At 41.4% G+C, this 144,179-nt stretch overlaps 1 protein-coding gene across 3 annotated transcripts; it reads right to left on the bottom strand.

The window, feature by feature from the left end:
- Window positions 1–45,414: 45,414 nt before the first annotated feature.
- DIRAS2 (DIRAS family GTPase 2) lies at window positions 45,415–116,898 on the bottom strand. 3 transcript variants are annotated; one of them, XM_073632942.1, is made up of 3 exons: window positions 116,443–116,729; window positions 115,884–115,983; window positions 45,415–52,531 (listed from the first exon to the last, which is right to left on the bottom strand). In XM_073632942.1, exon 3 carries the CDS (start codon window positions 52,491–52,493, stop codon window positions 51,894–51,896), a length of 600 nt encoding a protein of 199 aa, XP_073489043.1. In that variant the 5' UTR covers window positions 52,494–52,531; window positions 115,884–115,983; window positions 116,443–116,729; the 3' UTR covers window positions 45,415–51,893. The 3 variants fall into 3 exon arrangements, with proteins under 3 accessions (XP_073489043.1, XP_073489042.1, XP_073489038.1); XM_073632941.1 differs by lacking the exons at window positions 115,884–115,983; window positions 116,443–116,729 and adding an exon at window positions 116,758–116,898; XM_073632937.1 differs by lacking the exon at window positions 115,884–115,983 and having other exon boundaries at window positions 116,443–116,727.
- Window positions 116,899–144,179: the final 27,281 nt, after the last annotated feature.

Genomic DNA, 144,179 nt, shown 5'->3' with positions numbered 1-144,179 from the left:
TTTGCAGTTATGGACTGGCTGGGAACAGTAGTCCGCCTATTACCATGTGCTCGGCCGTCGGGGAGAGGTACCAAGTATCTCTGGCCTGGTAAAGCACTCCGGTAATACCTTCCAAAAGACTGTGTAGCTGCCAAATTCACTGAGCCACCGGGAAAAAGGTAATTACATGCCTCTGGCTTATTGATTTGCTGAATCAACACCATTCAAGTACAAACAGCAAACTGAGATTATTCAGAGTGGTCCTTTTTTGTAATACTGGAAGTGAAGCAACAGGAATCTAACAATTTTGCAGTAGAAGATTTGTAAAAGATAAGTGATAGTCTGCAGGAGTGAGTGCAGAGGAGCAATAGTCTGTATTGGAGATATGCAGGGGAAACAGACTGTGAATGTTAGAAGTGCATCATTTTCAGTGCCAAGGCTGTTAATCAATGTTCTACAAATGTGATGATTCATTAAGTGCTATGGGCACTGCGTTCCCAGTCTCTGGGAACGCATTACACAGACCTTTCTGCAAGGCCTCCCGAAGATGTTTCATCCTCTGCTCCCTCTGCGACGGCAAGATAAGGTCCACAACCTTACCCTTGTAACGTGGATCAAGGAGGGTTTCCAGCCAGTATTGATCCCTCTCCTTGATACCACGAATACGAGGATCCTTCCGCAGGCTTTGCAGGATCAGGGAGGCAATGCAGCATAGGTTTGCTGAGGCATTCGGTCTGGAGTCCTCTGGGTCACTAGGGATGACATGATCCACAGCCACCTCCTCCCAGCCACGTACAAGTCCATGGGTATCTTGGGACTGAACCCTTAAAGACTGCTGCTGATGCTGAGTGCCAGGCTCCACCTCTATGCTGACACAATCCTCCTCCTCCTCCTCGTCCTCTTCCTGTGTGATTGGTGGGCACGCAAGAACACTGTCTGGATAAAGGGGGCCTTGAAAGCTAAGGAAGTCCTCCTCTTCCTGCCTCTGTTCTGCCTCAAATGCCCTGTCCATTATTCCACGTAGCGTGTGCTCCGACAGGTGGACAAGGATGACAGTGTCATCCTCGTGGCCTCCTCAAATGGTGACAGGACAGTGCATGCATCCCTGATCATGGCCCACTGGCGTGGGGAAAAAAAACAAGCTCCTCTGACCCTGTCCTAGTGCCATAGTCGCACAGGTACTCATTGATGGCCCTCTGCTGCGTGTGCAGCCACTGCAGCATGGCCAACATTGCGTTCCACCTGGTGGGCATGTCACAGATTAGGCGGTTCTTGGGCAGGTTAAATTCCTTTTGGAGGTCTGCCAGCCGAGCACTGGCATTATATGACCAGCGGAAATGCACACAGACTTTCCTGGCCTGCCTCAGGACATCATGTAAGCCCGGGTACCTGCCCAAGAACCGCTGCACCACCAAGTTAAGGACGTGAGCCAAACAGGGCACATGGGTCAGTTGTCCCTGTCGGAGGGCAGAGAGGAGGTTGGTGCCATTGTCGCAAACCACCATTCCTGCCTTAAGTTGGTGTGGCGTCAACCAGCTCTGAACCTGCCCCTGCAGAGCTGACAGAATCTCTGCCCCAGTGTGGCTCCTGTCCCCCAAGCACACCAGCTCAAGCACCGCATGGCATCTTTTGGCCTACATACTTGCGTAGCCCCTTGAACGCCTACGGAGCACCGCTGGTTCCGAGGACAAAGCACAGGAAGAGGCCATGGAGGAAGAAGAAGGGGAGGGGTGGAGGAGAGAGGTGTGTCAGAATCACCAGTAGTGGCATTTTGGAGGCGTGGTGGCAGAACAACCTCCAACACTACTGCACCTTGTCCTGCATCCTCCCCAGCTGCCAGCAGAGTCACCCAATGCGCCGTGAAACTTAGGTAACATCCCTGTCCATGCCTGCTGGACCATGAGTCAGCGGTAATATGCACCTTACCGCTGACCGCCCTGTCCAGCGAGGCCAAGACATTGCCTTCCACATGCAGGTAGAGAGCCGGAATCGCCTTCCGTGAGAAAAAATGGCATTTGGGAACCTGCCACTGAGGAACCGCACATTTCACAAACTCACGGAAGGGGGTAGAGTCTACCAACTGAAAAGGTAGCAGTTGAAGTGCTAGCAATTTTGCCAAGCTAGCATTCAACTGCTGGGCATGTGGATGGCTGGGAGCGAACTTCTTTCGGCGGTGCAGCAGCTGGGGCAGGGAAATTTGCCTGGTATAATCTGACGTCGGTGTACCAATAGTAGATTGCCCGCAAGTACTTGGCTGTGACACACCTAAGACTACACCTTCATTCCTCTCAGTGCAGGTCTCAGAGAGGACTGAAGGTATAGTGGGGTTGGAGATCCCAGCTGATGAGGAGCAAGGAGAGGTCCTCTTTGTTCTTTTGTGTGGGTCTTTCAGGTACGCTTGCCAATGAACTGCATGGCAGGTCAACATATGTTTAGTCAAGCATGTGGTGCCCAAGCGGGAGATGTTTTGGCCACACGAGATATGCTTGAGACATATGTTGCAAATAGATGGGATCTGATGCACTCGTCTCAAAAAAGGCCCACATCAAAGAACTTTTAGAATAACGCGCAGAGACAGCAGCGCCCTGCACATGCGTAGCTCTGCGGTGTGTTGCAGTCAGTGTGCTGCCCTTAAGCTGGCCCCTGGAGGGCATCCTGCCTCGTTGGTGATATGCCTCCTCCTCCTCCTACTGTCTCCTATCAGGCACCCACGTGGAGTCAGTGACCTCATCATCCTATCCCTCCTCATCACTGGAGCAAACCTGGCAGTATGCTGCAGCAGGGGGAACATGACTGCCAGATTGCTGTCTTTCTTGGGCACCCCCTCTGTCTGGGCTCACGTTACTGCCTTCCTCTAGCTGAGTACCATCATCGGAGCCTTCAAAACGCTGGGCATCCTACTGGAGCATGTACCCAACACTGTGGTCAAACAGTTCGGGGGACTCCTCAGGAGGACATGGTGGGGCTAGGGAAGGAGTCACTGATGCCATTGAGCTGAGGGAAGAGGCCGCGTTGGCAGCTGCTTTGCCAGACAAAGTACCCTGGGAGAGGATGAGGACGATGAAGACGGCTTGGTCATCCACTCGACCAAGTCTTCTGCATTTTGTGGCTCAACATGGCCAGCTGCCGAAAAAAAGGCCAAGCGTGTCCCACAGCCATGTGCTGATGAGGATGTCCACAACCAGCACTGTTGCCTCTAGACCCAGAGCCTGCTTGCCCTCTTTTATTGGTTTGTAACTGTCTGCCTCTCCTTGTTGGCCTTCCAGACAAACTATTGGCCTGCAGTGAGCTGCACAAAACTGGGATGTATATATATATATATATATATATATATATATACACAGATTATACTGCAGCTAGCAGAATCAACTGCCTGCCTGTAGTATTATTAGTATTAGTAACACCTGCACTTGTCTTCAGGTAGCTATACTGTAGGTGCAACTGTGCAGGGTAGACAGTACAGTAACTGGAAATACTTCAAGAGCCTACACAAGCACCTGGCTGCAGGTAGCTATACTGTAGGTGCAACTGTGCACGGTACACAGTACAGTAACTGGAAATATTTCAGAGAGCCTACACAAGCACCTGGCTGCAGGTAGCTATACTGTAGGTGCAACTGTGCGGGGGAAACACTGTACAGTAACTGGAAATACTTCAAGAGCCTACACAAGCACCTGGCTGCAGGTAGCTATACTGTAGGTGCAACTGTGCAGGGTACACAGTACAGTAACTGGAAATACTTCAAAGAGCCTACACAAGCACCTGGCTGCAGGTAGCTATACTGTAGGTACAACTGTGCGGGGTACACAGTACAGTAACTGGAAATACTTCAAAGAGCCTACACAAGCACCTGGCTGCAGGTAGCTATACTGTAGGTGCAACTGTGCGGGGTACACAGTACAGTAACTGGAAATACTTCAAGAGCCTACACAAGCACCTGGCTGCAGGTAGCTATACTGTAGGTGCAACTGTGCGGGGTACATAGTACAGTAACTGGAAATACTTCAAAGAGCCTACACAAGCACCTGGCTGCAGGTAGCTATACTGTAGGTGCAACTCTGTGGGGTACACAGTACAGTAGCTGTAAATACTTCAAAGAGCCTACACAAGCACCTGGCTGCAGGTAGCTATACTGTAGGTGCAACTGTGCGGGTACACAGTACAGTAACTGGAAATACTTCAAGAGCCTACACAAGCACCTGGCTGCAGGTAGCTATCCTGTAGGTGCAACTGTGCGGGTACACGGTACAGTAACTGGAAATACTTCAAAGAGCCTACACAAGCACCTGGCTGCAGGTAGCCACACTGTAGGTGCAACTGTGCAGGGTACACAGTACAGTAACTGGAAATACTTCAAGAGCCTACACAAGCACCTGGCTGCAGGTAGCTATACTGTAGGTGCAACTGTGCGGGGTACACAGTACAATAACTGGAAATACTTCAAAGAGCCTACACAAGCACCTGGCTTCAGGTAGCTATACTGTAGGTGCAACTGTGCGGGGTACACAGTACAGTAACTGGAAATACTTCAAGAGCCTACACAAGCACCTGGCTGCAGGTAGCTATACTGTAGGTGCAACTGTGCGGGACACACAGTACAGTAACTGGAAATACTTCAAAGAGCCTACACAAGCACCTGGCTGCAGGTAGCTATATTGTAGGTGCAACTGTGTGGGGTACACAGTAAAGTAACTGGAAATACTTCAAAGAGCCTACACAAGCACCTGGCTGCAAGTAGCTATAGTGTAGGTGCAACTGTGCGGGGTACAAAGTACAGTAACTGGAAATACTTCAAAGAGCCTACACAAGCACCTGGCTGCAGGTAGCTATACTGTAGGTGCAACTGTGCAGGGTACACAGTACAGTAACTTGAAATACTTCAAAGAGCCTACACAAGCACCTGGCTGCAGGTAGCTATACTGTAGGTGAAACTGTGCAGGGTACACAGTACAGTAACTGGAAATACTTCAAAGAGCCTACACAAGCACCTGGCTGCAGGTAGCTATATTGTAGGTGCAACTGTGCGGGGTACACAGTACAATAACTGGAAATACTTCAAGAGCCTACACAAGCACCTGGCTGCAGGTAGCTATACTGTAGGTGCAACTGTACGGGGTACACAGTACAGTAACTGGAAATACTTCAAAGAGCCTACACAAGCACCTGGCTGCAGGTAGCTATACTGTAGGTGCAACTGTGCGGGGTACACAGTACAGTGAAGGAGAAGTAACAGTAGGACTGAGAAGAGCAGAGTGCCCGAGGAACACAGAGTTTGCCCTTTGGAGAAGGTCAGTGTACAAGAACCAGAAGGAGAAGTGTTGAGAGTAGTGCAGAATGCTGTGGCTGGGGAACGCAGCGTTTGCAGTTATGGACTGGCTGGGAACAGTAGTCCGCCTATTACTGTGTGCTAGGCCATCAGGGAGAGGTACCGAGTATCTCTGGCCTGGTAAAGCACTCCAGTAATACCTTCCAAAATTGATTTGCTGAAGCAACACCATTCAAGTTCAAACAGTAAACTGGGCTTATTCAGAGTGGTCCCTTCCAATACTGAAAGTGAAGCAACAGGAATCTAACAGTTTTGCAGTAGATGATTTGTACAAGAGGAGTGAAAGTCTGCAGGAGTGAGTGCAGAAGAAGAGGAGCAATAGTCTGCATTGGGGATATGCAGGGGAAACAGACTGTGAATGTTAGAAGTGCATCATTTTCAGGGCCAAAACTGTTAATCAATGTTCTACAAATGTGATAATGATTCATTAAGTGCTATGGGCATCTCATATCTTCCTTTACCCCAACCAAGTTGTATCCCGCAATAAACGCAACAAAACTACGCACATGACTGCTCATTGTCTCAAATGATATATGGGGGTCTGGCAGCAGGGTGATTGGTGGATAGTTTGTCATGAGTGCTCGTTACCATGGCTACATACAGTATAATAATGTCATACTATACTAGCAAAGTTTATCCCATAAATGCATGGATTGAATTAGGCTGTTTTTTCAGCTTCATAAAATATTGGTATATGTTAGTGCTCAATTTTGCAATATTTTAGCTGGACATGTAATATTTGGTCAGGACTGCCATTTTTCTAAAATGGATCGTGGGGTAGACAGAATGGAAGATGGTCATGGAACAGGTAAAGAAAGATTCCGTATGTGAGACAGACAATGAGCTGAAAATGTTCAAGGGGATGAGGATCTGCAGCTAATCATGGACGAAAGAATAAGGCTAAGTTGAGAGTATCCTAGGCACACATAAGCCTTAGGACGAAAGATCACATTTTAAACAATACCCCATTGTTGGTGTCAGTGGAAGGATTAATGCCCCATTGCTGTGTCAGTCGGGACTATATTACCTACAACATAGCATGCAAAGACTAGCAATAGGAAATAGGTAAAAAACAAATATACGGAGTGCAATAGTCAGAAATCTGCAAATGTACAACATAACCTACAATATAACTTGCAAGGTCCAGCAGTCAAGAATATGTAACATATAGGGACTGATTGATAAGCGCTGCTTTGAAAACCCAGTTAGTCAGTGGCACAAATGCAGGTATAAGCACATGCAGTAGTGCAATGACAAGAGGCAACCCAATGATAAATGTGTTCAAATCATACTGTATGTGGAAGCTAATGTATATGAACCTGTGGCATGACATTATGGTGTACGTTTGTCAAATCAAATAGAGATGAAATATCTCATTGAAGTTCTCAGAGAAAAATCTCCTCTGGCACCCTGTTTATGAAGCGCAGAACATTTGTTCTCAGAAGGAGAAGAGAGAAGAAGTTCTTCCTCTGAGAACACCTGAGATCTGAGTAGAAGATGGAGGGCTGCCTGTGATCTCCTGAGATCTGTGTGATTACAGAGCAGCTGAGTTTTAAACGTGAAACCAAAGTTAAAAAGAGTGTGTAACTACATGAAAATAATAAGCACTGGCCACTAATGCTTTTTTAACTCACATTTTGGCACATTCTTTAAATGTTTATTTTGGCCCTTTTTAATTGCTCATTTGGGCATTATTTACACACATTTTTTCGGTTTTTAACATGCCATATAATTTTTAACACGCATCTGCCTTTTTTTTTATTGTGCATTTTGGCCCTTTTTTTAAACACACATTTTGGCACAAGTTATTTTAAAACGCATTTTGGTGTGGTTTGTAACGCACATTTTGGCACTTCTTTTAGCATGTAGTTTGACTTTTTTTTTAACGTGCATTTTGATTTGGTTTTTATGCGTATTTTGGCAAACAGCACATTTGCTAGCCACTTTTGGGGTGCCATTAACAATTAATGGCACCGCAAGCATATCATGCATTTTGCATGTGTTTCCGGAATGCACACAAAAATGCAGGTAAAAAATGAGCCAAAATACATGTTAAAAAACACCAGAATGCACATACAAATGTGCTAAAATGTGTTAAAAAAAACAAGACAAAATGTGTGTTGAAAAAAGCAGCAAAAAGTGCATTAAAAAATGTACCTACATGCGCACAAAAAAGACCCAAAAAGCCAAATTGAAAATGTTTTGGGCATGGAGCGTTATGCATTTTTTCAATGCGCATTTTGGCACATTGGTAGTGTATTTGTCAAATGACAAAATGTGTGGCAAAAGGCATGTCTGCTAACTGCATTTGGGGTGCCATTAACAATGAATGGCACCCAAAAGTGCATTGCGTATTTTGACACAATTTTACAGCAATTTGGAATCGCAGCAAGAATTGTGCAATTCTGGCAACAATTCTGCATTGCTCAGATGTGAATGGGTCCTAAAATAAAATACATTATAACTATACTGTGTGTGTGTATTTGTACTGTTTGTATGTGTGTGTAATATATATATTCTATATATACTCCTTCGAGTTGGATGGTTTGCACTTGTGAACAGCAATCTTTAAGTCTGACCACAGATTTTCTATTGGATTGAGGTCTGGGCTTTGACTAGGCCATTCCAACACATTTACATGTTTCCACTTAAACCACTCGTGTTGCTTTAGCAGTGTGTTTGGGGTCATTGTCCTGCTGGAAGGTGAACCTCCGTCCTAGCCTCAAATCACACACAGAATGGTACAGGTTTTGCTCAAAAATATCCCTGTATTTAGCACCATCCATCTTTCCCTCAACTCCTTCCAGTTTCCCAGTCCCGACTGCTGAAAAACATCCCCACAGCATGATGCTGCCACCACCATGTTTCACTGTGGGGATGGTGTTCTTTGGGTGATGTGATGTGTTGGGTTTGCGCCAGACATTTTCTTTGATGGCCAAAAAGTAAAATTTTAGTCTCATTATACCCAAGCACCTTCCTCCATACATTTTGGGAGTCTCCCACATGCCTTTTTCGCAAACTCAAAACGTGCCATTTTGTTTTTTGCTGAAAGTAATGGCTTTCTTCTGGCCACTCTGCCATAAAGCCCAACTCTATGGAGCGTACAGCTTATTGTCGTCCTATGTACAGATACTCCAGTCTGCTGTGGAACTCTGCAGCTCCTCCAGGGTTACCTTAGGTCTCTGTGCTGTCTCTCTGATTAATGCCCTCCATGCCCGGTTCGTGAGTTTTGGTGTGCGGCCGTCTCTTGGCAGGTTTGCTGTTGTGCCATGTTCTTTCCATTTAGTTATGATAGATTTGATGGTGCTCCTAGGGATCATCAAAGATTTGGATATTTTTTTATAACCTAACCCTGACTTGTACTTCTCAACAACATTGTCCCTTACTTGTTTGGAGAGTTCCTTGGTCTTCATGGCAGTGTTTGGTTAGTGGTGCCTCTTGCTTAGGTGTTGCAGCCTCTGGGGCCATTCAAAAAGGTGTGTGTGTATATGTAATGACAGATCATGTGACACTTAGATTGCACACGGGTGGACATCATTTCACTAATTATATGACTTCTGAAGGTAATTGGTTGCACCAGCACTTTTTATGGGCTTCATAACAAAGGGGGTGAATACATACGCACGTGCCAATTATCAGTTTTTTATTTCTGAAAAATACTTTTATGTATATGAATCGCTTACCCCCGAAGGAGCGGCTGATTAATTGTTATATCTGTAATTCACGTTTACCAATCAACCCTCGCAGCCCCTAGATTCAAAAACACAGCCCATAATGCTTTTTCTCTTGCTTTATTAATTAACATGAACTGGGATGGGAGAAGGACTTCTTTTGAGATGCTGTTTTGTTACATTATCATCATTTCACTATCTCTTATGGAAGAACTAGAATCAATTGCTGTTAATAGGGAATCACTTTGTGTGATTTCTTCAATCAGGGAATTTGGAAGTAGATTTGATAGAGAATAATTAATAAAGTGTCACTCTGATTAACTCCTTTATCTGCAGAACTTTTCAAGAACAGTCTGTATCTCTATATGTGTGCTTGCAGCTTCACCGCTACCTTTTTACCACTACTTCCCATCTGCATAGTACTTCCAAGTTGAGCTGAGAAAAAGTCACTCTGAATAACTTCTCCCGCTTGACTGATTGGAATTCCCGGGGCATTGCTGAACCCAAAGTCACAGGCCATCACCGCCAGTCTCACTGACTTGCGTACCAACATCCCTCAGTCTCTGGCAGTACCCTTCCCTTGGGTTTTCACTCACGTGATCAATAGTCCATGTGCCACTCATAAACGATCGATCGCCCAGTTTCCTTCCGCTTTGTTGCTACTTCCCGCAATGATTCTTTGTTCCTTTTTCCTCCTTTATGGCCCGCTCCCTTCCCCGCAGGGGCAGCCTATGACACCACTACTACATGCTGTAAGATGTCGTCTCTTCCTCGATATAGACCAGTTCCCCACCCTTCTCGCAAGGGTGGGAAGCTCCGTTGGCTCCCCAGAGGGGGAAACCTCTCCCCTCTGGGAACCAGGCTGGCTTCTTCACGCTAGGACCGGAAGACTCTCTTCTAAACCATGTGACTCAGCTTTTATATGAGAGTCCCGGGCATTACCAAGCAAATTAATGATTGGCTGAGACTAGCATACAAACTACCTGCCACTGAAATGAGAAATGAACAAACAGGCCTGCTGTAATAGCACAAGCCTGCCTAAATTTACCTGACATTGTAAACTAGCAAAAAGGTCACCTACCTAAAAGTAGGTGCCCGCTACATGTATATTTTTCTAATTTTACTTAACCAACTTAGACTATTGTGTTCTGATCCATCACATATAATTCAAATGAAAAAATATTGAACTAAAGGCTGTAATGTAACAAAATAGGTAAAAAGCCAAGGGGGTGAATACTTTTGCAAGGCACTGTATATACACACATAAACATATATAGTTATTATCTATATCAACCTTTAATATTGTTGTTGCTAATATTAGGAAGAAAAAAGCCTTCTTCCTCACATCACAACAGCTTCTCACTCAGATTCTCCAGCTCTGGGCTGGAGAATCTGGGATGGAGATATTTGACAGAGATGGCCAGTGTGATCTTTAGAGCTCACCTTCATAAACTGGCCATCTGTGTAAATGTGAATGACAGAAGGGTGTTCTTCACTCCTCATCTCAGCTTCATAAACTGGCACACCTGAGAGATCAGCCGTGATCATCAGGATCCCGGCTCTTCTCTGTTTGAGAAACGTACACCTATACCTCAAATGTTTGTAAATCTATTAGCATGACAGATGTATGTGTTGTCTTCTGGCTAACTGAAGTGGGTCTCTTGCATTCCTTGTATAAAAATGTGCCGCGCGGGGCTCATGCGCGGCAGCTTCCAAGATGGCCGCTAGCCACTGAAGCTCCGCTCCACCACGGCCCCGCTCGTTCCCAAAGCACAGGCAGAGCGTTCATTTCAGCCCCTAAAGACTAAAAACACTTGAGATGGACAGGAGCCAAGTTTTACTACCAAACAGACCGTTTGGGCTCCAAACTAGCAGCCAAACTCACCCCAAAACACCGAACTTTAGCGTTTCCCAAAATCAAAACATTATCAGGAGACCTTACACAGAGCCCTTCTAAAATTATGGAAGCTTTCTCCATATTTTATACTGACCTATATAAATCCTCTGAGCCCCCACCACAGCAACAAAGGGATTGCTTCCTCAGGGACTTACCCCTACCAGCCTTGACCAAAGAACATAGGGAGTTGCTTTAGGACAAGATCTCAGAGGAGGAAGTATTGGATACGATTGCCTCGCTTAAAACGGGTTCTGCCCTAGGTCCAGATGGCCTATCCACTGGGTATTACAAAAAATTTGCCCCTATCCTTGCCCCCCACCTAGCTAAATGCTTTAACTCCCTCAGGGATGGAGCCCTCCTGGGACCTGATCTTAACTCGGCATATATCTCGGTGATACCGAAGCCGGGGAAGGATCCAAGTGAATTGGGGAACTATAGGCCCATATCGCTTATTAATAACGATATCAAAATCCTGCCAAAAATTATAGCGAATAGAATGGCGAGCTTCATCGCTAATTATATTCACAACGATCAGGTGGGCTTCATTTCTGGCAGACAGGGGCCGGACCAAATACGTAGGACGATAGACATTATATCCCTTCTCAAATCGGGTTGGGATGGGGGCTCACCGCAGCGGGGCTTCCTCCTTTCCATCGATCTACACAAGGCATTTGACTCCGTTAAATGGGAATATTTAACTGACATTTTACAGCGCTGGGGATTTGGTCCCTTCTTTCTGAACTACATTAGATCCCTATACTCGCCCCCGTCTGCTCAGGTCCACGTCCTAGGTAGGTATTCAGACTCGTTCCCTATTAACAGAGGAACCAGGCAGGGCTGCCCGCTCTCCCCCCTCCTCTTTGCGATAGCAATTGAGTCACTGGCTATAGCGCTTAGAACCAACCCAGATGTCAAAGGGGTCCAATGTGGTGACCAGGAGCATAAATGTGCTCTATATGCGGATGACCTGCTTCTTTACATCACTTCCCCTCTCATTTCCACTCCTATGATCTATAAGATCCTCCAAGACTTTAGCATCGTTTCTGGCCTAAAGGTCAATATGTCTAAATCTATCGCGCTGAACATTACAGTCCCACAGGATATACTTAAACAGCTTTCCTCTAACTTTAATTTCTCCTGGGCGCCCACAGATATCCCCTACTTAGGCATCCACTTAACTCCAGACATCCAAAAGCTGTTTGGCGCTAATGTTCCGTAAATGCAAGGAAGACCTTGATAAGTGGGCTAGGTGTGGGCTATCCTGGCTGGGCAGAATTCACGCCGTCAAGATGACATTACTTCCCCGTCTCTTATACCTTTTTCGTTCACTTCCTATTCCTATTAAGAAATCAACCCTCCTCAAATTTCAATCCGAAATTATCCGCTTTATTTGGGGCCATAGAGGGTATAGATGCCCCTCCAGTATGCTGACCAGTCCTAAAAGTCAGGGAGGCCTCGGCCTCCCTGACTTGTGGTGCTACTATCAGGCAGCTCAACTCTCCCAAATTTCGTCGGCGTTTGCACGAGGCCCGAAACCAAGTTGGCTGGCAATGGAAAGACATGCAACCCCTCGGAACACGATCGACTATCTTCTCTGGTGTACTCCTACTGATAGACCTGCTATACTATCACCTACCCTATCCCACTCGATGGCCTTGTGTACAAAACTCTTTTCACATTGTAATCTTATCTCACCTCTCAAACCTTTAGCACACCTATTCCATAACCCAGCTTTTCCGCCAGGGATGGTAATCAGGGCCTTCAAGTGGTAGACGGACAAGGGCCTATATAGGATTGGCCATTTCCTCTCCCCCAGAGGACCGATCACACTGAACCACTGTCGAAACGAGTTAGACATGCCCCAATCTGAGATTTTCAGATTCTCTCAAATACACCACTACCTTCACTCTATTTGGAAGCAAAATCAAGAAAGGTCCTCTTTGACCCCATTTGAACAAATGGTGCTCCACCTCAGAGGTCCAGAGGGGAGGAATCTCCATAATCTATTCCGCCTTAAAATCTTCATCAGAGAAACCGAGATATGCACGGGCCTGGGAAGAAGACTTAGACAACTCCTTGACATTACAGGACTGGTACTCCAGGTTTGAACGATCATTCAAAGGTACTCCCCCTCTCTATCTACCCCTCCTCTCTTTTTCTTCTTCCCCTCTCTTCTCTGAAGACTCTCTTGTCTCCTTTGTTGGTTAACAAAGATCAAGCTCTCTCAGGTGAAGCCCGGGAACGGGTGGTTGTTTTACATTATTTAATTTTCCTGATTCCATGTTTTTACTGTTAATGCAGTAGCCTTTCCCGTAATCATTAGGCGGTAAGGCTGGATCTCAGTCTAAGCTCCTATTGTAGAGAAAAGAGAAAAACCTTAGACAGCTCTCAAAACACGAATAACTTAGCATGGTACAGTTTTAGTTTTTGGGCAGTGACGCAGGAACCGAAAACCCTGGCCCTTCGGACAGGCCACAGCCTGCTCCCATTGGGGTGGTCTGTCCATCGGTCTGAGGTCTGAGCTGGAATCTCTCGTTCCTGCGGTCATAGCCGGGTTTTCTTCCTTTTTTTTATGTTTTTTTTTTTTTTTTTGTTTGTTCATCAGGCCTTTTTATTCTTGTAGAATATATGCCTTGCAACCTTACTTTTGAGCTTTAAAGATTTCGGTAAAGGAAAGTAGATGACGGTCACTTTGTTGATTGTAACTTCTGAGATTGTATGAGATCCATACTTTGAACTGACTGTATGAACCTTTCATTTTTCAAAATAAAAATTATTTGAACGGAAAAAAATGTGCCGCGCTACTCCTAACCAACAATCAATACAACCTAAGCTGTAAAATAATCTGGATGATATGTGTAACATAAAACAGTGAATTACAAAATAATCCAATCATAATATAAAGTGCTCATAAAATAATAATCCAATCATAATGTAAAGTGCTCGTGCTCCGTGAATCACACACAGTCCCTAATGATATAAATATAATCAACACAGTCCATATAAAGTGATAAGGTGTCTTCATGCAATGTGCACTCCTCCCCCTTCAGTTGTACCCTCACCTTAAGGGCTTAGAAAATAAGCCAAAAGATGTTTTCAGCAGATATCCTGGACCATCCTTCTATCTCCTATAAGTATACTGGCTGCTGTGTGCTGGTACTCCTCCCTGGTCACCTCCTGCTCCTGATAATAGCCCAGCTTTAAGAGGATACCAGTTTTCTCCTGGTCACTAGGTAAATATATAGGTTCGCTGTCAGCGTTTTATAGCGTCAGGGACTCCCATATACTACCTAATAAAGGTTTTAACCCCTTGATTGCCCCCTAGTTAACCCTTTCACCACTGATCACCGTATAACCGTTACGGGTGACGCTGGTTAGTTCGTTTATTTTTTATAGAGTCAGGGCACCCGCTGTTTATTACCGAATAAAGGTTTAGCCCCCTGATCGCCCGGCAGTGATATGCGTAGCCCCAGGCAGCGTCAGGTTAGCGCCAGTACCGCTAACACCCACGCACGCGGCATACGCCTCCCTTAGTGGTATAGTATCTGAACGGATCTATATCTGATCCAATCAGATCTATACTAGCGTCCCCAGCAGTTTAGGGTTCCCAAAAACGCAGTGTTAGCGGGATCAGCCCAGATACCTGCTAACACCTGCCCAGCCCAGCCCATCCAAGTGCAGTCTCAATCGATCACTGTCACTTACAAAACACTAAACGCATAACTGCAGCGTTCGCAGAGTCAGGCCTGATCCCTGCGATCGCTAAGTTTTTTTGGTAGCATTTTGGTGAACTGGCAAGCACCAGCCCCAAGCAGCGTTAGGTTAGTGCCAGTAGCCCTAACACCCACGCACGCACCGTACACCTCCCTTAGTGGTATAGTATCTGAACGGATCAATATCTGATCCGATCAGATCTATACTAGCGTCCCCAGCAGTTTAGGGTTCCCAAAAACGCAGTGTTAGGGGGATCAGCCCAGATACCTTCTAGCACCTGCGTTTTGCCCCTCCGCCCGGCCCAGCCCACCCAAGTGCAGTATCGATCGATCACTGTCACTTACAAAACACTAAACACATAACTGCAGCGTTCGCAGAGTCAGGCCTGATTCCTGCGATCGCTAACAGTTTTTTTGGTAGCGTTTTGGTGAACTGGCAAGCACCATCGGCCTAGTACACCCCGGTCGTAATCAAACCAGCACTGCAGTAATACTTGGTGACGTGGTGAGTCCCAAAAGTGCAGTTCAAGCTGGTGAGGTGGCAAGCACAAGTAGTGTCCCGCTGCCACCAAGAAGACGAACACAGACCCGTCGTGCCCATAATGCCCTTCCTGCTGCATTCGCCAATCCTAATTGGGAACCCACCACTTCTGCACCGCCCGTACTTCCCCCATTCACATCCCCAACCAAATGCAGTCGGCTGCATGAGAGGCATTTTCTTTATGTCCTCCCGAGTAACCCCTACCCAACGAACCCCCCCAAAAAATATGTTGTGTCTGCAGCAAGCGCGGATATAGGCGTGACACCCTCTATTATTGTCCCTCCTGTCCTGACAATCCTGGTCTTTGCATTGGTGAATGTTTTGAACGCTACCATTCACTAGTTGAGTATTAGCGTAGGGTACAGCATTGCACAGACTAGGCACACTTTCACAGGGTCTCCCAAGATGCCATCACATTTTGAGAGACCCGAACCTGGAACCGGTTACAGTTATAAAAGTTAGTTGCAAAAAAAAGTGTAAAATATATATATATATATATATATATATATATATATAAAATAAAAAAAAATAGTTGTCGTTTTATTGTTCTCTCTCTCTCTCTATTCTCGCTCTCTATTCTCTCTCTATTGTTCTGCTCTTTCTTACTGTATTCTATTCTGCAATGTTTTATTGTTATTATGTTTTATCATGTTTGCTTTTCAGGTATGCAATATTTTATACTTTACTGTTTACTGTGTTTTATTGTTAACCATTTTTTCGTCTTCAGGTTTGCCATTCACGAATTTGAGTGGTTATACCAGAATGATGCCTGCAGGTTTAGGTATCATCTTGGTATCATTCTTTTCAGCCAGTGGTCGGCTTTCATGTAAAAGTAATCCTAGCAGCTAATTAGCCTCTAGACTGCTTTTACAAGCAGTGGGAGGGAATGCCCCCCCCACCGTCTTCCGTGTTTTTCTCTGGCTCTCCTGTCTCAACAGGGAACCTGAGAATGCAGAATGCAGCCGGTCATTCAGCCAGCTGACCATAGAGCTGATCAGAGACCAGAGTGGCTCCAAACATCTCTATGGCCTAAGAAACCAGAAGCTACGAGCATTTCATGACTTAGATTTCGCCGAATGTAAACAGCGCCATTGGGAAATTGGGAAAGCATTTTATCACACCGATCTTGGTGTGGTCAGATGCTTTGAGGGCAGAGGAAAGATCTAGGGTCTAATAGACCCCAATTTTTTCAAAAAAGAGTACCTGTCACTACCTATTGCTATCATAGGGGCTATTTACATTCCCTGAGATAACAATAAAAATGATTAAAAAAAAAAAAATGAAAGGAACAGTTTAAAAATAAGATAAAAAAGCAAAAAAAAAAAAAAAAAAAAAAAAAAAAAGCTCCCGCGCTAAGGCGAACGCAAGCGTCGGTCTGGCGTCAAATGTAAACAGCAATTCAACCATGCATGTGAGGTATCACCGCGAAGGTCAGATCGAGGGCAGTAATTTTAGCAGTAGACCTCCTCTGTAAATCTAAAGTGGTAACCTGTAAAGGCTTTTAAAGGCTTTGGTATCCATGTACTCGACCTCAGATCATCTTTTTTATTTCATCAAACATTTGGGCAATATAGTGTGTTTTAGTGCATTAAAATTTTAAAAAGTGTGTTTTTCCCCAAAAAATGCGTTTGAAAAATCGCTGCGCAAATACTGTGTGAAAAAAAAAATGAAACACCCACCATTTTAATCTGTAGGGCATTTGCTTTAAAAAAATATATAATGTTTGGGGGTTCAAAGTAATTTTCTTGCAAAAAAAAAAATAATTTTTTCATGTAAACAAAAAGTGTCAGAAAGGGTTTTGTCTTCAAGTGGTTAGAAGAGTGGGTGATATGTGACATAAGCTTCTAAATGTTGTGCATAAAATGCCAGGACAGTTCAAAACCCCCCCAAATTACCCCATTTTGGAAAGTAGACACCCCAAGCTATTTGCTGAGAGGCATGTCGTGTCCATGGAATATTTTATATTGTGACACAAGTTGCGGGAAAGAGACAAATTTTTTTTTTTTTTTGCACAAAGTTGTCACTAAATGATATATTGCTCAAACATGCCATGGGAAAATGTAAAATTACACCCCAAAATACATTCTGTTGCTTCTCCTGAGTATGGGGATACCACATGTGTGAGACTTTTTGGGAGCCTAGCCGCGTACGGGACCCCGAAAACCAAGCACCGCCTTCAGGCTTTCTAAGGGCGTACATTTTTGATTTCACTCTTCACTGCCTATCACAGTTTCGGAGGCCATGGAATGCCCAGGTGGCACAAACCCCCCCCCCAAATGACCATATTTTGGAAAGTAGACACCCCAAGCTATTTGCTGAGAGGTATAGTGAGTATTTTGCAGACCTCACTTTTTTCACAAAGTTTTGAAAATTGAAAAAAGAAAAAAAAAAGTTTTTTCTTGTCTTTCTTCATTTTCCAAAACAAATGAGAGCTGCAAAATACTCACCATGCCTCTCAGCAAATAGCTTGGGGTGTGTGCTTTCCAAAATGGGTTCATTTGGGGGGGGGGGGGGTTGTGCCACCTGGGCATTCCATGGCCTCCGAAACTGTGATAGGCAGTGAAGAGTGAAATCAAAAATTTACACCCTTAGAAATCCTGAAGGCGGTGATTGGTTTTCGGGGCTCCGTACGTGGTTAGGCTCCTAAAAAGTCCCACACATGTGGTATCCCCATACTCAGGAGAAGCAGCTGAATGTATTTTGGGGTGCAATTCCACATATGCCCATGTCCTGTGTGAGCAATATATCATTTAGTGAGAACTTTTTGTAATTTTTTATTTTTTTGTCATTATTCAATCACTTGGGACAAAAAAAAATAATATTCAATGGGCTCAACATGCCTCTCAGCAATTTCCTTGGGGTGTCTACTTTCCAAAATGGGGTCATTTGGGGGGGGGGGGGTTTGTACTGCCCTGCCATTTTAGCACCTCAAGAAATGACATAGGCAGTCATAAATTAAAAGCTGTGTAAATTCCCAAAAATGTACCCTAGCTTGTAGACGCTATAACTTTTGCGCAAACCAATAAATATACGCTTATTGACATTTTTTTTACCAAAGACATGTTGCCTAATACATTTTGGGCTAAATGTATGACTAAAATTGAGTTTATTGGATTATTTTTATAATAAAAAGTAGAAAATATCATTTTTTTTTCAAAATTTTCGGTCTTTTTCAGTTTATAGCGCAAAAAATAAAAACCGCAGAGGTGATCAAATACCATCAAAAGAAAGCTCTATTTGTGGGAAGAAAGGACTCAAATTTCGTTTGGGTACAGCATTGCATGACCGCGCAATTAGCAGTTAAAGCGACGCAGTGCCAAATTGTAAAAAGTGCTCTGGTCAGGAAGGGGGTAAATCCTTCCGGGGCTGAAGTGGTTAAATTAGAAATGCTATCTACCATCCAAATACAAAGAACTTAACAAAAAAGTGCATTCCATGCATACAAAAATATAGAAAATATAACAAATAAAAACATTGTTCCAAAAAAAAACAAAATAATAGAAATTAGTAAGTGGTAAAGGGGTGAAAATCCCCAGACCAGCGGGGTTGTTGGGGGTTTTTGTGGCTGGTATTGCCACTGACCGCCGTGCTGCTGTGGTGGTTGGGGTGGCTGTAGTGGGTGGGTTGGCTGTGGAGATGGTGGAGGTGGGGCCACAAAATCTGAAATGTGGGTGTTTTCAGAAATGTCACCCCTCGTCTCCTTGTTGAGGAGCTGAGTTCCTCACACCTGCTCCTTTGCTCACTGGCCATCTGCCTTAATTTATTGGCTGTCACACACCCTAATGCTTCAGCCTCATCTGGGTCAGTATGGAGCACAGTAGTGGCCTGGCTGAGAAGGGAAGCTGTGGCCTCCTCCAGATTCTGTTCTTCCTGGCTCTTTTTGCAGCAGGACATAGGGGAGTTATCTGCGACTGGCCACTCTCTCCTCCAGACTCACACTTTCCTGTGTATGAAAATGCGACATAATTAGAATCTTTTTTTTTTTGTTTGGTCACCAATCACACACAATTTTGATCTCCTCACTGTTGCAAATTGAATGTGGAGACTATCATTCTGGCCTGGGTTCTGTATGGTCTATCAAAAACCATAGGATGTGGCAATACCACAGCCTGGGGACATAATCCAGATCTCTCAGAGTCCAGGACCTTGTTCAGCTCCCTTTTAAATGTACTCCAAAGGTTGGCTATCTTTTGCTTGATTTAGTTGTTGTCTGCCCTGGGGTACACAGGTTTGCACAACTCTTCCAGTTTCTCCAAAGCTGCCTTCCTCAGTATTTTATTTGAGTAATCTCTACTCTTCACCCTCCAGAGACAGGGCAGCTCCTGGTACATGTCAATGAAATGGGGGAGAAATTCTGGCGAAGTGAATTTATCAGTCATGATGATATGATGCCTGCAAGACAGAACACAAAACAAACCATAATGTCTGGCTTAACTCATAAGCTGGTCCCAATATAGGCCTCAATCTAAGCAGTATAGGTCACTAACCACCTATGCCCCAATTTCCAATTGTTCCTTAATTTTCTGCTCCTTTCATGCATTGGCGATTATTCGTCCTCCACTCCAAGATCATTCCTTTGGCCGTTCCATCGACCGCGCTTTCGGGCTTTATACACACTGGGCATGCATCCAACTTTGCTCTCAAGTGCGACATGGCGGTGGGGTGTGACCATCTCTCTTCTGCATGCGACACACACGGTGGAACATTCGGGAGGGACAACATGGCGGATTTGGTGGATTGCAGACAGCCACACGGTGGTGGAGCTCATAGGAGGCACAAAGCAATCCCCATGAGCAAGGGTGAGATGGTGGAGATGGTGCGCATCCTAGAGAAGCACGATTACGACTGCAAGCTGTGCAATTACGAAAGGCCCAACAGCCGAAAGGACAGCATTTTGGAGAAGGTCATCGCTGTTTTGCAGAGAGAATTTTCGGTGGATCTATCAAATGACCAAATCCGAAAAAGATGGTCTGATCTAAAACAGCGGGAACAAGACCAGATAAAGTACATACATCAGATCATTAAAAAAAAAGTAAGCAATATTTGGATCTAAACAATATGTATATGTGTAAATTAGCTGTCTGTATATGTTCTTTCTCCAAGTAGCTCTAGAGAATTCTATATAAGCTTTTATAAAATCTTTGTATGACTTGGGATTCCAAAGATGAATGTAATTATAAAGCATATATGAACATTCTTATTTTGTCATGTTTATGGGCATTCATTTTTTTTTTGTACTTGTTGTATTTTATTCTTTCAACAGGGAGACACAAAAAAGGGATGCTCCAGCCAAACCACCCTCGCTTGGGCCCCAACAGGGGAGGCAATAAGGCCATTTTCCCCCAAAAAATGTAAGTGCCAAATTCAAACACACTCATTTAGCCACTGACAGTGGTGTTTCTAGGTGGGCTAAAGGCCATGGGCTTAGGGCAGAACCTAAGGGGTAAAACACTTTCTAGTTGCTGCCTGGCTCATCAGTGCCCATTAATGCAGCCTTGCCAGTGTAGACATAGGTAGAGGAGAGGCCCCGGGGCTCCCAGTTACACAAAGTTACGCCTGTTAGAATGGTTATCATATATCCCGTATCCCATAGGAGACAAGAGGGGTGGGGGGGGGAGGACTGCAGGACTTTTTTTAATGTTGGCACTTATCAGGTGTTTGCACTCTGGAAAATGCCATCACCTTCCCTTTTTTATGCATTTTTTTACAGAAAAACATCCAGAGTGCAGCATGGTGGAGTCCACTAGTCAGAAGCAAATATTGACATCAGACCAAGTGCAAGGTTGGTCAACTAATGTGGCAAAATGGATGCTAGAAACAGATGGGACTTGGGGTGGCTTAATGAATGGTGTATTGTTTCTTTTTAGAGGAAAGTGAGTGTAGTCAGCTCACCCAGGATGTTTCTTTGGAGACATGGGATCTGTCCCCTGGACCCAGCACAGACATTGCCATTGTGGACGTCAAATCCCCTGAAGCGAGTCACAGTGCGGGTCAAAGCGAACCAGAAGAGGAAGAAAGTATTCGGGAGCCTCTTGTTTGCGCAAGTAAGTATTCTTGGAATCTTGCTTCAAATGTGTATACATGTCGAGTGTTTAGATGTCCAAACCAAACACCCACTGAACACATTAACAAAGTATGTAGTGCCCTAACATTAGCATGGAGAAGGAAGAAGTGGAAGGAGCTGGCAGTGTTTCTAGGTACCCAGGTTTGGGAGACCCAGGAACCAGGGCCAAGATTGCAAAGTAGTTGCAGCGTGTACATTCCTAGTAATGTAGGTGTCTGAAGGGCAAGCAGGTTGCAAGCAACAATAGACTGGGTAGATAAGTATTTCCTTAATTTGATTAGTAACTTAACCATAACTCACTATGTAGGGCCTCAGCCACTTGACCATCGCTCCCTTAATACTTTTTACTCTTCTTACTAGGTCATGATCTTCCACGATGTACTATTAGCAGAATGAGTGCAGATATGTTTAATTGTTTGAAGGAACTGGAGCAAATCAGGGAGGCCACCACTGCTTTACAGCAAAGAATCAGAGATTTTGTGGACATGCTTGCCAAATTCTAATTTCCTCTTGCCTGGTCTGAAGTTTATTGTTCCACTTGTTGGCTCCTGTTTGCCCTTACTAATTACCATGTTGCGAATTACTAACAGTGAAAATGACAACATCACCTGTGCCAAATTCAAGAAATCAAGAAAACATGACCTGGGTTTGCATCTGGAGTAGGAGAGTTGGGAAACACTGCCCTAACTAATGTGAATTGTAATGTTTACGTGTTTTTTAGAATCTAAAACCCAAAATTTGAAGGTGAACACAAATTGGGCCTTAACATTCTTATTTCCCCCATGATCCCATGCTCCCATCACAGGGTATCAATGGACATGTGAAAACTGTCTCCCCCCTCCCCTGGCCACACCCCCCCACCGGCCCGGCCTGGCCGCACTCCACTGGATCCCCACGAGGGACACCCAAGACCCCTGATGCGGATTAACCCCCCCCTCCTTCAACAACATTGTGTCCAGCAAGGGCCGTGGCTCAGAACGTCCTTCACCCATGACCCTCTCCTCCAGAAGAAGAGACAAACCCTCCACTTTCTTTAACGAGAAGAAATCACCACGCCACCTGCCAGCTCCACACAAGCCCCGATACACTGCATTGCCCCATGTACAACCATGGTGACGTCTGCACCAATGCTTTATTTCAACTCTTTTTTATTGATTTTTTTTTTTAAAACAGAACAACAAGATACATGGCATTCAAAAAAAAACCCAACATATAAAAATACAGCCATGTACATCACATATTTACATAGCACATAGCACATAACATTTAACATTCCTAAAGTGTATAAATCATACCATATTACATTCCTACTCTAAAATTCCCCAATCCCAATATCCATCTTTTACCGCGGGGGGGGGGATACAGAGAGAGAAAAAGGGAAAAAAATAAAAAAATTTAATTTATATATATAAATTTCTCTTCTCCCTTTTCCCTCCCTTTCTCCTCAAATTAAGAAAACCCCTTAACACAATGTCCCCTTGTGACAGACCTAGCCGGGAAAGAGACTTTTGGAGGGGACTGTATGCTAGCCTCTTGCCGATCGATCGGGGGCCCTTGCATTTGGGGAAACGGTGCTCTTTGTGAGCTGTATGTCTGGGGACCCTGGATTTGCCATAATGGAATAGTGGCTGATTCATAATGCTGGGACAGATACTGTTAGGAGATGCTGATGTAAATTCCAACACCTGTCTGTCTATTGTCTGCTAAAATGTGTATTGTAAATAAGTTTACTATGGGATCTAAGAGTCATTAGATCCCCATTGTTATTTGTGTTAATTAACTCTGCTAATGTGTGAAGAAGAGTCTATGTTGATTGTGATAATGTTGATTGGAGTTTCTGAACTACAAGACGGCCAGTCTGAGTCATCTAGGCTGTCTAAAGGGATTAGTTAATTAGTTGTTTAGTTGTTAGCTCATGTTAATTAGGTTAATTAGGTTACAGCTGTATTGTTAGAGTAATATGAGCAGGAGGTCTGCACTTCCACTTTGAGTGTATAAAAGCCTGTATTTTGGCAAATAAAGGGATTCCTGTTTGAACTTACATACAGCCTGCCTGGTGTTTGTTCTGAGCTATCACAACTGGACTAGATCGGCACAGAGCTGTGGTTCCAACCATTAGATGACCGAACCATCAGACGTTGCAATCTGATTCTATAGCTGCAGAGGAGTGTCGGGAGAGTGGAACCGAGCGAGCAAAGGGGCTTGTTACACCCCTCATCCCACCTATGAATTCCCAAACTTTTATCCCAGTGCACCTGGAAAATTTAAAATTGATTAAATTCAAAATTATTAAGGGTTGGGTCTCCGGGGGGTTGCACAATACGCCTACTCTCCTGTTCCACCCTAATTCCGTGAGTCCCTTTTACCCTGATAATTCAATCCCACTTAACCCAATCCTTTAGACAAATAAACCAAAAGTGTTATTTAATATGTGATAAAAAAACCAAACAAACAAAAAAAACAAAAAACTGCTGCATCAAATTCTATGTGCACCAGTTTTGGTAAACCTCCCCCAGAGTGATATAGCTTGCACTCCACTGCCACTAGCTTTAACAGTGCTGACCAGGGCACCACCTGAGGCCACAAGGCCGCTGATGTGAACAAGCCCTAAAAGGATATGTCCACTGCGAAGGCAGCATGTTTATCCACATAGCAGGGAATGTATAATGGACATGTCCAGTCAAGTCAGAACATTATGTATGCTTGTGACATGTTCTGTAAACTGTATGTTGCAATCATCAATTTGCACAGAAAACTGTGCAAAGCTGTCAAACCATTCACCACATCTTGAACATATGTTCCTGGGAGACTAATCCTAGCATGGCCTGTATGTACTGGAATGTATACACTTAGGATTGCATAACAGATCTCTGGTACTGCACTGTAATGTATAACTAGCAAATGTGTGGCTATTTTTTTTATTTATTTTTTAAAGTCACGGGGACAGAGTTATCTGTTATTTCTATTAAAGGGGAGCTATTGGTGGAGGTTGGGAAAAAAAGAGCTGGTGGTGGGGGAGGAGGAGAATGAAAAATAATTGTAGGACTGGGAACTTGTGGAGGATAGGAGTTTATGGTTGGTATAGGGAATCTGCAAATCCTTCTTGCATTTTGAAAAACAGAACTAAGCAGCCCACCTCAATAAATCAAGAATTTTGATGCTAATTTTGGCATTTTCAAGGCCAGTAGGCAAGCTATTGTTAAAAAAAGTACAGAGAGCTGGGTACTGGCATGGGGGTCAAAGCATAACAAACTTCTAAAAACCAGTGTGCAGTAGGGAGAGGGTTCTTTTAATGCAACTTTGAGAGTGAGGGGAAAAGACCAATCTTTTAAATTGCATGCATTGGAATAGGGATGAGCCAAAGTTTGGTCTGAACCTAGATTTGGAACTTTGGCTGTTCGAGTGTTCAGACAAAAGCCTTTTGCCCATTTGGCCCCCTTTTCAGTGGGAGCCCAGCATCACACAAAGAAGCGGTATATCTACCACTTATGACAGCTTTCAGCTGTCAATGGTTCCTAAGGAAGCAGTGGGTGCTAGCACTTCCTGTGTCCCTAGCAACCTTCAATGTCATTTGTCCAGAGTAGTGTTGGAATCACTAGAAATTCTCGATAACCCTCTGCACACTGTTATATATCCTCTCTAGCAAACTTTGCAATGAAAAGCAGGGATTTTTAGTTCACACATATTGCAATACATGTTTAAGCTGGCCAACTGCATCAAAGTAATCCCTCTTATGAGCTGTCCTACTCTGCTCTGCCAATGCAATAATACGGTGGACACAATGCCAACATGGGGCAAACAGGCACAAAATGGGGGACTGCCACTAAGTTCAGGTCTAGTCACTGACCAGGATGGACACCTGGATGCGGAATCCACACTGAATTGTATGGTACGTGTATGTTTTACTAAAGAGATAGGGGTTGAATTACTAAAACTGGAGAGTGCAAAATCTGGTCCAGCTCTTAATAGAAACCAATCAGCTTCCAGTTTTTTTTTTGTCAAAGCTTAAATAAAAAAGCTGAAGTTAGAAGATAATTGGCTACCATGCGTAGTGTTTTTGTACACTGCTTCACAAACTTTGTGATCTGCTTTACAAAATATATGTTTGTGAGTATACCTGCTTTTTAATACACAAAAACCTGGTTTGCCCAACACAGCAACAAAAGCAGATTTACATGTTGGGAGATAAGCGGTGACCTACCTTCATCTCCAATGGCGGCCAATAAGCGATTCCACGGAGGCAAGTTTACCATCCAGATTTCACAGTGCTTGTGAAAAGCTCAAGGCGGTCTGGAGCTTGTTCGCAAATCGATTAGCTGTCCCTGCCTATGGGAGCGCATCTCAAGCGGCAGTGAAATTCCCAGGGTGAATGGATGTTGGAGCATGGAAACTCGATCAGCTGTTCCTGTCGGGATCTGATAATCTGAACCCTTAAGACCCCCGTAATAGGGGTCCCCTACATCTGGTAAGCGGCCCCTCTTTACCCCTTCTTTTATAGAAGTTTTATATGCTTCACACAAAGAAGATGACAGTTTACCTCTGAAAAATCACGGATTATCTATTGAGCTTATAGGACTTTCCTTCCTAAGCGGACTGCACTTTACCAATTTATACATTGTTTCTTGTGCATTGCACCTTATTGAAACATATTCTGTTTATTTATAAATATGCACACCTAGGTTGAAGGGGTATTTTCAACCGATTCTTGTCTGACAATAGTAGCGCACCTGAGTGCACTTGCCCTCCATGCTCCACCAGCTGGCCCTTCGGATAGTGTTAACCCTTCAACGTCCTTGGGAACCAAAGTGGTATCGTTAGTTCTTTGTATTTTCATTCAAACCTTTTTTATGCATTACCTTGTTTATTGATGGAATAAAAACATTGCCTTTATTTATGGCCCTATTGACTTTTTCACCATTTCCACATCCAGTCCATTGAGCACTGTCCATGAGTACCCTTCCTTTGTGCTACATCCTTCCATATGTCTTTGGTCAGCTGCACTGGTTCTGGTTAAGTCATAACTTTCTGGTTGCCATATACCTTCTTATGATCGACAATTTTTAGTGCTTAGGGAACTATGTTTCTTTTTTTACTCACTTGTTCAGCAGTTTACTGCCCCTTTAATTGCATCTAGCCCTCCCTATACATAGATATGTTGCCCACTGTTCTGCACACGTGTCTACGTCATTGATTTCTATCACTATTATCAATGCACAAATACAATATCCTGTTCAGCAACACAATGTTATGATTTTCAGATTTGCACGAAAACAGTCACCATACAGTTAAAAACAAAAATAGCTGACACTTACCAAGCTTACATGAGCCTTGTAAGAAGAAGTCATGTAAGCACTTTCATCCTTCCTCTGAGATGGTAATACTCAACTGGCCAACAAATCAGATGACGTCAGGTATTGATTTTAGAACTGATAGGCAAGTAGTAATCTTATTTAAGTAATACTGTAGGAGCACTTCACCATTATTTGCTTTTCCATGGCTGGTGATGAATAAGGAAATATTAATTTGACAAGTATCCGCTCATATTTATCAACACTAGTTGTGGCCCCAACATACAAGAATCAATCCACATCCCACTGTTGTTGCCAGTTGTCCACACTGACAGCTATCAGTCTGAGATACCCCACTGATGTGAAACCCCCACCAACTGATAGCATCCTGCCTGTACTCCATCTGCTCCTTCCTAGCTGGCAGTGGAATACATGTTTCAGCATGACCAGTGGATTCTATTATACACTTTAGGATTACAACTCCCGGCATGACTTCTATAAATATTGCATGCTCAAATTTGTATTTATGATATGTGCTTTTTACTTTCCAGGCCACCAGCTGGGGTTCCTAGCATCAATTGGCCCTGAGATATGGGGCACCAAAGTCGGTTCGGAAAATGTCATTCTCTTCTGCAGAAAAGTGCTTGACATTTTCCGAACCGATTTTGGGGCCCAGTATCTTGGGGCCACTTGGTGCTAGGAACCCCAGCTTTGGATATGTTGTAGTGCTAGTTCCACTGGGTTTGCACACCAGATTTGGGGTTCCTAGCATCAAGTGACCCCCGAGATACTGGGCCCCAAATTCGGTTCGGAGAATGTCAAGCACTTTTCTGCAGAAGAGAATGACATTTTCCGAACCGAATTTGGGGCCCCGTATCTCAGGGACAATTGATGCTAGGAACCCCATCTTTGGATATGTTGTAGTGCTTGTTCCACTGGGTTTTCACAGCACCATGTGGCCCCGAGATACGGGGCCCCAAAGTCGGTTTGGAAAATGTCATTTTCTGCTGCAGAAAAGTGCTTGACTTGAGTATAAGCCGAGGGGGGCACTTTCAGCACAAAAAAATGTGCTGAAAAACTCAGCTTATACTCAAGTATATACTGTAATGATAATAGTGCAGTCATGAAGTGTCAATACAAACAGTGCAAAACCAATATGCATAGCCTACCATGTAATATCAATAAAAGTCAACAAAATATATAATTAAACTGTGAAAGAATAAATGTCTCCTAAATAGGTGTAGAGACAACAGTCCCTTTTGTGCAGCTGTTCAAATCTTCCACAAAGGGCTCTTTAACCTTTTCACAGAATCACCATGTGCTTTATAGCTGTGCTCCCACCTTCTCAGATGGACTTCTACATTACAGAAGGTTGGACAAGCATCCAAAGTATTTGGAGCACTCCACTCCTCTCCCCACAAATTGTTTTTCAGGTTGTCAACAGTAATGCTCAAGTCAATGCAGAGAAAGCAAAATATTCCACAGCGCTATCCATATAGAAATTTATTATAAATTATGGCTAGAAAACACTCACGTTTAAAAAGCAATCAATCAGCTTTTGGTAATCGTGTGTCCCAGACAGGCATCTATCCACCGCACTGTAATCCCGGCGGTCCGTGTGGTCCCACCCAGTGCCATGACGTCCTAGGCCAGTGATGGCGAACCTTGGCACTCCAGATATTTTGGAACTGCATTTCCCATGATGCTCATGCACTCTGCGGTGTAGTTGAGCATCATGGGAAAGTTAGTTTCAAAACAGCTGGGGTGCCAAGGTTCGCCATCACTGTCCTAGACACTTCCATCTGACATGTTGCTTCCTGATTGGACTTCCTCAGAGATAGCTATCTCTATTTTATTTTTATTTTGGTTTTATTGTGTGTAGGTAGTGTTCTAGAGGTAATTATCAGAAATTCTGAAGCCATGCAGTGGCATTTTATATTTATCAAAATTTCTAATCCATGCAAGTGTTAGGAAGGATTAACCTTTGGATGGTTTTTACTGGTATCTGTAGCTCTGTTAGAGAGACTTTTTCTCACTTCCTATCATACTGATAATGGTCTTATCATGCTTACCATGATTTCAGTCCCAGTCCCATGGACACAGTTAACCTCACCTACAGTCTGCCTCAGGGCTTCCCAGTGGTCCTAGCCAGACCCCACCCATTTACCAGTGTGGCCCACCCAAACCCTACTTTCAGTTATGCTGGGGACACTCACTTACTGCCCCTGATTTGCTTAATGCATGTCTAATTGCGTTATTACTGTATGCTTTTACAGTAACTTAAATAATGGTGATGCTGTGATCCTAGCACAGTGATGGCGAACCTTGCCACCCCAGATGTTTTGGAACTACATTTCCCATGATGCTCACCTACACTGCAGAATACATGAGCATCACGGGAAATGTAGTTCCAAAACATCTGGGGTGCCAAGGTTCCCCATCACTATCCTAGGATATCACCTGGGACACAGCATCATCAGGACTGTGGTCAAAGATGCGTAACTGTCCCATCAAATCCCGAACAGCAGACAACTATTTTTTACCAAACAGGAGCTAAGAGAAAATCTACAACAAGACACAAGCAGCAATACAAATCTGTAGGAAAAATGGTGTAACAACTGAGCTAAAAAAACCAAAAACAAAATACAAAAAAAAAAGGAGGTGGCGGCAAGATGATTAAGACCCAACCAGCACTAAGGGAGCAGCGATAAATATGTACAACATCAATACACAAGCAAATTAGAAAAAAGGATAAATCGTGCTACCCCAAAAAAATATTATAGTGAATATGGCACACACGTGTACACAAAAAATGAATGATAGATATGACATGTGTATGAAAACCAAAACCAGTAGTGAACACAAAAAAATTATTAATATATCATGCAAATAATCATAAAAAATATAAATGTTATTTGTAATTGACATATACAATAACCAATGCTCAATGAACTAACAATAATCAGTGAGCAGTGTACAAATTACTGCAATGAACACCAGTGAATGATAAATTAAAATAAATTAAAGTCTATCAAAATATGAAAAAGTGATGTAAAAAGATTGGTGAAACGATTAATGTCTCCAAATAATGCGAAATCCACCACCGTAAATCAACAGGAGTGCGCCCTTACAGAAATACCATGATCCCCCATTACAGAGGATCAGGGAAGGCATGTGTTGTGTTATACACCGGCTCCATGGAACGGCAGGCAGACACCAGATAGTAAGAAGTCACTAGCAGCGTCTCAGATCAGTGGGGAAACGTCATGGTACATAGGAGGAAATAAATGCTCCAATAGTGTAAAACCAACGATTATTTATTAAAAAAAGAGAATACAACACTTACAAGAAATAGATGTATAAAAATCAGAACGTCTGTTGCGCCGGCCAGAGCACAAAACAGACAGCCCATTCCTGGTGGATAGCGTGTGGAGTACGAGGTGACGTCAGCGCGTCCATCCACCCTACACGTTTCGTAATAACTTACGTCATCCAGGGGCACGGGTGGCACGCTGCGTCACCTCTAAAGTACAGACAAAGAGCGTGTCAAGCCTCATTCCGAGCCGACACATGAATATACACATGCGCAATAGCGCAATAACAATACTCCCTATATGGGTGGAATCCAAACGTTCAGGTACAGCTAAGAGCATAGACCGGAACGGATGCATGAAGCAAGTAATTAAACCAAGACAGGTGTGCAAAATCAATATGAAAAGTACTAAAAAAATATAATATATTAAAAATATTAAAAAGGGGGGGGGGACGAGCACTATGGCAAGACAACCCCCCACACACCGGAACTTGCTCCAGTGTGTATAAGGTGTCACTCCTAAAATTGGCTCAGAGGACCTCTAGTGGTCAACTTAAATATTGAGTCAATCTAACTGAAAAACCCAAGACTAACTGAAGGCTCCCAGGGCTCTATAAGCTGGTGAGGATGATGTACATCACCATAAAATAGAACGCTCCAAAAAAACAAAAAAAACATATATATAAAACTAAAATGAGGAAGGTAAATGCTAAAAAATCACAAAAATAGGAAAAAAGAAGAAATATAAGCATGAATGAATATAGTCGGATGACACGACTTACTGTATATCAAGCACCATGCATCGGAAGTTAGCAATTGGCGCAAAGGTGACATACTGCAACTAGTCAATCAAACAATATCTAGTAAGTGGATTGAATGATTGAAACGTGACAAAATGGATAAAATAAAAAATGGTCAGCTAAAATAGCCCCCAAAAAATGTATTTTTATAAATTGATAGCTAACAAAGGAACAATGCATCCAGAGGGAAATAGACACATCACTCAAAGTCCATCAACCAAAATGGTCTCTAATGATTTAATCGGACTACCCCAAATAGGTCATTGCACATGAGGGCTCGAAACTAAAACCGACTGCCAAACACATGCACAATAAACTTATTATAGTAAACATAACCATCAGTAAAAATCAATACAGATAGCCAAACTCATATAGCTCAAAAAATGAATTAAATTGGTGAGTATACATGAGTGGTGATTCAAGTCAGCATTTCAAGAATTGTTAATGAATGCGTTGATGTCAACGTCTACGTTCAAGCCGAAGGGCACAAAAGTTTTAAAAGTTTTAAGATGGTATACCCAGGACATTTCTAACTTAGAAATTTCCCTCACCAATGAACTGCCCCTCCAATGGGGTGTATATTTGTCTATCCCCATATAAAATGTGTTGGAGGGGTCCCTCTGGTGTACCTCATCGTAATGTCTGGACACTGAGTGGTTTTTAAACCCCCTTCTGATGTTACCAATATGTTCATTTGGTCTAACCTGGAGGGCCCTTTTGGTCCTCCCCACTTATTGAAGACCGCAAGGGCATTGGATGAGGTACACTACTCCCTCAGAGGAACAAGTAATAAAGGGTTTAACTTGGAAAGAACATGAAGTGCTAGTAGAGACAAATTCACAGATCTTTCTGTCCCTACAGCTATTGATGGAACAGACTTGACATTTCTTACACCGGTAATAGCAAGTAAGGTTTTGAAAAAAGTGTCTATGCTCTCTTGGGGGATCCTGAATGCTAGGGGAAAGAGAGGAAGCCCCCTTAAAGACAACCTGTGGCTTGTCTGGTAATAAGCCCCTCAGGACCTGGTCATTACCAAGTAAATGCCAATGCTTTTGAATTAATCTTTTGATTGTATTTGATTGTACTGAGTACTGAGTATGTGGTAATAAAGGGTAAAGATACTTTCTTATCCATTAACTGATGTGGTTTATCCACCAACAGTGATGGCCTGTCCATCTGTCTCACCTTATCCACGGTCTGGGACAGCGTACGTGGATCATATCCCTTTTCAACAAATCTGCTTGACAAGACAGCTGCCTGCTTGTCAAAAACAGCTACCTCAGTGCAGTTGCGTCTCAACCTCATAAATTGGCCAAGAGGGACAGTTCTGAGCCAAGGATCATGATGGCAACTGTCTGGAGAGATGTAAGAGTTTCGATCCGTTGGCTTAAAAAAAGTAGACGCAATGAAGTTCCCCTCTTTGACCGAAATAGTTAGATCCAGAAAATTGATCTCCTCCAGGCTAGCCTCAAAATTAAACCTAATGCCCCTATCATTATCGTTAAGGAGTGTCATAAACTCTGACAAATCAGATTCACTGCCATCCCGGAGGAGGAGGACGTCATCAATATATCTAGCCCATATGACAACCTCCGGTCTAGCCTGGGCTTTGATGACGTCCTCCTCCCACTAAATAAATTGGCCAGGTTGGGGTATACTTGGCCCCCATAGCCACACCCCTATCTTGTCTAAATAATTGTTGTTCAAACAAAAAATAATTGTGCATGGCCTCAAAGTTCAATAGCTCCATAATAAAATCAATCTGTGTTGGAACAAGATTCGAATCCCTCTCAAGATAGAATTTAACGGCCTCCATATAAACACACTTTATATGGGGATAGACAAATATACACCCCATTGGAGGGGCAGTTCATTGGTGAGGGAAATTGCTAAATCAGAAATGTCCTGGGTATACCGTCTTAAAACTTTTGTGCCCTTCGGCTTGAACGTAGACGTTGACGTCAACGCATTCATTAACAATTCTTGAAATGCTGACTTAAACCACCACTCATGTATACTCAAGAATTTAATTCATTTCGTGAGCTATATGAGTTTGGCTATCTGTATTGATTTTTACTGATGGTTATGTTTACTGTAATAAGTTTATTGTGCATGTGTTTGGCAGTCGGTTTTCATTTGGAGCCCTCATGTGCAATGACCTATTTGGGGTAGTCCGATTAAATCATTAGAGACCATTTTGGATGATGGACTTTGAGTGATGTGTCTATTTCTCTCTGGATGCATTGTTCCTTTGTTAGCTATCAATTTATAAAAATAAATATTTTTGGGGCTATTTTAGCTGACCATTTTTTATTTTATCCATTTTGTCACGTTTCAATAATTCGATCCATTTACTAGAGATTGTTTGATTGACCAGTTGCAGTATGACACCTTTGCGCCAGTTGCTAACTTCCGTTGCATGGTGCTTGATATAAGTCGTGTCATCCGACTATATTCATTCATACTTATATTTCTTCTTTTTTACTATTTTGGTGATTTTTTAGCATTTACCTTCCTCATTTTAGTTTTATATATATATATATATATATATATATATATATATATATATATATATATATGTTTTTTTTTTGGTTTTTTGGAGCGTTCTATTTTATGGTGATGTACATCATCCTCACCAGCTTATAGAGCCCTGGGAGCCCTCAGTTAGTCTTGGGTTTTTCAGTTAGATTGACTCAATATTTAAGTTGACCACTAGAGGTCCTCTGAGCCAATTTTAGGAGTGACACCTTATACACACTGGAGCAAGTTCCAGTGTGTGAGGGGGTTGTCTTGCCATAGTGCTCGCCCCCCCCCCTTTTTTAATATATTATATTTTTTTAGTACTTTTCATATTGATTTTGCACACCTGTCTTGGTTTAATTACTTGCTTCATGCATCTGTTCTGGTCTATGCTCTTAGCTGTACCTGAACGTTTGGATTCCATCCATATAGGGAGTATTGTTATTGCGCTATTGCGCATGTGTATATTCATGTGTCGGCTCAGAACGAGGCTTGACACGCTCTTTGTCTGTATTTTATTAATTTATTTATTTAATTATGTTGTCACTTCAGTCGACCGTTTTGAGAGGCTTAAATCAACTTTGCAGTTCATTCAACTTCCGTCCCTCTCTCTTTTGTCTCATCATCGTGACTCTTTGCCATATCAAAAAAAATAAAGTGGTTAAAAACGTACATGCAACAAATCTAATGGAATTACTTATCCTCACAAGGGGTCGTACTCAAACGTTTAACAATATTACTTTCTTCTCTATATATCCCAACCACCCCCCTTTCCCTACTTACCCCCCCCTTTCCACCCTACCCCCATCTCTCCAAGGTCTAAATTAACAAACTCTCCTTTTCTAATCTAAGGCTTTCAGTTCTTTAACATAACACCACGTTTTTTAAAATTTTTTCCAGCGTTCCCATTCCGCTAAGTTCACACTTCCTGTGTCCTCCACCGAGCTTGCCTTAATCTCCATAATATATGTTTCCTCTACTGCGTCTATCCACTCCCATGTCTCTGGGCTCTCCCTCCTCTGCCAACTCTTCGGTATTATTCGCTTCGCGGCGTTCAGGAGGTGGGGGACCAGTGACCGCTTATATTTATTTATGTCTCCTTCTCCCCCATGAAACAAAACCTCTCAAGGGTCTTCTAGAACTTCTTTCCCTGTTATTTTCTTGACTAAGGCAAGTATCTTCCTGCAGAAGTTTTTTATTTTAGGGCATGACCACCATAGGTGCGCCATTGTTCCTATTTCCTGGCAGCCCCGCCAGCAATATGCCGACCTATTTTGGTATTTGCTTGTTATCTCTGGAGTTAAGTAGCTTCTGCTTATACATTTATAACTCATTTCTGCCGTACGTACATCTATTGCTGAGTTGCCAATCATTTTCAAAACTCTCCTAATTGTGTTTTCATCTTTCTTAGTGCCCAATTCGGTCTCCCATTTACTTATAAATGGGGGTATCTCCAGCTGGTCCGTCTTCATAAGAATTTTGTAGGTCTTAGAAACTATATTTCTTGGATCCTCTATATCACAAAGCTTCTCAAAGTCCATCAATTTATCTCATGTTCTAATAGGATTTGGTAGTTTACTCACAAAGTGGCACAGCTGGAGGTACCGCCACTCATCTAATCCCCGTGTCCCCCTCCCAGATCTAAGTTCTTGTAGTGTCATCATTTTACCCTCCTTAATGATGTGTCTTAATTGTGTCTTACCCCATAGTGCTTCTTTTCCACCTATAGTTTCTAATCCTGGTGAGAAAAAAATGCTATCCGTTAGTGCCAACAAAGGTGAGTTATATTCCCCATTAACTTTCTTATATACCCCGTCCCAAATTTTAAATACATTATGTGTTATTACATGTGTGTTTTTGTCTAAATTTCTAGTGTGTGGAGGGTTCCAAATCATTCTTCCTAATGGTGCTTTACTAAGGTTTCCCTCTATTCTAACCCAACTTTTTTCATTCTCTCTCTTTACCCATTCAACCATTCTAGACAGAACTACGGCCTTATAATAAATCTGAATATCCGGTACTGCTAGACCGCCATTTATTTTCTTTTGTTTTAAGGTCCTAAAGGAGACTCTCGGTTTTTTGTTTTTCCATATGAAGCTCATTATTATCTTATTTAGCTTTCTTAAATAATATAGAGGCAGTGGTAGCGGTATCATCTGGAATAAATAAGTGATCTTTGGGAGTAGGACCATTTTGATGACGTTAATACGGCCTATCCATGAGAGGGCCTTACCGGCGTAGTTTTTACAGTCAAGTCTGACTGTATCTAACAGGGGTAGGTAATTTATTGTAAATATCTTCTCGATTGAGTTAGCCAGCTTAATTCCTAGGTACTTTAGTTCTTTAGTCCATCTGAAACTATACTCTCTCTTCAATGTTTCCCTTTCAATTTTATTTAAGTTTATATTTAATATTTCTGATTTTGCCATATTTATTTGAAAGTTGGATACCTCCCCATATTCCCTTAGGACTTTTACTAATTTGGGCATAGTGGTCTCTGGGTCCGATATGTATAGTAACACGTCATCGGCATAAGCTGCAACTTTATGTTCGTCTTCTCCGATCTTAATGCCTCTTATGTCTGGGTCTGCGTGTATTGTTGCCAAAAGCGGTTCCATAGTGAGGAAGAAGAGCAACGGGGACAGCGGACATCCCTGTCTCGTACCGTTTTCCATTTCGAATGGCAGGGACATTACTCCATTCACTCCCACCGTTGCCATAGGATGATGGTACAGGGTTTTAATCCTCTGGATCATTCTGGGTCCAAGACACATGATCTCCAAGGTCTGGAACTTGAACCCCCAGTCTACCCTGTCGAAAGCCTTTTCGGCATCGATCGACAGTAGTAACCCTGGGGGTCCACTCTCCCTCACTTTTTGCAACAGGAGCAATGTCCTAACCCCGTTGTCCTTCCCCTCCCTTTTAGGAACGAACCCCACCTGGTCTGGATTGACCAGGGCATTCATTGACCCCTTTAACCTCTTTGCAAGTATCTTTGCGTAGAGTTTTGTGTCGGTATTGAGGAGGGAGATGGGACGATAACTTGAGCATAATGTTTTCTCTTTTCCTTCTTTCAGTATGATCGTAATGGAAGCCTTTAAGGCCTCCCTGCTCATCTCGTATCCTTCTCCTAACCCATTGAAATACCGGCACAACCTCGGAATCAATATTTCCTTAAATATTTTATAGTAAGTTAGGGTAAATCCGTCCGGGCCTGGACTTTTCCCAGGGGCCATTTCTGCTATTGCGTTTCTGACCTCTTCTTCAGAAATTGGTGTTTCCATACCTTCTCTTTCCGTATCTATAATCTTAGGCAGTGCTGCCTTTTTTAGATACTTGTTATTTCTCTCTCTCTTGTTGCTTACCTGGGTACCCTGTTTGGAAACTGAATATAACTCCTGGTAATAGTTCTTAAACACCTCCGCTATTTTTCTGGAAGAGTGCACTATATTGCCCTCCTTAGTCTGGATTTTTTCTATAAAGTTCCTAGCTTTACACTTTTGTATTACTTTTGCTAAATGTTTACTTGGTTTATTGGCCCAGCGATATCTATCCCCTACTGTCTTACTATGTGTTGCTCTGACTTCTTGTTCCAATGATGTTTTCAACTTGGCCCTTTTGATAACTATTTGTTTATACGTCTCTAAAGGGAGATGGCCTATTTGCCTCTTGTGTTTCTGTTCTAGACTATCTAACTCCTCTGTTAATTTTTGGATTTTCTCGCATCTCTCTTTTTTCTTCCTTGCCCCTAGCTCGATTAGTACTCCTCTTATGTAAGCTTTATGGGCCTCCCACAAGGTAGACCCAGATACATCTCCCGAATCATTTACCGCAAAGTAATCCTCCAGTTCTTTACTAATTCTATTGAACCCTTCCTCTCCTCTTATCAGTTCTTCATTTAAGCGCCACTGCCCACGATGTCCCACCTCTTCACCTATTATTATTTCCATGGACATTGGTGCGTGATCCGAGTAAGTTATATTTCCTATCCAGGAATCAACCACCTTGTCAATGTCCCTATGATCCATCAGCCCGTAATCCATCCGGAAGTATGACCCGTGCACAGGGGAATAAAACGTATAGTCCCTTTTTCGCGGATGTTGCACCCTCCATATATCCACCAGCTGAAGGCTGACGAGCTTTTGCTTGATCTTTCTTAAGTGTACACTGTTCTTCCCCTGTGCTCGAGACGTACTGTCCAGACCCGGGTCCATACAAAAGTTAAGGTCCCCCATTAGAATCATATGCCCTTTCCTAAACTCCGTTAATTTTCCCAGAATATTTGCCACAAATTTCATCGGGTTTTTATTTGGTGCATAGATATTAACTAATGTGTAGTCTCTTTCGTTCAATCTACCTCTCAAAAATAAGTATCTACCTTCTGCGTCTGCTAATCTCTCTTCCAGCACAAACCTAGTTCTTTTTTGCGAATCCGATGGCGACCCCCGTGTTCTATTTGAGATGGTATCTCCTTGGTACCAGACCAGGTATTCCCCTGAAAATAGTCTTAATCTTGATTGATGTGATATATGTGTTTCCTGAAGGAATACCACCTCTGGTCCAAGCAGCCTAAGCTCGTTGAAGATACTTCGTCTTTTATTGGCCATATTTAGGCCTTTGACGTTGTACGTTATACATTTTATTGTATCTAAAATAATTTTTCTACCTTCCGGCCAGCCCCCTAACCTTAGACCTTGGAGAGATGTCCCATGTTCTCATTGTTGAGATTAAGGTGTATCCACCTCCCTTATTCCTCCCCCCCTCTCTTCCCTCCCTCCCCCCTTCCTCCATCCCTACTATCCCCCCGTTGGTCTTAACTAGACCCTCAGGCCAATGTGGATCGCATAAATCATAACCCTCCATTGGTCTCCACCTCTAAAGGTGGGTCTGTTGGTGTGCCAGATCACCGGTCGATATTACCCTGGCGACCAGATGTACTAATCAGCTCCTTACTACTCCTGCCTTCCCTAATTTCTTTACTAATTTCCCCCCCTTCCCACCCCCACCCCAATTCCCCCTCTTTCTCCCCTTCTTTTTACAACAATCCTATTCCCATTTCTATCCACCGTTCATTGGACCAGTCCATCGTCGTGGGCACCTGAAGGCCCAGTTTCCTGCAAAATTCCTCTAGCTTCTCCGGGAATCTCATCCTGGCTGTTCTGCCATCTTTGTTGCCCAACAGGCATGCGGGGAATCCCCATGTATATTTTATATTTTGTTTTGTCATTTGTTCCAGAAGTGGCTTCAGGAGACGTTTTCTCGCTAGTGTGTCTTTGGCTAGATCTGCGAATACTTGGATCCTTGCCTCCTTGTATTGAAGTGGAGTTTGCCCCCTCAGTTTTATCCAATTTTTTTCCTTGTCTACGTAATATCTGAACCTCACTATTATGTCATGGCTTCTTTCTGTTCAGCTAATGTCCAGCCTTCCTATACGGTGCACCCGCTCAATCTTTGGGAAGTCCTCCCCTCCCAGCTCCAAAAGGGGGGAGAAGATAGCCGCTACGGTCTTCCTTAGGTCCTCACCCCTCTTTTCCGGAATGCCTCGAATTCTCAGGTTCTGTCTGCGACTTCTGTTCTCCTGGTCCTCCAGGTATATAAAAAATTTTTATCTGCTTTTGTTGAGTTGTTTTAATTTGTTCTTTTAAATCAGAGATTTCTCGCTCCTGTTGGTCCATTATATCTTCTGCTCTCTCAACTCTGGCCAATAGGTTACCTAGGTCTGTCCTTAACATATTTATTTCTGATTTAATTGAGGTTTCCAGTGCTTTGAACATCTCTGGGATTTCATTTTTAGAGGGGAGATCTGGATCATGCCATTCTGGACGATTCATGAGCACTTTCAATTAATGATGACTCTCTGGATTGAGTGGGGGTCTGATCTCCCTTCCCATTTTGGCCCTTTTTCCTCTTGTCCACCATAGTTGACGTTTGGGCTTCTTGATGGGTGCTCCCAGGACTCCCCCCTCTGGCTAAGTACTGCTTGATTGAGCTCCCAGTAGCACCTCCAGATAAGTTGTCCTTAGGTGTCTTCGGAGGGCCCCCTTTCCCTGCTTTGGATGTATTTCTGCTCATTATTTATTCCAATGAACTATATGAAAAGGGTTTTAGTCGCCTTATCTTAATAATGCGAATAGATCTTCATTATTCCAACACTAAGGCAGTTTTTTATTCTTGCACCTGTCTACTCTCTAGAGTTCTTTTCCTGATTGGGAACAGAGTAATTGATCTGTTTTCTGTGAATAAATACTATAGTGGAGGTAATAATTATCTCTACAGTCTTCACCTAACCACCTCTTTCTTAGGAGCTCACTAATTTTTGATGCTTTTGTTATCCCTTTCCTATAGATACTGATATGGTATGTTTACTGTAAGTGGTGTCTATATTTCTGTTGTTCAACGTATGGTAGCAGGAATAGAGAGAATAATATGCTTTTAGGGGCGTAGCTAGAAACCTTAGTGTCTAGTATAACATATACACCTTTCCCTTTAATGCAAATATGACGGTACTACTCAGGTTAACAGTGGATTGCATCAACAAATTTTAATCCTGTGTTCGTTAGCCTATATCTCCTGTCCCGTCTCTCGCCAAAAAGCCGGTAAGGTGATGATGTAAATATTAATGGTCAACAGGTGGAATTTCAGATGATAAGATACTATGGTACTCTCGGTATTTATTGTAGTATCTTTAGATTTATTTAAAACTGGTGTTCCAAAAACAAGCGTCTTTTTTCCTAATAGTTGTTGACTATATCCGTAGGATGGAAGTCTATTACCCCAGCCTATTATGATAATGTTGCGGCTGTTGACGATCTATTTTAAAGGTGTGCTTGGTCGCAGTTAGCGTTCTGATACCTCTCCGTCCCTTTGTGCCGCCAGTATAGTAGGGTCCCCGCTTGCCAGACTAATATTCCGGGGACTTATGTTTTTTGTACAGGGGTTATGAAACCCTGACCATAAGTAATGGTTTATACTATTTATGTTTGTCCTTATACATTGATACCACTTATACCCCGCCTTAAGAGTGTCCTGTATAGTTGGGGAATAGGTAAACCAAAAGGTGCTTTACTGCTTAGTGCCTTATCGCCTCTATGTGCGCCAGCGTCTCTATGCCAAGGTTTTATTGAAATTATAGCTGTACAGTGACACAGAGCATGTATAGCAGTGTTAGCACAGGTGTACGATGGTGCATTGTCCAGATAATAGCCCCATTACTCGTCTCTCTTGTTTAAACCTATACAGGGTAACATATAGGCCCATTACTCGTCTCTCTTATTTAAGCCTATACAGGAAAACATGCCAGCTGCTATAGAAACTCAATTGGAACAAGGGTGTACCTCCAGGTATGTTAACGGTGCTATGATGTTTTATATAAAGTTATATTATTTCATTTCCTGCATTTCATCAGCAATATAGAAAATATTTATTGCTAGCCAGAAGTAGTATTCATACTGTATTACCAATAACCTTCAACCGATATATCTGGCTGTATATAAAGTCCCTTATGATCTTATTCAACAGTTTTCATACCTTAGTTTTTCCCTTCTCTGAGATTTCTTTCCCTTCGGAGACCAATTTTCAGTACTCTTCTTACCTTTGGGATATAGGCCGGAGAGAGCGCCTCTTACCATCACCCATCCGAGCCTGCAACTTTACTTCAGGGGTGGCTGTCCGGTGTCACCTGCGTGCATTCTCTGTTGGGGAGATCATTCAAAGAACGCTGCGGGTTTGGGAGATCCCGGCCTGCAGGTCGCTTTCTGACGGATCCACTCCGTCCTCTTGCCGTCTCGCTGCTGGCTCCAGTGGGGGGAGGGGGGGAGAGAGACGCGGAAGTATCCTGGTAGTGTGAGAACTTCACTCCGACATTCGTAGCTGTGCCGCTAAGCCCGGTTCTCTCCAGGCTCCAGGCGCTTAGTTGCGGTGTTAAACACCGCGCTCTGTTTCCCTGCCTTGCCACACTGTCTGCCTCGTCCGCTTAAGCTGCCATTGAAGCGAGGCTGCCAGGACGCCAGTTTACCGGCACACTGCCAGCTCCTCCCTTCCTAACTGACGTCTCACGTCATCCCCCTACTCTGAATCTTTGTCTGTATTTTAGAGGTGACGCAGCGCGCCGCCCGTGCCCCTGGATGACGTAAGTTATTACAAAACGCGTAGGGCGGAGGGACGCGCTGACGTCACCTCGTACTCCACACGCTATCCACCAGGAATGGGCTGTCTGTTTTGTGCTCCGGCCGGCGCAACAGACGTTCTGATTTTTATACATCTATTTCTTGTAAGTGTTGTATTCTCTTTTTTTAATAAATAATCGTTGGTTTTACACTATTGGAGCATTTATTTCCTCCTATGTACCATGACGTTTCCCCACTGATCTGAGCTTCTGCTAGTGACTTCTTACTATCTGGTGTCTGCCTGCCGTTCCATGGAGCCGGTGTATAACACAACACATGCCTTCCCTGATCCTCTGTAATTGGGGATCATGGTATTTCGGTAAGGGCGCACTCCTGTTGATTTACGGTGGTGGATTTTACATTATTTGGAGACATTAATTGTTTCACCAATCTTTTCAATCACTTTTCAGATTTTGATGGACTTTAATTTATTTTAATTTATCATTCACTGGTGTTCATTGCAGTAATTTGTACACTGCTCACTGATCATTGTTAGTTCATTGAGCATGGGTCATCTGTTATTCTATATGTCAATTACAAATAACATTTATATTTTTTATGATTATTTGCATGATATATTAATGATAATTTTTTTGTGTTCACCAATGGTTTTGGTTTTCATACACATGTCATATCTATCATTCAATTTTTTGTGTACATGTGTGTGCCATATTCACTATTATATTTTTTTGGGGTAGCGCGATTTATCCTTTTTTCTAATTAGCAATACAAATCTGACAGATACTTTTGGCTTTACTACTCTAGTAAAAAAAGTGCTGTTTCCCTCTGTGTTGTTGTTGGAGAGTTCCCCCACTTTCTGTCTTACAAAATGTTGTTAGTAGGAGAGGACGTGAGTGGAAATCACTGACAGTGCAGAATAGTGAAGCAACTCTAATGAATGTGTGTGCAGAACAGTGAAAAAAATCCTAACATTAATTAACAACTAAAATGTTGATGTCTCTGTATAAATATGTCCTGAAAAAAAAAAAAAAAACTGTTTAAAAACACATTGACCATTTCAGTACTTGGCACTTTCACCTCCTTCCTGTCCAGGCCAATTTTCAGCTCTCAGCACTGTCACAATTTGAATGATAATCGTGCGGTCATGCAACACTACCCCAATGAAATTCTTATCATTTTTTTTTTCACACAAATTTCTTTTGGTGGTATTCAAAGGGTAAGTTAATTTTGTGGAAAAAATAATAAATGCACATTTTTTGCAAGTAAAAAAATGTACAGTTATTATTTATTTGGGTTTTTGTATTTTTTGCTAAATATATAAAAAAATGAAAATTTAAAAAAAAAGGATTTTTCTTTGTTTCTGTTATAATATTTTGCAAATAAATAAACCTTCTTAATACATTTAAGCCAATGGTATATATACCTGATAATTGATCAATCCTGATGTACTGACAGCCTATCTCATTTGCCAGGGCAGTACAAATATCCCCCAAATGACCCCTTTTTGGAAAGTAGACAGACCAAGGTATTTAGTAAGAGGCATGGCAAGTTTTCTTTTTTTGTTACAATTTTTTGGAAAATGAAGACATTTTAAATACATAAACATTTTCACAATTTTGAAAAAAAAAAAATAAAATGTGATACTGCGACCAGAGCAGCACAGTGTTACCGTAGTAACACTATACTATTCTGGAGAGGTGATCAGGATTTTTGAAGCATATGGGTTACAGCAGCAGAAGACCACCCTGGGTGCCACTCCTGTCAGCTAAGAACAGGAAACTGAGGCTACAATTCTCACAGCCTCACCAAAACTGGACAATAGAAGATTGGAAAAACGTTGCCTGGTCTGATGAGTCTCAATTTCAGCTGCGACATTCAGATGGTAGGGTCAGAATTTGGCGTAAACAACATGAAAACATGGATCCATCCTGACTTGTATTAATGTACCAGGCTGGTGGTGGTGTAATGGTGTGGGGGATATTTCCTTGGCACACTTTGGGCTCCTTAGTACCAATTGAGTATCATTTAAATGCCACGGCCTACCTGAGTATTGTTGCTGACCATGTCCATCCCTTTATGGCTACAGTGTACCTCCTGATGGCTACTTCCAGCAGGATAATGCACCATGTCACAAAGCTCAGATCATCTCACCACTGGTTTCCTGAACATGACAATGAGTTCTCTGTACTCCAATGGCCTCCACAGTCACCAGATCTCTACCCAATAGAGCACCTTTGGGATGTGGTGGAATGGGGGATTTGCATCAAGGATGTGCAACTGACAAATCTGCTGATGCTATCATATCAATAACACCAAGGGGTCCAAGCCAGGACTAGCAAGGTGTACCTAATAAAGTGGCTGGTGAGTGTATTACTACTATATAAGCCATGTTGTCTGTCTGTCTGTTGATGCACAGTAGATAACAGTTCTTTCCTGAGTAAGACATTAAAACAGAATTCCACCCCACCCAAAGATAACAAGATAAAAATGAATAGCCTATTAAAAGATAACAGAACTAAACAGCTTTTGCTGCAATACTCATCTTAACCCCAAGCTTTATTCTGCAGTACTTTTTTCTTCCTTTAGATGTCCTCAGTCTGATGGTCAGCATCATTTCCTCTGAGCCCAGGCCATCCTGGAACCACCTCAGCCTCTGAGTGGACTATGAAAGGAGATCCAGCATAATGATGAGTTTATCTCTATATTACTCTGCTCTCTCCTCCTGTCAGCATGCTTCTTGCGAGCACATAAACCACTGGCACACTAGCCCTGCGTTATAGGGACTGCAGGAGGTGGATTCCAAGTCAAATTCAGGTAATTACATTTCTTGCATTTAAAAATAAATGTAATAATGTATTAATGATTATTGAGCTGCAATATATTGTGTTTTTTTTTTTTTTTATACATGCTTAGATTTCATCTTTAATATTGCTCAGTGGGTTTAATGTAGACAGACCTTCCCACATCTAGAGTTTTTATTTTATTTGTCAACAGAACTAGAGTTAGAAAAACACACCAACAGTATCCAGCTTGATTGTTGTACTTTAAAACTTTATTTTTGTATGATTCTTTATATTCATAACAGCACTGGAAACATAGAAACATGTAGGCACAGATTAATTCTGTATCAGTATTTTGAGTAAAATAGATGACATTTCAACAATAAATACAACTTGAATGATACACGGTATAATGTAATAAATATCATGCTCTTGTGTTAAAATTAGCCTTTCATCTTACATGTACAGTATATCCAGTGGTTTATATACATATTAGAACTTGTGTACATTTGCATACATTCTATAAAGAAAAAAGAAAAACATAAAATATATTAAAGCTGTATATTATATTATATTTTCTACAATTTATCATTTTTACTACTAAAATAAGCATTTTTTTATACCAATGAGAGCATAACACTCATTTAAACCAGCATACTCTATGCAAAATAGTACTCAAAAAAACTACAATAACCATACAAGGGTATAAAATATGGTAGGAATTCATATATAGTATTGCTTACTGGCCTTGCTTATATTCATGCAAGACATTTTTAACAGATCATGGCTTTAATACATAAAACATGATAAAGTTGTATGGAAACCAGCATGTTATGCTTTATTTTACAATGTTTACATTATTTCTTTTTTGCTTTTGATATAGATATGTTTTATATGATTTTTTATTTGTTTTAGCAGTGATCCAAACAACTACAAAAAATTTGAGTTTTCTGCTAATACACAAAGAAAATGCTGCCTTATCTGTATATAAATAATCCATAACATTTTCCGTAAACAGAAAATATACTGTAGATAAATAAACATAAAAATCCAATAAATATTTTTTTTATAAATTATTTAAAAAGTTTAATTACATGTTTGACAAGTCGTTTTTTTCATATCTGAATACCATGGCCCATTCATTATGATATATGACATAGATTTCACACATATATATAGGTAGCTTAAAGGAACTTTCCATGTTTAACCAAAATGTGTCCAATTTCCCCTGATCCTAGCTAATAATCAACTTTGGCCTTCCTCTTCCGAGACCCCCATGTTAGCTTTCTTTAGAGCATTACTTTATAACGGGCAATCACTATCTTTTAGGTAACCAATTTGTTTTTATTGTATAAGAAATTGTTAAAAGCTGTTTCAGTGTTTGGCAAGATGAGTAATATCAAACCGAAATTCGTGTAATTAAGGGTTATGCCTTGTTTAAAAAAAAAAGAAGAATATTGACACCTGTGAGAAATACATTAACTGTTCTTTTTTTTAGTAATTTTTTAGTATTAGGCTGGACACCTTGCAAATTGAATTAGCAGTCTCTATTGAATGTCCTTTTGCTCCACCAAATGTTTTAGTAGAACCCCTTTCTAGCAATCTAGTCAATTTGTAACTAGTCAGGTAGGCTCCAATATGACATATGCGCTGTTGATAGATCTCAAATAAAATTGTTCAATCAGTTTGCATTGTGTATAGCCATTGAGACATATTGCTGTCTATTTAGGATAGAAATGAATGGTGACTATTTTTAATCACATCCTATTTTTTGTATGTAGAGCATCAAAGTAAAAATTCCATGAAAAACCTAAAATTACTCTTAAAACTGTCTCCTCCCCTCTCCTTACATCCATTCTGACTAACCTGTATAAGAAAGATCATGTAAGCCAGCCATGAGGAGGGATTGCTGACAACGGATGGGCCATAGGAGTCTATGGGTGATGTCACTGTTCCGGGATTTATAAGCTGTTGTTGAGTGCTCTGTCCTCTCCCCTGCAGGCTGCAGCCACGTCTGGCTTACAAAGCTAATCATATGACTGGATCACAGCAGGCTGAAAATAGGTAAGTATCCAGATCTTTCTTACACAGGTTAGTCAGAATAGTAGTTGGGATGGGGCAGTTTTAAGAGTTATTAGGTTTTGTATGGAATTCTACTTTAAGTTGAAATCAAGCCATGTCGAAGAGTGCTTCCGACATGCTTGTACCTTAAAATGTGTATAAAGTTTAAAAAAAATAGTTTGGAAACAATGTGGAATGGTTAGAACTCCTTTCTGGTTTTTATTGCTGTCTGAGCCCCTCTTGAAAAGATGTGTCCTTGTGACAATGGTCTCAGCTACAGACAACTTGGAATTGTCCTCAGAGTAGGAATATAGAGGAGATCTTCCAAAGGGTAAACCTGTTCTGGTGACAACTGTGTAAAAAATGGATATCCTCTCACTTCAGAGAGATCGTCTTTTCTTCCCTATGGTGTCTCTGGAACAGGAAATTAAGGGGGAACTTCACAACTGAAGACAAAAAAAAAAAAAAAAAAACTGACCAGGGTCCTACCTGTTCCCTACTCTATCCAAGTGTAGAAAAAAGTATTGGTTTTACATAAACTTTATGGCTGCTAATTAAAAGTGTTAACATGCTCTACCTATGAATTTTGTAAATTCAGAACTCTATTAAACATGTTAAGTATGCTGAAAAAGAACATAGCGGATTTAAGTATTAAAATACCACACAGATACAGAAGGCCTGCAGTGCAACGTGAGGTCAAGTGCAGTAAATGGAAGTAATCCTGCGTTTACTTCAAGCAGCCAATCATGCTGAAATAAAAAGAAAAAAGAACTTGATATTTGGAGGAAATCTAGGTTCACCTCGCTGCACTTCAACTGACTTTACATGTCAGAAAATCAAACCCAATGGATATGTTCAGACCTGTCAGCCATCCTTTTGTGCTTGGATATATAGTTGTTCTTTAGCTTAGCCTGTAAATACTAAACTGTGAAACACTTAGTGCAAAGGATGGGTCTCACATCTAGGACAGTTGTGGACATGGCAGTCTTTTTGTGCTTTACACAAATATAAAGTACTGAATGCAACCTCAGTTGAAGTTGTGAAACAGTAATAATAGTCAACTATACAACTTCTTGTTGAGAATTGTGAACATAATTTAGCTGACATGGAAATCAATTACTACCATTGTTGCAACCCATAAAAAATATTTTAGAAGTAAAAAACACTGCATTTTAACATCTATTTTATTGTGGATGTCTCATATATTTGCATATTTCATTTTAAAACATTCTGCAAGTCTGGCCTAAAAATGATTGAGTTTCAGTTTGTTTAAAATACAGCTTGTGCTTTGAAACAAACTGATACAAAAGTCAACTAATACTCCATAGAAAATCGAGTTTGGCGCAAAAATAGATATTTTAAGACATGTAGTGCTAAGCTGTACTCTCAATGGTTTCCAAAGAATGTTCACCATTTTTACAGGAATAAAGCCTCCAGCATACAGCTCCGTTGTACAGAACTTACTGGTCCGGACATGCACATCCACAACTGCTCCCTCTACAATAGCCCTTGTATCTGAAAATTATGCTAATCATGATGTGCTGGAGGCACTGAACCCACAGCTGACATATAAACAAACGTATTATTCTTTAAAAAAAAGGGTCGGGGTCAGGGACTTTTTCCATGTGTTTCGTGCAGATACAGCAGCCCATTAAAATGAATAGTCTGCTTTGCCCGTGCAAACGTGAGCCACAACATTGGCAACAGTGTGAACCTAGCATTCCTCACATTGGAAAAAAAACTCTTCCTATATCCTGGTAAAGCTGGCTACACATTATACAATTTTCTTGTACAATTTTCCTTTAGATTTACCAAAACCATATAATATAAGGTCAAACCTAAACACTTTCAAATTGTATGCAATCAGGCAGGCCCTTGAAGGAAAATCTAAAGGAAATTGGAAAAAAAAATTATAATAATGTGTATAATGTGTGGCCAGCTTAAGTCTATAGGGCAGGAAGTGAAGCGAAATTTCCCAAATGAGATACAGATGGCATTATAAAAAAACTGACAGCAGGTTTAACTTTCCCCACACTATCTGGTCCTGTAATGTATGGCTTCTCTAACAAGTACATAGTAGCTGCATTTGAACATCTCACATAAATCCATTGTAGGATACATTCTGTCACTAGTAGGTAGCAATATTCCACTGCCTAATTGATAAGATAAATGCATCGACCAGGACAGAGCCAACTATACCCAGTGGCATATCAGAGACTTAAATGTATTGTAAAGTGACTGTGGTAATGCAAACCCTTTAACATCGGCATTCTTAGGCATTCAATACTTTAGGTGATTGTAGCCATATTAGTGCAATTGTGACAGAGACAGTACTTAATTGTTTATGCATTCAATAAAACTGAACACTGTGCACAAAACTGGCATTGTGCACTTTGCTTTCATTTGAACTTAGACTAGTCCAAATGCTACATCACATTAAGGATCTGTAAGCATGGAAATATGGAAGCTGCCATAACTGCCTTGCTTACAAAGGTGCAGGCTCCAAAGCTGTCACCCTACCCTAACCTGGGACAATGTTATGTGAGAAACATCCAAATTAAGTCCTGCACACTTGTCCAGGTCAGTGACTCATTAGGTAGTAAAGGCCTCAAACCTGCCCCATTGAAAACAAGTCAGCAATGGCAGCCATTATCCTTACAGAATACGAATATGCAGATACAATAAAGGAATACGTTTAGTCTGTGTTTATTTCAATGACACCAATTTGTGAACATGATATACCTAAAGGTGGAGTAAAAAATGGAAACTTCCACTGTACCTGAATGGAAATTCAATGTGAAGATGTAATGTACATCTTTAGTAAATTAACCCCTGTATTGGCCACTTTGGTCCTTGCAGCACAACTATATAGAGATGTTTAAGTATGCTTAGTATGCTTTAGTCAAGTGAAATGAACAAAATCAGTACATATATATATATAGATATCTATATAGATATATATATAGATATCTATATATATATCTATATATATATGTATATTTATATCTATATATCTATATATATATAGATATATATATATATATATATCATAGATTCCTAGATTGAGCAGGGCCCTCTGATTCCCCCCTGTATTGAATTGTATTGTAATTGTACTTTCTGCCCTAATGTTGTAAAGCGCTGTGTAAACTGTGGGCACTATATAAATCCTGTATAATAATTATATATATATATATATATATATATATATTATCACTGGATTTACTAAATAATAGGATGGATCCAGAAAAAAAGCTGGACAGTGCAAAATCTGGTGCAGCTGTGCATGGTAGCCAATCAGCTTCTAAATTCAGCTTGTTCAATTAAGCTTTGACAAAAAAAATGGAAGCTGATTGGTTTCTATGCAGAGCTGCACCAGATGTTGCACTCTGCAGTTTAAGTAAATCAACCTCAATGAGTGAAAAGAGCAGTAGAGTTATCTCCAGAAATCTATTAATTAGCAGAACTCAGTTTGTTCAAACATCCTTTGATATAATTCTTTAAGGCTATATCAAATCATCACACTTGAATGACAAACAGCCAATGAACACATACGAGTTTATTTAATAAAACATGCAAAGTACAATGAGATGTGGAAATTATGGAAACTCTTAGCAATCAATTTGGAATACATTTTCTTGATAGATTTTATGGTGGTGATATGTTTGCTCCTGGTTCCGGCACATCCTCGCTGTACTTTGTACTGCCTTACTAAATAAACATGCTTTGCTTCTTCCTTACTTTATTTATTACACCTTCATTAGTTTGACCTTCCAGTACAATGTCTGGTTATGAAAAAGAGAACATTTATTTAATTATGATTTGACCTCAGTGCCTGTCAGCATGTTTAAAGAAGGACTAAGCAACCCAATGCGAGGTCGTGGTGTTACATCTCTTTATCCATTTCCAACTAATCCTAGGGCTAATTCAATGTAAGACAATTCATAAAATGATCTATGTAATATTTTTCTTTTGATTAACAAGCATGAGCAACAGAAACATTGTCAGTGAACATAAACGTCAACTGATATATTTAGCTGTTAATGGCCAATTTAGAAGCTATTGCCAAGACATAGATTGATTGCCATGAGGCCAACATTATGCATTTAACAAAAATACTAAGACTGTCCAGACACATTGCACGCATAGTACAAGAAGGAAAATTCGATTCTGTATCATACCCAGTAATAGATTAGGGATTCTTCCCTCAGTTTAACATTTTTTTCAGCCATTTTAAAAGCATTTTATGTACTTCAGTTGAAAAAGTGCAATTTTGTACTGCCAAAGACACTTTACCCTTAAAATAAATTAAATCGGTTACTGAAAGAAATGTGTAGCCTACCAGTGCTGAATTTTGCTATTGGAAGTAATAGTTGTCTGTTTTTTTTGAGGATCCAATGGCTTCAATATTTTTCAGACTCCGAGCTGGCACAAGAATCCAGATTGTGTTACCTGACTTTACTTAAACTTCATTTGCACATGATAGCTAAGCATCTAACATTTTCCTTAGGAACTAGCAAAGGCATGCTTCATACCCCTCTCAGTACGCCTTTAATTGTGACGGGTGTAGGGTTTGCTTGTTATACAAACTATATGTGCTTTTCTTCAATTTTTGTTTTTTCATTACGGTCTTTTATGTTAGCACAAACTTAAACTAGGTAATTAGAATAACACAATATTTAAAAAATAGTGCGGTTACAAACCACTGTTAAAGGCCTGTACAGGTTTCACATCTAATTTGTGTGTCAAAGAGTGTTATAGAGAATTGAATGGAAATACAGCAAAAGGCTATAATGTAGAGATTTTTTATAAATTGTAAAGGAAAGAGATTCCACACTGTTGTCAAGCAAATGCTAAAGACAGTCACTAAGGTTCTGTTATAAAAACAGGGGTTTTTATAACAGAAAAAAAAAGGCTATGGTTTATTTTTAAATGGAGTTGCTGCCCATTGCAGCCAAGGTGATTTCAAAGTTGGTTTTAAGAAAATAAGCATTATACCTGACAATAATAGTTACAATAAACACCTTTTTCGTTCTTGACCTTTTTTAATAAATAATTTACTTTGATTTTTACCTTATAGGATTGGTTCTTTCTCATCAGAGGACGGTAATGTATTGAACATAACTGATCAAATAAAAGTATTCATCCATCCAATCATTTACTGGTAACTGGTTGCATGCTGCTTTAATAGCAATTTTTAGTTTAAAATGAATAATAAACAAGATATTTGTGAATCAGCATTATAAGTGTGGTAACCCAAAATAGTTCCAAAGAATGCACTTTATTGCAGCATGCCTTAAATATATTTATCATAGTAATAAATGCACTTTAAAAATGAATATTGTTGCTTTTGGGTGTGTGCTACCATGCAAAAAAGGTTCAGATATAATCCTCAGTTGGGATTGGGACAGCAGTGTGTATTACCAGATGCAAAATCTAGATTCCTATGCTCAGACACCACACAGGTGTATTTCATTGTGTATTCTGAAATGCATGATTATTGCACGCAAATTAATATTGAGTCTGCGTGTATATAAAAAACTTTTTTTGGAAGCATTTCTAGCAATTAACATGCTAGAAATGAGAGTTCAGTCGTATTAAATTATACTGACCACTGTGAAAATTGAAATTCATTTTACTCTGAAGTAAGTACAATTTCAACCCCAGTCCCGTCTGAGGCTATATAACTACAAATCATGTGCCATTTATTTCCAGATGTTAAAATGATTGCATTGCCAAGTGTTGAACATGCTAGTGTCCCATTTTTCGGTGATGCTGAAATGGGTGTGGCTCTATCCCATTTACATTGATGGGCCTTTACATAACCACACATTTCCCTTTCAATTTTTCTTTTCTTTTTTGCTGTTTGCTCTTTTTGCCATCTATCTGGAGGCTCACAGTCCTGCGTTTCTCAAGGTTTAGCAGCTCTTGAAACAGCTCTTTCACATTGTGGTTCATCTTGGCTGATGTCTCCATAAAGGCACATTTCCACTTTTTTGCTATTGCTTCTCCTTCGGAGCTTTCCAGTTCTCTGTTTTGTGTTTCATCACTTTTATTTCCAACCAGCATTATAGGGATGCTTTCAACATCCCCTTTAATCTGACAAATTTGTTCATAGATTGGCTTCAGTTCTTCAAGGGATTGCCTGCTGGTCACAGAATAAACCAAAATGAAGGCATGTCCTTTTGATATAGACAGGCGCTGCATAGCTGGAAATTGGTGGCTTCCAGTGGTGTCTGTAATTTGTAAAGTACATATGCTTTTATCACAGCTTATCACTTGTCTGTAGGTGTCTTCGATTGTCGGGATGTAACTTTCTCGAAATGTGCCTTTCACAAACCTTAGGACAAGGGAACTTTTACCGACTCCTCCTGCTCCAAACACCACTACTCTGTAATCATTACTTTGTTCTGGCATTTTCAGAATGAATCAGATGTCTTCCTTGAGAAAAACACCTACAAAGAAAAATACCAAAACATCATCAATACTATGCTTTGTGGATAGTTTTTTTCACTGACTGTAAATCTGGCACTTTAAAAAAAAGCAAAAAAAAAATAAAAAATGTTGCCAATATGTTTGTTTCTCTGTTGTTTATAGCATTAGCATAAGCCTTGGCTTTACTGCAGAAAGATGGAATCTAGATTTGGTTATATTATATTGCCACAGCATTCCTGAGGAAGACAAGCTTGTGCTTCGTCAAAATGTTCAAATAGAATTTCATCACTGACTGCTTATCTATCAAGCCCCATGGATGCCTCTTTATCTTTTGGAATATACAGTATATTACCAGAAGTATTGTAACGCCTGTCTTTACACACACATGAACTTTAATGGCATCCCGGTCTTAGTCCGTAGGGTTCAATGTTGAGTTGACCCACCCTTTGCAGCTATAACAGCTTCAACTCTTCTAGGAAGGCTGTGCACAAGGTTTAGGAGTGTGTCTATGGGAATGTCTGACCATTCTTCCAGAAGTGCATTTTTGAGATCAGGCACCGATGTGGACAAGAAGGCCTGGCTCACAGTCTCCGCTCTAATTCATTTCCACCCCAAAGTTGCTCATCCATATCTTTATGGACCTTGCTTTGTGCACTGGTCCAAAATCATTTGGAAAAGGGGGGTTATGGTGTGGGGTTGTTTTTCAGGGGATGGGCTTAGCCCCTTAGTTCCAGTGAAGGGAACTTCTAAGGTGTCAGCATACCAAGACATTTTGAACAATTTCATGCTCAGAACTTTGCAGTAACAGTTTGGGGATGGCCCCTTCCTCTTCCAACATGACTGCCCACCAGTGCACAAAGCAAGGTCCATAAAGATATGGATGAGTGAGGTTGGGTTGGAGGAACTTGACTGGCCTGCACAGAGTCCTGACCTCAATCCTATAGGCCTTCTCGTCTACATCAGTGACTGATCTCAGAAATGTGCTTCTGTAAGAATGGTCAAACATTTCCATAGACACACTCCTAAACCTTGTGGACAGAGTTGAAGCAGTTATAGCTGCAAAGGGTGGACCAACTCAATATTGAACCCTACAGACTAAGACTGGGATGCCATTAAAGTTCATGTGCATGTAAAGGCAGGCATCCCAATACTTTTGGTAATATAGTGTATGTACTTCATGCTTAGTAGTGGAATTATCCTGTGGTACATAGGACCCCTGGATTTTCCTAAAATTTTGGGATAATCCTGGCAAATCAGGGACTGTTGGGAGGTATGAGTACAATAATGACACACCTGATATGTGTCCACAGACATTTAATCATTATTGTACTGACACACCAGATACATGTCCGCACAGAGCCTGTACCATATCGATACAACTGACCCATATATGCAGACCCAGAATCTGTACAGTACTGGCACACCTGATACATGCCCTCAGATACAGAATAAGTACCATACTGACACACTTGATACATTTCTACAGACACAAATCAATACCATACTGACTAATGCTTTTTCTCAGAGAATAAGTACTCCCTTTCTCATCCCCCAGGTCACACATGTCTTCCCACTTACCTACCTCCCAGTACTGCCTCTTGTCTCTGTCCTCTACCCACCTCCTTAAACCACCCCCTTTATTAGAATACAGAGGCAAGTATGTTGTAGTGCTAAGCAATTATTTGTATGTAATTTGTTAATAATAAAAGTTAATGCAGTAAAATGTACAAATCAAGAATAATGAACTCTCCCCCAGAAGAGTTAATAGATCCTTCAGCAACAACATTAAATATGGTAATGGCAGGGTTTTCAGGGAAGGTGCTTCATTGAAGCATATCTATGCTCAAAACGTAGAATCATTTATTCATTCCCACATTCTATTTCAGTTATTTCTAGCCCACTCCTATTAATCTGAATGATCTTGAAGTGTATAAACATAGTTTGTGAAGATCCCCACATATTTATTTCATTGAAATCTGTGACACACAATTACTATGCATTGTGAGTAGGCATTGCTGTGTCGCAAATTTCACGGAGTCTGCGTTCTGAACTACAGAGGTTCTGAGAGGAGGCGTTTCAGGTGGCAGAGTTAATACAGGAACCACTGCTTGCAGGCAGCCAAGTACCATGGGATATGTAGTCCTAAAAAATTTAAGGTAAACAGCAGAGGAAAGACTGCAAAGCATGCAGAGAATCCAGGAAGTTGTGGAAAGAGATGGCCAGTTGACAGGCAACCTCTTTACAAGTGTTATCCATTTTGTTATAAATAACTTTTTTGATCATATGTATGTCTCTTTTTCATATATCTGCACTGCCAACTTTTTGAGAAATTAAACATAAAATGAATAAGTTAGTGTTTGATTATTCAAAAGTGCTCACTGATCCAAAGTTACAGGATAGGTCTTCTATTGCATTTGTTTGCACTTAGACAAACGTTTTAACTTTTTAATGTTTTAAAAGTTTTAACTACTTTTTTCTGCTAGAAACATCAGCCTGTGTGTTTGCAAAGCCTGTGTCCTAGTCTGGTATCTTCTGGATAGAAGAGCTTTGGGTATCTCACAAGCTTGTAATATGTAAGTGATGGCAGGCCATTTAATATCTCCTGTCCAGATTGAAGGAATCTCATTTTGTTATTGACCATTGACTTGACATAGCTTCACTACAATGATTCCAACTGAGGTGTCCTTATCAGTTACCAAATCCCACAGGCATAGCTTTAACACATAATATGCAATGATATGCTCATATAATAGCAACATGATGTCAGTGCACATAGCAAGATAATATCTATTTTTACAACTTTGCGTAGACAGAGCTTCCGATCCATGTGGCATTTGAGGCATTATAGGTCTTTGCTTTTCAGGGTAAGCAATTTCAATACAGGAGAAAAGCCTGTACAAGTGCACAAGATTAATGGTAAGGCTTGAGTTCATCTTTAAATATTTTATTTCTTTAAGCCCAAACATCTGTTAAAAGCACATTAAAATAATTTGTTACAATTATTTAGTAATGCAAACTAAGTGGTAGTACCTGCAGTGAGATTGTATACTGTTAGCAAAGATAAACATGGATTTAAAAAAATATAAAAAAAATGTAGTTGTTTCTTTGGAGCAGAATTATACATAGGATAGCAGTCTATTGTAAATAATCTTAGGTGCAAATAAAGAGACAAAGTGAGCAAAAGTGTAGTAACATACATTGTACCACCCAAAGATTGAGATAGTTACACTTTGTTAGAACAGACATTGTACACATCATGTTTACTGATAATGACATCTACCAGCACAGTACAGACTGCAGTTAACTCTACAGCCCTTCTCTAACATTACATAGAAGGGGAAAGCGTGTAGGATTTTTAAGCAAGTAAAAAGCTAATAGCAAGGTAAGCAATCATTTTTATTTTTCTATTTTATGCTATGTGAGTCGGAACATGTAACAAATCCAAAATAAGTGTTATCTCATTTTGGCTGCCAAAGTGAAAATACTGTATAGCGCTGCATAAACTGTTGGTGCTATATAAATTCTCTATAATAATAGTTGGATAATAAGAATACTATATGCCCTTTCACTGCCACCGATGTAGGATATAGGTTGGCAGCAGTGGGGTCTAAAAGAACCCTGAGAAACTGTTCCATCAAAATAGTATCACAATGGGACACTTTTTGTCACCATGTAAAAAAAAAATTAAAAAAAAAAAGTTTCTTTTATTAAAAAAATGATGCCGCGTACACACGACCGGACTTTCCGGCAGAAAAGGTCTGACGGATTCATTCCATTGGATATTCCGATCGTGTGTGGGCTTCATCGGACTTTCTCTTTCTAAAATTCTGACGGACCTTGAAATAGAACATGATTTAAATCTTTCCGACAGAATCAATTCCTATCGGGAAAACCATTTGTCTGTATGCTATTCCGACGGACCAAAAATGACGCAAGGGCAGCTATTGGCTACTGGCTATTGAACTTCCTTTTCTAGTCCTGTCGTACGTCATAGCGTTCTAAACAATTGGACTTTGGTGTGATCGTGTGTAGGCAAGTCCGTTTCAGCGGAACTCCATCGGAACTCCTTCGGAAAAAACGCCAGAGTTTATTCTGAAGGAAAAACCGGCCGTGTGTACGTGGCACTAGTGTAAAAAACTCAAGCACTTAACCCCCCTCAAAAAAATTAGAACCACCCCACATACACAGACATACAAACACCTACACACAAAAAGTTGATTGTGCTACACATGTTACATATTGCTGCACATGCCAGAGTGAGAGCAGTCATTTTAGGCTTACTTTTATTGTTATGACCTATAGGAACGTTTAAAACATAGAAAATTGCAGGTAGCAAAGTTTGTCGCCTTTTCAACAGCGAATTCAGTTTAAGGATTGATATGTCTGGGATTTATTTACTCACCACAACTTCATATTTTATATTTTACCAAAAATTGGGTAATATATTGCATTTGTGTGCCCTAAAATTAACTTAATTTTTTTTTTGCTGAAATTTTGTACTTGGTAAACCTGTAACGCTACTCCTGCAAGTGCTGCTTGGTAACTTTGGTTCTCTGTTCTTTGCCTTGACTTAGTGAACGACCTCATCGCCTCTGACACAGAAGGTTAAGCAAAAAAAGGATATTGAACCACTATTACTAACACCAGACTGGTTAGAAATAAAGAAATCCATTATATTGTAATTGATAAAAGTAGATGACAATATGTACATATGGGAACAAGTAGAACATATGGGAACAAGTAGGGTGTTACTATATTGTAGTAGTTTAAAATTAGGATCTATATGGTCAGATTAATCTACAACGTATACCTGGTAATCTGCAAGTCTGCATTAAACAATGGCACATATAATATCAACTGCATAGGGGGTTCTTCACTGTTAGGGCAATAAGGATGTGGAACTCTCTTCCACAACTGGTGGTGGCTGCGGGGAGTATGGATATTTTTAAAAGACTTTTAAGCCTTGTACACACGATCGGATTTTCCGCAGACAAAACCTCAGACTTTTGTCCAAAGGCGTGTGCCTGGATTTTGTCTTGTATACAAACGGCAAGGAATTGTCGGCCAACAAACATGAACGTAGTGACGTACTACGTGGTTTTTCAGCTCTTTAGCATCCCCCTTTGGGCTACTTCTGCTAATTTCGTGTTAGTAGGCGTTTGGTGAGTGTTGATTCGTGCTTTTCATTTAGTGCTTTTCATTTTGCGCTTTTCAGTTCATTTCTGAATGGCCGTTCATCAACCAGACATGTTGCGGAATCGGAGGAGATAACGTGTTATTTATTATTGGCCTTGGAGTTATTGCTTTGACCCAAGTCCAGTCCAGGAACAGGAGGAGGAGAAGTTTTTGGACCAAAAATTTGTTGCTTTATTAATTGTGACCAATTATGTCATATGCCTTTGCTGCTCCAGGAGAATAATCCAGATGATTTTCGGAATTATCTCCAGATGACGGACCCCTGCTTTCACCAACTCTTGGCATTGTTGACCCCCTATATTAAAGAAGCAGGACACATGTATGAGGCTTTTATTTTATTTTTTTGTTGAATAATAATGATTTGATTTGGTATATTTTCTATATTTTTGGATGCATAGAATGCACTTTTTGGTTAAGTTCTATGGGCAGATAGCATGTCTAATTTGCTTTGTTTTCTTTTTTTAATGCACAATAAAAAAATTGTGGAGAATAATTCTCGGCTATGTGTTTTACTTCAAATGACAGTTTGGGAGTAGGCAGTTACATTTTAAAAAATACAATGTAAAATTGATAAGGGACACCAACATAGTTGTATCTTTGATCTTAAAAACTACGGGATAATGGTTTTATGGTAACTTGCCCAAATAAAAAAAAAAAAAGCATAATAATATTTTTCTTGATATTACTAGAAAAAAAAGCCTTTGAAAATTTGCTTGCAATAACTCCATCAGTATCACCAGCAAAGAAGCTTCATTATTATCCCATTAAAGAAGAAGATAATGTGCGCTGCATTTCGAGATTTCATCATTTGCAGCGTCACGAATGTCAATTCTCCATTATGACCGCTAGTTTACAAAACCGACCGCTTCCAGCTTGTCTTTGCTTCGGAGCATGCGTGTTTGTACTTTGGACTTTTGTCCGACGGACTTGTGTATACATGCTCGGAAAATCCGACAATAGACATTTGTCTGAAGAAAATTTTAAAACCTGCTACCCAACATTTGTTCGTGGACAATCCGACAATAATTGTCCGATGGAGCATACAAATGGTCGGATTTTCCACCAACAGCCTGTCATCACACATTTCCCGTCGGAAAATCTGATCATGTGTACGAGGCTTTAGATGTACATCTTAAGCGCACAACATACAAGGATATTGGAAATCATTATAGACACTGATACACATGCACCTACACAGGTTGAACTGGATGGACTATTGTCTTTTTTCGCCTTACTGACTATGTAATAGTAATCAGTGCTGTAATCACTTTTCTGCGACCAGCATAACAACGTTTGAGAAGCACTTTTCTATAGGGCCAGACTCAATGGTCCTGTTGTCACTCTTCTATGTTTCTATGTTCTAGTTTTTATACCAAGTTATTACTTAGTTGTGTCTTCTTTCAAATATTTGTATGCCTTTATTACAACACAAGTAGATCACTACCTGTTTTCTTGGTTAGCTATCTTTTTTTACTGCATTCTCCATATATGTTTACAATAAAGATTACTGATTTGAGCTACTACTTGATTAGTAGTATTTGAAATTGATAGAACCGTTGACAGATCACTTTCTAATGTAGTTTTAAAAGAAGCTATTTTTGTGTCTGGAGTAGGGTTGCAGCTACTGTAATTAACTATGCCGTGTTGCCAACATACTGTCCCTGTAGGTGCAGTCACAGGCGCCTTTTTATAGCTATACAGAAGCTTTCAAGCAGGGAAACAAGCTGTATATTTTCTGTCGTCAGAAATCAAGCATAACATATGTTCAGCATTTTATAGCCAAGAGCTCATGTCTACTGTAACTAAGCAGCAAGACTGTAAATGACCATGACTGTCTTCACATTATGTCATGACACATCCCCATATGTGGCTACGTGGCATTATTAAACATCTGACTATTGCTCAATAAACAGAACTCCTTAATAATTATCTAGCTAACTGTAGGTATAACAAGGTTAAAAGAGCTTAATTAATGGTGAATTCACACAGGAGACTAAACCCTAGTGACATACCTTCCTAAAGCATATACATGGCATATTATTATTTAACCCTTCTTTTAGGACTCTTTTACACCACAATGCATGCATTGGCATGCTCATAATGCATATTGCAGCAAAAGGTGTCCTGGACCAAGGACTTTAGAAAGTACTATAAATATTTTTTTATAAAAAAAGGGCAGCAGCACTGCATTAAGTCTAAAAACAAGTAGTGGTTTCAAGCCTACAAAAGCTCTTTATAATATTCATAATGCGCATGCATATACAATTTTATACTGCATTGCACTGCAAGTTTTTCCTTTTTTTACTTTTTATTATTTATTACTGGTTTCTATGTTTTTTTTTTATGCACTGCAGTGTGATGCACTGTGTAAAAAAACATCTTGTCCCATGCAGAACATGTAAACTGACATCATAGAGGATGAAGCTATTTGCTTTGTTCTTGCAATGGAACTGCATTGAGCAAAAGCAGTCCAATGCCGATGATGTGAACAAGCCGTAAATGGTAGCAGATTGCTGTACTATTCTAGCCAAGGGATGGTGCAAAACATTTGGAATTTAGGTCATACCCTGTATAGTCTTTTAAGACCCCTTTCACACTGGGGCGGCTTTCAGTCGATTTAGCGAAGGAAATAGCCTCTGCTAAACGCCTGAAAACTGCCTCCCATTCATTCAAGTGTGACTTTTCACTCTGGGGCGGTGCGCTTGCGAGACGTTCCGAAAAGTCCTGCAAGCAGCATCTTTGGGGTGGGTTGGGAGCATTGTATTTAGCGCTTAGCGAAGGAAATAGCCTCTGCTAAACGCCTGAAAACTGCCTCAAATTCATTCAAGTGTGACTTTTCACTCTGGGGCGGTGCGCTTGCGAGACGTTCCGAAAAGTCCTGCAAGCAGCATCTTTGGGGTGGGTTGGGAGCATTGCCCTGCCCATTGGAATGAATAGGCAGCGCTTCCGAAGCGCCTGAAAAGTGCTTTGGTAGTGCCGCAACACGGGAGCTTTCAACCCCTTCTGTGAGGTTAAAAGTGCCCCGCTAGCAGCTGAAAAGCGCCACTTAAACAGCGGTAAAGCACCGCTAAAATGAGCGCCGCTTGTGAAAGGGATCTAAAACATATTCGATTTCATCATCATACAGGTCCCACATTTATTTCAAAAACTTGTGTAGCCCTCTTTTGTGTGTGTGTGTAAGGGGGGGGGGGATTATGCCAAACGGCCCTCCCCATACAGGATATTGGTTTAAACCTGTAGGTAAATAAGAGAACCAGAATCTTCACTAAGTAGGAGAGTGGGTTTGGTAATAAAGTTGCACCCAGGACAGGGCCTCTGTGAGGGAATTCCATTCTTGGGAAATTAACAAGTAATCTAATCAAAATTATTGGGAGCAGAGGAACTATTGCAACCAGCATATAAGATTAACCATACAGTGCCTTGCAAAAGTATTCACCCCCTTGGCTTTTTACCTATTTTGTTACATTACAGCCTTTAGTTCAATGTTTTTTTAATATGAATTATATGTGATGGATCAGAACACAATAGTCTAAGCTGGTGAAGTAAAATTAGAAAAATATATACATAAAACTATTTTTCAGAAATAAAAAACTGATAAGTGGCATGTGCGTATGTATGCGTGTATGTGCGTGACCCATTTGTTATGAAGCCCATAAAAAGCTCTGATGCAACCAATTATCTTCAGAAGTCACATAATTAGTGAAATGATGTCCACCTGTGTGCAATCTAAGTGTCACATGATCTGTCATTACATATACACAGCTTTTTGAAAGGCCCCAGAGGCTGAAACACCTAAGCAAGAGGCACCCCTTACCAAACACCGCCATGAAGACCAAGGAACTCTCCAAACAAGTAAGGGACAATGTTGTTGAAAAGTACGAGTCAGGGTTAGGTTATAAAAAATATCCAAATCTTTGATGATCCCTAGGAGCACCATCAAATCTATCATAACCAAAAATGGAAAGAACATGGCACAACAGCAAACCTGCCAAGAGACGGCTGCACACCAAAACCCACGGACCAGGCAAGGAGGGCATTAATCAGAGAGGCAGCACAGAGACCTAATGTAACCCTGGAGGAGCTGCAGAGTTCCACAGCAGAGACTGGAGTATCTGTACATAGGATTACAATAAGCCGTACGTTCCATAGAGTTGGGCTTTATGGCAGAGTGGCCAGAAGAAAGCCATCACTTGCAGCAAAAAACAAAATGACATGTTTTGAGTTTGCGAAAAGGCATGTGAGAGACTCCCAAAATATATGGAGGAAGGTGCTCTGGTCTGATGAGACAGAAAACGATGAGAAAACGATATGTCTGGCGCAAACCCAACACATCACATCACCCAAAGAACACCATCTCCACAGTGAAACATGGTGGTGGCAGCATCATGCTGTGGGGATGTTTTTCAGCAGTCGGGACTGGGAAACTGGTCAGAGTTGAGGAAAAGATGGATAGTGCTAAATACAGGGATATTCTTGAGCAAAACCTGTACCACTCTGTGTGCGATTTGAGGCTAGGACGGAGGTTCACCTTCCAGCAGGACAATGACCCCAAACACACTGCTAAAGCAACACTTGAGTGGTTTAAGGCGAAACATGTAAATGTGTTGGAATGGCCTAGTCAAAGCCCAGACCTCAATCCAATAGAAAATCTGTAGTCAGACTTAAACATTGCTGGTCACAAGCACAAACCATACAACTTGAAGGAGCTGGAGCAGTTTTGCAAGGAGGAATGGGCAAAAATCCCAGTGGTAAGATGTGGCAAGCACATAGAGACTTATCCAAAGCGACTTGGAGCTGTGATAGTCGCAAAAGGTGGCTTTACAAAGTATTGACTTTAGGGGGGTGAATAGTTATGCACATTGACTTTTTCTGTTATTTTGTCCTATTTGTTGTTTGCTTCACAATAAAATCCTCAAACAATCCATGTTAATTCCAGGTTGTGAGCCAACAAAACATGCAAAATGCTAAGGGGGGGGGTGAATACATTTGCAAGGCACTGTAAGTATATAGATGCACACCGGTATGCAAATAGTATAAGCTTTATATGTACATACATGTATTATCAGCAAAGGGCCCAACAAGAGTCCTGGTGGGATTGTGCACTTATATCCTTATGTTGCAAAGTGCTGCCTGAACTGTTGGTGCTACATAAATCCTATAGAATAATCATAATAATACTGTATATAGTTATTAACCACTTCAGCCCCGGAAGGTTTTACCCCCTTCCTGACCAGAGCACTTTTTTCAATTCGGCACTGCGTCGCTTTAACTGCTAATTGCGCGGTCATGCAATGCTGTACCCAAACGAAATTTGCGTCATTTTCTTCCCACAAATAGAGCTTTCTTTTGATGGTATTTGATCACCTCTGCCGTTTTTATTTTTTGCGCTATAAACGGAAAAATACAGAAAATTTTGAAAAAAAATGATATTTTCTACTTTTTGTTATAAAAAAAATCCAATAAACTCAATTTTAGTCATACATTTAGGCCAAAATGTATTCGGCCACATGTCTTTGGTAAAAAAATGTCAATAAGTGTATATTTATTGGTTTGCGCAAAAGTTATAGCGTCTACAAACTAGGGTACATTTTCTGGAATTTGCACAGCTTTTAGATTATGACTGCCTATGTCATTTCTTGAGGTGCTAAAATGGCAGGGCAGTACAAAACCCCCCCAAATGACCCCATTTTGGAAAGTAGACACCCCAAGGAAATTGCCGAGAGGCATGTTGAGCCCATTGAATATTTATTTTTTTTGTCCCAAGTGATGGGCATATGTGGAATTGCACCCCAAAATACATTCAGCTGCTTCTCCTGAGTACGGGGATACCACATGTGTGGGACTTTTTGGGAGCCTAGCCGCGTACGGGGCCCCAAAAACCAAGCACTGCCTTCAGGATTTCTAAGGGCATACATTTTTGATTTCACTCCTCGCTGCCTATCACAGTTTTGAAGGCCATAAAATGCCATGATGGCACAACCCCCCCCCCAAATGACCCCATTTTGAAAAGTAGACACCCCAAGCTATTTGCTAAGAGGAATGGTGAGTATTTTGCAGCTCTCATTTGTTTTTGAAAATGAAGAAAGACCAGAAAACATTTTTTTTTTCTTTTTTAAATTTTCAAAACTTTGTGACAAAAAGTGAGGTCTGAAAAATACTCACTATACCTCTCAGCAAATAGCTTGGGGTGTCTACTTTCCAAAATTGGGTCATTTGGGGGGGTTTTGTGCCACCTGGGCATTCCATGGCCTCCGAAACTGTGATAGGCAGTGAAGAGTGAATTCAAAAATTTACGCCCTTAGAAAGCCTGAAGGCGGTGCTTGGTTTTCGGGGTCCCGTGCGCGGCTAGGCTCCCAAAAAGTCCCACACATGTGGTATCCCCATACTCAGGAGAAGCAACAGAATTTATTTTGGGGTGTAATTTCACATATCCCCATGGCATGTTTGAGCAATATATCATTTAGTGACAACTTTGTGCAAAAAAAAAAAAAAAAAAAAAAAAAAAAATTTGTCTCTTTCCTGCAACTTGTGTCACAATATAAAATATTCCATGGACTCGACATGCCTCTCAGCAAATAGCTTGGGGTGTCTACTTTCCAAAATGGGGTCATTTGGGGGGGGGTTTGATCTGTCTTGGCATTTTATGCACAACATTTAGAAGCTTATGTCACACATCACCCACTCTTCTAACCACTTGAAGACAAAGCCCTTTCTGACACTTTTTGATTACATGAAAAAATTATTTTTTTTTGCAAGAAAATTACTTTGAACCCCCAAACATTATATATTTTTTTAAAGCAAATGCCCTACAGATTAAAATGGTGGGTGTTTCATTTTTTTTTTTTCACACAGTATTTGCGCAGCGATTTTTCAAACGCATTTTTTGTGGAAAAAACACACTTTTTTAAATTTTAATGCACTAAAACACACTATATTGCCCAAATGTTTGATGAAATAAAAAAGATGATCTTAGGTCGAGTACATGGATACCAAACATGACATGCTTTAAAATTGCGCACAAACGTGCAGTGGCAACAAAATTAATACATTTTTAAAAGCCTTTAAAAGCCTTTACAGGTTACCACTTTAGATTTACAGAGGAGGTCTACTGCTAAAATTACTGCCCTAGATCTGACGTTCGCGGTGACACCTCACATGCATGGTGCAATTGCTGTTTACATTTGACACCAGACCGACGCTTGCGTTCGCTTTAGCGCGAGAGCAGGGGGGACAGGGGTGCTTTTTTTTTTTTTTTTTATTTTTTTTTTTGCTTTTTTATCTTATTTTTAAACTGTTCCTTTCATTTTTTTTTTTTTAATCATTTTTATTGTTATCTCAGGGAATGTAAATATCCCCTATGATAGCAATAGGTAGTGACAGGTACTCTTTTTTGAAAAAATTGGGGTCTATTAGACCCTAGATCTCTCCTCTGCCCTCAAAGCATCTGACCACACCAAGATCGGTGTGAAAAAATGCTTCCCCAATTTCCCAATGGCGCTGTTTACATCTGGCGAAATCTAAGTCATAAAATGCTCGTAGCTTCCGGTTTCTTAGGCCATAGAGATGTTTGGAGCCACTCTGGTCTCTGATCAGCTCTATGGTCAGCTGGCTGAATCACCGGCTGCATTCTCAGGTTCCCTGTTGAGACAGGAGAGCCAGAGAAAAACACGGAAGACGGTGGGGGGGGGGGGGCATTCCCTCCCACTGCTTGTAAAAGCAGTCTAGAGGCTAATTAGCCACTAGGATTGCTTTTACATGAAAGCCGACCGCTGGCTGAAAAGAATGATACCAAGATGATACCTAAACCTGCAGGCATCATTCTGGTATAACCACTCAAAGTCGTGAATGGCGTACCTGAAGACAAAAAAATGATTAACAATAAAGCACAGTAAACGGTAAAGTATAAAAAATTGCATACCTGAAAAGCAAACATGATAAAACATAATAACAATAAAACATTGCAGAATAGAATACAGTAAAAAAGAGCAGAACAATAGAGAGAGAGAATAGAGAGAGAGAGAACAATAAAACGACAACTATTTATTTTTTTTTATTTTTGTTTGTGTTTTTTTTTTTTTTTTTTTTTTTACACTTTTTTTTGTAACTGTAACTTTTATAACTGTAACCGGTTCCAGGTTCGGGTCTCTCAAAATGCGATGGCATCTTGGGAGACCCTGTGAAAGTGTGCCTAGTCTGTGCAATGCTGTACCCTACGCTAATACTCAACTAGTGAATGGTAGCGTTCAAAACATTCACCAATGCAAAGACCAGGATTGTCAGGACAGGAGGGACAATAATAGCGGGTGTCACGCCTATATCCGCGCTTGCTGCAGACACGACATCTTTTTTGGGGGGGTTCGTTGGGTAGGGGTACTCGGGAGGACATAAAGAAAATGCCTCTCATGCAGCCGACTGCATTTGGTTGGGGATGTGAATGGGGGAAGTACGGGCGCTGCAGAAGTGGTGGGTTCCCAATTAGGATTGGCGAATGCAGCAGGAAGGGCATTATGGGCACGACGGGCCTGTGTTTGTCTTCTTGGTGGCAGCGCGACACTACTTGAGCTTGCCACTTCACCAGCTTGAACTGCACTTATGGGACTCGCCACGTCACCAAGTGTTACTGCAGTGCTGGTTTGACTACGACCGGGGTGTACTAGGCCGCTGGCGCTTGCCAATTCACCAAAACGCTACAAAAAAAACTGTTAGCGATCGCAGGGATCAGGCCTGACTCTGCGAACGCTGCAGTTATGCGTTTAGTGTTTTGTAAGTGACAGTGATCGATCGATACTGCACTTGGGTGGGCTGGGCTGGGCTGGGCGGAGGGGCAAAACGCAGGTGCTAGCAGGTATCTGGGCTGATCCCGCTAACACTGCGTTTTTGGGAATCCTAAACTGCTGGGGACGCTAGTATAGATCTGATCGGATCAGATATCGATGCGTTCAGATACTATACCACTAAGGGAGGTGTACGGTGCGTGGGTGTTAGCGCTACTGGCACTAACCTGACGCTGCCTGGGGCTAGTGCTTGCCATTTCACCAAAACGCTACCAAAAAAACTGTTAGCGATCGCAGGGATCAGGCCTGACTCTGCGAACGCTGCAGTTATGCGTTTAGTGTTTTGTAAGTGACAGTGATCGATCGATACTGCACTTGGGTGGGCTGGGCCGAGCCGGGCGGAGGGGCAAAATGCAGGTGCTAGCAGGTATCTGGGCTGATCCCGCTAACACTGCGTTTTTGGGAATCCTAAACTGCTGGGGATGCTAGTATAGATCTGATCGGATCAGATATTGATGCGTTCAGATACTATACCACTAAGGGAGGCGTATGCTGCGTGTGTGGGTGTTAGCGGTACTGGCGCTAATCTGACGCTGCCTGGGGCGACGCAGATCACCGCCGGGCGATCGAGGGGCTAAACCTTTATTCGGTAATAAACGGCGGGTGCCCTGACACTATAAAAAATAAACAAACTAACCAGCGTCACCCGTAACGGTTATACAGCGATCAGTGGTGAAAGGGTTAACTAGGGGGCAATCAAGGGGTTAAAACATTTATTAGATAGTATATGGGGGTCCCTGTCGCTATAAAACGCTGACGGCGAACCTAAATATTTACCTCACTAACTAGCGTCACCAGCGACACTAATACAGCGATCAGAAAAATGATTGCTTAGCGACACTGGTGACGGGGGGTGATCAAGGGGTTAAGGGGGTATCCTAGACCTACAGGGGGCTAATACTCACTGCCCTACCACTTCTAACTGTCACAAACTGACACCAATCAGTAATCAGGAAAAAAAAAACAAACAAAAAAAAAAAACAGCTTGGTGTCAGTTTGTGATGGGGGGGGGGGGGGGATTGGGGGGGGATCGGGGGTGTTTAGTGTGCCTGGCATGTTCTACTGTGTTGTGTAGTGTTTTACACTTACTTGGATGTCTTCTCTCCTCGGCGTCGGAACGGAAACTGCCAAGCCGAGGAGAGATGACATCACATCCTCTGCCTGTGTGTACTATACACAGGCAGGGGATGTTTCTCATTGGCTGGGAGCGATCGCGAGGGGGGGGCCACGATCGGATGGCCTCCCCCTCATCTCTGATCGCTCCTAGACAAATGCCGACCGCCGCTGGCACCGGGGGGGGTCCGATAGGACCCCCCGCCCGCGGGAAGGCAATCACGTACCAGGTACGTGATTTTGCCTGCCCGTGCCGCTCTGTTCACGTATATATGCGTGAGGCGGTCGGCAAGTGGTTAATAGAGATACCTCCAGATAAATGTTGCATCAAAGTCCAGTTGAAGGAGCCTGAGGATATGCAGCATTCTCCTCGGTGTCGGAGATTTGAAGACAAGATCTGCGGTTATGGGGAGGCCATCCAGCTGTTGTACAAACAGCCTGGGGCACAGCTTCTCACACGCAGATTACTGTGGGGTGGCACTGGAACTTAGAGTCAGCCTATCTACTCTGCACTTTAGTCTCCCCCTAGTAGTTTCTAATCTGACATGCAACTGGACCCCTTTTTACCAGAAGTGGCCATTGGATGTCTAACCTGGTTCTAGCCTATGCTGGTTATCGAGCCCTGAGCTAAAATAAGCTATAGAATCCCAGACCAGAAAGGACAAGGTAACTAAAATAACAGAAGCTGCAAATAAACTCTATTGGAAGAGACAGGTTCACCTATCAATATACAGGAAGGTGACCACTACACACACACAGCGTGAGATAATTACAATAGGACAGAGATCCTCTGTCTGTCCCAAAGATTTAGATACACACTCAAGAAGCTATGGGTATCTGCAGTTGAACTATTAGAACATAGCAATATTTGCATAATAGTCCCTTCTCTACTGGAGTTAGCAGCATAGACAGGACATATGAATGAGACTTTCTCCCTTTCCCTGCTTTTTCTCCTTCACTCAGAGGTAGGAAGTGATGTACATAAATAATCTCTGTAAACATAAAACAGCAAAGCCACACACAGACAGTAGAGGGCAGCGGATCCCTACACTTGCATCTACAAAAACTTCAGCTAGCCAATAAAATTGATTTTTAACTCCAAAATTGTTTTACTTAGAGGTACTTTATTTCACAACACATGAAACATCATAGTCTAGAAGACTTTGAGTTGTATTGTTTATCATGGCTAATTTAAGTCTAAAAACACCTAGAATAAAAGACTACACTAGCTTAAAAAAGTCCACAGCTAATTCCTTTGTTCAGCTATCTACTTGTAATTGTATTCATTTACTGCTGGGAAACCAGACTAAAGCCTCGTACACACGGTACGATTGTTGGCAGGGGATTGTTTGTTGACAGACTGTTGTCCTAAAATCTTACCGTTAGTACGCTCCTTTTGACAATTGTTGTCCAATTTTCTACCAACAAATGTTGGATGACAGGCTAGTAAATTTTCGGCGGACAACGGCTTTACGTCAGATTTTCGTATGGTCAGTACACAAATCCGTCACACAAAAGTCGAAAGTACAAACACGCAAGCTCGGAATCAATGCTCACCAAACACAAAAATTAGCAGAAGAAGCCCAAAGGGTGGCGCTCAAGAGCTGAAATTCCTCGTAGTTCGTCACTACGTTCGTGTTTGTGGCACGACAATTGTGTACCGTTAGTATGCAAGACAAGATCCTGGCACACGCCCTTAAGACATAAATCAGACGCTCGGTTGGCCAACAATTGTACCGTGTGTACGAGGCTCAAAGCCCTGTACACATGGGCCGAATGCTGAGCGACATTGGCCGGTTCAATAAAAACCAGCCCACATTTGGCCTCAGGGGTGTAACTAGAACCTTCAGGACCCTGGTGCAAGAAACCATGATGAGCCCCCCTGACCCCCCCTTCCATCTGACCCCCGGGCTTCCAATTTTGGGAAGGTGTCCATGGACATCCTCCCAGAACTTTGACTCCCGTATGCCCCCTGGGACATGCATCCAGCACAATCACGGTGGCTCTTTACCATGTGACCAGCTAATCACATGTAAACAGATTTGCTGGTTATCGGCAGCCCTCTCCTCCCACACTGTGTCTGTGTGAGGAAAGGAGAGGCGTTAACTGTCAAGAATGTCAGTAACTTGTTTACACTGATAATCAGTGCTACCTATCAGTGCCGCCTATCAGTGCTCATCAATGCTGCCTATCAGTGCCACCTATCAGTGCCCATCAATGCTGCCCATCAGTGCCGCCTATTAATGCACATCAGTGCTGCCTATTGGTGCTCATCAATACCGCCTATCAGTGCTGCATTTCAGTGCTGCCTATCAGTGTTCATCAATACTGCCTATCAGTGCCCATCAATGACACCTATCAGCATCCATCAGTGCCACCTATCAGTGCTGCCTATCAGCACTCAATGCCCATCAGTGCTCTTCAATTTTACCTATCAGTGCAGTCTATCAGTGCCACCTATCAGTGCTCATCAATGCCCATCAGTGTCATGGATCATTGCTCATCAGTGCCACCTATCAGTGCTGCATATCAGTGCCACCTATCAGTGCAGCCTATCCCACCTATTGGTGCCCACCAGTGCCTTCTATCAGCACTACCTATCAGTGCTGCCTATCAGTGCTCATCAATGCCCACCAGTGCCACCTATCCGTGCCGCAGATTACTGCTAATCAGTGCCACCTATCAGTGCAGCCTATCCCACCTATTGGTGCCCAACAGTGCCTCCTATCAGCACTGCCTGTCAGTGCTCATCAATGCCCATCAGTGGCACCTATCTGTGCCACAGATAATTGCTCATCAGTGCCACCTATCAGTGCAGCCTATCCCACCTATTGGTGCCCATCAGTGCCTCCTATCAGCACTGTCTATCAGTGTAGCCGATCAGTGCTCATGAATACCGTCTGCCTCCTCGGCAGGGCTCTGAGAGGAGAGTGTCTCTCATACAGCTCAGAGCCGACAGTTCTCTCTGCTCCCTCCCTCCTCCCTCGCACAGGATAAGAGAGGAGAGAGACGGTCTGCTTTTTCTCCCACCTCCCCTATCCTGTGTATGTACCGCGGGAAGTGTGAGCTCGTTAGCTGCACACTTGACTTCCCACAGAGCACACACAAGAGAGGGGAGGGGAGAGAAGGAGCAGATCGGCTCTCTTCTCTCTTATCCCGTGCGAGGGAGGAGAGAGAGAGCAGAGAGAACTGTCTGCTCTGAGCTGTATGAGAGACACTCTCCACTCAGAGCCCTGGGACTAGCAACCCCGCTGGGGCCCCTGATAGTGGCGGAAGGCCAGGGCCTGGTTGCAAGCACAACTGCTGCGACCCTGGTAGTTCCGCCACTGTTCAGCCCGTGTGCATGGCAGCCGGTCGGATTGTTAGTACAGCGGCTCTGACCGGAGCTGGCAGTTTTTTTTCGTTCGACCCTCTGGGTTGAACGGAAAAAAACTCATAGTGTGTACCAGGCTTAAGAGTGTGTGCAGTGAGTGTATCTTAATAAAAGTTGCCCTGGAAGGCTAGCTATTAAACATTGTAGCAGAGGGTTGATCGGTCCTCTAATATTTTATGGCATCATGTGTCTTCCATATGGTTACTGGCATGATTACTACACCTCAAACTCAAGGATAACCATAAAAATACATCACTGCTTTTTTCAAGAGAACCTGTTGTTAGGCAATAGAGTCAAAGATATGACATCAGTGCTAGGAAGTTGTGAATATTTTGAGATGCACAGTGAGAATTCCCATAGTGTGGCTGTTCAATTGTAAATTGTTCAAGTCCCAAGTACCACTTACCCTTTCACAATATTACTGCACATTGTCAAGGATAACCATTAAAATACATCACATAGAAACTAATGCTGTTTTCAGTTGAAACTGTTATGCCGCGTACACACGGTCGGACTTTTCGTCTACAAAAGTCCAACGGACGCTGACGGACTAAAGCTGGCTGGTAATCCGATCGTGTGTGGGCTTCTCCGGACTTTCAACGGACTTTTTTAGCCTGAAATCCGACGGACTTTAGATTTGAAACATGCTTCAAATCTTTACGTCGTAACTACGACGGACCCCGAAATCCGCTCGTCTGTGTGCTAGTCCGACGGACAAAAACCCACGCTAGGGCAGCTATTGGCTACTGGCTATGAACTTCCTTATTTTAGTCCGTTGTACGTCATCACGTACGAATCCGTCGGACTTTTGTGTGGTCGTGTGTAGGCAAGTCCGTTCGTTAGAAAGTCTGCCGCAAGTCCGCCGAAAGTCCGCCGGAAGTCTGTCGGACAGGCTGTCGGACGTTTGTAGCTGAAAAGTCCGACCGTGTGTACGCGGCATTAGACAACAGTGTCAAAGTTAGGAATAATCCCACAGCATGTGAAATGTGTAGCTGTTATGACAAATGTCACATAAAAGTCTGAAATTAGTGCTAGGAAATTGTGACTATTTTGAAAAGCATAGCAAGAATGTTTATAATTGGGCGGTTCAATTCTCAAAAGTCCCAACTACCACTTCCCCTTTCACAATTATCTTACTGTCAAAATATATTCTGTAATTAATTATAAATACAAGACACCCCAAAGTCAGCATTTTCTCGATTAGCAACATTTTCTTATCTCAGTTGCACATAATGGAGTGCTTAGCCAAAATAATAAACCAGGTTTTATGCTTTATGTTATTAAAAAGTTTACAGAGGTTGCTATTGGAAACAGCTTCTTCTATTGTTTAACCACTTCAGCTCCAGAAGGTTTACTCCCCTTTATGACTAAGCAATTTATTGCGATACGGCACTGCGTTACTTTAACTGACAATTGCGCGATCGTGCAATCTTTTGGTGGTATTTGATCACCAAATGACCGACAATTTTGAAAAAAAAACAAAAAAAAAACAATATATTTTACTTTCTGCTATGACACATCTAATAAAAAAAATGAAAAAAATTGAATTTCTTCATCAATTTCAGCGAATATGTATTCTGTTACATATTTTTGGTAAAAAAAATATGCGTATATTAATTGGTTTGCGCAAAAGATATAGCGTCTACAAACTATGAGAATATTTAGGAATTTTTATTTTTTAGTAATGGCGGCGATCAGCGACTTATAGCGGGACTGCGATATTGTGGCAGACAAATCGGAAACTGACACTTTTGACACTTTTTTGGGAACCAGTGGAAACTAATACAGTGATCACTGCTAAAAATATGCACTGTCACTGTACTGACACTGGCAGGGAAGGGGTTAACATTGGGGGGGGATCAAGGGGCTAAATGTGTGGCCAACATGTGTTACTGTGTGTGCTGTGTGCTGCTGTCAGGAAAGAGCCCTTTGTTTGTTTACCAACACAGGGCTCTTTTTAGCAATGTTGGGAGATGATCGTCGGGTGTCGGCGACCAATCAGCGTCCGGTAGACGCTGATTGGTTGGCACTGCAGCCAATCGCAGCACAGTTGGGCGGTGGGGGCGCACAGGCATGCTCTCTACCCTGGTGCACAGATCACGTACTAGATACATAATCAGGCACAGAGCAGCCGCGCTGCCGCAGTATATCTGCAGTGGGTTGTAAAGCAGTTAAAGATCAATCCCATATGCTTTCATTTGTATAGCTAATCCCAAAAGCAATATTAAAATCTATCACAGCTTATCAGTTCTTAGATGTGGTGGCTGCATTCATTTCACCTTTTCAGGTATTTTTCCTTCATTTTCATCCGGTGGTCCTACCAGTAACACCCTTCCCATCCTAGGGAGGTGATGCTCACTCACCATACTGTATCTGTTGAGGAGCAGGGTTGTCACCTTAGAACAAGACTGCAGAACACCTTCCCCTCTCATCTCAATTATATAAAGGGAAGTTGTTTTGTAGTTCCCAGAAGATAGCTGGGAAAGCTAACATTTTTCTTTCAGATTTTTTTGTTTTTTGCATGGAAATTTACAAAGATGCAAGACTTTTAATCAGGATTACCTGGTACTTTCAGTACTTGCTCAAAATACTGTCTGGAAAAAGAAAACAAATGCAGCCACCACATGTAAGGACTAGTAAACTGCAATATATTACATTTGTGTTATTGAGATTAGTTTTACTTAAAACAGCATTAAACCCAAAACCCAGAAATATAGTAATGTATTGAAGCTTACCAATCATTAAATGTGATGGCTACATACAGCAACCCCTCTGTTTTCACCTGGTGACCTGGCCAGTACTGTATTAGAGTGCCCCCACTATGGATGAACAAGCATAGAGGCACCTTTGGACAGCAGCACTGTTAATTGGGGGGGGGGGGGAGTTAGATGTGCTAGCAGATTTATATACACTAAGAAATTGAAACTGAACTCCATCTAACACTTTATAAGCAGTTACAGCAACTATTTTGTTCCTATTGGGATAAAGGTTTTACAAATAAAAGCTGATCATTGTAAGCACCCTAGTAAATGGTAAATAGTTTGTCTCATCCCTGTAAATGCTAAAGCTGCAGAAGAGCTTGTTCTTTTGAAAAACAACAGACTTACTGGCTGGATCACCAGATGAAAATAAAAAGAAAGTTTAATGGGCAACTTATGCAGCCATCACATCTAAGAATTGATAAGCTGCAGTACAATAAATGTTTGCTTTTGGGTTTAATACCTCTTTAAATTTGGTGTAATTTGCACTCTGATATGCTACTATGTTTTGTATCACAGTGTAACCATTTGCTTGCCAAACTTTCAGCTTCTACCTCACTTTTGCTCCTTATAGCTTGGTGTTACAACTACCATGATGCCACTCTTTATACCCATTACAGTACAATGCTTCTACTCTGTAAACTGAAAATTAATGTTATCATTAACCAACAAAAAAGAAAATAGAATGTCAGGGAGCATATAGTCACAAAAAGCACAAAGCAGCCATACCAGTGTGTAGGCAGGTGCCTACAAGGAGAATGTTCTATAGTAGCAAGTGAGTTTATGCTGCCCAGGTTAGGGTAAAGTGAAGTCTTGTAACACCGGTTTCCCAGGCTTTTAGGGCCCTGCCTTCCTTCCTGGTTCATATATATATATATATATATATATATATATATATATATATATATATATATATATATATATATACAGGGGGAAGGCTAAGCTAGGGAGCTCTCTGTGAGATGGGACTGCCTGGGAGAGGGAGGGTCCATGTCACCTGCGTTTCTTTAATCTACTAAAATGTAAGTGTATTTCCTCCTTTTTTATTGAATAAATTACTGCTGATTTAAATGGGATTACACTATATGCCTACTTCTTCTTCCTTTTCATAAATTTGTCCTGTTGGAGCAACTATCCATGTGGCTTTCTGTCTATTCAGTCCATTGTTGGAGCTGATCTTCTGGTTGGAAGTCGTGTCCTCTGTGACAGTTTCCCCTGGCTGTGTGGCCCTATAAGCCTGATTGACCCATTGGGTGTACACTCATTTGGGTTCAATTGCTCCGGTAAGCCTTTTGACTCTCTGGTGGTGGATCACTTACCATCAAGTTTGGGCACGTTTTCCTTTGTCACATCGTTATCCGGTTCAAGTGTCAGTTATTTTGAACCACGTTTTGGATATCTACAGTTTATTGTTTGGTTCACCCGTCCAAACACTAAGGACTATAATTTATTATTAATTTTTTCCTTCACATTATTGGACATCATTCACTCATATTTTGATTGTCACAGAGCACATTAACTTTTTGGTCTATCATACACGAATATTTAGTGTCTATACACATTGTCTGTATATATATGTTGTTTGAGTTTCTTCCTGGATCATTTATGTGCACTTTATGTATATATATTTTTCAGTTTATTCTGAGATTTATTCTGAGCGCTGCACTTACTGTTCACATGTTTTCATTTTTTGCAATTGATCTATTGCTGTGCTGGCTGCTTTTTTACATTGATTGCAGATAGTGCGGTATATTTGCTTTATATTTCTCATCTGGAAGGATGTAGCCTTCGTCTGTCACCCCAAAGGATTCACCAGTAATGGGCACCACCAGTTATGGATTCACACCTTAAGGCTGGGTTCACAACGCAGCATGGAGCAGGGATCCGGTGCGTCCCTGTTCCCCGTTTCAGGTCCGATTTTGGTCTGAATTTTTGGCTGAATTTAGACCTGAAATGGACCAGAAGACGCACAGGTGCAGTTCGCACTGGAGCCGCTCCGGAGATGTGTGAACCAGCTCCATAGAGAGCCGGTCACAATCTCCTGAGAGGCGAATTGGATGCGGAAAATCTGCATCCAATTCACAATAGTGTGAACTCAGCCTTACAGGTATGCCTGGGCAGCCACAGACTAGTTAGTTAGGAGCTGGACTGAGATACACTTTAAGTTGTAATGTTCCTAAAGAATTTTAAGTAAAGTTCTTGAGCCCGGTCTGAAGTTGTTCAGAGGGTTGCATGGTGGTACATGGTGTATAAGAAGAACAGGGCCTGTAAAGCATACACAGGGTAGGAAAGGAAGGCCTTTACCAAAGGTTAACTCGGTAGGAATGTTGGAGCAGGAGAGTAGTTGCGAGAGGTAACCAACATCCATTGGGAATGGAGCCAGTCATTGAGCATGGTACCTGGTGTGATGACGGATCCTCCGGTAGCGAGGGGGTCAGTGCTCTGGCTCCCTCAGTAGTGGTCAGTTCCCCCAAGTGTAACTGGGACCAAACCCATGGTACGGAGACCCCATGTACCTGACCACATGGTACAAGAGAGTGGAAGGAGTTGATTTGTGCATGCATGAGCTCCGTGCTGGGTACACAGCAGGACCTCATTCTGTCACTGTGAGTGAGGTGCCAGAGGTACAGTGGACTGGTCGGTCAGGCATAGGCTCTGTGGTGTCCCTCCTAAATGCTACTTTCCGAAGGCAAAATTATGTAGTGACATGGGATGGAATGCTCAGACTGTATGGCTCATCTCTAAACCATGCTGCCATAATTTTGACTTTCACCTTAACGTGGCCCCGCCTGATTCCGGACATTTGCTGAGTGTGCACACACAGGAAGAGGTGCCCCGCCCACAAGTAGTTGTCAACTTTTGTGGTGCAGGGGATCTCAAGTGCAGTCACCAAAGAGCCACACATAATGTTCAGTGAAAATAATTCTACAAAAAAGCTGACAGAAACTGCTAACATGTAATAGCAAATGGTCAAAGACTATGGCCATGGTACAAGAGATGTTTAGAGACCGTGAACATGCTATAGGAGTGTTGTGGACCAGAAACATGCTTGGCATGGCTGAAGACACCTCACAGGACACTTCTAAAGGGCACTGCATAAAGCTGCATTACAAATCAATACTTGCGCATTTATGCTCCCTACAGTCCCCTTTAAAATATACTTGTGCCACATATGATATTTCTCCCAGCAAGACCCATTATAAAAGATTAGACAGAAAACACATAAAGAGAGAAAAAGGATAGACCTCACAGAAAAAGATAACTTGGTAAAAAGGTATATTGTATGTTTATTTCACAACCAACACAAAGGAAAAGAACAAATGCTTTGTAAATTAAAGTAATTGGCACCTGGTTGTAGGAATGACACAGTTTGGTTGAAAATAGCTTAACATTTTTCATTAAGTAGAAATATTAATGCAATTACTTTTTCCACTAGAAACATTAACACGTAAAAACGCAGCACCAAGATTTATGTAAGTTAATGTGTTTGGAAAATGAGGATATGAAAAAATATTTATAAATATTTATATCTCATGCTGATGGCAAAAGAAAATACCTAAATTTCAAAACCTAAATTTTAAAAAGAGCATTTTAGATACCAAAGAAGGAGAGGCCGAATTTATAGATTGCATTCCTTTTGTTAATAAGGAGTTTGCTGTTACATAATCCATTACAGTTTGGCACAAGCCTAGTTTCATAACAAAGAAACCTGACCTTTACATTACTGTAGCACCCTCTACCAATAGGTAGGTGCTAGTAAGGTAATTTTACTAGGTTTATTCAGCACAGGCAAATTTAGGCAAGCCTACGCTGCAAGCTAGGCCTGTCTGTTTTGATCTGAGGGCTGGGAGTGGTCTGAGTAGATGTGGGCGTTACCATCTGTGCTCTAGTTCTGAGGCGCCCCCCCTGTTTTCAGAGAGAAGGTTCTGGAAAGGGGGCTGGGCCTGGAACTGGAATGGCAGGCAGCTTGTGTGTGAGCCCTGACCAATCCCCATCGAGATTGGCCTCATATAAAAGCTGAGGTGATTCTTCACAGGGGTCGGAACTGGCTGGGTGAAGTGAGGAATGGCATGTAAGTCAGTCGCAGGGGGCCATCCCCATCTGGGGGGGTCCCCGATCGCAGGAGAGGCCCGGGGGAGAGCTGTGAGGGAACATTGCCTCTACACGGTCATTAGCAATATCTCTTCCACCACACGGTCGGATGGCAGGGAACTCCTGGAGCAGAAGGGTAGGTGAAACTGGCGGTACGCATGGTCCAGTCAAAGTTCCTCATCAAGGACTCAGGGCTGTTGGAAGTTCGGTGAGTGTTACCACAGTGGGGCTGGCGGTGCCAAGGGCTGAAGTGCCAAGGGCTGGAGTGCCAAGGAGTCTGTGAAGGGAACTCTGCTAGTACACTGTCACTAGTGGAGTCTTCATGATTATGATTGGATTATAGGGAGTCCTGGATCAGAAAAGAGACTGTGGGGATCTGTGTCAAGTCGATGCTGCCTGCGGACACATGATTTGCAAGTTGGGCTGGCTGGGAACAGTAGTCCATATTTCCTAGAAGATATGCTTTTAAACCACTGGGCCTCTGGGGAGAGGTTCTGCAGGCCTCTGGCCTAGTGGCAGCGAGCAACAAGAGCCAGAGGAGGGAGGCTTATTCAGAGTGGGCCCCTACTATTCAATAGAAGAGGATGTGTCATATTTCAATACATTAACTACAAGTTTGTGCAGGAGGAACCAAGTGTACAGGAGGAAACAAGTTATGGGCAGGAGGTGAAAGAGATCTAAGAACATCTAAGAACATTGCTTTTACACGGTCATTAGTGATGTCTCTGCCACCACACGGTCGGATGGCTAGAGAACTCTTAGATGGAATAGTCTGCGGGGGTTGAGCCACAGGAGGAGCAACAGTCTGCATGTAGATGCAGGAGAAGACTAATACTAAATCCTACATGCAATTATATCTTCTGGCTCTACTGTTATTCAAAGTGTACTATAATCCTTAAATATGATGGCAAAGACTTATTCTATGGGCATCCCATATTCCTATCCCTATCCAAGTTGTACCCCCCAATAAAACAACAAAAACAAAGCTTGCAAAAGACTGTTCATTGTCTCTGGAAGTGCTGTATGAAGTCTGGAAGTGGGGTGATTTGGCGGATTGTTTGTTAGTAGCTGCAACACCATTGCTACATTACATTGGCTTATGCAGTGCAACTGTTAATAGAACAATGATAATATGCAAAGTGCATTAGTAATAAGAGTTTTACTGTTCTTTGTAGTTTCCTCTTTAACCACTTGACCTCCGGAAGATTTACCCTCCTTCGTGACCAGGCCATTTTATGCGATACGGCACTCCATTATTTTAATTTACCATTGTGCGGTCATGCGACTCTGTACCCAAATAAAATTGTCCTTTTTTCCCCCACAAAAAGAGCTTTCTTTTGGTGTTATTTCATCGCCTCTGCAGTTTTTATATTTTGCACTATAAACAAAAAAAACCCCAACAATTTAAAAAAGAAACCAATATTTTTTACTTTCTGCTATAAAACATATCCAATAAAAAAATCAAGTTTCTTCGTCAATTTAGGCCAGTATGTATTCTGCTACATATTTTTGTTAAAAAAATCCCAATAAGCATATATTGATTGTTTGCACAAAAGTTATAGCATCTACAAACCAGCGACTTATAGCGGGACTGCAATATTGTAGTGGACAAATTGGAGACTAACTGACAATTTTGACACTTTTTGGGGACCAGTGACACTAATACAGTGATCAGTGCTAAAAAAATATGCACTGTCACTGTACTAATGACACTGGCTGGAAAGGGGTTAACATCAGGGGCAATCAAAGGGTTAGCTGTGTGCCTAGCCTGTGCTTTCTCACTGTGGGAGAGGTGCTTTTACTATGGAAAGGCATAGATCTGTGTTCCTGCTATGCAGGAACACAGGATCAATGCCTTCCCTCCTCACAGAACGGCAATTTGCCTTGTTTACATAGGCAGATCGCTGTTCTGCCTGTTTACTGTACAATCAGGAGGTGTGTAATCAAAGTGGGAGCGGCCCGCAGGCAGCGCGTGTGCACACCCCAGACCTGGACGTGCCAGATCACATACTAGATATGTAATCTGGCACAGAGCAGCCGCCCTGCTGCAATATATCTGCAGTGGGTGGTTGGGAAGTGGTTAAATGAAAGTGTTATAGCATATATATTTGTATGCAGGGCTTTTTTCTCAGAGAATAGATGCAGGAACTCCCCCTTTCTGAGTCACCCCTTTTCTCTGCCTCTACCCACCTCTGAGCACCCTCTACCTACCTCCCATTACTGCCCTTTTAGAGAATACAGAACCATCATTTTGTGGTGATAAGCAATTTGTATGGAATTTGTTAATGATAACAAGAAAAGCAGTAAAATAGATCCCCTGTAGCCAATAACAATAAAGCCCCCTCTAGCAACAATAGATCTCCGCATTAATAATGGGCCACCCAAAACAAAATCCCCCAGCAGCACCAACAGAGCTCCTCACAGCCAGCATCAATAGACTCTCCAGCAGCCAACAACAATAGTCCCCTCCCTCAACAGTAGATCTCACCCAGCCTTAACTGACCCCTCAGCGATATAAGACCCACCCCCAGCAACAACAGGTCCCCCACCAGTAAGAATAAACCCCCCTGCAAAAATAGATCCCCTCCAGGTAGAATAGATCCCTCAGCAGCCAGCATCAATAGACCCTGCAGCACACCCCAGCACCCCTTACCATTACATACAATTTTTTTGTGTAGATAAACACAGACAGTGGGGCTTTGCTATGCCCCACTCCCCGCTCCCTTGTCATAGGATTTGTTTGACAGCAGAAGGAGCCAATGGCTCCTGCTGCTATCAGTCTGCACTGTGAGGGGGGAGCGAGTGGTGAGAGCTGCCGCTCTTGTGCACAACGCTGGATCGATTACGGGCTCAGGTAAGTATGAGGGGAATCAGGAAGGGGAATCCTGGACACAGAAGGTTTTTTTAGCTTAATGCAGAGAATGCATTACATAACAACTTGATAAGAAATAATGTTCTTTAGCTAGGAACATACATTCCACATTAATATTTATGCTACAAAAATAAGGCTCCTTTCAAATGGGCCAGATCCATTTTTTCTCAGCAGTGAATCATCTGCCGATCCCCTGCTGAGCTGAGCAGAGTGGCCGGTTAACAGGTTCAAGTCTACTCCGCTTATGCAGAGCAGACAGACAGAGCCCGCTCTGCCCTATGGACAGCTGTATGTAAATGGACCAGCTAAATATAAGTTAAAAGTATAACATAGTACGTATTCACAAGCGGGTGGGGTGAGGAATGACAGATCGTAAGGGAAAGTCCGATCGTAAGTCAGGGACTAGAGTCTCTATCCGGGATGGTGTGAAAAACCGTGAGGAGGGAGTGGGAGGAGCCATGGAACTGTCATGGAGGAGCCGGCATCAGGCTGCCCTCAAAGGCTGGGATGAGTCGTCTGGCATGAGGATACCTTCTAGGGTGTGTATTTCTCTCCAGCTGGAGTGTCAAAAAGAGCTGTCAGCACGTCCGTTATGGGGACCAATCAGAGCGCGTTTCAGAAGCTAGTCATGCCTCCTTCGTCAGCCGTGAAGCTTGATGTCCGCTGGCACCCGCCGATGATCGAGCACAGTGGCAAAACGGCGGTCTGCCTATGTAAATAACGCAGATTGCCATTCTGACAGGAGGGAAGACATGGATCCTGTATCTCTACAAAGCAGGGACTAGGATCCATGTCTTCCCATAGTAAAAGCACCTCTCATAGTTTAGAAAAACACAGGCTAGCCACACAGTTAACCCTTTGATCGCCCCTGATATTAACCCCTTCTCAGCCAGTGTCATTAGTACAGTGACAGTGCATTTTTTAGCACTGATCACTGTATTAGTGTCACTGGTCCCCAAAAAGTGTCAAAAGTGTCAGTGTCAGAATGTCTGCCGCAATATCGCTGTCCCGCTATAAGTCGCTGATTGCGGCCATTACTAGTAAAAAAAAAAAAATCCTATAGTTGTAGACGCTATAACTTTTGCACAAACCAATTAATATACGCTTATTGTTTTTTTTTTTTTAACAAAATAATGTAGCAAAATACATATTGGCCTAAATTTTTGAAGAAATTCGATTTTTTCAATTTTTTTATTGGATGTGTTTTATAGCAGAAAGTAAAAAAAATTTGTCTGTCTTTTTTTGTTTATAGCGCAAAAAATAAAAAACTCAGAGGTGATCAAATACCACCAAAAGAAAAGTTCTATGTGTGGGAAAAAAAGGACATACATTTTATTTTGGTACAGTGTCGCATGACCGTGCAATTGTCAGTTAAAGTAACGCAGTGCCGTTTCGCTAAAAATGGCCTGGTCGTGAAGGGGGGTGGGTAAATGTTTCGGAGGTCAAGTGGTTAGGGAAAAAAGCCCTAAGGCTTTAAGTTAGGTGGAGGGAATGCTAGAACCTCTGTCAGCTTTTTATTGTCTTTTTACCTAGTGCAGATTTTCTCCCACTTCCTGTCAGATAAAACATTGTTCCCAGAATAGAAAGTGAGGGGAAATCTCTTTAATGAAGTAGTAAACTTGACCGGGGTTCTAACCTTTCAACATTTTATCAAAAACTAAAAAAAAAAAAAAAAAAAAAAAAAAAAATTGAGTATATATGCTTTCAAATCTTCTATTTTAAAAAATCTAACTAAATTGTAGAGATTGTTTAATCTTTTTGGACATGTTTACAAATAGCATCATTCACATAGGAACTAGGAACACAGTTAGGGATTCCAAATAGCACTCAACACTCTTGGCATCAATTCACTGAGTTGTGAAGCCCCTCTATGTTTCTTGGTTTGACAGAATAAACACCATAACAATTACCTATATACCCAAATGGTTGCATTATTTACGAGTGTTACCAATTCCTATCCCAAATCATATTTTGAGGATTCTGAGATGTGTACTACTACATTTCTTATAGGCAAATAATACACCTAGATTGTCGACTGCAGTCCTATACTGGCAGAGGCTCACATGGGTTTAACAGTGCATCCTAAACTTTACTTTACACGCTACCCACAAGCAACCTATATGGACTCACCTTACAGTGCAAAATGCCTTTCCCCATATACAACCTCATTTGGACTCCTCCACTTCTGAGGCCCAACATTTCGGACCCCTCTCTGCAGCAATCCCTCTGGCACTGGGACCAGTAATCTGATCTTTCCCCATCTACCTTTGTCTGGGATATTGAACATTCCTTTTTTCATCCCACCCTATGACAACCCCCCGCCTTTAGTTGGTGGCACCCAAGGGGAGTCAAGTATGTATATGAATTGCTTACTCTTGATGCCATTAAATCCTTTGAATGCCTAGGTGAATACTGGGAACTGAAATCCATTTCGAGAACAAGAATTGAATAAAATAGAAAAGAATAGACTAGAGTAAAACAGAACAGAACAGAATAGAATAGAAAATAAAAGGAATAGAATAGAAAAGAATAGAATAGAAAGAATTAAGAATATAACTGTCTTCAGAAATTTGAATAGAATAAATTTGAATAGCATAGAATATATAGAATATAAAAAAATAGAAAAGAATAGAATAGAAAATAATTGAATAAAAAAAACCTTCCGAAATTTGAATTTTAAATAGAATAAATTTGAGTAGAATAGATTAGAATAGAATAGAAAACAAAAGAATAGAATAGAATAGAAAAAAATAGAATATAATTCAATAGAATAGACTAGAATAAAAATAAAAGAATATAACCATCTTCTAAAATGTAAATGTCGAATAGAATAAATAAGAATAGAATAGAAAATAAGAGAATGGAGTGGTCTACATACACATGCCTGTAGAGACTTCTATGTGAGGAAAATGATTAGGACTATTAGAAGATGGCTATATAACCATGTACGTATATGTCATTCACACTTGGAACAACTGTAGCCTACCTTCACTGTGCCACATAATAAGGAAGTTAACTTTTTGAAAAGTTGGAGAAAATAGCAAAAATCCATATGGGGGAAATTTGACCAAAACATTTTACAATAAGAGAGTATGTGGATATGAGAGCTTAAATCAAAATGCCCTCAAAGACTAAATCATAGTTTAAGTACCAGTTATTTTTTGTAAAACATTTAATTTTGTAGAATATGATTATACATATTTTGTTTTCTTTTTTATGTTTAAACCTGTTTGTAAAATCTTTTTTTCATTCTTTAAATATTTTTAGAAAACTACCTTGAAAACTGGGTATTCCCTTTACACAATATTTAATATTAAATGTTATTGTATAACCCTATCTTTGAAGGTGATATGACATGTTTTGTGATTTTTTTGCAGAACTTGTCACTACTTTTTTTGTAGAATATATTATACTATTATTTCATATACTGTACTTTGAATTTAGGTAAGGAATGGGGGTCATTAAATAATAAGATCCCTTGTCTTTGTATGAGGGTAAAAGATCTCACCTGTGCTGCTATTTAGACATGTGTGGTTCATTTTGTTCCGAATCGAAATTCAGGCAAATTTTTTGTTATTTGGAAATTTGGATGTATCTAAATTTCTGAATTACAATAGTAACAAATTTAAACAAATCTGAAATAACAAAACTAAATTTGGCCAAAATTCGAATTTGAATCAAATTAGAAAATGCATGAAAACAAGATTAGAATAAAATAGAATAGAAAATAAAGGAATAGAATGGAAAATAAAAGAATAGAATCAAATATATTAGAAAATAAAGGAATAGAATAGAAAATATAATAGAACAAAATAGGGCAAAACAGAATAGAATAGAATATAAAAGAATAGAATAAATAGAATAGAAAATAAGGGTATAGAAAAGAATAGAATAGAAAATAAAAAATAGCATAGAAAAGCATAAAGTAAGACAGAGCAGAATAGAATATAAAATAAAAGAATAGAATAGGAAATATATGAATAAAATAGAAAAAGAATAGAATAGAATACAATAAATCAAGTAAAACAGAACAAAATAGAATTGAATATAAATTAAAAGAATATAATAGAATAGAAATAAAAGGAATAGAATATAATGGAATAGATTAGATTAGAATAGAACTGAAAAGAATAGAATAGAATAAAACAATAGAATATAATAAAATAGAAAGAAAATAACTGTCTTACGAAATTCTAATTTCAAATAGAATGAATTTGAATTAGAATAGTTTACAATATTATAGAAAATGAAAGAATAGAGATAATAGAATAGAAAGGAATAGAATAGAATAGAAGAAAATAAAAGAATAGAGAAAAAAGACAATATAACCATCTTTCGAAATCCATCTTCGAATTTCAAATTGAATACATTTCAATTTAAATAGAATAGATTAGAAAGAAATAGAAAAGAATAGAATAGCAAAAACAATAGAATTGAGTAAAATAAAAAAGAATATAACATCTTTTGTAATTTGAATAGAAAAAATTTGAATTTGAATAGAATAGTTTAGAATTGTTTAGAATTGTTTAATTCTAGTTTAGAATTGTTTAGAACAAAATAGAATAGAAAATAAAAGGAATAGAATCGAATAGAAAAAATAGAATAGAGAGAATACAACCATCTTCCAAAATTCTAATTTTGAACAGAATAAATTTGAATTCAAATAGAATAGGTTAGAATAGAAAAAAATAGAATAAAATAGAAAATAAAAGAGTAGAAAAGAAAAAAATAGAATAGAAAAAAACAATAGAATAGAATAAAATAGAAAGAATATAACTGTCTTCCGAAATTCAAATTTAGAATAGAATAAATTTGAATTCAAACAGAACAGATTAGAATAGAATAGAACAGAATAGAAAATAAGATAATGTGAATAGAATAGCAAATAACTGATTAAAAAAAACAATAGAATACAATAGTTACATAGTTACATAGTAGGTGAGGTTGAAAAGAGACCATCAAGTCCAACCTATGTGTGTGATTATATGCCAGTATTACATTGTATATCCCTGTATGTTGCGATATAAAATAGAATAAAATAGAGAGGATACAACAGTCTTCCGAAATTCAAATTTTGAATAGAATAAATTTGAATTTGAATAGAAAAGATTAGAATAGAAAAGAACAGAATGGAAAACAAAAGTATAGAGAAAAAAACAATAGAATAGATTTCAGTAGAATAGAATAGAATAAAATAGAAAGAATATAACCATCTTCCGAAATTCAATTTTGAATAGAATAAATTTGAATGCCAATTCAAATTCAATTGCCCTTTCGAATTCAAATTGATTTTGAATGAAATTCAAATCAAATCTGAAAATGAATAAACGAAACAAAGTCCGAAAACAATTTTACCTAAACTAAATGATTTAAATAACAAATTAAAACTAAATGAAACAAAATGATTTTTTTAATTCTGCACATGTCTACTGCTTTACACCTATACATACTGTTTTGTTTTAGCACCATGTGGCGTCTCATTTAAGTGGAATGGCTTATGGAGTTGTGGATAGATACACCAAGCGCTGTAATAGGCTGCTTGTGTGACGTCAGCCCCTTGACATAAAGCAGCATAGGCTGGACCAGTGTCACTTCCCTTCTGGAATTTCTTTTAGGGCCCATGTGTATGGACTTGTTTGGAAACCTACCTCTGACACCGCCAGTTGGGACATTTAGGTTTCCATCCACTACCCCCTTTGCTCCCTGGTATACTGCTTTCACTGGCAACTCGAAGCTCTGTTTGGATGAGTATAAACACTTTGGATACTCTCTCTTTTTTTGTAATTCCTTTTGCATGTACATATGGGAACATTCATACCTTACTGAATACTGGTGTGAAGCTGCTGATAAAAATTTGTCATCTTATGCCAATGTATTATTATTTGAAGATAACTGGCGTACAATATTGGGCAAAGGCATGTGCATTGATATCATAGTACTTGTATCTGATTTTTTTTTTTTAAACCAGCAGATCTCTTTATGGAAAGTTGGAAACATGCTGATGCATACATATTTGAAATTTTGCAAGCTCAGTGAGAGCTGCATAATATTGTCATTAGCAATAGGTGTATGCATGAAACTTTTACCTAGAAAAAATTAACTCAGTAAGAAATACATCGATAGAGGAACGTTTGGTGTAGTTGTAGACCCTGATACGAGTGCTTGTACCTATAGTGAACAGTGCTCCTTTCAACCAGCAGATCTCTTTATAGACAATTGTTGATGAACACAAGACTTATTTGATGTTGTCATTAGCAACAGATGCATGAAATTAATGTATTAAGCTAAACTTCCTGATAGGCATGATGATGTCACTAGGCCCACTGACGCGTTTCGTCACAATCACGCAACTTTTTCAAAGGGTATATTTATGCCCTAAGTCTTAAGCAGACACTGAACCGCTATTTTTACAAGTGCTATAGAGGTGGTGCACTATTCATTTAGTGCACTTTTCCTGCGAGAATGGTTTGTCTTATGCTTTTTTTAAAGTTCATAATGTTTTTTTATGCTATTACACTATTAAAGCCTCTCTTTTTTTCTTAGCAGAGGAGCCCTGGAGGTATCTGGTACAGAAGCTATACCCAAAGACCAACAAGGAGGATCAAGGGGAATCTTGTGAGGGGAGAGCAGCGGTGCCCTGTGTGAGAAACCCATCTGGCCTGTTTTTAGGTGAATAGGTCCATTTATTAAGGCGTGAATGGTGGTGGGACACTTGACCTTTCTTTTATGAGAATGAACATCATGTAAAGCACAGCAGATAGTTGGAGCACACTTAAAGGGACTCTAACATTGGACTCTTTAATCACCACTAGAAGTTTATTTAATTTTTTTGTATTTCACTCTATTTTTTTATGTGTTATATATTTTGTTGGAGTTATACAGCATATGCTAACATAAAACTTCATTCAGATATTTGATTAGTCACAGTTTATATGTGTATTATGCAGATTGATGCATAAGTTGGTGACATGCATTAAAAAACAAAAAGGTCATATAATAATTCTTTGAAGTTACACAGCATATATTAACACAAGACTTCATTCAGATATATGAATAGTCACAGTTTATGAGTTTATTATACAGGTTGACGCATGGGTTGGTGACATCTGCTCTTTAGTCTGCATTATGTTTTTCGTTGCATATGTGTATAAGTTGTATGTTATGTTTTAGTTGTCTATGTGTATAAGTTCACATATACTCTTCATATCTTGTACATTTGTTAGTGGTGTGGGAATACACATTAAAGTGTAGACAGCAACCAGCTCTTTTGTTTTATATTATTGGTTTTTTGTTTATTGCACAGCCACAATTCTCTAGAGTGTCAAACTCAATTTCATTGTGGGCCACATCAGCATTATAGTGGCTGGTTCTATCTGTAGCCCCCTACCATCAGAACTCAAGAGTCCCCCCCTTACATTAACATGCACGCGATCTTACTATGTGCTGCTGCCGGGAAGAAGCTGGGGGCGGAGCTGAGAAGCAAAAAGTGCAGGGTCTGGAGGGGGACCAGAGGAGGGCTGGAGTCAGCTGTCCAGAAGTTTGCTGAATGCTGAGACCAGTGAATGCAGAGATGAGGGGGTGCTGCGGCTGCACAGATAGGTGCAGGATCTGTAGGAGCAGTTCTGTCCTCCTCTCTGCTGCTGACTGCTAAGACGGGGGTGGCAGAGACAAGCCTCTCTGCAGCTGCATGGAAAAGCACATAATCTGGCAAAGGCGTTCGATCCTCCACTCAGCTGCCATCTGCTGAGACAAGGTGTGGGCAAAGATGAGGGAGGTGCAGCAGCTGCAGGAGAGATGCAAGGGCCACATGAAATGACCTGGAGGGCCGGATTCAGCCCACGGGCCTTGTGTTTGACACAGGTGCTCTAGAGCAGTGGTTCTCAACCCTGTCCTCAAGTACCCCCAACAGGCCATGTTTGCAGGTTTTCCTTTATCTTCCACAGGTGCTTTAAATCAGAGTCAATGGCTTGGTATTTTGGACAGCTATTTTTTCTAAGAAAAATTCCGAAAACATGGCTTGTTGGGGGTACTTGAGGACAGGGTTGAGAATCACTGCTCTAGAGTATTTTGTCAATTGCTACAATGCAGAGCCCAGTTTCCAGGCTATATATATCAGGCTAGCCCTGTACGTCTAGTCCAGAGGGGCCTGAGTATGGCCTCCAAAATTTATGCTATGGCAACACATTTAAGCTAGCTGCTATATAAATACCAGCTCAAGCCTCAGTGTAGTGAGGAGTCATGATTAAGGTTCCGTTAAAAAAATCCAGGAAGAAAAAGGACTGGCAAAAAAAAAAAAAATGTAGTTTACTCAGCAGAAAAGGTATTCAGTCTTCTAGGACACCAGCAAAAAACTGAGGTATGCTGGGTAGAAGAGGGGTTATATGGAGGCTGGCTGTTTGCCAGTGTCCAAACCTCCTAAAGGTGACTGTATAACCCATATATACCTCTCAATGAACGATAAGGAATTTTAATTACATTTTTTGCCCTAATTTGCCTAGACATACACTTTAACACTGTTATTAATATACATGAAAACCTTGGTTTGAGAGTAACTTGGTTTGAAAGTGTTTTGCAAGACAAGCAAGATTTTAAAATAAATTTTGACTTGATATACAAGTGATGTCTTGATATAACAGTAGCGCCATGTCACAACTGAGTATAAAAGAGAAGAGAGGCCTCTAAGTGTAGTAATATGGTTACATTTAATGAAGGTACAACATTTAGCAACTCACATGGTTGATGATTAAAAGAGTCACATCTAAGTATGCAGGCATCCGGGGTAAAGCTGTCCACATAGACCATCCTCCTCACCACCATCGACATTGTTCCTTCCACACTGCGCTCCACGAGCGGTTCAAGCCTCGCTTTTAGATCGCTCTACTGCAGGGTAATCTTCCCGGTCACCATTGTAGACTGACAGCGGTGAGAGGTGGCGGTGCGGGGGATGGTCTATGTGGACAGCTTTACCCCGGATGCCTGCATACTTAGATGTGTCTCTTTTAATCATCAACCAATGTGAGCTGCTAAATGTTGTACCTTCATTAAATGTAACCATATTGCTACACTTAGAGGCGCCTCTCTTCTCTTTTATACTCTGTAACTCCTGCTGGATTTTGCTTCTAATGCCCTTGTGAAGGCTTTCATTTGTGGATGGACATTTTATGGTTACACAACCTGGTCACATTGCTATAATCTTTTTATATGGACTATAAACTGAAGGACTTATGAATAAATGATTGTGGAACGAATCATCTGAGTTTCCATTATTTCTTATGGGGAAATTCGCTTTGATATAAAAGTGCTTTGGATTGCAAGCATGTTTCTGGAACAAATCATGTTCTCAATCCAAGGTTTTACTGTATACACAAGTGCCATGGCTACAGGTCTAATGTTGGTAGGAACAAGATGTAGCCTAGATGCATGTTGTACAAGTTTTTGTATCTAGGCTCCTTTGAGTTTTTACCCTAAGCTATGCAGAATACCTATGTTAATGGATTATGCAGATGGTTGCAATTACATTTACAGTAGTATGTAATGTGGTTCACTTTTCTTTAACTACATTGCTAATTTGTGCCATATGAAATATAATTTATTGTGCAGAGGTAATCTTGATAGGATGTTCCTTTATCTTCGTGATCAGCTTTGTTTATTTGTAAGGAGGATAATGTAGCCAGCACATATAATTATAATGTGAAAGCATTTTTATTTTGTTTATACAGTATAGTGTTGAAGTATAAAGCTAGTATTTATCTGAAACAATGGGTTTTATATATACTGCATTTGAAATGTCTCATATCAAGGGTCGACAATTTTCTTTTCTCTATAAATCCTTGGGCATAATCTCTTTTAGATTTTAAGCACAAGTACACAGTCTAATTGTGTTAGAGACACCAGCTGCTGTTTTGTCTTGTCTGCAAATCAGATTCATTATCTTATCATTCCCTCTTTTCCTGCATACCTGGCAACATATTGTAACTTGTGGCAAACCTGAGAGCAGATTAACATGCAGATGGGGAAGATTTTGTGTTATCGCTGCACAACATACAAGAACATTATAGGATAACATGCCAGGGGGTTAAAAAATACTCTTATATCTTTGATTTATCTACAATGCCTCAAACAAAAACATAACCTTGATTGACACAAAAGATAATAGAAAACCCTATGGCATTGTTTTTACGATTCTAAAAGGTCAGTTTACGAGAAGAAGGGATTCTGAGGGTCAGGTATAAATGAGGACATCTTTAATGTTTTTTTCAGAGCATTGTTTTTATCTTGAATTATCCTTGACTCCATTGCTGTTGTAAATAGTGATGGACAATTCTGCCCATGTTCAATTCGCTGAGAGTGCAGTGAATCTGGTTGAACCCAAACCTTGCATCAAATCCCATTGAAGCCTATAAGGGTCAAATCCATCTATCCATTTTTGGGCTATTAGGCAAATTGTTGTCAGAAAGGGCATTGGGAGCTGGGAATGTCCATGGGTGATGATTAACAAAGCAAAACATTTAAAAAAAAAAAACACTATTTAGTGGGAACTGTGACTTTGAGGGTGACATGTAAAAAAATACTAATCTTTTAAATCTTTTGATTCATTTTAACTTGAAAAAAAAGGCTTTTTTGGTAGTTTTTGCTGCAACACCTGATTTTTTTTATTATCAAGCAGTAATAGACCTGAATGGGCTGGTAGAAGTAGTAGCCACAACATATATAAAAGCTGTAGCAGGGTTTCTTTTAAATAATTAAAGCGGTGTTCCGCATGGGGAAAAAAAATTCAAAGTCAGCAGCTACAAATACTGTAGCTGCTAACTTTTAATATATGTATTCACACCTGTCCAGGGAGCCCACGATGTCAGCTGTCGGGTGCTGCTGCCGCCATTCGTCGTAAGTGAAACCGGCAGTGAAGCCTTTCGGCTTCACAGCCAGTTACCTACTGCGCAGTTACCTACTGCACTTTCTAATTCGCCTGGTGGCGGGAGAAGGAGGAAATGGGCTGAACTTCCGAGGGATGGCGTAGTTTCCCTGAAGTGGGGAAGGATACCTGTCAAAAACAGGAAAGGTGCCAAATGTGGCACCGGAGGGGGGGAGGAAGCAGATAAGTGGAGGTTCCACTTTTGGGTTGAACTCCGCTTTAAGCAAAAGGCCTCACATAGTAAAGTTTGTGATCTTCTTTTTTCATGGTACAATACTGCATTGTTTTAAAAATGTTAAAAATATCAATACAGAGTGCATAAAACATTTACAAAATACAGCTCTAAATCCCCTGTAGCCTCCCTCCCCCATCCCCGTATCACCAAAAATTTTAAAAATGTTTAAAACTATAATTCTATAAATTTTAGGTGTGTTTAGAACTATTTGGCCTGCACTAGAACAATAGATGACCACTTGAATAGGCAGCACATAGAAAGAGACAAGGCAGGTTTTATCCTGCAAAAAATTATTTTATCTGAGAAAGAATAGCCACAAATATTGTACAGTGGCTGGACAGTATGTTGGCAGCTTGGTTATGCTTCATTATTTTAGAGGGAGAAAAGAGGCAGGTTTTATCTTGAAAGAGAAATTAGAGTGTATTATCTGAGAGACAATAGTCAAGTGAGAAAGACATGGAAGGTATTATTATGTGTAGGGAACCTGCCCTATGCAGTTGTGTGCCTAAATGTACATCTAAATTTTGCATGTGTTATTGCAATCTGTAACCAGTCTAGCTGTTAGTTACCTTTTTTGGGCTCCGTGGGTCGTCCTTAAGTCCAATGAGATTGATTGGTTCCACTTATTTCTGGGAGGAGGTTACAGGAACAGCAGTTCAGGGGAATCAACTCTCCGGGTTATGAATATTTTCTGGCCCAGCCAATCTCTGAAGAGCTGTGCCCAGAGGTATGGCTTAGAAAGATGATAAACATTTGGAAGCACCTTTCCAGAACTTTCTCTCTCCTGGGGCTTCACCCCTGAAGAATTGCTGTCTAGTCCTGGTCTCAGCATAAGCCACGTGCTTAGGGCTCTGGAAACTAGGATAGAGCTGGAGTGAATACCTAAAGGGAACTGGGCTAAAGAGAAGATCTTCTTACTGAACAGTGTTGCAAAGATGGTGGGTAGAAGCTGCCATCTGAACATTGTAAGAAAGATTCAAATGCTCACATATTTTTGTCTGCTTACAGAGGGACAAAAGCTAGATTAGTGAGCAAATAAATACTGTGAATGTTCTCAAAGGGTCACAAATTTACCTAGATGATCTCTGACATTCAGCGTTTAAAATAGAATTCCAGGTTTCATTTCACTCAAAATAATTCATTTTGGCCAAAACTATTTCCATTACAGAACAATATGGCTGCTGTGAGTGCTGTAATCTATTAGCATTAGCTGCATATAGCACTGTGTTCTGACAGCAGTACGGACGACTTCCCATCTGCTGCCAGAATTAAACAAAGTCAGGCTGAGTGCTTGACTGCCATTCAAAAGAAGCCTGGTATTTTTAATCAATGAATACAAGGATTCCTACGATGGGCTGAGATGGACAGGTGGGCAGAGGCTGTTATGATTTTGACCTCAGACAACTCTTTAAAGTGAAATTAAACCTGGGATTCTACTTGATAGATCACTCTCATAGGGCCTGCTGCTGTAACAGTATTTCTGTCCTATGATACTGTGCTTTTTGGATATCCTACACCACCAAACCCTCTCTCCTATTGTGAGTACAGCAATGAAGGGTAAAAACATTGAAGTGACTGATGCCCAAATTATTTTTTGCCCCACCATACACCAAGGAACAGACCTGAGATCCAAAATGTTAGCCCCCTAAGCCACCTGGGGGGTCAACTACCACTGCTCAGGGGTTAGGGGATTCTACACTTAAAATAGAAATTAGAGTGTATTATTTGGGAGACATAAACATAAATATTACATTGAAATTGGCTTCAAACTCTAAAGGCACAAGGCAGGATTTACCCTGCAGCAAACATTAGAAATTTTGCAGCTAAAGTCGAGCTGCAGAGAAATTGTATTTGCCTTTATGTAACAAAACCTACTGCTGTGCTCGAGACACTCTCAGACAGCACATGGTCTACCTGGCAAGCCAGAAATTCTAGCGTATACTGTGCAGGTTCAAGCCAGTGGTCCAGCCTGCACACCCAATAGCCTATGGGGTCCTCACTTCGAAGAGTGTCTCCAACAGCCCTAGACCCAAAGTAGTTTGCAATCCTGCGATTCAGGTGCTGCCTGTGATCGCTACACGCAGCCTTAGTTCTGAGGCAGAACCAACACTGTTGCTTAATTTTTCACAAATCAGAAAATATGAGGTATGTTGGTCATCAAAAGGAGACCCTGCCACCATCAGGAAATGTGGTAAAGAGACTTTTATGCAGCAACTCCTCAAAGTGCCACACTACAAACTTGAGCTTCTTCTGGGAATTATGGCAATAGATTGGTCACTTTACCCTTGTATCAGGGATCTAATATAGCGGCCACCCAATAGTGGTCCCTCTCTTTAATGACCTGAATCCTTTACTCCTTGTGCAGGTATTTGAGCATAAAAGACCCCATTCACCACACTTTTTCTACTACAGAAGACTCTGAGTTTTCAATGTTGCTGTTGACAACATTGTCCTCAACAATCTCATTTCACCCACCTACAAGAACAAGGTGTTTGGGAAAGGTGAAACATTCCCTTTGAAGCCTGTCCCGTTTTCTTCTCATCACCTCCAGAACCTCAATCCTCCTTATATTTCTTCTTGGTTTCCTGCTGTCTCTTGGTCACAGGGCTTGTAGCACTAGAGCGCAAGTTCCTGTTAGCCCTGGAACAGCAGCAAGTGCACCTGTTCCTCCTGATGCTATGCCTCCAGTGCAATGCCTATGGCACCACACAGTGTGTTCTCCAGGATAAAAAAAGAGGGATTGTGATTTGGTTGTCTACTCAAAAACTGCCAAATGCTAGAAGAGTCCTGAATACTGAGCCATTGACATGGTGAAAAGAACCCTACCTTCCCAAAGCCTATCCTCATGTTATAATAGCTTAAGCAATCATTGATGTCACATTGCTACTAATGTAATCCAGCTTGTGGGGGTTTCATAGCTTAGATAGTTGGCAGGCAGCTGATGTTGACTTTACATTTCTGTTAAGCGAGTCATGGCTGGGTATGATGACCACCTAATGTGCCAACAAACTGTTCTGGCCTGACAAAGGAGTTCCTGAAAGCCAGGGTATTTCATGTTTTCTGATGAACTGCTGCACCACAAGATTAAGGACATGTGCCTAACAAGAAAAGTGTATGAATTTTCACTGGCAAAGGTCAGCTAGTAGATTGTTTCCATTGTCACACACAACCTTGCCTGGCTGATGATGACATGTTGTTATTTACCTCTTGGTCCGGGTCTGCAGAACTGCGAGAAATGCTGGAGGAGGGAAGGGATGGCCTTCTGGGCAAATTCATTTTGGCTGGGTACTTGCCACTGGGGTTTAGCACAGGCCATACATTTGTGGAAGAGGGCTATCCCTATGTGCTGGAATAGGAGCAGCTGCAAAACCAGTAAGTTTGCCAACTGGCTTGAGGACACTGGGCATTGGAATGATTTAGATATATTTTTTCCTTCCATTTCAGCATCTGCGAAACAGACATCTGCCTTGAGAAGGATGCTACTGGAGGTGGCAGGGTGGGTGTAGGAGAATTCTGCAGAGGTTTAAGCCTTTGATTGGCACTCTTCAGTGTGGCCCTATGTGTCCTAAGCCTTTGAAACCCATTTTGAGACCTTCCTTCCTGTCAATGGAGGCCGAAGATGTTGTGGCAGAAGCAACAAGAGAATGTGGTTTGGGAGGGGTTGAATCAGGAAAGTAAAAAAAGAAGGAAAAGTGCTCGCCTTTTTTCTGCCCAGTAGCACAATAGTCTCACTGAGATGTTGCTCCCACTGAGCTCAGTGGTGCAGATTAATTGTTTCCTTGTGCGTGTAGCACCAAAATGGCTGGTACTTTTACAAAACTGATATTCTGCAGACCACAAATGTGCTGTCAGCAGCACATACACTATAAAATGCCCACTTTGTTTTATCTCCATTAATTTAAAAACTGCTTATAGCGACACTTTTTTTGTTATTATGGTGGTTGTGTATACTATTTTTAACTATGCAGCCTAATATTTGGGCTATTTAGAAAAGTGCAGGTTTTATTTTATAATGAAGATATTATTTAATATGTCCACATGAACAAAATGGGTCTAACTGCAGCATGTCTTCAACTCCTGATAAACTGTTGAAACTATTTAGAAATTGAAAATCAGACAGAGATGGCAAAATACAATCATGATTTCGGTGATAGACAGCAAAATAAGGTTCACACGAATGTGTGAGCTACATGGTACAGAATCCACAAAAAACTTCTAATATTACTATTATAACTAGGTGCTTAGCTAAGAATGAGAGTAAGAAAAATGCTGACTGCAGCTTTTCCTTGTAGCTGCTGCCCTGCGGTGCTGAACTGGTTAGCAGCTATATCAGCAAGAGGAAGGAGCTGTTGAGCAAGAAGAGTTCAATGTACTGAATCAGGCAGCAGTGCACTTGTTGAAATGTAGTCCATAGGAGAGACTCTGCTGTGGTGATCAAAATTTTTTAAACTATATTCCCCAAAGAGGAGATTGCCAGGAGGAGAGAAAGAGCTGCATTCTGCCCATGCTGTGCAGGACCTAACTTCCTCTTGCTGTGAGGGACACCGAAGAGTGCACATCGCTGTCCAGTGTGCACCATCACTGCTGCATATCGGCGGTCTGAGCAGGATCCGGAGTGCTGAGTTTGGAGGTGCCAATAGATCTGGGTGCAGAGAATGGACTAATTGCTGTGTGTGTGACTGAATGGTGAGATGCAATATCATTGGGACTGGTGAGCTGCTGCTGCCGGGATTTACTGTCTGCTGCTAGAGAGACTGAGACCTTTAGGAACTGACCATACAGCCATCTAGTAGACTTACTGCTGCCTGCAGGTTTGACTAGGACTGTTCTCATGTGCACCAATGGTACAACTGAGCCCCAAAGCTAGCTGTCTGAGGATTTAGGACTAAAAACTACTCCTTTACAGCTGCTACACAGAGACCTTTACCTATTGCTTATGCTAAGAGGTACCTCTCAGGAGACATTATACCATATCCATGACATTTTCCTAGAGTGCACTCTAATCTAGGTATAACATTATAATTTTCATTGCAGTTAATGCTTATATGCACTGTTTATTGCTGACTTTGCTGATTTAGGAGTTGACTTCAATCTAGTGGTACAGAACTCTATTCTAAGTTACTTTGGCATAGTGATTATACTGTACAGCAGACTGTTTCTGAACCTAACTTCTGTATGCTCATTTATGCTCAAACCACCATTTATTCTAATCCGTACTAACACATTGCGTTTATTTACCACTAAACAGTGCTTGCAGCAGTTTTCATTCAACTGGGTGTGCCAGAGGGGCTGGAGATATTCACAGAGTTGAGGCAAAGAGCAGCAGATCCAATTAACCAAGTGGCTCCTGCAGGGGTAGTGCTACAGTACAACAGTTTTTGTTAATATACCAAAATCCTCATATACGCAATGTGACATTACCTGCCCTGACTGATTACATGTCCTGGTAGTAAAATATGACTAAAAGGATATGAAATACTAAGGATTCTGCAACATTGCTTGTAATATGTGTACTGACTGCTAAGTGCTGCACACTGTCTGTACATTAAACGCTATGCATTCTCCAGTTGTTTAACATTAGTTGCCCTTCAAAGAAATCAGCCACAGGGATCAAAGTGCAGCAACATCAGAATGAACTAAACATTTGTTTTATTCACTAGAAAATGTAATTATAAAACAATGAACTTAAGCTTTGCAGACCTGACATCTAATTTGTCTTTCTCAGGTCATACAGTATCCGACATCCAATTTACAAAGCTGTATGTTCATTTAATATAGTAAATCCACCTTAATAAGATAGTATGTTTAGAATTTGATCAGTTAATGTGTCAAAACCTTTTCTGACATAGCACTTTGGGTCAATGAAGAGGGGAAAACACTATAATTATTTGTCTGGGTACATCCATGTACCATAAATCTCACATTGACATGATCAGATTTATACTTTAACTATTTATATAAAATATAAATATTAATTATATTTTTTATGATGTATATCTTAAGCCAATGGATAGTGTATTTGCAATACAATATCAAGAAAATGACTCCAAAACTATACTCCAAAACACCGTTATTATGTGATCTACACTACTGCAGACAACATCCTTATATATTTTTGTGAGGGTGTGAATGACGCGAAGTGCTCCTCATTGCAAAAACATAAACAAGCATGTACAAAATGTCCAGTCAGAGCTATCAATACAATAGGCTGCTGCAGGCACAAACACATGAATGCATGAGACAATTTTACATATGTGCCAAAGCACAGCTCCTATACACCATGATGTTCTTGGCCAACATAGAAAGCTTATACTAATGACAATAGTGCAACAGACATTGCACAAATGTTCTTGAGTGGCAGTGATGTGATTAGAACCCCAATGGGTGTTGATTTACTAAAACTGGAGAGTGCAAAATCTGGTGCAGCTGCGCACTGTAGCCAGTCAGCTTCTAACTTCAGCTTTTCCAATTAAGCTTTTACAAAAAACATAGACGCTGATTGGTTTCTCTGCAGGGCTGCACCAGATTTTGTACTCTCCAGTTTTAGTAAATCACCCCCTTTGCGTCTGGTGGAAAAAGCTTTCTGACCACTGAGCATATAGGGTGCCTAAACCCTTGATCCTTTCCACAGGACAGGGGAATAACATTTCTACAGGTGTTATACTATACTCACAATGGCAGACCTTGAACTGGCTCTGTTTATCAGCTTTTACTTAACCCCCATACAATATGGTAGTGCCACAAAATATTTTTGCAATCAAGAACAGATTGTACAGTATTGACCAAAATTATGTGGACACCTCTCCAAATTTTTGACCCAGGTGTTTCCAGTGAGGGGTACTGTTAATGCTACAGCATACAAAGACATTTTCGACATTAGTATGCTTCCAACTATGCGGTAAAAAGATTAGGAAAGACTCTTTGCTGTTCCAACGTTACTGTACCCCTGTACACAAATCTGGCTCTATAAAGATACAGTTTGATGAGTTTGTTATGGAGGAACTAGAGCTACATGCACAGAACTCTGACCTCAACACTACTAAACACCTTTGCCTAAGCTTTGACCCAGGGTAAAACACGTCAGAAGGGAAGCAGTGTCCAGGGAGAGAAAATATGTATTATACGTCATATCTTGTATACAATGACATTTATTGAAAGAAAAAGGAAAAATTATATTGGATTTGTGACCCACTTGTTTTGTTATTGGAGAAGACAGATCCCTGAGTGGTCTGGCACCCACAGCTGGTAAAGCAACCCATATGCTGCCTTGAGCGATACCAATTTGGAAGGACTTTGAACACCTTTGAGATGAATTGGACTGCAAGCCAACTTTACAAATGCTCTTTTGAGTGAATGAAAATGAAATGAAATGAATTTGACTGAAATCCCACAGACATATACTTATCTAGCATTTTAACAATCTATACAATTATCACTTCATGTCAAACCAATCTGTTTTATTTTATTTTTTTTATTTTATTTTGGTGATGCGTGGGTTTTTTTTCTTACAAGTAAAAAGTGTTTCTGAGAAAAAAGGCAGCTAGGTACAAGCAATGCAGCACATTGTTGTACAATAAAATAATGAGGGAAACACAAGTATAGACCATCCAAGTCATCATGCACAATTTTCCTGGAAAGGACTATACCCAAAAAGATGATAAAGTAGGAGATTGTAATTTGATATTAAGACATTTAAAAGTCTGTGAGGAGGTTTTAAAAAAAAAAGGTGGGGATGGAGGGATAATAGATGGGAGAGAAAAAACACACACTGCTTAGAGGGAAGAGGACATGGGGGTGGGAGGAAAGGTGGAGAAGGAAGTCATGTGATCCACTGGGTGAAGCATCTTTAGACAGAATAATTTCCCTGAATCAATTAAAGCAGGGGTCTCAAACTGGTGGCCCTCCAGCTGTTGCAAAACTACAATTCCCATGAGGCATTGCAAGGCTGACAGTTACAAGCATGACTCCCATAGGCAGAGGCATGATGGGACTTGTAGTTCTGCAACAGCTGGAGGGCCGCCAGTTTGAGACCCCTGAATTAAAGGTTTAACCTGAACCCTAGGAGTCTATCCAGGTGGACCACATCTTATCAAACTTCTTGGTGCAGTTCCTACTAACCTGTTTTATGTTTATACATATGCCTATACTGTACAATTGTTTTAGACAGTGTTTCTTTGAAAACATGTTATTACTGCAATACAGTGGATTTAGGAAACAAGCATAGATAATTAAAAAATAAAAATAAAAACCTTTACATGTTTCTTATTTCGTAATTCATTATTGATTTATGAGAGGGTTCCAAAGATAAAAGTGTTAGACAATACTACTAAAGGCTGCGGTGTTTGCACTTGTAGGAAGAGATCAATCACAACTGACCTACAGAAGATTTTAAATAAAAGGGGAATCGGTGTCTTTCAAATGCTACCATGCACCAGCTTTTCTTGTTTGTAAACATTATGAAATATTCAACATTCCATTATAACTAAGAATGAGATACTAGAAACTTCTCTACCAATTCTTTTTCCAACATAAGAAACTTATTTTTTACGGTATTTGTATCTGGTGGAGTTTATCTATTGCTTTAAGCTTTATATATAACATTTTAACATTCTTGTCAACCTATGTATCAGTGGAACTTACCATCTAACATTCCATAGCCTGTCATTGAGGAATACCTAAGAACCTTATGTTTTATTCTCAAACAACCAGGGTTAATGAATCAGTTCACACAAATACATGATGAACATAAAATACTCCATACAGTGTCCAAGAAGGATATGAATCGATGGCCATAGTGATACATCTGTTAACAAACGTTGTTGCTAAGGAATTTTAGATGCATTATTCTGTTGATAATTGCTCAATACTGTATTTCATGTGCCTGAATTTACCAGCCAGAGAGCGGGAACAGCTGCATGGAAATTTCCCAGAATTTCAAGCCTTAGTTACCTCTATGCATTTCTCTACAAAGTGTAATTGTAGGGACGTTTTCTAGCAGTTTATTGCCAAAAAGAATGTTTAAATGAAGAAGGGACCTAGCACTGGGTGGAAGATTGAATGGTTATTATCTACTGTGTTTCCATACTTCAATAACTACTACCATCAGCTATGTTTTGTTTTAAAGCAGGGGTCTTCATACCTCCTAAACAATGGGCCAGTTTACTATCCTCTAAACTTCAGAGGGACTGGACTCTGTTAAGTGGCAGTAGAAATTGTCTTGGCATTAATGGGAGTAAACAGTGTCCTGTCTTTGGTATATGGAGGAAGAAAGGTGCCCCGTTGTTGGTGTCAGTGGCAGATTATGCCCCATTGTTGATGTCAGTGGCAGGAATTATGCCCAATTGTTGATGTCAGTGACTGAAGTTATGCCTCATTGCTGATGTCAATGGCAGAAGTAATGCCCCATTTTCGGTGTAGTGTATCATATCAGTTGGAGGAATAGTGCCCCAAGGGCCAGATAAAGGCTAGCAAAGGGCTGCATCTGGCCCCCAGGCCACAGTTTGGAGAACACTGTTTTAAAGTATATGTAAACCCCAACAATTCATTTTTCCCTTTTGCGCTGTTAAATATACTGTTGTAAGTATTTGATATATCTGTTTTATAAGTTGGGTAAAAAATACCTGTTGAGCTTAGAACTTCTTGTCCTCTCCTTGGTTATTTCCCACCTCAACTACTGCAACTCTCTCCTCACTGGCCTACCCTTACACAGGCTACCCCCCCTTCAGTCTGTTATGAATGCTGCTACTAGACTAATACACCTCACTAATCGATCCGTGACTGCTGCTCCTCTCTGCCAATCCTTTCACTGGTTTCCACTACCCCACAGTATAAAATTTTAAATGCTAACCACAACATACAAGGCCATCCACAACATTGCTCCCAGCTACATCAACAACCACATCTGCAGATATCGCCCAAATTGTCCTCTCCGCTCCTCCCAAGACCTTGTGCTCTCTAGCTTCCTTGTTACCTCCTCCCATGCTCACCTCCAGGACTTCTCCAGATCCTCTCCCATCCTCTGGAACTCCCTGCCCCAGTATTTCCGGTCATCCCCTACCCTGTCTGCCTTTAGGCAATCCCTGAGAGCTACCCTACCTCCACCTAAGAATTGTACCAGAGCCACCTCCATCAGATTACTCCCCCCCCCCCGCAGCTATTACCTTTTGTACCACCTCCCCTCCCCTAGATTGTAACGAGCAGGGCCCTCCTGTATTGAACTGTATTGCAATTGTACTGTCCCCCCCTCTACATTGTAAAGCACTGCACAAACTGTTGGCACTATATAAATCTTGTATAATAAAAATAATACTGACTATTATCAATTACTTTGTTCCTTAAGGAGTTCAGAACCACTCACCTCTATGTAATGGACAGTAGGAGAGGAACAGGGTTCTGTAGCCCTGTCTTGTTTCCTTTATCCTGATTTAGAACAACAAGAAGGTGTTGTCATCCTGACACTTGTAGAGGTTACAATAAAGGAAAAAAACAACTTGAAACGTGAAAACTAATGCAGTTGTGACATATAAGGATGGATAAGCTGCTACATATTTCATTTTTGGTTTTGGGTTTAGATGTGCTTTGCGCATTAGGCTCCCCCTATGTTGAAGGGCATATAAATCAATATTAATATTGCAAAGGGCATACATATTCTCTTGCTATACTAGACTGCATTTCTGGTGTGCTGAGTTGGCATTTTTCAGGAAGGAAGGGTTGCAGCAGGCATGTAGTAGGTCTGCAAGTGACGGACAGATGAAACAAACTGCTACTTTAATGGATTTTGCTTTTTTTTTTGCATGTTTCAACTATTGGATTACAGGGGGTCCCCGGGTTACAAACAAGATAGGGACTTTTGGTTTGTTCTTAAGTTGAATCTGTTTGTAAGTCGGAACAGGTAAATTTTTTAAGTGTAGCTCCAGCCAAAAAATCTATTTTTAAGTTTTTTAGATAACATAGGGAAGGGTTATCACCCCTGTAACCTTTGTTTTGCTGTCTGTGCTCCTCTTCAGAAGATTTCACCTCACTTTCTGTCCCAATGACAATTGGATTTTGAAAATTTTGGGTTATTAGGGAAACAAGGATTGGTGATAAAGCATCAGTGGAGACACCTTTTCCCCATATTAACTCTTACAGGAGTGAATTTCCCTTCCTAGGGGTAGATTTCATCTCCCTTCCTGTTGTCTCCCTCCGTTTGTAAGTAGGAGTCGTTTGTAAGTTGGATGTTTGTAAGTAGGGGACCCCCTGTATATTGTGCTAACATACAATCTAAGATTATAAAACTGTATCTTCCTGGAACATAACAAGAGCATTTGGTACATTTAAAACTATGTGCATAAATAGATGTTAGCACACAAATAATTTGCCATCTCTCCTTTCCCCACTCATAAGGTTTAAGTGTAATCTTCCAATGCTTACTTGCATTTGACAATGGTTCTCCAATGAGGCATATAACACAGTGAAAAAGCACAGGAAAACATTTGACGCAGTAAGTATGCTCTGTAATAAAAACATTGATTTCAAAGTGTTTCACACAACATCCAGCATCAACTGTAGAAGCTATTTTGCCTTTTTAATATCACTAGACTGTGCAGACTCGTGTATCTCTCTAGAAAGAATGCAGCAGCCCACTGAGAATAAATATCTGAAAATGTACCACTCGTCTTAAAAAAGAAAGCTTATGTTATATAATATACCATATAAAAATGTGATTTAATTTTAACATGGTTTGTGTGTTTACTGGCATCCTAAAATTGAATTTCTGAGGGACTAACAGACTGTGTCATGCTCTGAAAGCCAGGTAAGTAAAGCACTGAGCACTGACATCAATGACTGCAATATAAAAGGCTTTTTCCCAAAAGTCTATTCTCCTGAATAAGAGCAGCTAATTGTTCTGCTGAGGTTCTTGCGTCACTGTGGCAATTAATTCATTTCATAAGCATAGAAAATTTAAATCAATTCCTGGCAGTATAGGCTACAGATGGGACAACAGGACATACGTATGTAGAATTCTCATAAAGGAAAAAAAATTGCAGAAAATCAAAATAGCCACAGAAGTATGTTTTCTTTACTTGGTATTTGAATAATATAAGTGTATTTTTTAATACAGTGATCCAAATAGAGAGATTTGATCAGATAATTTATTAGGGAAATAACTTTGCTTAGGTTAATATGGAGGCTGCCATTGCTAACCCCCTTCTGAAATGGCTAGTTGCCTGGCTAATAGGGTGAGCAACTGGGTTCAATACTACCAAGTCACTCACCCGGAACAAGTAAAAAAGAGAAACCAGCAATAGCAGCACCTGTGTTTCTCTCGCTGTAAAGCATCGTTCAGTATAATCTGTTTATGGCGTAGGTCAGGGGTCTCCAAACTTTTCAGTACAAGCGCCACATTGTGCATTTTATAACTATCAACAAGCTAAAAAAATGGGTTTTATATACATTCTCTTCTACATCCAGGAGTGCTTATAAGAGTCCCCCTTTAGATACAGGAATTCTCATCAAAATCCTCCCTTAGATCCAGAAGGGCCCATCAGAGTCCCCCCTTAGCTCAAAAAGGGCCAATCAGATCCTCCCTTAGATCCAGGAGGGCACTTAAGAGCCCCCCCCCCACACACACACACACACACACACACACAGATCTAGGAAGACTTTTCAATGTCCCCTGGTACATTCAATTGTGCCCATCAGAGTCCCTCTTTACATCCAGGAGTACCCATCAGCGACCCCCTTTCATCCAGGAGTACCCATCAGGGAGAATTGGAGTGGGGCATGGCTGGTAGTGCATTCACTAGTCTCCATATTAGGAAACACAGGCCACTGTCAGCCAGCCAGCTAGGGGTTTTCTCATGAACAGTTGATAAACTGGTTGGTAAAATCTTGTAGCTGGCCAGATACAGTCCACAGACCATAGTCTGGAGACCCATAGAGTAGGTCCACAGCACTAATAAAATATCAAATTATATTCATTATATTCACTTTAATATATATATATATATATATGTTGGTTTACTAAATAAACTGTCCACTTCGCAGGGGCATTTTCACTTTCAATTTACATTTAGAATTAATGAATTTGGTGAAAATTAACTTTTCAAGAATACCCAATCACTATCAAGAAAATTAAAAAGTATTTTTGCTTGCATATGATTGGATGATGAAAGTCAACAAAGCTTCATCTCATTATTGAGCTAAATGAAAATTCCCCTGCAAAGTAAATCAACTTCTCTGGATTCAGTTCCCACAAGGGAAGTTTTTACATGAAGTTTGTCTGTGCTCCCTCTGCTTGCATCAGTACATTTGGCCTTATGCAATAAAGAGTTCTGATTATTAAATCAGAACTTAACTGTATTTGAGCACCACAAACTGAAAATGCTATTTGATTAATTAAAAGCAAACCCATCCATATTAAAATAGTTAATGTTGATTAAGACAGTTTAGTTCCACTTTATGTACAGCAACCAATAGCACATTATCAAGATCAACATTCAGAAGTGTGAATTCTTCTTGGCTGCTGTAGGTTACTGTACGTAAAGCTGACCTCGCAATATCAGGCTTTAAGTGCAGTAACCCACAGCAATATGTCAAAATGCTTTATATAAATGAAAAACAAAGAAGTCTTGGGGGGGGGGGGGATAAGGTTAGTAGATATACTTAATATACCCTGTGTTCCAGACCAGTGGTTCTCAACCTCAGTCCTCAAGTACCCCCAACATGCCATGTTTTGGGAATTTCTCTTAGAATAAATAGCTGTCCAAAATACCAACTGACTGGCAAACATGGCCTGTTGGGGGTACTTGAGGACTGGGGTTGAGGACCACTGTTCTAGACTATACGGGAGGTAATGTCACCTTATTTTTGGCAAGATTTTAGGACATGCTGAGTCCATGATATCTTGTAACAAGACATGCTAGCACAGTGCAGGAGCATTACTCTTGCCTGGGCACTGCTGTTACAAGTAGGAGGTAAAGAAAATGTGTTATCTATCTATTTTCTCCAAGGACATTTTTTTTTCTTTATTATTTCTATAAAGCTTTTTGGCATGGAGTGTGTGAAAAATATATGCGGATCTTGCTTTTTTGGTTCAAAGTCCGCTTTAGGAATTTTAATAAGGTATGAAAGATATATGAATAAGGTAATTTGTGTTTCTCCTTCACCATGCATTAACTGGTGTGCTTGAATTTTTCTGTATTTTCTATGTACTTTAAGGACTAAAACTGTGTTACTGCACCAAAAAAAAAAATCACAACATGTAACACAAGCATTAGTTACATCACATAACATATTTTCCACTGGAACGTATCTAGTATTTTACAGAAAGTTTTAGCATTATTAACTAAAAGTTTCTAAATGTTTATAGGTAGTGCAGGGGTAACTAAAAGTGGTTGTCCATGGAAGTCTAGTGGTTCGGCTTTAAAAGGTTGGTTAAAGACCCACGGGACGACTCAGGGTGTCCACCAGAAAAGAAAAGAGGGAGGTGGGAGAGCCTTTTAAGTTTAGTAAGGGACTCAAATATAATCATTACCTCAAAAAAGTGTATCTATAGGATAAAAGAGAAAATAGCTTAAATCTGCTGAGGTTGTGATAACTCTGAAGGGTAGAAACAAACAACCTTCCATAGGGGCAGGTGGAGAATACCCTGCCACCATGCAGGATTAAATAGGTCACTCATGATGCCACAGGGACCTAGCCCTGGATCCTCTGCAGGGTGCCCAGGCAGGTGCTGAACTAGGTGAATTGGAGGTCTAAAAAGCCCATAGATAATCTCAGCAGCATAGGCACAATGACAATGTGCGCCTCTACTGCTTGGATTTCCACTAACTTTTTTAGACCTCTTCTAGCTCCCCTAATATGAAGTTTTGCTGCTCTCCCAAACTCGGGTTCACAGGGTTGATTGCCATCACATAAGAAATGGCACCTATTGTATTTTTGCTCTGAAAGTAACCTGTTGGTGTTGGAATTACAGTGGAAGATGTCCTGTATTAACTTTGGATTTATAGAGGTTTTTGGTGCTTTATTGTGAGATAGGTAACAATTGGAACCTGAAATATTATGTAATATAATTTGAGTGTTATAGGGAGATAAAAAGGTGCACCAATCTAAGTGCAGTATCTAAAAAACTTTATTAAATGAATATAAAAATGAACAGCCAAATGGCTACTCACAATGGTTCAGTATGGATAAGGCATGTAATGACATTAAGATGGCCCATAGGCAAAACCGCAACAGCTCTTAGTGCAGGGTCCCAAGATGGTGCAAGACGCTGTGGGAGATGTAAGCAGGCTGTCCGTGATGTGTAGTCCTCTGCTGGTGGCGGCTTTGGCATGGGGGGAGCGGGAGAACCACAGTGTCAGCAAGGTAAGGCCAGCATCTTCTCAGGGACCGGAAGCCAGAAGACGGAAACCGGAACAGAATAAGGACCAGCGTGGAGCGCACCATTCACTAGAGTGGAGGCTGCAGAAATGACGTCTGGACGTGTCAGATGACGCGTTTCAATGCTTCCACATTTTCTTCAGATCATTTGAGTGTTATCTCACTGGTGTATATTCATTGATATTCATTTTATGTATAAGATGAAAATGCAGCAGGGAATAATTATATATATATAAGCACTTTATAATTTTTACAAAGGTTATTTATTGAGGCTTTATGGTATTCTATACAACGATTTTGGGGGCAGGGGATTTACTAAAACTGGAGCACAAAGAACCTGGTGTGCATAGTAACCAATCAGTTTCTAACTTCAGTTTTAGTTTCAATTTAGCTTTAACAATAACACTTAGAAGCTGATTGGATTCTGTACAGAGCTGCAACAGATTCTTTGTGCTCCAGTTTTAGTAAATCTTCCCAATAGGGTTTATGTTAAAGTGATAATAAAGGCATTTTTTTTTTCTTAAAATAACAAACATGTCATATTTACCTGCTCTGTGCAGTGGTATTGCACAGATCAGCGCCAATCCTTCTCTTCTCGGGTCCCCCGCTGGCGCTCTTGGCCCCTCCTGGCCCCTCCCTCCTGTTGAGTGCCCCCAGAGCAAGCAGCTTGCAATGGGGGCACCGAAGCAGGTGCACTCCTGAGCCGCTGCTCTGTGTGTCCATTCAGACGCAGAGCCACTGCTCAGCCCCTTCCCCTCTATTTCCTCATTGGCTGTCTGGCCATTGGCTCCTGCTGCTGTCTCAGCCAATGGGGAGGAAGAGTCCCCAAGAGGCTCATGTCCTCTTATGATTATTATTATTATTATTATTATTATACAATGTGTTGTCGATGCCTGTCCTGCTTAAAAAACTAAAAGTCAGGAGAAGCCATGCTGTCTCTATGGCTGTCTAATCATACCTATGACATGCTTTCAATAGGCGAGTGAAAATAAGCTGAGGGGAGAGTGGAGCCACATCAGAGAGGGCGCCGCTGGCTGGCGGTGTTAAACGGGAGCCAATTCTCCTCCCAGACACTGCCCTCGCCCCCTGTCATTCCCTTAGCAGCGCCTGGCATACAGCGAGTGTCGGCAAAGAACTAGATGAGGTGGGGGTGGGAGTTTGGCGGGAGCTGCCAAAGTTTACTTTTCCTATTAACAAGCTGGCGATTGGTTGCTCGGACTGCCTAGCAACCAATTACTAGCTTGTTAATAGGAAAAGTTAACTTTGGCAGCTCCCGCTACCCTGTCCAGGGCTGTGCTCTGCTGTAAGTCTCTCTGCATTCTAAATCAGTGAAAGTGTCATTTATTGGTTTTAATTTAAAAAAAAAAAAAAAAAAAGCATATAGCATTAAAATATTTACTTATGGAGGCAGTAATGAAATGTACAGTGCTTATAGTAGCAAATCATATTTATTCTTAATTTATTTATCACAGTCAGATCAATAAAATATGCTTTATGTTACTATTGTTATTAAAGTTGTTGTTATTATTTATTTTGTTTCTAAAGCAGACCTTCAGTCATTTTTTCATCTTTCCATCTATTAAATCTTCTGCCCTTGTTGTTTTAACCTTGGATAGTAATTTTTTTTTCTGCCACTAAATACCTTATACAGCCCACTTCCTCTTTCTTGTCTGGTCATTACCTTAGGCTTATGACATCATACACAGCCCCTTTGCTCACTCTCGTGAGAGTCTGCCAGCAGGGGAGGGCAAGAGAGTGGAGGAGGGATGAGTCACAGTAGAGCCAAGGAGAGCTGCAGAGCTGGAGGGGGCTAGATGAGGGCAGAGATAGGAGGAGACTGCAGAGATTAATGTGTATTCACTGAGAGAGGAGAATGTGCAGGGACGCAGTGGTGTGAGTGTGTTTGTTTGTCTGTATGGGTGTGTGTCTGTACATATGTGTATGTGTCTGTGTAAATCCAGGAAGTGAACAGGCAGCAGCTTCAGCTGCCCACAGTTAAAATGGATGCAGCCAGACTTAGTGGAGGGATATTTCTGCAGCATATTTGGCAAGTATAGAATCACAGTATATATAAAATAATATGCAAAGTGGTTGGAGGGAAGATTCAGAATGGCAAACATATTTTTATTACAAATTAGGTGAGCAGACTGTAGTTCCTTTTTTATTCTGCATAAAGCATTCAACAGTGTCATTTCATGCGATAATTTAAGAGGGCGCGTTTAGGGGCGGGGCAAAGTAGGGGTTGGGTGGGGCAACTAGTGGCGAGTAACTCTTAAGTCCTGGATAGTAGCTCATGACTTTGAGCCCTGTTATTATTCTTGTAGAAAATGAAAAAAGAAAATTAATGTAGTAATGTAATTAATGTAGTCAACCACATCTAAGGATCATATCTAAGATATATATATATATAATTTTAGCTGTACGCTTATGGCAGCTATTCTCCTGGAGTTCAGCTATAATTTAAAGCCAGAATGATCCTAATCAACTATGTCAAAAGTTCTTAAAATAACTATCTTTATTTCTTACCATTAGAATGCTCACTAAAGCAATTAGATTAAGGGCCTGTACGAACTGGGCTTGTTTTGATGGTATCAGTTTGACATCAGTTTGAGATGCTCCTGAGATCATTCAACATACCTCAAGCAGGTTTTGCATTCCTATAGACTAATACGGGAATGCAAAACCTGTTTAAAAGGAACAAACGCCCATCAACTTCGATTTTTTTTATATTTAGTTTATATTAAAGTGTACAAAGTGTTAAAATGTGTATTTTACCTCCAAAGCTTACATGTGTAGTAAAATATTTTAGATTTATGGGCTAATAATCATTTACCAAAATCTTATCAAAAAGATTTCGATTAATTGAAATATATACAGTATTTACAACATTGTATATCAAAGCAACATATGTGAAAATATTATATTTTTTAAATTTCAGTTTTTACCTCATGATATAACCATTTCATATAGTTTTTATGATCCTCAGTCTGAGGACATCACTGCTTATTATATTTGTAGAGAAGGTAGAGAAGGTCTAAAAAAATAAACCTATACACCATATAGAGCCCCCCCTTTTACCAGAAAAGAAGGTCTTTGAGTACATAAGAGTGCCTTGTGGCAAATAAATGTGCAATGGTAATATTTTATTCATTCTGCTTATAGTTTTTAGCAGCAATATAACATATCTACACGATTTACTATATATATATATATATATATATATATATATATATATATATATATATATATATATATATATATATAGATATATAGATATATACAAAGTATGCTATTGATAAAAAAACATAAAAACATACTATTGAATCTTTATTGTGTACATGTGACAATCTTCAGGCAACTTCAAGCACTTTCAAGTTTCAGTTTTTTAATGCAAAAGCAGATCAATTCAGTCTATGGCAAAATGTTTCCATTGAAACTATGAAATGACCGAAACTCTTGGTAGCAGGATGCCTTGATTCTTTTTTAAAGCGGAGTTCCAACGTGGATTCAATTTTTTTTTTAACAATTCATACATTTATATCATGAAAATCTAACACTCACTTGTTTTTTCTAATATATCCCCCGATGTCCACTTTCAAATAAAAACGTAAGTTATATAATTTCCTGATGGCAATTTTCATCTTGCCTGTGGGCATGTGAAGCCCACAAGCAGACAGTTCCGGGTTTCGGTAATGCTGAGCTACCAGCATGCACTGCCCGTTCCCGCGCATGCGCATTATTTACTGTGTGCAGCGCTGTAAGCTTCCGAAGTTGCCATCACAGCTGGCGGTGTCATCAGAAGTGCCCACCCCATTGTGATGGCAACGAAGATCGCTATAATTAGCAGTGGCTAGCCACACTGACTCCTGGGAATATTGATTCATAGCTCCCAGGAGACAGTGTGCCGCTCCAGGAGACAATGCGCCGCCAGATATGACGCGATACACGTGGGTGACTGACACAGTAAACGCCACATAAATAAAAGCTAAAAAGGTAACCTTTTGGAAAAAAAAAAACTATTTCCATTTGACAATGTATGTAATGCCAGCATGATACTAAGGTGAACTTTGGAAATTGTGTGGAACTCCGCTTTAAGTTATTTTTGCAATCAAAAGCTGATCGCAAGTGATTGAGAGTGCTTGAAAAAGTCAATATATTTAACCAGAAAACAGGGTTACATTTTATTGCTGCAATATAGAAAAAAATCTATACAAAAATATATCTAGTCTACTCTATTACTGCTAATATAACTTGTGAAACTTTTGTTTCATAAGTAAGTTTCTGCTCAATCCAGTCTTAGAGATCGGTTAACATTTCAATGTGGTGAAAAGCAATATCACTATCTCCAGTTTAGTATATTGCAGCACAGCAGATTATATCTAAAAGGATCTGCTTATTCATTGGATTCTGGAACCAAAAACACTGCATGATAGGCCCATCCAACAAGTTGCAAGCATATCCAACATTTTCCTGATAATGATTTTTTCATGATCAGAAAGCATTGTCTGGAAATCTGTTTGGGACTGCACCATCTTTAGTGGGTAAAAGTGTTGCAATGTCTCATAGTTTGGAAACAAGTTTTCCACCCAAAATCTGAACTACTCAAAGCTCAACTACACCACAAGCATCGTTCAACACGCAGGTTGTCAGATGTCAGATGCATATGTGGCCCCAATGTTCTAAGTTCCAGTTTTGGAAATAATGTTCCATTTTATAAATAATTTGCTAAGGTCAATAATATTTATTTTTTGTTGTGAGTGTTAAGAAGAGTTGATACTGAGAACACCTAGCTATGAATACCTGAAGTATAAAGCCATGTCAGGTTTAAATTGAATCTCTAGGCAAAACGTTTTAGTTTAGGATACTGTGTAGAAGGATTATGTTTTTCTTGCATGTTTTTATTGCAGTCTGTCTTCCCATTGGGGAGATTCACTAATCTGTTTGTCCTGACGACTACTGTCATTGAAACAGAAAGTGAGAAGAAATCCAAAATTTTAGAGTTGTACCCAAACCAAAGGTAAAGGGAAAATCTTTCAATGGGAACACCTGTTGCAGGGACAACTGTCTAAGATGGGAATTCCCCTAATTTCCTTTAACGTTCTGTTGTATCTTTTGTACAGAAAGTGAGAAGAAAATTTTCTAAATGGTGCAGCAGGTGGGCCCAAAGGCTTCTTTACTAGACTAATCTTATGGCTTGGCTAAGAATTACAGCGCTCAAGCGCAAAATACCCACATATAGCAAAGAAGATAAAATGAGCCATACAATTTGTCTGCCCTCTTCACATCGAGGAGTAATATGGTAATTAATTAACCTTACATTGGGTTCATAGTGCACAGATACTCAAAACTGCAAAGATACACAATCTATATTTAAAAAGTAATGCCGCGTACACACGAGAGGACTTTTAAGGCATCAAAGGTCCAACGGTCTTTCCGACGGACTTTCAAACGACCGGACTTGCCCACACACGAACGGACTAAAGTCCATTCGAAAGTCCGTTGGTTTGAACGTGATGACGTGCGAAGGGACTAGAATAAGGAAGTTCATAGCCAGTAGCCAATAGCTGCCCTTGCGTCCTTTTTTGTCCATCGGACTAGCATACAGACAAACAGATTTTCTACCGGACTCGAGTCGGTCGGAAAGATTTGAAACATGTTCCAAATCTAAAGTTCGTCTGATTTTCAACAGAAAAAGTCAGCTGAAGGTCTGATGAAGCCCACACACGGTCAGATTATCCGACGGATTTGTTCCGTTGGACCAGTCCGGTTGAAAAGTCTGCCCGTGTGTACGCGGCTTAAGAGTCACTATGTTGCAGGAAACATATTGCATATGAGAGTTCTCATGTGGAATGGTGATGCTTGTCCACTAGCAGGAGCATTTGGTGCAGGTATGGTTAAATGGTAGGCGCTACCCATCATTTGGTATAAAATATATGCAACCTTAAAATTCAATAAAGCATTCAATAGTTCATAGTGAATGTGGGATCCTTCCCTTTTCATTATGGTCAGTACAAAACACACACAAGGCTAAATAAGTAAGGAGAGTAACTTACATACACTTTGACCCCTGCCTTCCTGTTCCATACAGCTCTCTACCTACTTTTAATTAGAGAGTGACTATCTGAAAGTAACCGGCTTCTGCTGTGTGATCTCAATAGAAAACATAAAATACTCTGTGAATGCTGGGTCAGTGGTACAAACTGTATTGAATGTTTATTTGTAAAAAAAAAAAAAAAAATTCATTAAATACTCTAAAAAAAGATACAAAAAAACAGTCAATTTATAAACATTAAAAATAATGAAAATTAAAACTGTCAAATCCATTATAGTTTTCTTTTAAAAATGGCCAGAAACCCCTTTGCATCTGACCTAACAGCAAACCTGAAGTCAGACAGAAGTTATTAAATCTTTCCAGGTATACATTTCCTGTCTCCTGCAATTCAATATTGAACTGTCACTGGGAAGGCACTGCGGTACTGGCATCCTCACTAGTAGTCAATACACAAGTGTAGAAGAAGGCAGAGCCAATTTTCTGACATCAATCCTGAATTATGGGGGACCTGGGCACTCTAAAAGAAATCTGACTAGGCAAGCAAACACCTGGGTTTTTTTTTAATCATTTTTAAATATATACAGGTTAGGCTGTCAGGACTATGTGATACCTTTTTAAGCTTGTTCCATGACTGCTACTGTCATTTTTTCTTGATTGTTTCACTGTCCCACTTTACAAGGTTTATGGTCAAATATACTGTATATATTTTATTTTGTCTTTTCTGTTCCTATGAAATCTAAAAATAAATAAATAAATAAATAAATTAAGAATTTAAAAAAATATAGGAGCTTTTTTTTGCGTGCAGATTCCAAGACTGTCAACAAGATCCTTGCTCTTCTATGTAGTGACTTGCAATAGTGCAGGAACACAGAGTAAAAACAGTTCAGGCTTCACTGGTTAAAAGTGTTTTGACACTCAGTAGGTGGTGGAGCCAGGATCAGGTTGACAGCCTAGAAGCTCTACTCTTTACAAAAACAAGTCAACAATGGCAGCTCCCATATTTTTATCCTCCCAGCTGTCCTGTTAGGTGATCATTCACAACATACTACTGTACAACTGCTTTTGCTAGCACTACTAATCACACTATTGCTACAGCAAGGAAGGAACAGTACCACTCCTACTACCAACGCCAACAAAGTATAATAATGAATATTAACACTGCAAACGCTGCTGCTAATACTACTAGAAATATTGTTAGAACTAAAAGTACTAGTATATTTATCAAAAAGAATAAGACAACAGAGATTGGCAACAGTCAATTTTATTGACGTGATAGGTTTGTCACATCTAAATGCTGCTATGTTAACGATACAACATTATGATAAAGCCTTTAAAATATAAGTAGAAAAAAATTGGAGATTTCACCCCCCCAAAACAGTAATGTTTAATGGATTCCCCATTGCCATTTCTTAATCCATGACATCAGCCTTCAACCTTTATGTAAAAGACCTGTGACTGTTCATTTAGAACAGTGCTGTCAAGCCAACTAATCAAGATATGTAAACATGTTGCTTTCTCTTTTATTTGTAGAATTTTATTACTATAGTTTTCTCAAATTTCTTGCTATCAGTTTCATTTGTATATAGATTGAGGCAAGTATTTTACATTTTATTATGAAAAACTTTTAAGACGACATACTGATTTCCTCTGTGGCTACATCTTCAATGTATGCATGAACTCAGGAATGGGTGCATTATGGCATGGAAGCATGCTAGAAGATCTGATTATCTAACTTTAGACTGCAGCCAAATCACCATCACATGTGGGGTTAAATAATTGAAATACTGTATACTTATAGAAACCTGCAATTTACACACACAAACAGTTATGTAACAAATTAAATAATTTGTTTCATCGAAGGATTTTAAATCACTGCTTTAAGTGTTTATTATTTTAAGTACTAAAACTGTAAACTATATAATGTTATTAGCTTCCATTCTCATTATATTAAGGGCTCATTTACTCAGTTATTATGTTTTGCCAAGTGTTTTAAGTGTATCTTAGCACTGTAACAATAAGTCTTCATTTAGCTTTTTAGATTTTTTAAAATGTATAAATGTGATGTCATTATAACATGTTTTAGATGTTTTAATTTTTTTTTTTTTTTTTAGCAAGCACTTAAGAATGTATATTTTTTTTCTGTTTCGCCAACAAAAAACATACAATTGTTGCTTCAAATAGATTCCCTGTCCTATTTTATTGTATGTTACATAATAACTCCACATTTGCATTAGTTGTGAATAAACGATGGGAGAAAACAATCTTATTTTGTCATAATGTTATATAAACTGCAGCTACAAAACCCTGCTGGCTCCCAAGTTTAATCTGTTTTTTTTTTCGTAACCATTCACTGCCTTTTGCTGAGATTGAGAGAGCTAAGCTGATTTAAAGGATGTGGTGTTCGAGTATCTCTTTTCTGAATCATTCCGGATAGAAAAATCAATGGTAATGTTTAAAAGGGGTCCCGTAATCAAAGGCCAGATTTCATTTCCAAAACATCCTGCATTGGCCATGCTGTTATTTTTTCTTAAAGTTGAGAAAACAAAGCAGTGATGTTTAATTGCTTACCTTGTGCACAGTATTGATTCTAAATCAGGATTACAGTACATTAACTGAAAATATCCTCCGCACAACTGAGATGGATTTGCCTTTTAATGTTGCTGCCCTGCTGCGCATACATTGTACCAGCAGAGATAGAGAGAGAGCGAGGGAGAGAGAGAGAAAGAGAGTAGAGGGTCCAGATCACAAATCTACAGGAAAGGTCTTAATTATCTCAGTCTATGTAAAATTCCATAAGAAGCAGGTGACTGCATAATCAGCACAACACTCAGTACAGCATATCCTTTATAATGGATTCTACTTATATTGTACTATATATATATAGCTTAGCTGGAATCTAGTATTTTATTACAGAAAGCATGTATACTTGATGCCGCCATTAAACTAAAATTACATTAGTGCATTAAAAACAATGACCATGTAATGGGTGCAGAAATCTGTTGATGCTACTGACCCCATTTCAACACACTATGATCCATGTAAATAACAACGTTACATGGACTGTATTGTACAAGCATTGCATAGGAAATACATCTTTGATGCTGGGAAAAAAATGCATAAGAATTACCTGGTTGGGAACAAGTCAGCAGCGGAGATCTTCAATTTTTTGCTGTCATAATACAAGCAGAGCTGCCTTTTTAATCTGGATCTGGGTGGTAAAGGGCTGTCCCTTCTGTGACAGATATTTGCAGCTCAATCTGCTGCACTGTGAGCCTGGCTCACGACTCTTGCCTTGTGCTGCTTGGATTTGCTGTGTGCTGCTGCTTGCTGTAGTCTGTGGCTTCCCTGCCTCTCAATCTCTTCCTCCCTCTCTCCCTCTATCTCTCCCTCCCCCTTTTGTCTATTGCTGCCTGGGCCTTGGCTCTTGCATTTGCCACAGTACCTTGGCTGGAGTGCCTTTTCTGCCTGTGTGTGCGCTCAGGGATGGACAGGCTCCAGCCTCTGCTGCTGCTTCTCTAATGGCGACTGCAAATACATAGAAGCTTTTTAAGTGCCACCTACTGAATGTTCTTGTGAACACTCCTTTTATTACCTTCTTTTTATGTCCCGCAAGCACTTGATCTCTTTAGATAGCAGGTTAGGAGCTAGCATAATTCTACTCAAAAATGTGATGATAAACTTGAATCTAACTGTACCCAGCGGGGGGGTGCATTGGATGCACAAAACCAAAACATAAGGTTCACATTGAGAGTATATGGTGCCCTGAAATTATATTAAAGCTCTGACTACTGATTCTTTTTTTTTTTTAAAAGGGAGAATCACCAAAGAAACTATTCCTGGACATGGGATTGTTCTTTGTTCATAATTAGATAAAGTAGTAAGCAGGGACAAAAAATAGGCCCAGGCATTTTGGATTGAGCAGCCCATTACATGTTAACCGGCCCCTTCCTCGCTCTCCACCCTGAAGGATCTCCCGGGAGAGGTGTGGGGGGTTGGGGGCGAGGAGGGACCAGGAAAGAGCATGGGGGGGGTGAAAAGCACAGAGAGGAACTTGGAGAACATGGGGAGAGGTAGAGAACACAGGGAGAAAGAGGAGAGCACAGGGGGGAATCATCGAGCATGGGGGGATGTGGAGATGTGGAGAGCACAGGGGGAAAGCGGAGAGCTTGGGGGCGACGGAGAGCATGGTGAGATGTGGAGAGCCCAGGGGGGACGGTGGAGAGCATGGGGGAAGGTGGAGAACACAGGGGGGCGGTGGAGAGCATGGGGGGATGTGGAGAGCATAGGGAGCAGCGGAGAGCATGGGGGGAGGTGGAGAGCACAGGGGGAGGTGGAGAGCACAGGGGGGCGGTGGAGAGCATGGGGGGATGTGGAGAGCACAGGGGTGGCAGTGGAGAGCATGGGGGGATGTGGAGAGCACAGGGGGCAGCAGAAAGCATGGGGGGAGGTGGAGAACACAGGGGGCGGCGGAGAGCTTGGGGGGAGGTGGAGAACACAGGGGGGGCGGTGGAGAGCATGGGGCATGTGGAGAGCACAGGGGGGGCGGTGGAGAGCATGGGGGGTTGTGGAGAACACAGGGGGGGCAGTGGAGAGCATGGGGGATGTGGAGAGCACAGGGGGCGGTGGAGAGCATGGGGGGAGACGGAGAGCACAGGGGGCGGCGGAGAACATAGGGGAAGGTGGAGCGCACAGGGGGCGGCAGAGAGCATGGGGGGAGGTGGAAAACACAGGGGGGCGGCGGAGAGCATGGGGGAAGGCGGAGAGCACAGGGGGCGGCGGAGAGCATGGGGGGAGGTGGCGAACACAGGGGTCTGCAAAGAGCATGGGGGTAGGTGGAGAACACAGGGGGCGGCAGAGATCATGGGGGAGGTGGAGAGCAGAGGGGGCGGCGGAGAGCATGGGGGAAGGTGGAGAACACAGGGGGCGGCGGAAAGCATGGGGGGAGGTGGAGAACACAGAAGGGCAGCGGAGAGCATGGAGGGAGGTGGAGAGCACAGGGGGAGGCAGACAGCATGGGGAGGTGGAGAGCACAGGGGGAGGCAGAGAGCATGGGGGGAGGTGGAGAGCACAGGGGGGCAGCGGAGAGCATGGGGAAAGGTGGAGAACACAGGGGGGGCGGCAGGGAGCATGGGGGGAAGTGGAGAGCACAGGGGGAGGCAGAGAGCATGGGGGGAGGTGAAGAGCACAGGGGGAGGCAGAGAGCATGGGGGGAGGTGGAGAGCACAGGGGGGCGGCAGAGAGCATGGGGAAAGGTGGAGAACACAGGGTTGGCGGCGGAGAGCATGGGGGGAAGTGGAAAGCACAGGGGGGCGGCGGAGAGCATGGGGGAAGGTGGAGAACACAGGGGGGTGGCGGAAAGCATGAAGGGAGGAGGAGAACACAGGGGGGCGGCGGAGATCATGGGGAGAGGTGGAGAGCACAGGGGGGCAGCAGAAAGAAGAATTATGGGAGGAGCAGTGGGGGCGGCTGCATTTAGAATAATCATTCTCTCCATCTTCCTCCTGCAGTCTTGGAATAAAACAAAAAGAAAAAGCTGCGCTAGAGACAAATAAAAAAGGAAAAGCTGCACATTAGACTGATATATACATATCGAAAAAATGAATCTGTGAAAAATATATTTGAAAAAGTTCCTTTGTAATATAAAGTTAATAAGAATTCAACTGCCAGGATAAACCGCTGAGGAATAATTTAGGCCATGAGTTTGAAGTACCCTTTGTCACTACATATTCCCTCCAGCACAAAAAAAGTGAAACAGTTGGTTTCCAAACATTGGCACATTGTTAGTATGATAAGATAATGATAAGATTTTAAGTAAGGTTTTACCATCTAAACCAAAAATCGTGTTTAGAGGGGCTCCCTGATTCAGGAATAGAGTGGCCCCTAATATACTAGACCCCCAGAGAATAAGACAACTTTTTTTGACCAGTTAACAGGTTTTTATAAGTGTAAAAAATGTCGGGTGTGTTCTTTAAATAGTTGTCCGTATAGGAGAACCCAGTCCTTTGTTTCTACAAGTACTGGTAAGGCCCATACCATCACCCCATTTATCACCTGCTCCACCTTTGCCGTGGTCTATTTAATGCAATGCCCATGTGGCTTGCAATATATTGGGCGGACCAAACGCCCTCTTCAAGTTAGGCTCAATGAGCACATTACCAACATTTTGACTGGGTTTAGGAACCATTCGGTCTCTAAGCATTACCGTTTAGTACACAATAGGGACCCCTCCAACACTCTTTTTTTAGGAATTGATAGATACAAACCTCATTGGCGTGGGAGCTCTATGGTGCGTGAAATTTCCAAACTTGAGATGTTTTGGATCCATTACACGCCCTATGGATTAAATGTCGATGTAGATGTTAATGCCTTCATTGATAACTCTTAACATCTGGGTTGCCCTGGGTCCTAACAGAGGTTTCTATTTGTCCATATTAATACACTCATGTATTATGAAATATACATTGAATTAATTTATAATTTATTATTGTTTACCTACATATACAAATAAATAAAAGTATTCTATAGAGATAGTGAATTAATATCAATTTTATTTTTATGTATTTTATATAAATTTAATTTATTTTTATAAGATTTTTTGCACTGGTTTAAAATTCAGTGCCATTAGCCACTTACTACTCTATAAGATCGGTTTAGCTATTTAATTTTATTTTTTATCGATCTTCAAATGGGAGAACTGTTTTTTATTATTTTGGATTAACTGTATTTTTTACCCTCTAATTGGTTAAAAAAGTTCCCCCTCTCCTGTTTCAATAGTAGTTATTGGCTGCGCCCACATCAAAGATGGCGCCGTGAAATTCTCCTAGCGGGACTCAGGGCGAGGCTTGGTGTATGCATAAAAGGTGGTTGTTCAGCACGCTGCCCGTTCCCCATTGAAAACGTCACCTTATGACGAAACGCGTCTGGTACGTGCTGACGTCACCACGTCGCCCTGTTGAGGAGGACGGGAGTTTGTTTGCCAGCCGGCATTGATTTATCCTTTACGCTTTCAAACCAAGATTACTTTGTAAGTGTTATTCTGCTTTTTAAATAAATTAGTTAAAATGGTATCACACTATTTTGGTATTATTTTTCCAATCACACTATGTGTATTGTGGAGCCCCTGATTTATCTGCTATGATGGATCTATACAATAAGTTGGTCCTTTCCTCTAGCTGTGTCAATTTGCTCACCGCTATCTGACATCTGGTAAGCAGGCTCCCTGTGCGGTTTGCTTCACGCATTAACCCCTTCACGGATAGGCATTCGTTTAGCTGATACAATATCTACACTTGTTATATATATTATCTGGTAAGCAGGCTCTCCGTGTGGTGTTGGTGTTTTTCACTATCCTCTTCACTGGAAGTTGATCCACATACCCGCATGATATGCACAAATATTTTGCCAATATCTTAGAGGTTCTTTGTGTGTTACCTGCTGTTCCCAAGCACTGGATGTTTATATGGTTCTCTCACTCTGTGAGTGCCACCTTTTTCTTCTTTCTTTTTTACCAAGTTACTTGTCAGTATTATGCTATGTTGCTTTATATTTTTTTGGGTTGAATTTTTTGCGAATCCATGACAATTTCATGAGTGAAAATTGCAAAATTCCACTGTGACCGGTTTTTAAAGGCCTGGGCTGGGTTTAAGCCATCTGCTCAATTTGGCTTGCCATCTGGTAAGCATGTTATTTATCAGTTGGGACTTTTAATTGGTTGATTCAACTAATAAGTGATAAGCATTGGACAGTCCAGGAATTTTGGATTTCCTTTCTTGCAGTTGAATTCTTATTAACTTTATATCACAAAGGAACTTTTTCAAATATATTTTTCACAGATTCATTTTTTCAATATGTATATATCAGTCTAATGCACGGCTTTTCCATTTTTATTTAGCAGTCTTGGAATGCCTACCTCTCCTCTAGCTCTCGCAGGCAGAGGGCTGCAGGAGGAAGTTGGAGAGAACGATTCTTCTAAATGCAGCCGTCCCCACTGCTCCTCCTATCCAGGTTACGTTCTCACTCACGTTCTCTCTCATCAGTGTGTGTCGAGAAATGTCCCTCATCGAAAAGTGCCCGGACTGAAGGGCGCATGCGCAATGAATGCGCCGTATCTAACTTCACAACAACTGATTTTACCATTAGCTTTTGTGACGGCGAGACGGCGCACAGCTCTAAGAGGTCTGCTCTAGCTCCTCCCCCCATCGTAGTCACACCCCCGGCACCGACGGTTGACCTATACAGGCGGCTGTGCAGCCGCGGGGAGGCCGAAGGTCTCTCCTCTAGCTCCTCTAGCTCCACCCCCTTCATGTTTCCGTCTCGCTGGCACCGATGGCTGAGCTTAACTGCCAGCTGGGCAGCCGCGGGTGAGCAGTGCAGGCTCAAAGTGCAGCCCAGCTGCCTTGGGCCCCGCGAGGACTTGCGGCCTGGCGGCCCCAGCCCGCCGGGCAAGTGCCTGATATGCCCTATGGCCAATCCGGGCCTGTTAGTAATTATGCTTTCAGTGAGACTGACAGTTCTTGAATGTTATAATCTAATAAATGCATTTTGGGTGTGTGTTGTATAACCATCTCCAGTGTCTAAGGATAGATTAGTGTCTGGGTCTTGAGACTACATGCCTATGCTGTCTGCTTATGGCCCACTTAATCACACTGGTGATTTTGCAGCAGCAATTTAAACCAGTTACACAATCACTCATCTTAGGCTGGCTATACATTATACAATTTTCTTATTCAATTAACAAGTTTAGGGTTATGGTAAGGGTTATGGTTTCCCATTAGGGTTAGGGCTTCCGGTTAGGGGTTAGGGTTAGGTGGTTATGGTTAGGGTTAAAGCCGATGTAAACCCGACATTTTTTTTTTCTTTTTTTTATCATACTGTCGAGTATAAGATTTCCTATCATTTGAACCCAGTCTTGCCACAAAGAGTTAATCCATCTCTGAGCAATCCCCTTTTATTGTTCAGTGAGATAAATCTTGGCAAACAGAGAAAAACTTTGTCAAATCCTCCCCCTTGCTGTGAGTGACAGGTGATTTACATATCTCTTGCACTCATGCAGTATTTTTTAATTCCCTCCCACTCCTTTCTTTAGCAGCTCTGCAAGGATTGGCTGTTCCACACCTCAGCATGATTTGGCATGCTGAAGTCATGTGGTTACTTTCCTGTCTTTTCACTGGATGTTAGAGATCATAGCAGAAGTTCAGTGTTAGAAATACACAGGAGAAAATGCATATTGACAAGGGGAGTGTAGAGGTGGGCGGGGAGTCTACTGACATCACGACTCCACCCACCGAGCTCCAGACAACAGACCCACCCACAGAATCTGCAGTTTTTCGGGTCTAATAACAGACAGAGCGGAGACATTTGACAGGTAAAGATACATGCAGGAGGCATGTATATCCTTATAGATAACCCCTATGGCAGTAGTTTAGAAAGGATGACTTTGGGTTTACATCCACTTTAAGGTTTTCCCCTTGAAGAACAAGTTAGGGTTAGGGTTTCTGGTTAGGGTTTCCGGTTAGGGTTTCCCATTAGGGTTAGGGGGTTATGGTTAGGGTTTTCCCCTTGAAGAACAAGTTAGGGTTAGGGTTTCTGGTTAGGGTTAGGGTTTCCGGTTAGGGTTTCCCATTAGGGTTAGGTGGTTATGGTTAGGGTTTTCCCCTTGAAGAACAAGTTAGGATTAGGGTTTCCGGATAGGCTTAGGGTTAATTAAAAATATTTAAAAATTGCAATAAAAATTTGCATAACAAAGACAAAATAAATACATAAAAAAAATGAAATTACACACACAGCTTTAAAAAAAATAATAAACAAAAATTCTAATAATCAACTGCATTTTAAAAATTAAATATATTTAAAAATGCAATTAAATTTTGCATAAAAAAGACAAAATAAAAAAATTTAAAAAATGAAATTACATATACAGCTTTTAGTAAAAATAAACAAAAAATATACTAATCAATTGCAATTTAAAAATTAAATATATTTAAAACAATTGCATTTTTTCTTCACATATGCTCATTATGGGATCCATATTAAAAGCACCGAAATTGAGTCAAAGCGCGGCATACCAGGCGTTTTTAAGCGCTGGCTTCAAGCTGTCAAAAAATTAGTTCAGAGGAGGTTGCCTCAGCGTCCCATGTACATTAGAGTTACCTTCAACTATGAAGTGCAACTATGAGGTTTGACCACATATTATATGGTTTTGGTAAATCTGAAGAAAAAATCTGCAGAAAATCTAATAGTGTGTATGGGGCTTAAGGGGCCTACTTGGAAGGTTTTCGTGCCTTTGTGATCGTGAGTGATATCATGCTGGATGAGGGATAGGTGTGTGCAAGACTAGAAGGGGGAGGCCGACTATATAGGAGCGAAATAAGCATAGTGTGACAGAGTGGTGTAGTGGGTAGCACTCTCGCCTAGCAGTAAAAAGGGTAGCTGGTTCAACTCCCATCCAAAACACTACCTGCCTGGAGTTTGCATGTTCTCCCTGTGCCTGTGTGGGCTTCCTCCGGTTGCTCCAGTTTTCCTCCCACACTCCAAAGACATGCTGGTAGGTTAATTGGCTTCTTTCCAAAATAAATTGGCCCTAGTATATGGATGTGATTTGGGTACCTTGGATTGGGTGGGCTCCTTGAGGGTAGTGCGTGTGTGATGTATGTGTGGACAGTGCTATATGGGTACCTTAAACAAATAATAATAGATGAGCATCTTAATGAGACACAATGGGGGTTGTTTACAAAAGGCAAACTCACTTTGCACTACAAGTACAAAGTGCACTTGGAAGTGCAGTCGCTGTAAATCTGAGGGGTAGATCTAAAATGAGGGGAAGCTCTGCTGATTTTATCATCCATTCATGTGCAAGTTAAAATGCTGTTTTTTTATTTTCCTTGCGTTTCCCCCTCGGATCTACAGCGACTGCACTTCCAAGTGCACTTTCAGTACAATTTCAAGTACACTTTGCACTTGTAGTTTGCACTTGTAGTGCAAAGTGGAGTTGCCATTTTTAAATAACCCCCAATGCATAGGGGTAGGGACAATTGTAGACACACACCCACACTCACTCAGGATGGACTGGTGTCTTTATTTAACATACTAACTATGTAACTATATACACTCACTGGCCACTTTTTTAGGTACACCTTGCTAGTACCAGGTTGGACCCCCTTTTGCCTTCAGAACTGCCTTAATTATTCGTGGCATAGATTCAACAAGGTGTTGGAAATGTTCCTCAGAGATTTTGGTCCATATTGACATGATAGCATCACGCAGTTGTTGCAGATTTGTCGGCTGCACAACCATGATGCCAATCTCCCGTTCCATCATATCCCGTGACTGTGGAGGCCATTGGATTACAGTAAACTCATTGTCATGTTCAAGAAACCAGTTTGAGATGATTTGAGCTTTGTGATATGGGGGTTGATTCACTAAAGGCAAAAAGACTGTGCACTTTGCAAAGTGCAGTTGCACTCTGCAAGTGCAGATGCTCCAGAGCTTAGTAAATGATCGTCCAATCATGTGGAAGCAAAAATGCTGTTTTTTTATTTTCCTTGCACGTGTTTGGGTACTTTTTGCAAAGTGAAGCTTTACCTCATTTACTAAGCTCTGGAGCAACTGCACTTTGCAAAGTGCACAGTATTTTTGCTTTTAGTAAATCAACCCCATGGTGTATTATTCTGCTGGAAGTAGCTATCAGAAGATGGGTACACTGTAGTCATAAAGGGATGGACATGGTCAGCAACAATACTCACTACCACAGTAGGTCGTGGAGTTTAAATGATGCTCAATTGGTACAAAGGGTCCCAAAGTGTGCCAGGAAAATATCTCCCACACCATTATACCACCACACCCAGCCTGAACAGTTAATACGAATCAGGATGGATCCATGCTTCATGTTGTTTACCACAAAATCTGACCCTACCATCTGAATGTTGCAGCTGAAATCGAGACTCATCACACCAGGCAACATTTTTCCCATCTTCTCTGTGCATTCAGAGATAGTATTCTGCATACCTTGGTTGTAACGAGTGGTTATTTGAGTTACTGTTGCCTTTCTATCATCTCAAACCAGTCTGTCCATTCTCCTCTGACCTCTGACAATAACAAGGCATTTTCATCCACACAACTGCTGCTCACTGGATATTTTCTCTTTTTAAGACCATTCTCAGTAAACCCTAGAGATGGTTGTGGGTGAAAATCCTATTAGATCAGCAGTTTTTGAAATACTCAGACCAGCCCATCTGGCACCAACAACCATGTCACGTTCAAAGTCACTTAAATCTTCTTTCTTCTCCATTCTGATGCTCGGTTTGAACTTCAGCAACTTCAGCAAGTTGTCTTCACCACTACACCAATTGAACAGGTGTACCTGATAAAGTGGCCGGTGAGTGTAAGTGTAAATGCACAAAAGGTGCTGTTATATTTTAAGGTCAAAATTTTTTAAGGTTTGGGCTATATAACATGTAAGCCCAGCTGTCTCCATCACCATCTTCATTCAATGTAGGTCCTTCTGTGCAGATCTCAGAATGGCAGATAACCATGGTCAAATATATATATATCATACTTCGATATTTTTGAAATGGTTGATTGCACAGTACTATGCATGCACAGTTTTTTCCTCCTAGGGCATAATAGAAAGTCTGCATAAAAATGGGTTCCCCATTAAGACATATGGGGAAAAGCCATGCATATACAACACTGCAGAGCCCACCCATATACATTACATGTGGAGGGCAAAAGGGCAGATGGCTTTATATTTTATATAATTATAGTTAGGCTTTAATAAAAAGAACCAAAATCCAGAATGTTACCAATGATGTTTAATCAGCAATGGCAGCATGGATGGGAAAACTAAAATCTGTTTTTGTATTGTTTAAACTCTTCCCGCCCGCCGGCCGTCAAAGGACAGCTGGGCAGCGTGGCTCTCCTTCTGGGTGGATGTCATATGACGGCCCTCCAGAATGTCCATTCTCGCACACCCGTGGGGGCGCACATCGCGACGATTGGTGGTGTGGTGTGTCAGTCTGACACACCGCTACACCAATCTCGGTCTCATTGTCCAATCACAGCTGATCATGATGTAAACAGGAAGAGCCGTTGATCGGCTTTTCCTCACTCGCGCCTGACAGACGTGAGTAGAGGAGAGCTGATCTGCTGCTCTCATGACAGGGGGGGGTCTGTGCTGATTGTTTATCAGAGCAGCCCCCCCTCGGATGCCCACCCAGGACCACCAGGATGCCACCAGGACCACCAGGGATTGCCACCATACTGGACCACCAGGGAAATGCCAATCAGTGCCCAGGCAGCTGCCAATCAATATCAATCCCCAATGCCTGCCAGTGTCATCAGTGATGCCTATCAATGCCATCTATCAGTGCTGCATATCAGTGCCCATCAGTGTCACGTATCAGTGCCCAGCAGCGCCCAGCAGTGCCACCTATCAGTGCCCAGCAGTGCCGCTTATCAGTGCCACCCATAAGTACCCATCAGTGCAGCCTTTCAGTGCCCATCAGTGTCGCCTATCAGTGCCCATCAGTGCCACCTATCAATGCTCATCAGTGCTGCATATCAGTGCCGCCTACCAGTGCCCATCAGTGCCGTCTATCAGTGCCCATCATCAGTGCCCATCAGTGCCACCTCATTGGTGCCACCTCATCAGTGCCGCCTTATCAGTGCCCATCACTGAAGGAGAAAACTTACTTACAAAATTTTATAACAGAAACCAAAGAAAAACTTTTTTTTTTCAAAATTGTAGGTCTTTTTTTTTATTTGTTTAGCAAAAAATAAAAACCCCAGAGGTGATCAAATCCCACCAAAAGATATCTATATTTGTGGGAGCAAAATGATAAAAATTCTGTTTGGGTACAGTGTAGCATGATCGCGCAATTGTCATTTAAACAGAGACAGCGCTGAAAGCTGAAAGTGCCTGGTATTGAAGTAGTTAATTATGGTTTATAGTATTGTGATCCTGATTCCGTTTAAGATTCCATGAACACTAGAAATTAAACAAAACATCCAGATCACGTTCGTGATGGGAACTGAGCAGTCTTACTTCTCATTGGGGCAGAAAGATGAATTGGGCTGGGCTGTTACTGTAGTGCCTATGGATGCTGATTCTGCAACCCCAATTAATTTATATTGTACTCCTATGTAATTCTTTCCCATCCACATTTGCACTAGTGATGATCTTTGTAACGTATCAGATGCAAAGTTCATCGATCCAAACTTGGCATAGATAACTACAGGTACATGGAATTTCTAATTATGAAAAACCAATCTAATTTCAAGATCAGTCAACTGGGAGTATCTGTTGGTACCTATAGCCATCAAAAAGGCTACTAATGTAGTCAAAATATGTCCAATATGTCCATGTCCAAAGGATGGGTAGGGACAAGACCGGCAGGTGTTACCTACCTGCAGCAGAAGGAAAAAAAAAGGTATTTTGCCCTGCCAGACAGAGCTGTGCTGTTTAGTAGAGCTGAGTATATGTCACGATTCACAAATAGATGGACAGAAATGCAAATCATTTAGACTCATCCACCTCACCATGCCTTCAGTGTATGCTAACCCTCTTTGCCAATCCCTTCATTGGCTACCAATCACCCAAGAAACTAAATTCAGAATACTAACAATAACCTACAAAGCCACCCACAACTCGGTCCCCAGCTATATCACTAACCTTGTCTCAAAATACCATCCAAATCATTCTATTCATTCCTCACAAGACCTTCTGCTCTCTATCTCTCTTGACACCTTCTCCAGTGCTCGCCTCCAGAACTTTTCCCGAGCCTCTCCCATCCTATGGAATGCCCTACACCAATTTGTCCAGCTACCTCCTACTCTGTCAACTTTTAGGTGATCCTCGAAGACCCATCTTCTTAGAGATGTCTATCCTGCCTCCAGCTAACTACTGTATTTCCACTATCACCATCAGCTCATCCCCCATAGTTATTACCTTTTGTATCATTTGATCCTCCCTTTTAGACTGTAATATCTAATGAGCAGGGCCCTCTGATTCCTCCTGTATTGAATTATATTGTAACTGTATTATCTGCCCTATTGTTGTAAAGCTTTAAGAAAACTGTTGGCATTATATACAGTGCCTTGAAAAAGTATTTATACCCCTTGACATTTTCCACATTTTGTAATGTTTCAACCAAAAAACGTAAATGTATTTTATTGGGATTTTATGTGATAGACCAACACAAAGTGGCACATATTGTAAAGTGAAAGGAAAATGATAAATGTTTTTCACATTTTTTTTTACGAATAAATATGTAAAAAATGTGGCATGCATTTGTATTCAGCCACCTGTGTGTAATTTAATCTCAGTATAAATACACCTGTTCTGTGAAGCCCTCAGAGTTTTTTTTTAGAGAACCTTAGTGAACAAACAGCACCGTGAAGGCCAAGGAACATACCAGACAGGTCAGAGATAATGATGTGGAGAAGTTTAAAGCAGTGTTTGGTTATAGAAAAATATCCCAAGCTTTGAACATCTCACAGAGCACTGTTCAATCCATCATCTGAAAATGGAAAGAGTATGGCACAACTGCAAACCTACCAAGACATAGTCATCCACCTAAACTGTCAGGCCGGGCAAGGAGAGCATTAATCAGAGAAGCAGCCAAGAGGCCCAGCCCCATTGTAACGCTGGAGAAGCTGCAGAGATTCACAGAAACAGTTTCTGCCTCTGCCCCAGTGGTCTGGTTTCAGACTGGATGGATGAGTGGAGTGGGTAGTTTTCAGCTTCCTCATCCATCTGTCACCTGGGCTTTCCCTTGGTTTTTGCAGAGGGTAAACGGATGTTCCCACCCGCTCCCTGGAGGGTATGTGTGGCTGACTCCTTCTCACTACATAAGAAGCTTCATCTGTCTATCAGCCCTAGCTCCCCTCCACCCCTTCGGGCAAGAGGCGGCTGTGTGACTTAACTATCCAGCGCTTTCTCACTCAGTTTCAGATGGCTGGCTGTTTGTTCTCTGGAAGGATACATTGAGATAGTTTGTTTTTCTAAGAATACATTGTTGTACAAAAAAACAATCTACTCCATCTGTCACTGATATCCTGCAAGCTAAGGTAGAGCCATAACACAGGTTAGATTCATCCCATGGATGGATTGGCTGCAGCTCATGCCTGACAGATTTCTTCTGATGGGCTGTGTGGGACTCTGATCACATGTGATTTAGACCCCTTTCACGCTGGGGCATTTTTCAGGCGCTTTAGCGTTAAAAAAAGCGCCTGTAAAGTGTCTGAAAGAAGCCTCATCTGCAATCCCAATGTGAAAGCCCGAGCCCTTTCACACTGCCAGCGCCCGAAAAACGCTGGTTAAGTGCCACTTAAGACCCTTTTCACATACCTTTTCAGGCGTTTTTCGGGCGCTGGCAGTGTGAAAGGGCTCGGGCCATCGGCGCACCCAGCCCAGTGTCAAAAACATGAAAGCGCTGCAAAGAAGCTGCTTGCAGGACTTTTTTTGACGCCCTGACAGCGCAACGCCCCAGTGTGAAAGCACTCAGGCTTTCACATTGGGATTGCAGATGAGGCTTCTTTCAGGCGCTTTACAGGCACCTTTTTAAATGCTAAAGCGCCTGAAAAACGCCCCAGTGTGAAAGGGGTCTCAGTGTGAAAGCACTCGGGCTTTCACATTGGTATTGCAGTTGAAGCTTCTTTCAGACAATTTACAGGTGCTTTTTTTAACGCTAAAGTGCCTGAAAAACGCCTGAAAAACGCACAGTGTGAAAGGGGTCTTAGTTACTCACTGTGGACACTAGTGTAGCACTGCCCCCTTGTGGACTGCTGAGAATTACCTGCTTATCTGCACGGCCATGACCAAGTGAACCTTCCAACCCACCTGGCACTCTTGGTTCAGACATGCTTGTAACACTATGCAGCAAGAATCAAACAACTTAGTAATATTAGGTTCTGCAATATTAGCCAACTCAGTGCCAACTCAGCAAAAAAATTCCTCCCAAGGACACAAACAATGGTTCAGCAATGAACAATATTATTTACACATATGTACACTATGGGGGTTATTTACGAAAGGCAAATCCACTTTGCACTGCAAGTGCACTTGGAAGTGCAGTCGCTCTAAATCTAAGGGGTAGATCTGAAATGAGTGGAAGCTCTGCTGATTTTATCATCCAATCATGTGCAAGCTAAAATGCTGTTTTTTATTCTCCTTGCATGTCCCCCTCGGATCTACAGCGACTTTACTTCCAAGTGCACTTTCAAGAGCACTTGCAGTGCAAAGTGGATTTTCCTTTAGTAAATAACCCCCTATATTTAGATCCAAAGTCACCTCCTAGCAGATGTTTCAGTTAACTACATATGTGGCTACTTTGAGAAAGATGTAATCTAACCAGCCTATGCTATCCTAGCAAGCCTACTGAAGGTAATGTGTATATGTATATATATATATATATATATATATATATATATATATATATATATATATATATATATATATATATATAGCCTTTCCTATGAGAGATGGCAAAAGAGCTCCACGTTGTAGATCTGGTGTTCTTCGCTGGCTGGTTGGAGCTCGTAAACTGTAATCTGTTTGGTTGTAGATAAAGCAAAGCACCACTAGATAAAGCACCACTAGCTTCCTAGTGGTGAAGATCTAAGGCGTCTGAGCACAATGTTCAAGTAATGCAGTAAAGTGTTCCTGGGGTAAAGATGTCTGTGCACAGTGTTCGGTAATAGTGACAAGAGGTTTGTCTTGCGTCAGGCCCAGGAGGAAGAGAGTTCTGCGTGGGCTTCTTGCTCTTTTTATGGTCCCTCCCAGCAACCTTCATGTCACCATGAATATCCCTGGGATGTGTAGTCTTAGGCTACATGGTGGCATAGTAGAAGTCTGAAGGAGAACTATATGTCCAATAATTACTTTGTTGGATGCACAGATACTGTATGTGGCCACTGATTGCACTGCTTACCAAAGGGACAAGCGATGTCTAGAAACACTGAAAGGTACGGTGCTTTCTGCTGACAGTCCACATAGCTACATCCTCCCCCCACTTGAAAGTGACTGGGGCGTTGAGCAGTGGGTATGAGCTCATCTGAGCTTTCTCCAAGGGTGTCGTAGGTCAACCTCTTTGGGGGGCAAAATTCTGTCTCTGTCGAGAGTGCATGTCTTCCAAATACTCAGGTTCTTGTTTGGTTCCCCAATGACTGCATCCAGCTTCCGGTTCAGACCCTACCTCGGTCTCTGGCTCCATTTTAGGTTCTAGTTCTATTGCAGGTTCTGGTTCTAGGACTATCTCTCTTTCCGTTATGTTATTAGAAAGGAATGAGTGCATCAACCGAATCAGACACTTCACTATGTTCCAGCTTGACTCCTTCAGTTTCCAGAGGCAGGTAGGAAGCCATGGCCTCAGTTGCAGACAGAGGGAGACCTGTCCCTAAACAGTCTTCTTCTTCAGCTTCAAAGACAAGGGGATAATTTCCTGAAGAGTGGGCCCACTGCCAATCTAGAGGTACTTCCTCATCATCGCTTTTTTCCTCCGGAGATGTAAGAAGACAATGTTTTCTGACCTGAGGCCTCAATGTTGGAGACCGAAAGGGCTCAGAATCAGGAGCTGAGGGTACCCGGACAGCCTCTGAGATAGGTAACAGAAGGTTCCGATGCCAAGTCTTTAGGGGCCCTGTCTTCCCTTCTGGCCTGATCTGGTACACAGGAAGTCCAGGCAGTCGTTGGCAATCAATGTAAGGTTGGGAACGCCATTGATCAGCTAGCTTATGTTTCCCTGGCACCCCTAGATTGAGTAACAACATTCGATCCCCAGGTTGTAGATCTTGAACTCTTACTTTGAGATCAAAGATCCTCTTATTCCTTTGTTCTCTGATGGTGGAGGCTTCCTTGGCTTTCTCATAGCCTACCTTTAAATTCTTCCTTAGCCTATCAATGTATCCCTTATAAGAGGCCTGGAAGGTGTGGTCTGGGGAGGTCCCAAAGGCTAAATCCACTGGTAAGAGAGCCTCTCTCCTGAACATCAGTCTGTAAGGGGAATACCCTGTAGAATAATTTGAGGTGCTAAGGTAGGCATGGATTGTTGCAGCAATATGGTCTCCCCAATGTTGCTTCTTCTCCAGTGGGAGGGTTCCCAGCATGTTCAAGGGAGTACGGTTAAACCGCTCCAGTTGTGGATCACCTTGGGGGTGGTAAGGTGTAGTTCTCAACTTCTTTATTTTCAACAGTTCACACAGTCTGCAGACTAATTTGCTCTCGAAGACCAGCCTTGATCAGAGTGTAACCACTGAGGCAGCCATAATGAACAAAGAACTTCTCCACTAAAGTCTTGGCCACTGTGCTGGCTTGTTGATCCCTGGTGGGGAAAGCCTTGGCGTATTGTGCGAAATGATCTGTCACAACTAGGTCATTACTCCTCCCACTCAGATCATGTTCCAGACACAGAAAATCAATGCACACCAACTCCATTGGTCCTTGACTTTGTAGATGGCCCATTTGGGCGGCCCTACCTGGGAGAGTCTTTCTTTGGATACACCTGATGCATAAGCGACAGTAACTTTCCACTTCCATTCTCATGTTCGGCCAGTAGAATCGGTCCCTGACTAGTTTGAAAGTTCTATCTAGGCCTAAGTGACCATGATCGTCATGAAGGGCGGTTAACACAGTCAAGTGATGTTTCTCTGGAAGGAACAGCTGACTTACACTTTCTGCATCTTCAGAAGGGCCTCTTCGATATAGGATCCCCTCTTCTATTTTCATTTGTTCCTATTCCTTATGAATCAGTATTCAAGGGTCTTTAGCCGATAGTGGCTTCCTTACTAGATTTCCTAGTGGATCTTCCCGCTGATCTCTCCTCATGTCCTCCTTAGTCAGTTGAGGCAATTCTTGGCTGCGTACTTGGGTCAAGTTACAGTAGTGTTTTGGTACTCCCGCAGCTTCAGCCCCTATGGCCCCTCTGTGTTTATATTTCTCCCCTTGGCACACTGCTTGTACTCCTTCGTGGGGTAAATGGACCCAACTTCTCTGATCATTCTTGTTGAAGTGTCATCTTCGGGAAAGAGCATCAGCATCTCTATTTCCCACTCCTGGTCGATATTTCAAACTGAATTAGAACTCCAATAAAGCGGCTAACCACCGATGCCCAGTGGCGTCCAATTGAGCAGAGGATAACAAGTAGGTCAGGGGGTTATTATCGGTCTTTACCACAAAGGCTGCTCCATACAGATAGTCTTGGAGTTTGTCCACTACAGCCCACTTGAGGGCTTTAGGGCATACAACCCATTGGAGAGTACATAGGATGATTTGTATTTGCGCATACTTTTTCATGTCTTCCATGTGATGCATTGTATGTATTGTTATATGTTAATGGCACATGTTTTTTATATTATATATTATTAAAAGATATATTTTTTTATCATCGAGGTGGTGGTCTGTTAAAGTCCCATTTAGGGGGTTTACTCTTTCTTTCTTGAGGGCCAAGAAATCCAACTTGTGCACTGGATAATTCTTCTCTGGAGGAGTAAGGCTGCAGCTCACGTATGCTACTGGGCCAAGTTTTCACTCCGACTCTTGGTACAGCACTCCCCCAATACCATCTCTACTGGCATCCACGTGTAGTTCATAAGGCTTCGAGTGGTCAGTGTAGACCAACACCGGAGCTTCGACCAGACTCCCCTTCACCTCTCAAAGGACCTCTCACACTACTCTGTTTACTGGTCCTGGATAGATTCCCTAGGCTTCCTGCCTCCTCCTTTCTGGGTTTTCTGCTGTTCTCCATCCATTTGCTTCTGTAGCATCTCATTCACCACCACCTGGATTCTCTGTAGTAACAGCTTCAACACAATAGGATGGTTGAGCCGGGCCCTATGCGCCACCTGATCCAGGCGGGCCTGATCAGCGTCTCTAGGGTCATGACCTTTTTTAAAGATGATTTGATGTAGCATCTGGTCTACCCGGGAGATGTATTCAGACAAACTCTCCCCTCTCTGTTGATGTGTGGCTGTATTTGTACATCAAGTCAGCGATTGTTTCTACTCTTTCAAAAACAGCACACAAAGCCTCAATGTAGTCAATGGCAACACAAGTCCTCTTGCCCATCCTTAGGTTACGGATCACGTCGGCCGCTGGGCCTCGAAGGCCCTCACTAAGTGGTTGTTGTTTTACAGCCTCTGAAACACTCCACTCCAAGCTTGACTTATCCATGTTTCAAACTCGTCTTCTCCCACAGGCATTGGTAACTGCCCCGAGAAAAATCCAAGTCTTCGATAACTCTGATTAGCATTTCCAGACCCATTCTTCACCAGGCTGTCGAACAGGCGACTCATATATGTGTAGAAAGAGAGTGGAGGGGCGCTGGCCCCTTGGGAGTCGGTCCCCATAGGCACAGAACTTTTCTCGTGAGCTCTTGTTGCAGGTGGCTTCTCAGTCCCTCCTCTCTTGCTTTTGAGGGAGAATACCCTGGCAGTCACTTCCTCTGGTAGATGGACCTCTTCCTCCTGAAAGCACACTGGCACCTCTTTCTGCCATTCAATCAGTGCCCTGACTTGATCCATCTCTGCTGAGGCTTCAGTCTCCACCAGGTAGGCCGGGTGTCCTGGCACTAAAGCTCTCAGCCACCTTCTGATATCCCTCTCGGTATGTTCACTCCCCGAGCTCTCCAGAACGGTGCTTCTGTCGGTTGGGGCCCCATAACTTTGACCCCAAGCGACTGCAGCCATGGATGCGGCTTCCCACACAGATTTCGGCTCCAATCTAGGTTTGCTGGGGCCTGCTGCAGATAGCATCCCGGACAAGCCCCCGGATGTAGCACTGCCCCCTTGAGGACTGCTGAGAATTACCTGCTCATCTGCTCGGCCATGACCAAGTGAACCTTCCAACCCACCTGACACACATCCTTGTAACACTATGCAGCAAGAATCAAACAACTCAGTAATATTAGGTTCTGAAATATTTTACTTATACCAAAAAGAGGAAGTTATTTCACAACAAAGAGGTAATTAATCTTCTGAGCCGGGATAATAGTGCCAACTCACCTCCTAGGGGATGTTTCAGTTAACTACTTATGTGGCTACTTTGAGGAAGAAGCAACCTATGCTATCCTAGTAGGCCTACTGAAGGTAATGTGTATATATAGGCTTTCCTATGAGTGATGGTGAAAGAGTTCCATATTGCAGATTATGATGTTCTTCGCTAGCTGATTGGAGCTCGTAAACTGTAATCCGTTGTAGATAAAGCAATAGGTTCCTAGTGACGAAGATATAAGGCGTCAGAGCACAATGTTCAAGTAATAGGGGACAATGAATAGATAAAAGGTTGAGCAATTTGCCCTCTTACCAACGATCAAATCAATCCGAAGTTTTCTGGACAGGAACACATGTATCAGCACTCAGGCAACGGATCCTCTGTCTCGGTCTTCCGGAGTGAAACTTGCCCCACGCACCCACTCTGACAGACAGGCGATCCAAGAGATGTTAGCGACAGGATGTCCAACAGCGGATAACAGAGCTAGGCCCCTTAGGCCTCAAAGTGGAAGTAAAGCTCCACGTGGTAGGCCGCGACCTCTCTCTCCCTGTTACACAGAGAGGTCCATCTTGCATCAGGCCCAGTAGGAAGAGAGTTCTGCGTGGAATTCTCACTCTTTTTATGGTCCCTCCCAGCAACCATCATGTCACTGTGAAGATACCTGAGATGTGTAGTCTTAGGGTACATGGTTGCATAGTAGCAGTCTGAAGGAGAACTATACGTCCCATAATTCACTTTGTTGGATGCACAGATATCTGGTCACTGATTGCACTGATTACCAAAGGGACAAGTGATGTCTAGAAACACTGAAAGGTACAGTGCTTTCTGCTGATAGTCCACATCGCTACACTAGCATTACTAGCTTTATTATTTATTCTAGCTTCTGTTCTTTCTGCACTGTTTTTTTTTTTGTGGAATTCTGGGACTTGTAGTCCATTCCAACTGGGTGTGGGAGTAGTAGGTGTCTGTTCCCATTCCCTCAAGGAGGTGGGTGGCCTGGGTGCATGGCAGAACATGTCCTGAGGAACATGGTGCCCATTGTCAGTGGCGGCTGGTGCTCCAACAATCGGGGGGGGGGCAGATGGATCTGACAACCACCTCCCCGTCGCTCCAGCCCGCACCCATCCCCCCCAACGCTAGGTCACTCATCCTGTGCTGACAGGCGACAGCAGTGTTGTTCCCCCCCTCAGTCTCAATCCTATAGTACATGCTACAAAAAAAATGCCATGCACCGATGAAATGTTCGGGTTTGGCTTGAAGAAAAGGTGGTGCTTAATTTTGGTTCTATTAATAGTATCTTTCCCTTGTTTCTCCTTTCTTTTTTTTTCTTCCTTTTTCTTTCCATCCTATAATCCTTATACATGAGATCATTTACCAGTATTGATACTTCAGTCATACATTGTTCATTTTTCTTATAATATCATCTTTTTTTTGTATATAGACTATATTTACTATATACCTGAAGAAAACACAAGTTATTGTTTATTTACCTTGATCATTCTAAGATTCGTCAAATATTCCCTCTATTCTGTAAATTGATAATTTATTGTCTTAAGATCATGCCCCCATTCCTCCACAGTTTGATCCCATTTGGGGTGGTCGGATGGTCTGGCGGCATGACTCAACTGATGTGCACATAACTGAGGGAATTTTATTCATTTTTTTTCTTCATTTTTATTTTTATACTTCTTAGAGTCTTATACTCTCTAATACTAGGATCGCGTTTGTTCTTGATTCTTCTTCATCTTCTTTTACATATATTTAAGCTCTTCCTTGTATTATCTAAATGAGATGGTATCATCAATTGTATGACAATGTTCCTTAATTTCTGAATCTTATGTAGATGTCAATATAATGTTATATTCTTCATTTTATTGTAAATTCAATAAACATATTGAACAAGAAGAGAAGGTGGCAACCCTAATCCCACGGCCATTGTGTTTAGCTGGTTAGTGGCCATGGAGTAGGAGGGAGCGAGTGGACTGTCATTTACCACTGTGTATGCACCGACCTGTGTGACTCGTTAGTCACATGGGCTGCTCGGATGTGATAGGGAGAAAATGCTCAGCATAGAAACACACTGAAAACTGAACATGTGCAGAGTTGCCACCACAGCTGCAAAATCCCTAGCTGAATTGGGGACATGAACAGAAGGTGAAGATAAATAGCAGCAGGATGAACCAGGTTTTTAGCAGAATAAAGAAAAATAATCTCATAGTGACTGAGTGAGTATGAACAGCATGTAATACACCATTTATTGAGTTTTTTATGATGTGGGTTTAGTGACACTTTATTTTTGTGGTTCGCTTATCACATTTAAAAAAGAGAGACTATTTAACAGTAGCCTATTTTGTGCAAAACACCTAACAAAAGTTGTATTTTCTTTCTGTTGTCTGGGAAAGAAAAACAGAAATTGCAGAGGAGGTCTTTGGACAAATATCTGGAAAATTAATTAAGATAATTGGATCTGAAATTGGATCAGTGATGATTTCTCTGTAAAGTGCCTGCCAATGATTTAGTAATTTGTTTGTTCTTAGATATTTATTCCTTGTAGACTTGAGGCTGATTAGGCTGTCACAGTAAGATAAAGAATAATATGTTTCTTCGTTTTAAATGAAACATAGCAACACGGCAACACAGGTATTGTCTAGCTTTTGTGAGGTCAGGCACTGATGTGTACGAGAAGGCCTGGCTCACAGTCTCCACTCCAATTTATCCGAAAGGTGTTCTATCGGGTTGAGGTCAGGACTCTGTGCAGGCCAGTCAAGTTCCTCCACCCCAAACTCACTCATCCATGTCTTTATGGACCTTGTTTTGTGCACTGGTCCAAATCATTTGGTGGAGAGAGGATTATGGTGTTGGGTTATTTTTCAGGGGTTGGGCTTGCCCCCTTAGTTCCAGTGAAGGGAACTCTTAAGGCGCCAGCATACCAAGACATTTTGGACAATTTCATGCTCACAACTTTGTGCGAACATTTTGGGAATGGCCCCTACCTGTTCCAACATGACTGCGTACCAGTGCACAAAGCAAGGTCCATAAAGACATGGATGAGTGAATTTGGGTTGGAGGAACTTGACTGACCTGCACAGAGTCCTGACCTCAACCCAATAGAACACCTTTTGGGTGCACTACGAGCCAGGCCTTCTCGTCCACATTAGTGCCTGACCTCACAAATGCGCTTCTGGAAGAATGGTCAAACATTCCCATAGACACACATAGACATAGACCTTTTGGACAGCCTTCTCAGAAGAGTTGAAGCTGCTATAGCTGCAAAGCATAGGCCAACTCAATACTGAACCCTACGGACTAAGACTGGAATGCCATTAATGTTCATGTGCATGTAAAGGCAGGCATCCCAATACTTTTGTTAATATGGTGTGTATAGAGATATATATATATATATATATATATATATATATATATATATATATATATATATATTATATACATACAGTGGGGATGGAAAGTATTTCACTCTTTGTTATATTGCAGCCATTTGCTAAAATCATTTAAGTTCATTTTTTTCCTCATTAATGTACACACAGCACCCCATATTGACAGAAAAACACAGAATTTTGACATTTTTGCAGATTTATTAAAAAAGAAAAACTGAAATATCACATGGTCCTAAGTATTCAGACCCTTTGCTGTGACACTCATATTTAACTCAGGTGCTGTCCATTTCTTCTGATCATCCTTGAGATGGTTCTACACCTTCATTTGAGTCCAGCTGTGTTTGATTATACTGATTGGACTTGATTAGGAAAGCCACACACCTGCCTATATAAGACCTTACAGCTCACAGTGCATGTCAGAGCAAATGAGTATCATGAGGTCAAAGGAACTGCCTGAAGAGCTCAGAGACAGAATTGTGGCAAAGCACAGATCTGGCCAAAGTTACAACAAAATTTGTGCTGCACTTAAGGTTTCTAAGAGCACAGTGGCCTCCATAATTCTTAAATGGAAGACGTTTGGGATGACCAGAACCCTTCCTAGAGCTGGCCATCCGGCCAAACTGAGCTATCGGGGGAGATGAGCCTTGGTGAGAGAGGTAAAGAAGAACCCAAAGATCACTGTGGCTGAGCTCCAGAGATGCAGTCAGGAGATGGGAGAAAGTTGTAGAAAGTCAGCCATCACTGCAGCCCTCCACCAGTCGGGGCTTTATGGCAGAGTGGCCCGACAGAAGCCTCTCCTCAGTGCAAGACACATGAAAGCCTGCATGGAGTTTGCTAAAAAACACCTGAAGGACTCCAAGATGGTGAGAAATAAGATTCTTTGGTCTGATGAGATCAAGATAGAACTTTTTGGCCTTAATTCTAAGCTGTATGTTTGGAGAAAACCAGTCACTGCTCATCACCTGTTCAATACAGTCCCAACAGTGAAGCATGGTGGTGGCAGCATCATGCTGTGGGGGTGTTTTTCAGCTGCAGGGACAGGACGACTGGTTGCAATCGAGGGAAAGATGAATGCGGCCAAGTACAGGGATATCCTGGACGAAAACTTTCTTGAGTGCTCATGACCTCAGACTGGGCTGAAGGTTTACCTTCCAACAAGACAATGACCCTAAGCACACAGCGAAAATAATGAAGGAGTGGCTTCACAACAACTCCGTGACTGTTCTTGAATGGCCCAGCCAGAGCCCTGACTTAAACTTAATTGAGCATCTCTGGAGAGACCTAAAAATGGCTGTCCACCAACGTTTACCATCCAACCTGACAGAACTGGAGAGGATCTGCAAGAAGGAATGGCAGAGGATCCCCAAATCCAGGTGTAAAAAACTTGTATCTTTCCCAAAAAGACATGGCTGTATTAGATCAAAAGGGTGCTTATACTGAGCAAAGGGTCTGAATACTTAGAACCATGTGATATTTCAGTTTTTCTTTTTTAATAAATCTGCAAAAATGTCAACAATTCTGTGTTTTTCTGTCAATATGGGGTGCTGAGGAAAAAAAATGAACTTAAATGATTTTAGCAAATGGCTGCAATATAACAAAGAGTGAAAAATTTAAGGAGGTCTGAATACTTTCCATCCCCACTATATATATATATATATATATATATATATATATATATATATACATACACACACCATATTAACAAAAGTATTGGGATGCCTGCCTTTACATGCACATGAACATTAATGGCATTCCAGTCTTAGTCCGTAGGGTTCAGTATTGAGTTGGCCTACGCTTTGCAGCTATAACAGCTTCAACTCTTCTGAGAAGGCTGTCCAAAAGGTCTATGTCTATGTGTTGCCACTATATATACAGTATCTCACAAAAGTGAGTGCACCCCTCACATTTTTGTAAATATTTTATTATATCTTTTCATGTGACAACACTGAAGAAATTACACTTTACTACAATCTAAAGTAATGAGTGTATAGCTTAAATAAAAGTGTACATTTGCTGTCCCCTCAAAATAACTCAAACACACAGCCATTAATGTCTAAACCACTGGCAACATAAGTGAGTACACCCCAAAGTGAAAATGTCCAAAATTGGGCCTAATTAGCCATTTTTCCTCCCCGGTGTTATGTAACTCCTTAGTGTTACAAGGTCTCAGGTGTGAATGGGGAGCAGGTGTGTTAAATTTGGTGTTATCGCTCTCACTCTCTCATACTGGTCACTGGAAGTTCAACATGGCACCTCATGGCAAAGAGCTCTCTAAGGATCTCAAAAAAAGAATTGTTGCTCTACATAAAGATGGCCTAGGCTATAAGAAGATTGCCAAGACCCTGAAACTGAGCTTCAGCGCAGTGGCCAAGACCATACAGTGGTTTAACAGGACAGGTTCCACTCAGAACAGGTCTGGCCATGGTCGACCAAAGAAGTTGAGTGCACATGCTCAGTGCCATATACAGAGGTTGTCTTTGGGAAATAGAGGTATGAGTGCTGCCAGCATTGCTGTAGTGGTTGGAGGGGTAGGGGGTCAGCCTGTCAGTGCTCAGACCATACGCCGCACACTGCATCAAATTGGTCTGCATGGCTGTCACCCCAGAAGGAGGCCTCTTCTAAAGATGATGCACAAGAAAGCCCGCAAACAGTTTGCTGAAGACAAGCAGACTAAGGACATGGATTACTAGAACCATGTCCTGTGGTCTGATGAGACCAAGATAAACTTATTTGGTTTAGATAGTGTCAAGCGTGTGTGGGGGCAACCAGGTGAGGAATACAAAGACAAGTGTGTCTTACCTACAGCCAAGCATGCTGGTGGAAGTGTCATGGTCTGGGGCTGCATGAGGCTGCCGGCACTGGGGAGCTACAGTTCATTGAGGGAACCATGAATGTCAACATGTACTGTGACATACTGAAGCAGAGCATGATCCCCTCCCTTCAGGGACTGGGCCGCAGTGCAGTATTCCAACATAACCACCCCAAACACACCTCCAAGATGACCACTGCCTTGCTAAAGAAGCTGAGGGTACAGGTGATTGACTGGCCAAGCATGTCTCCAGACCTAAACACTATTGAGCATCTGTGGGACATCCTCAAATGGAAGGTGGAGGAGCACAAGGTCTCAACATCCACCAGCTCTGTGATGTCGTCATGGAAGAGTGGAAGAGGACTCCAGTGGCAACCTGTGAAGCTCTGGTGAACTCCATGCCCAAGAGGGTTAAGGCAGTTCTGGAAAATAATGGTGGCCACACAATATATTGAGGCTTTGGGCCCAATTTGGACATTTTCACTTAGAGGTGTACTCACTTTTGTTGCCAGTGGTTTAGACATTAATGGCTGTGTGTTAAGTTATTTTGAGGGGATAACAAATTTACACTGTTATAAAAGCTGTACACTCACTACTTTACATTGTAGCAAAGTGTAATTTCTTCAGAGTTGTCACATGAAAAGATATAATAAAATATTTACAAAAATGTGAGGGGTGTATTCACTTTTGTGAGATACTGTATATATATATATATATATATATATATATATATATATATATATATATATATATATATATATATATATATATTGCCCACCCCATGACCCATGTCTCCTTTAACCTGTTCAGAGACTATCAGGCCCGAACAACAGTTCCAAGCACACCGACAAACACAGGCTAGGGGAATTACGTTTGTAAATGTATTGCAGTGCTTAAACAAGAGAGAGGGACAAGGGTACTGGATACTCCAAAATGCAAAACAGATACAGAAAGACAGGTTTTCAAGCACAAATCTTTTAGGAGCAACCTTTGCTGGAAGTAGGCTAATCCAAAACGTTGTGTGAACAGTCCCAGTACTTAAAGCAACTGCTAGCATTAACACCCAAAGAACAAGCATACCTGGAGCATACTTCCCAACCTTTTGAGATGGGAACGAGGGACACCTATTAGCAAAACTATGTAGGCATAGGACACACCCCCTGCCACGCCCCCTTTAAAGGATAATTATACAACAAAAATGATTATTTAAACCCACCAGTGCTTTTTTTTACTATTACTATTCCTTTATATTGGCTACTGAAATTTACAATTGCAGCAATTTAGAATTTGGATGGATGAAAGGTTTGGCGCTGGGAAACACTATTTGAAAGACAAATAGTGCATTTTATATACAACTATATAAATCAGACCAAAATAAGGGACAAATGAGGATGAAAGAGGGACAGAGGGACATTGTTCCAAATCAGGGGCAGTCCCTCTAAATCAGGGACAGTTGGAAGCTATGCTGGAGTCCTAGGCAAAGGTCCTACTCAAAATATCCAAGGACAGCTGTCATCCACCCAGCTGCCATGTGTGAGAGAGAAGGTCCTTCTGCAGCCCAGCTTCTACAGGTGATGCCCTTCAGCAAAAATCTTTCAGTCCAAGATCCTTCAGGCCATTGGCCAAGCACATCCTGAGGCCTAACAACAGCTCTTCAGTACACTGGCTGCCTCCCAGGGGCAGCAGCCCCAGGAGAATAACACATCTGAACAAGCTCCATTCATTATTTGGATGATTTTCTTTGCATGGGGCCTCCTGCTTCGCATGTGTGTGCGATACTCTTATCCATGTTGCAGCACATTGCAGGGAGTTTTGGTATTGCTTTAGCTAAGGACAAGATGGAGGGTCCGACGACCACGCTCAGTTTCCTGGGCATAGTACTGGACTCGGACGCCATGGAGTGTCGCTTGCCGGAGGATAAATTGTTGGCACTCAAGACAGAGATTCGTGGGATATTGGGACTGTGCAAGATTCAGCTTCAGAGGCTACAATCCCTGTTTTGTAAGTTTAACTTTGCATGTCGCATTATTCCTATGGGTAGGGTCAGCTGTCAGCGGCAACAGCAGGGGTTGGGTCTTCTACCCATTTTATTCATCTCACTAGAGAACATCGGGAAGATTTACGGGTGTGGCACACGTTTTTGGAAAGCCATAATGGGAGATCAGTTTGGATGTCCGAACCGCTATACAATTTTGATTTGGAGCTGTTTACGGATGCGGCAGGGTCGACAGGTTATGGGGCATTCTACTAGGGTCACTGGACTGCGGAACCTTGGCCGAGTTCCTGGTCAGACGCGGGATTCCTCCATAACCTGGTGCTCCTGGAGCTTTTTCAGGTAGTGATGGTGATGGAAATCTGGGGTGAATCATTCAGAATATGAAACTTCGGTTGAATTGTAACAACCTGGGTGTGGTTCAAGTCATTAACCGCATGTTAGCATTGTCACAACCCGTGATACGGCTGCTGCACCACATGGTGCTCCGCTGCCTGCAGATTAATATTTTTCTGTATGCTGTGCACCTCCCAGTGGTAGAGAATACTTTGGCTGACTCCTTGTCTCGATTTCAGTGGGACAAGTTCCGATAGCTGGCACCAGCAGAGGAAGAATGGGGGGTTCCTTGTCTGGGTTGGCTGTGGGAGATTGCCTTGGAGCCGTTGCTGGATAGATCAGAAGGTTG

Source organism: Aquarana catesbeiana, linkage group LG01 (assembly GCF_042186555.1).
Source record: "Aquarana catesbeiana isolate 2022-GZ linkage group LG01, ASM4218655v1, whole genome shotgun sequence".
Taxonomy (NCBI): domain Eukaryota; kingdom Metazoa; phylum Chordata; class Amphibia; order Anura; family Ranidae; genus Aquarana; species Aquarana catesbeiana.
Note: the sequence above shows the minus strand (reverse complement) of the source record. Positions and strands in the feature narration are given on the sequence as shown.

Excerpts from the sequence above, each read along its gene's own strand:
- DIRAS2 (XM_073632941.1), bottom strand. The coding sequence starts at position 52,493 with ATGCCAGAACAAAGTAATGATTACAGAGTAGTGGTGTTTGGAGCAGGA.